The following is a 126,606-nucleotide window of genomic DNA, read 5'->3' as shown; positions in this document are numbered from 1 at the left end:
AAAGAAAGAGACAGAGATAGAGACAGAGATACTTAATAGAAGACATAAAATAATAGATAAGACATGGTTTGCATAGAGGCCTACCCAATCATTCCCAAAGTCAGATGCTCTAATCACCCACATTCATCCCAGTCTTGCTCACTGGGGGACACTGGAATCCTTCTCTGAACTGAAATGATACCCACAGAGTCCACTCCACCTTTCTCTGGGTTTCCTCTGGGTCCATGTATACAGGACAACTCTTTTGTCCCCTGCAGACCAGGCACTCTTTGAATACAGAGGTCATGACTATTCATTCTTTGGACTTTTCTCCATTCCTCTCTTTTCCATCCCAGCCCTGACAGCATCCTGCGTCAGTGTCTGCCAATAACTTCTATATCCTGCCATAGCCCCCAAATCCTCCTCCAAGAGAAAAGAGAGCAATAGTGTCCTCATCTTTGCAGCCTTTCTATGCCTGATCAGAGAGCAATAGCTGAGGTGTGAGTCACCTTATTCATTGGGCTCTGGTTGGCAGCCCTATCCAGAAGCCTGGGGCCAGATTCTTGGGATGGGGAAGGGCAGATGGAACAGTATACCAGCCCCAGAGAACTCTTTACAAAGCCTAGCCTCAGGGAGGAATTGAAAGAAGAATTTTCCTGCCTCCACCCAAAGCCATGTGAGTCTTGTCCCCACCCCAACTTCGGGCCCAGCTTTGAGCTGAGCTAGATCCTCAGGATTACAGGAGGGAGTGGGGGGCAATCCTGTGGACCTGGAAAACCAAATGTACCATTTCTCCCTCTGGTAGCCATGTTGTCAGACGCTGCCTTTTGATTCTGGGAATCCCATCAGCCCTCTAAGACTGTCATACCCCAAGTCTGAAAACAAGCCTTGGTAGAAATGTCCACATGAAAGCAGTCGCTCAACCTTGACTCAGATGGACTTTGGAGGCCATGCCCAGCTGCTTTTATGGTTATGGTGACAAGCAGGCTCTTGACTCCTTGGAATTGGGTTTTCCTGTACAAGTTCTTCACACAAATTGAGGTCTCAGACACAAAAATGTGTGGTCTTACTTGGTCCTAATCTGGTCCATGAAATATTCTAGAACCCTGGACATATTTCCCAGCCTCCTAGTGCAGCTTCTCCAATGACCGACATATGTCAGAGAAAAGGAACCTGAGTTCACTTTAGAAAGGACCACAAAGATGAAAAGAACATTGCAAGACTATCTCTCATGCCTGCCCCCAAACTGGAGTTTTAATGTTGAAAGGTGTGTGTGTGTGTGTGTGTGTGTGTGTGTGTGTGTGTGTGTGTGTGTGTGTGTATGTGTATGTGTACAATGGTTGGGGGAGAGTGGAGAGCTGGGGAAAATAATCCAAGAAATAGCCTGAGAACAAGGGAGATGAATGATGGTCGGTGGGGCCAATTGGAAAGAGTGGGGGGGAAATGCAGGGTCTATGGAGAGCAGCCATGGCCCCAGGTCCAGCGGGAGATTGTTGCTAGTAGGTGAATGTTGAAGAACAGCGTACTCCACTTCTCTCCAACAAGCCCCTGCAGGTCTGGGGAATGTTCCTTCTTTGCTGGAAGGATGTTTTGCCAATAGCATACCAAAGTCTGAAAATCCCCTTTGGTTGATTGAAACTATGGGCTGGAAATCAACATATTCTTTAATTAGTCAGAGGGACTAAAATAAAGATATACAGCAGAAGACCCCCTCCACCCTCCCCCCCCAAAAAAAACCCTCTAGGCTTTGCTTTCCCATAAAGAGTGGTTTGGGGTTTTAGATAACATACATAGGAACTGTCATGTGACCATCCCTGTGCTGCAAACATCAGCATATCTGGAATTGTCAGCCTGACATTTGTACCATCATTTTCACATTTGCTTTGGTCCTCACAGGTAGGCTGAGCATGTCTACTGATTTTGAAATTCACAGCTTTCCCTTTCAGTGGATAGTCAGGGCCTTTACACCAGCCTGTGACCCTATGGTGCTAGAGACATGGAATAAGTCTCTGCATATTATTTTGTTTTGTTTTGTTTTGTTTTGTGCCATTACTGAGGCTTGAACTCAGGGCCTGGACACTGTCTCTTGATGTTTTCACTCAAGGCTGGTGACTTAGCACTTGAACCTACTTTCTGGCTTTTCATTAGTTGATTGGAGATAAGAGTTTCTTGAGCCAGGCACAGATGGTTCACCCTTGTAATCCTAGCTACTCAGGAAGCTGAGATCTGAAGACTGCAGTTTGAAGACAATCTGAGGGGAAACTCCGTGGAGATTCTTATCTCCAATAAACTGCTTAGAAAAAGCCAGGCATGGTGCTGTGGCTCAAGTGCTAGCCTTGAGAACAAGAGGCTCAGGGACAGAGCCCAGGCCCTGAGTTCAAGCTCCAGGACTGGCAAAAAAAAAAAAAAGTTTCTTGGACTTTCCTGCCTGGGCTGGCTTCAAATCATGATCCTCAGCTTTCAGTCTCCTGAGTAGCCAAGATTACTGACTATGGGTTTCTGGCTGTTCTTCCTATTCTTAACCCACTTCATGCTCCTTTCTACTCCTTCCACAGAAATACACTAGGAATAGGAAGGCAGAGGCAGCTGCTGGAGCTCCCTTGTCTTGGAGCTTCAGTGTCACTCACCGGTAGTCTTGCAGTAGTTCCACTTCCATCTGGCATTGCCTTTGACTTTGGATTATCTCCTGTCACATGGGCTGGGTTGGTATAGATAGTGATAACTCAGTGGTGCTAAGGCTGGAAATTCTACCTCAGTCAGGCTGTCCACAGAGACTACACTGGAGTTTGAACAGTCCTTGCTGCATCCAGCCCCAACCTCCACATGTGTTAAACCTTGTCTCCATATTATACAAATTCTATTACCAACCTTGTTCTAAGCCCACATGGGCAAGACATCACTGGCAAGGGGGAAGAGAGAGAAGGCTTAAGGCTTTTCCCAAGGAAGATGCAATGTCTACAGCAACTGATACATTTCTTGTACCAATCATTGAATTGTCTCTCTTCAGCATATGTATCTTGAGCAATTACAGGACACTGTGTGGACGTGCATTGTATGTCTGTGTCTGTACTTATTTTCCTCTCATATGCCAGGTGAGCTCAAGGTTGAATCTCCTCTCTGGATGTCTTTGCCAGGCCCAAAATGGTGACCCCACCACTTGACCCGCATGATGGTTAATCTTTGTTGTCAACTTGACGGAGTAACAGACTCCTAGAAAACTGATGGAGCTCACTTGTTAGATTGATACATGTGTCAGCACACTGTGGAGGAGACCCATCCTCAAAGTTGGAATAAACTGGGCCTAGACAGGTGGAAGAGAGGGAGTTCATGCTTTGTGTACTTGACCTTCCTTGAACAGGTGTGTTTTAGCTGCTTTGTCACCATAGACAGCAGGCTCCATGAACATGAACTTGTACCAGCAGCTCTTCCGAGAGCTTCAAGACCTTAGGATTACATCATTAGTCTCCCTTGTTCTGAGGCTTCCTGTCCTTGGACTGGTTTCTCAATTTCTCTAGTCTACAAGCCGCCATTGTGCATGCACAGGTGTGCCCTCACACACACACATCCGCACACACACACACACACACACACACACACACAATTGGTTCTGTTCCTTTGAAGAACTCTGACTAACACAGCCAGTGATATGGCTGCTCAGTCCAAAGCTCTGTCAGAGCATCCTACCTGACTTGGTTTCAGAACAAAGCTCCATCGTCCCTCAGTGATCCATCCATAGGGAAAGAGGCTAAGTTCTGGGAGGTGAGGCCCATCCCAAAGCCCACAGCCAGGTGAGGCTGCAGGAGGATGGAGGCCTGGTCTTGTCCCACATAATGTCTGTTGTCCTATGCCATCCTGCCTGGCCTCAGCGAGGCCCATTTAGATCCCACTTGGAGGCTGTGGGTCTCAGTCTTCTTCAGAGGAGATTCTCCTACCCTTGAGGCCTTTGTTTAACCAGTGACTGTCACAGGTGACCTGCGTCTTACTGCTCTGTTGCTTCTCCCTGTCCAGAGCCCTTGTACCAGCCTTTGTCTTTCCAGAGAACAGAGTGGCCTCAGAGCCAAAGACAGCACCAATGCATTTGCCCTGACAGGCACCAGGTCCCAATAGTCTCTGAGCAGTGCATACCATGGGCAAGAAGAGAAAGGGATGGTGAAAACCCTCTCTGCTCTGCCTCCCTGTCACCCTCCCTCCTCACCCCTTCCTCCACCTCCTAACCCAAGGAGTGCACACTCACACGCAACTCTATCTTCTAACCTTTGGGACTCACTGTGCTTTTTTCCAGCTCTCCGTCAAAGCCTTTCCTCTGAAATACTTGTCAAGGGCTCTTGTTATTGCTTGATGCATTCACAAGGCCCTGGCTTCCTAGGACCTATCAGCCTCAAACTCCATTCCCCAGAGGAGAGGACTCATACACAGACTCCCTCCACTTGGAGCTTACCCACCCACTACCTTAGTGCTCGAAGCAGAATTTATATCCAGTTCTGATGCCCCCCAGCCCAGGACCCCTCTCTCCCATCCCCTCCTTCTTCCTTTCCCCTACTCAGCATCATTGATTCAAAGCATGAAGCAAATTCCCAGATGCTTTCTCCGACAGTCTTCCAAATGGATGGCACACACATGGTGACTGCTAGGCCAGATGCCTCTCTGAAACTCTGTCTGGATCTCACTCATAAACGGGTCAGTGCCCCTGCTGAAGACAATAACAATAGTCCATTTATAGAGCGGTGTTCCAGACATGATGCCACATGTATCAATTCATTTAATCCACCCAACCTCACAAGCTGGTTCCATGGTTATCCCTGTTTTGCATATGAGGAAACATATGTTTAGAGAAAGTAAGAAGCTGGAAGGTGACAGAGGTGAGTGCGGCTTTACCATGGTAGGCTTCAGGTTGATGACACCTGAACTTGACCCCTGAAGAAGATGAGGTTCTGATCTCCAGACAGCTTGGAAGGGCACCCACTCAGATGGCCATGGGTGCTACCCAGTGTTCAGTAAGCTTTGGCATTGCCCAGCAATCCTGAAGGAGAGGGACTTCTGTCCTTGAGTGAGAAAAGGGGATCAACTTTGAGGAGTTTTTCTCTCCTCTCTGACTACCCCCAGCCTTCAGCTGTTCCTTCTCCTTCTCATCTCTCCCAGACCCACAACAACTGATGGCCAAGATCCCACAAGAGAGAGCCCTATGGAACTATGCTCTGAATGAGCAGTGGCAAAGAACATGTGTGAACTAGGGTGAGTAAAGAAGGATGCAGACCTCGGGCAGTTATTCAGCACTTTTGTTTCTTTGAGATGGGCTGTTGCTATCCAGGGACCTCATAGAGACAGATCACCTCCTTTCACAAAGGCACCACAGTGAGAAAAGAAATTAACCCCATTGAACTTAGATATGTGAATGGACCTGGTTATAGTTCTGTGACTATGACAAAACTCCTGAGAAAACCAAATTAAATAGGAAAGACTTACTTTAGCCCATAGTTCCAAAAGTCTCAGTCCAAGTCTTGTTGGGCCCGTGGTAAGGGAGAACATCATGGTATGGAGCTTATGGAAGAGCAGAGATGCTCACCTCATGGTGGCCGGGAAGGTGAGAGACAGAGACAAAGAGAAAGTGAGAGAGAGGGAACTGAGAGTGGGAGAGAAAGAGAAGGGAACTGAGAGAAAGGAGTGTTGAGAGACAGAGAGAGGAGGAGAGGACTTCAGGGAGAGTTGAGAGGGAGATGAGGAAAAACTTGGAACAAACTGTACGCCCCAAGAAGAAGCCCCCTCACTTCATCAGATTATGGACCCATTCATGGATTAATGTATTGGTGAGGTCAGAAATCTCATGAAACAAGCACTTCCACAAGTCCCACCTCTGAACATTACTGCATGAGAAAGCCAGTCCTCATCATCTGAGCCTTAGGGAAGTGTTCCAAACCCATAACAGAAACTGACTTCCTCCAGTTCTTCTTCGAAGTCAGTGGCTATTGAACAGTACTGACGGTGTGCCTGGAATTGTGCTAAGTTTAACCCACCTCGTCTTAGTCAATACTCACATTATCAAGAGGAGACAAATACTAGTGGATTATTAGCTTTACTGTTAGTCTCGGGATGGAATATGTCACACCTGAGGTCTCACAGCTAAAAGGCATCAAGACTGGAACTTAAATCTAGGTCTGGCTTCTCCTATAGCCTGTGCTCTCAACCAGCACTCCCTAAAACCTCCACCCGCAGTCTAGATACCACAGCCACCTCAAACAGGCATCTCATCTTAACAAACCTAGTGCCCACCTCTGCAAATCAGCTGTGAGACAGATCCACTGTGCCACAGCCTCTTGCTAACCAGGTCACCACCTCTAAGCTCACACCAGACCCAGAAAGAAATCCAGGGAAACTACTGGAGTCACCCATTCCATGACACACCCCACAACTCCATGAGGTCCAAAGGCATTCCACTTGTTCATCAGCCTTCCAGACAGGGGCCTAGGCAACAAGCAAAGAAAAGCTTTATTCATGATGACCCTCTTTTGTCCCCATCCTGCATTGCTTCCCTCCTGAGCTCCCCTCCTGGGAACCCCAACCAGCTTGAGAGGCAATCCGAGGGCTTGTCCCATGATCCATCAGCCTTCTCACACCCGAGGCCATCCTAGAAGGGATAGCCTCCATGTCCAGGGATAAAGGAGCACTCAGCAGCCACTGGAGCCTTGTAGCCAGACAGCACAACGTGTCCAGTCCTCTTGAGCAATCTCCAGCCACCAACTGACCTGGGCATTCCCCAGGGCTGGACCTCCTTCACTCTGGTGTCAGCCCTGGCCTCCTGCAAGCTGGCATAGTGCCCTCAGCAGAAAACAATAGCATAGTATGGTCTGTAAGACCTCAGACATAACATGGCTCCATTGTTCTGAGTCTGGAAAATGATCTCACACTAACCCTGAGAACCAAGGTTAGCCCCAGTCCCTTGGTGAAACAGGTTCTCCTTTGCTCAGATACACACAGTGGCTCACACATAGGCTTATGCTCAACTCCTTATGCCTCTGGGTCTCCCTTCATTCCCATCCCCCTTACCATCTTTGTCAGGTAAACTAATGCCGCCCCCCCCCCCCAAAGATGCCCTACTCTTTTCCCTGGAACCTCTGAATGTGCTTGTTAGGCTACATTGCAAAGGGAAATTAAGGCTGTGGGTGGGACTAGGGTGCTAATCAGACAGCCTTAACATAGGGAAATTATCATAGATTATCTGGGGGGTCCAAGTATCCTAGAATGTGAAGGAGGAAAACAGAAGAGGTCAAGTTCTTTTCACAGTTGCTGGGCTCAGGCAACTGGCAACCTGTAGAAGCTGGAAGGGACCAAGAAGCAGAGTCTTCCTTGGAGCCCTCAGGATCACAGCCCAGCCAGCAACTTGATTTTAGCCTGTGAGACCTAACTCAGATGACCTGTGAAAGAGCAAATGTTTGCAACATACGTCTTATCACGTGTGACACAATAAAATTGGTCAGTTTTTCTGAGTCAGTGTAATTTGGTTTCCAAAGCAACAATGAACCATCTCTAGATACACCATCCAGATACTTCTTCAAAAGGATTCTGGTCTTTACTGTACATACTCAAGGCCTTTCCTGACTTCTCTTGCCTTGCCTCTGTCTCTCAGCCCTGCCTGTTCCTCCTCTTCCTGAATTCTGCTCCTTATCTACCCTCTGCCAAAGTCCACTGTGAGTATCCACAAAGCTCAGAGTTCATTTTGTTCCTCCAGGTTCCAGGGAGCCACAGTAAGTGGGCAATCTTCTCCATTTGAGGCGTGATTACTTCCCCAGATGCATGCTCTGCTTCCTCCAGAGTCGTATCCACTTGTCTTAGATTGAAAACCTTTAGTCCACCTATTTCACCTGATCTCCCTTCCAGACCTACACCCTATGTTCCTTGCCCCTAGTGCTGAGCACCAATTGATGGACAGGCTCAGTGCTTACAATGGCTTAGGGCAGGAGAAACTCAGGCTACAAGTAGACCTTTGGTCTATTATCCTAGGATGGGAAGGAGCCAGCCAACCCCTGTACACTCCACTTGGAGCTCTTAGCTTTTGTGATGAGTCCAATGTGCTTAATAAAAGGTGCTCCCACCTTGCCAGTCTGTTCCTAGAGTTCTGAAGGAAATGGTTTCTTGCCCGCTCAATAGCCTCATCCCCTGCCCAGCTGACTTTGCCCACTGCTGCCTGTCTACTTTGTATTCTCCCTCCATTGCCTACTGCTACAGTTTTTCCACCCTGATGAGATCAGGAAAGGGCTGTATGCAGGGAAGGGTCTGGAAGGGTCTGGCTGGAGCATGGTCTGTCCTGGAATATAACACCATAATTGGTATCTACCTCCATAAAGACACAGCCCTGGTAGACAAGTGTAGACATTCTTGTGGGGGAGGGGGCAGTCCTGCTCTTTGAGGGGAGGCAGTAAAAACCAGTCCTGCCCTTTCTCCAGACAAGAATAGCCTCCATCCATCCCAAGGCCCTGTGGCCTTCTCCGTGGCAGAAAACAGGGAGCACCTTGTGTGTTGGCCTCCTTCAGGAGACGTGGGACATGCCTAACAGGGTTACCTCACCATGACCTCAGCGGGAGCACACACTCCAGACAGTCACTGACCTACAAATAGCTTTTGGCTGCCCAGGCATTCTGCCCTCTATTTCACCCTTCATGAATAGATTCAACCTTGATGGGAAGGTTCCCATGTCTGCCTCCTCCCTACTGTCCCCAGGGGAAGCAAGACTGGCTGGGTTACCACTCTGCTATGGTTAGGAGACAGCCCCAATGGAGTGGAAGACACAGAGTGAGTGATTCCTCACTTCTCCTGATGGCACCAATCTAGCATAGATGTTCAAACAGCTAACATTGGATCAGATCACTAAATTGAGCCCTACCTGGTGAATCCGTTGGGCAGTCCCTAGAAAAGCCTGAAGCACCTGCCTCCATCAACATCCTCAGTCTTGGGACAGGCAGCGGGCTGGCCACATTGAGCCTCTTTCTCAAGTCCAGTGTGCCATTGTTTTCTATATGCATTAATAGAACTAAGATGTCCAAGGTAGGGTCTGCATCACAAAGCCTCCTTAGAGCTAAGGGAAGAAATACTTTCTAGCAGGTTTCCCATCGTCTCTATCTCCTGGCTTCGTTCATCTGGGTCCCCAGATGCAGGGACTTTGGAATTGACTTGGTAAGCATCTCTTATCAGGCACATGCCTGGCCCTGAGAGACAATGGCCGTCCAGCCACCTAATCACAGACCTCTCACAGCTGGACATAGTTGCTGAACTCTTGCTGAAAACAGTTACTGTACTTTCCCGGGATACTAGAGCACCTGCTCCCAGTTCTTGCTAGGCAGCATCCCGAGTACCACATTATGAGCTAAATCTTGCCCTCCTCCAACACCTACCACTCCGCCATCACTCTGCTCTGTGGAGCTATGCAGAAAAGGAAACTTTGCTCTTCCCTTTGATAAATAATTCCATATTTGAGGACATTTCATGGCCCTCTCTCAACCCTTACTCCTTGGGAGAACCATGTAGTTGTGTTCCCAGCTACCTGCACTGTGGCTACTTCCTCGCTCCCCCTTCTCCAAGCCCCTAGGAGCTGCCTGTATCCCTCTCAGCTGATCTGAATATGATCTAAGATGACTAGCCTCTCCAGCCAGTGTCTCTGTGCACCCTCTCATATTTATATGACTCCTTAAATCTTTCCAAAACAGCAGTTACTAGAGTACTCCCATCAAGAGGTAGCATAGCCACAATCCACCTGGACTATTACCTAGTTTTTTTTTTTCTTTTATGTTTACCCAGTATAATTATTGTGTTAGGAAGCTTTGTTAACTAGTGAATTGGATTTTTCCTAATGTACATCAGAACCATGCCATACTGTGAGCACAGCCTCAAGGCATCTCCTGCAACGGCAGGGCTGTGTCATCCTGCTCCAAAAGCACTTCCTCACACCCCCCCCCCCACCTCTCTCCTCCTGAGCCTTTACCCTCATCTATTTCCATGGCAGCTCTGCTCTCCCCCTTTAAGGAGCCCTGGGGAGCAAGATAGGCCCTTCTTCCTAGGTCTCACTCATTCTATATTCTGGAAAGCTGGGCCCTCCTTCTCCCTATGAGAGCTCAGGTCTTTACCTCACCCAAGCAAGGGTTCTCCCTACCCCTGTAGCACTTCAGAGAGGAATCAGATGTAAGGTCAGGGGCCAGTATCCAGGTTACTTTACTGTAGAGCCACAATCTCCAATGTCCAGCCATGAATAGAGACAGACAGGTACACCTGAGCCACTGTCAGGGAGGTGGCCAATGAGTTTCTGTAATTACACGAACGAGTGTCTGGAAACCACAAATGAGCACTTAGGAAAGTAGAATTATAGTCCTGACAGGGTGAGAGGGTGAGTGAGCATAGCAACGGGCAGCTTTGGGCCAGGCAGACAAAACAGCTGTGGGAGGGTTGGCCCAGGTGTACGTCAGGAGAGCAGGGAGGAAGATGGCCGGAAGTTCCACCTCTACCTGTGATAGGTAGCACTACTAGAGGTGAGGGCACACCCTCATGGTCCTCAGTCCTCATCCGCATCCTGGTCCTCACTGGGCCCAGCGTTTGGCAGTTCGCATTACTTTCCTATGCACTTTCCTTCCTCCATCCCATGTGACAATGTTCTAAACATTGTCCAGCTGACAACGCTTGTGTGTGTGCCCCCACTGTTTAGATGTGTGCCCCCACTGAGGGACAACGCAGCCCTCCTAGAATAAGTTCTCATGAATCTGGAGCAATCGGGAAGGCCCAGTACAGAGTACAATGCAGCACATTTCCACACAGCTTGTCTCAAAGACTGAGCTTACTGAGAGAAAATATCCTTCCCACTGCTAAGCTATTCCTTCCTTTTAGGAAGTGATAAAGACAGTGGGTGGTAATTATTGTGTTTTTTGGATCTGTTTGTTTGTTTTTTAGCAAAATAAAAGGCTGGCTGCCTGGACATTAGGTTTGAGGGGAAGTGGGCTCTGAGTCTGTCCCCCGTGGTCTATAGGCCCTGGGGTCTGCACCTTATGCTCCTTGCACACCTGGTCAGTCTTGGGCAGCAGTGCTCAGGTATACCTGTGCTGCCTGGAGCTGGTGAAGGGTCTCTGAGGATGACATCCTAGCTGTGTCCCACTGAACTTAGAAGAAGCCTCCATTATCCAAGACTGTTTAAAGGGCTTCAGATTCTGAGTACTGAGGCTGGACTGGGCTTGAAGTTTTCATTATAAAGAGGGCACCTCAGTCTTTCTAGCTTCAGAGGTGTGCCATCCCCTTCAGCCCTGTTTCAGACCTGCCTCAGCCTGCATGGGGCCCCTCTCCCACAAACTCTCTTTGCTTGCCTGAAGGAGGGGGATGAAATATTAACCTTACTGCCATACATGCTGTGTTATTTACCTCCAGGAAAGTCTCGTGTTATGATCCACCCTCCCCTTTCATTTGCTTAGGGATTTTCCATGACAACCCAAAGGCCCCTCTCTCCTAATTTGGCTGGTTCCCAAGACCTTGAAAGAGCTATGAAAACCAGGGAGATGTCAGGACCATGTGAAAGCTGTTAGTTCCCAGGGGATGCATACACACCCTTCTCCCGAGTGGAAACAGGATTCTAGAATGCCAGCTTCACAGCCTGTCCTTCAATTCTGGGTTGTCAGTGATATTTCATTGTTACTATAAAGGTGATGTTCAGAGGGGTTACAGTTGCATGAGTCAGGTAAAGAGTACATTTCTTTCTGAACAGTGGCACCCCTTTCCTCCCCCTCCCAGTTTTTCCCTGCCATCCCCACCCACAGGTTGTATAGTTCATTTTCAACATAATGTCTAGTGAATATCAGTGCTACATTTGTCCACCCTTTGCCCTCCCCCCAAAAAGATAAACTTACAAACAAGACAAATCGTACAGAAAAGAAAAATAGCAACAAAGAAAATAAAAATATCTTGTTTCCATTTCTTGGAGTTCATTTTAATAAATATTATTTTATATGATCATATGCACATAGCTATTGATCCCTTGTGATCCTCTCCCAAGAATATTCTCCTTTGGTCTCACTGTGTGAATGTCTAGAGACTTGTGTAATTTATCATGTCTTGGTATATTTTTTGTCTTCTACCATCCAGTGTGTTACTTGTGGATTTATAGGCACGTTCTAGTTATCACAAATGAGGGAAACCATGCAGCCTATGTTTCCTTGGGTCTGCCTTACTTCATTTAGTATCATTTTATCTCCATCCACTGGCACAACAATGGGCCAAGATCTGAGCCTAGAATGGAGAGAACAAGAAACAGCTTAGGCAGAAACTCTAGCCTGAAGAAGTCATCTCTCCCTGAGCTGGCATTGTGAGAAGACCACACAGAATGAGAACTAGGTCACTGTGGGTCAGGCCATGGGACCTAAGGATCTTATCCCAAGGTCAAAGGTGCTAGGGCTTCATCTAAGCCAGGCAGTGAGTGAACACAAATAGAGGTGTAAGTCCTGTGTAGCTAAAGTAGAGGGTGAGTCAGACACAGGGCAGAACTTTCCTATGGCTAAGATGTGAGACATGAGGACTCCAGTCTCCTCAGAAAAGAGAAGATGCCCCTCAGTGAGGAGCACTTACAGAGGCGAGGGCTGGCTTCTGTGGCCTGGAATGATCTCACACAGGGGCCTCAAGAAAGGACAGAGCTCAGAAGTCAACTCTGATGCTGGGCATCCATCTTCCTTTTGTTCCCTGCCTCCTTTTGCTTGGGTTTCATGTTAAGTGTTTTTGCTTTGCCAAATTCCAGGTAATCTACCTACCCTGTTCTTCTGCTGCCCATTTCCCTCTAAGTCACCCCCCCACACACACACTGGCACCACTCCTCTGTGGTACAGGCAGGCCAAGGACCTGTCCCATGCCTCTTCCCAGGTTGGATCCCATTGAAGGTCATTCAGCATCGTCTGACTCCCACTGAAGGTGACCTGGCAGCCTTTGGAGTCATGGCCAACTATGGTTTTGAGGCTTTTCTTTGATTCTGCTGTTCCCACTGCACATGTTCTCTGAGCACAGGAAAAACATTCAACTGCCCAATGGCAGTGGTCCAAATGCCTACTACATGGAAGCTGACAGGGCTCCAAATCTGAAAAACGTGTGCTAAGACAAATTTCCTTCACTATTCTTGAGTTTGGCTTGCTTCATGAAATCTCCTACCAGAAACATCAAGATGGATCAGAAATAACTCAGTTCTTAGAATATTCCGTGTCCTTGGACTGGAAGCAAGTAGAGAGAATCAAGTCCTCTGCTGTTCAAGGTGAAGTTCAAGAACCAGCAGGAACAGCATCATCTGAGAATGTTAGAAAGACCTCTGGGAGTGACTGCACATGCCTGTAACCTTGGCCACTCAGGAGATGGAAGGAGGAAGACTGCAAATTCTATGCTACACTGGGCAACGTTAGTGTGAGACTCTATTTCAAATATAAAACACAAAGTGGTAGGACACGTGCTAGAGTGTATGAGCCCCTGGGTTCTATCCCTAGTAATGAATAAAAGAGAAAGAGAGCAGAAGGAAGGAAAGGCCTCAACCCTACCCCAGCGTGATCCTGAACTTCCCCTCTGGCTCAGACATCTACAGAGACTCTATTCTGTCCTCTGCCCCTTCCACCCTTCAGGGTGCCAGAGGCTTAGGTGAGAAAAGTCTTTCCTGGACAGCTTGGAACAGAGCCAAATGGCCACACCTGATGCACCTTCAGGCTCTCCCCACAGCCCTGTCCTGATTCTTGCTGCCTACCTCCCAACTAATCCTGAGTTGCCCCAACCTGCTTTCACCCCAGCCTCTGCTCCGCTGAATATCCCTGGGTGTTATCTAGTGCTTGCTTCCCTGTAAATTACTTCCATTCTCTCTGTTCTGGGAGTTATTGGCTTCCTACTTCCTACACTTCCTGGCCAACTTGGAGACATCCTCTCCTGATGCCTATTGAGGGCCAACATGGTCTTACTAAGAGCTTATTAGAAAGAATACAGGATCTGGGGTCTGAGCCCAGAGCTGTCCTTGTTTTCAACAAGAGCCCTGACTATCATGGTTGCTTTACTGGTGAAATAAACAGAGAAGTTAGCTCCTGGTGTGTGGCAGAGCCCACCATACATCAAGACATCAGGACAGCACAAGTCCTCTTCCATAATTACTCTGCGGTTGGTCTCCTGGGAGCTGCCAGGTGGGAGGGGCCGACAAGTGTCAGCAGTGCCAAGAACAGCCTCTTGTCCAAACTTGCAAGCCAGAGCGCTGGAGCCCCTCTCCTCCCTGCTGCCCACTAAGGGCAGGCAGTACAGGCAGGGTCTCTTTGGAATCTTCTTGCCAGGGTGTCATTAGATATGCAGGTGCTCTGTTCCTGTTATCTTGTCTGTAAAATGGCAGTAGCAAATTCCTTGTTCCCAGTACTGCTTTTGGACAATAGTCTGAGAGTGCTTGGTGGGCTGTAACATGAAAGGTAGAGTCCCAGCCAAGAGAACAAAGTCATACCATCACTTTCTCCGCCTGTGACCATGGCAGACATGACTAATCAATCATGCTGCTTTTTCTCTTTGGAGCTGGACACACCACACAAGAGACTTTATTGAAGGTCACAGTCTTGGTTCTCAGCACTAGCTACTCACTGGAATCCCTTTGCTGCCTTTCCAAAAGATCCCAGTGACTGTTTGGGCTACTCCCAGAAGCCTGACTCACTTGGTTTGGGGGAGGAGCTCAAACCTCAGCATTTAAAAAAGCATGAGGGGACTTTTCAGCCACTATAAAGAACCACTGCTCTTGGCAACCATTACCAAATGCTCACGTAGCCTCACAAGAAGTAAACCAGTGGCCACCTTGCCTACTACTCACTATCATATCCCCTAGCCCCAGAGCTCTCACTTGTTTCTCAAATTGTCCACCAAGTCCTGACTGGTCTGTTGTTAGCCTTACCCTCCCTCAGTGGGCTCTGGGGCTTGTGTGCGTCTCCTCCTCATCTTTTGCTAGTGACTCCAGGGAACAGCCTCAGAGCCCAGGGTAGCCCTCCCCATTCAGACAACCCCTGTGAGCCCCAGAGAGGGAGGGAGTGGTGAGAGAAATCTTTACTTCCTCCCCAAATCTGGGTGGTAAACCACAAGTTACACCCCTACAAAGAGGATCTAGTCATTTCTAAAAGTCTCTTGGCTGGAAGCTTCTTCCTGTTCAATAAATTGTTGCAAAGGGAAGCAGGAAGCAGAGATAGCAGGTGTGTATCTGGAGGGGGCTTGGCTGCAGAAAGGGAGATCTAGAAACACACATGTGCACACGTGCGCATACACATGCACAGATACACATATACATGGTCTCGTTTTGCCAGCCAAGGAAGCAAACTTGCTGTGTTATCTTGGTCAGCTCACCTCTCCCATCTCCCCCAGGCAGTTGGTGGTACTGACTTCCGGACTGAGGGCAGCCAAGAGGCTCTGGCCGACGCTGCCTGCTGGATGATAGGGGAGTCTAACCTGGTTCTGTGACTTTACCCCAAGCCACTAACTACTGCTCTGAACTTCCCAGCTGCCATCTCAGCACATCCAACCCTTCCCCCAGACCTTCCACCAGTTCTTCCGTATCCTCTACTTGCCCCCAGCTCCAGGCATCCCTGCTCTTCTGTGTAACTGAAGCCCTCTGCCTCACCCCCAGTGGCACCATTAATATAGCAGCTTTGAGAATGGGTTGGTGCCCACTGACTGCAGAGACTTTGCCTTTCCACCCTGCCCTGGCCCCAATCAATGTGCTGTTCCTCTCCTACCTCTACCTGCTCTGTAACCTGAATCAAAGACTTGGAGAATCTGCCCTCATTCTTTGCCTTCCTCCTTCTTGGCCTTTTCCCATGGGGTGGGGAAAGCCATCACAGCACTGGCTTTTTGAATCAACAGGCACCGCTGCTGGAATTCATAGCCCATCCAGATCCCATGGCAGCCCCCTGTCACTCAACTTCAGTCCTGCCCCAGCCTAGAACAACTCATGGCCCGCCTTCTCTTTCCAGCCCAGGGTGCGGGATTCTCACAAGCTCCACCCACTCCCGCTGACCCCCAAGAGGCCAGGCAGAGCAGAGAGGAGAGGAGAGGACAAGCCCAGATACCCAAGATCCCAGCCAAGAGAGAGTTCTGGGCCTCTATCAGGAACATGGTCATTTCTGTCCCTGGACTTTGTTCATACTTCTGTTGAAAGCCACAAAGCGGGTGGCATGCACATCCTTCCATAGCTCTCCCTCCTCTCTCCCTTCCTCTTTCCCCTCCTCCCAGCCTGTGCTCCATACCTCAAGCTCTGCAACCCCAACAAAGCTCCCTTCCTGCTTCCATGTGTACCAAAGAAATAAAGTTACAAACAGGCTGCAGAGGCCACACATGATGGCTGCTCATGTGGGGGGAGGTTGTTGTTGGCATGTACATGTGTGGAGCATGTGTGTGCACATGCTCCTATGAGCAATCAAATCATAGTATAGGTGCATAATTTGAATACTCAGACACCAACCAGTGAGATTGTGCTATTTATTGAAGATGCAACAAGGAGGGTTTAGGAACACAAGAGAAGAAGATGTCCCCTCTTCTCTGTTTCTGGGGACAAGCAAGCAAAGAGAGACTTTCTGAGCCACACTTGTCCCTCTTGGAATAAGGCTGAGCCTGGGTAGGGTGAGATGGCCACTTTGGTTTGGTTGTCTTTCAGTCCCCATCTTACACTCAGAGCCACCTCTGGCCAGCTCTAGGCAGGAGTTGAAACAGGAGGAGAGATCTGAGTCCCAGGTTCAGGGATCCAGGCAACATAGTGAGGACTGAGGCAGACACTCGCAGTGCTAAGCAAATTCTGGTACGTGCTACCTGTCCAGGCTCAGAAGACACCAACTGCAGGGAGAAGAGGGTTGGCCAAGGGCAAAGCCAAGGGCCTCGAAGCAGGAACAGTAGGGTGGGGCTGGGGCTGACAAGAGGGTAGAGGAAGGCACTGTGGGAGCCAGAGTTGGGTCCGCACAGGAGGGAAGGCGTGAGCAGCCCTCTCTACCGACCACTCTTCTTCGAGGAGGCACTCAGGCTGGAGCCCTTCCCCAGGGTATCCTTGTAATCACTGGCACTGGCCCGGCTCCGGCTTTCCCCACCACGGACACTGCACACACCAGAGATGCAGCTGGTGCTGTTGGCCACATAGCCTCCGCTGACAGTGCTGGGCCGGAAGCCATAGCCACTGCTGCCGCTGGTGCTGCTAATGATGGCTGCAGAGGGAGAGGTGGGCTTAACACTTGTTCATGAGGAACTGAATTGGGGACTCTGGTCACAATCACACTTCCCCCTTGGTGAGACTGTCCCCAAGACACCTTCCCCCCACAGGACTAGGTCTTACCCTACTCCTACTCAGAGGCTTATCTCCTTGATCCAGGTACCCATGTGACTGCCTGTCCTGCCCATCCTTCCATTGCCTTCACCTACTAACTCCTTTGCTAAGCCTCCAGCATCTCTATCCTGCTAGCCCTCCAGAAATGGCCGTATTCCAGATATCTTATTTAACTCTTTTAGCCCTGCTAAGAAACCTAGATCCAGTATTACCAGCTTGAGGTCCTCCCCTCCTCCCATTCTTGGACTCCCTCAACTTTCTTTAATTTCCCCAGACAGGTCTGCTTGACACTTGTAGACCCAGCTTCTCTGGCCTCACACAGACCCACCATGCACCCCCTTCCTACATGGCAAGGGCCACCCCCCACTCCCCCCGCCCTCGCTGCCATCCCCTGAAGGGAGGAAAGAGGCCTAGGTAGGGAGTCAGCAGACCTGACTTCAGGATGGCTCTGACTTTTTATGACTATGATCTTCCCAGCCTCCCAACGTTACAACTTCAGGTCAAAGGCCACAGATACTTACAGATGCTGACAGGAGATGGATATTCTCCCGACATTCTGTTAGGAAGAGAAGGTGAGAGAGAAGTCATTCCATCTACACTGCCCCCACCAGGCTTTGGAACCCAAATAGAGTCTGAGATGCTTTGGAGGCCATCTCTGAATCTTTGGGGGTATGCGGGTAACAAGCTTAGCTAAGTAATGCTTTACAAAAAGTGCACCGGTGGGGAGAGCATGTCCAGGCCTAGACTCAGGGCCTTCCCATCTCCCTAGCACAGGAGGCTGGAGTTGCTTTCCCAGCCTCAGTTGTGCAGATAGAGAAGATGGAATGGGAATGTGTGATGGAAGAATAGGGAGTAGTTCTGTGGGCAGAGAGGACAGTAGGGTGTTCCCAGATACAGTCAGGAAAGTTACAGTTACAATGAAAGTTATAAACGAGCTAATCTACGTAGCACATTCCATCACCCAGAACCTAGGGTGAAGTTAAGTACTCTCCACATGAGTGGACACCCCAGGCACCTTATTAGGGACTATTATTACTATGCCTATCACTACCCAGGAACTCATCTTTCTGAATGAGGATGTATTAGGCTCTCTCCTTCGGTTCTTCCAAGCCCATGGGGAAGTGCACACCCAGCTCACCTGCACTCCTCACTCTCCAACAGCTTGCGGTAGGTGGCGATCTCCATGTCCAGGGCCAGCTTCAGGCTCATGAGCTCCTGGTACTCACGCATCAATCGAGCCAGCTCATCCTTGGCCTGGTGCAGGGCACCCTCCAGATCATCCAGCTTGGCCCGGGCATCCTTGAGTGCATTGTCCCCTCTCTGCTCAGCATCGGCGATGGCTGTCTCCAGGTTAGAAGCCTACAGAAGGAATTGGAGAAGCTAGAAAACCCAAGGTCCTCCTAGAAACCATCTGCGACCACATTTCTCCCATTCTTGAAGAGCCTACACTACAGTTGCCCAATCCACCCATACTTCTGCTCTAGTCAGCGAAGGAGCTGGCAAATCTTTCCCAGATTCTACTTCCATACCTTGGGCTAACATATCTATCTGTGTGACGGGAAATTCTAAATCCTACCCTGAGATCATAGCCAAGTTGAGTCCCACTTCTGAGCCTCATTTTGGTGCAAAGACATTTTCGGGGCCACACTGTGCTGGAGAGAGTAGGAAAAGGTATCCCAGAGACATTCTGCTCCAAGCATTAGTAGCATTGACCTCACTGGTCTTCTCTTCTCCTGGCAGAGACCTGGAAGCCCAAGGCTCTCAGCCAGCTCATCTGCCCTGCATCAGCTCTCTTACCTGCTTCTTTGCATTCTCAATCTCTGAGCGGAGTCTCTGGATGAACCGACTGAGCTCTGTGATTTCATTCTTGGTGTTTTTGAGGTCATCTCCATGCCTGCCAGCTGCCAACTGCAGCTCCTGGAACTGGGAACCCAAAAGCAAGGACAGAGCCATGGATGAGTCTGAAGGTACGTGGAAGAAGAAGTGGTCTCCAGAGAGCTATTTCATTGGATCAGAGCTGGACACTACCTCTGTTCTGGGCTTCACACAGCTGTGGTTACCTTAGTCTGGTACAAGGCCTCAGCCTCGGCCTTGCTCTTCAGGGCAATGTCTTCATACTGAGCCCGGACCTCATCGATGATGCTGTCCAGGTCCAAGTTGCGGTTGTTGTCCATGGACAGGATGACAGACATGTCACTGATATGAGACTGGATCTGAGCCAACTCCTACAGGAAAGATGGAGTGATCTCTCAGCTTGACCATTGTCAGAAGCTAATGTCCTTGACAAAGCAAGGTCAGAAAGTTTTACCGATGCCAAATTGTGGCTTGGAACCCAAAACTGGCATATCCTTTGGCAAGTGACCTGAGCTCCACCATCAAGGAATGAGACCTGTTTTCCTCTTTCCACTCACAAGATGGAGGCTAAGAAGCTTCTAGGGATGAGATGGGTCCTGGATAGCTCTCTAGGGGCCTTTGTAAGACTGGGACCTCTTTCTCTCTCCAACCTACTGGGAACATTTTACCCCCCTCCTGCCTAAAAAATGGAGTGGGAGACAGACTTACAGCTTCAAAGAGACACTTGAAGAACTTGATGTCCTGGTCCATGGAGTCCACTTTGGCCTGCAGTTCCACCTTATTGGCATAAGCTGCATCCACATCCTGAAAGATTCCCCAGCCATCCTCAGGTCACCACTGGTGCAGCCAGGAACACAACTCTCATCCTAGACTGGCTGCCCCTGGGGAAGTGGGCACCCTCGTGCCCCTGGGTGGTTCTCGTGGAAAGAAAGGACCAAACTCCAAGGCCTGCCCCTCCTGAGAACCTGTTCCATTGAGAGCACTGGGGTGCCCCACTCAGAAAGGGGCCTCCACCACTAGAAACACACCTGTAACATCTGATCCAGGCCCCACAGCTGCAGAGGAGCCCCAATGTAACAGGTCCTCTCCACATTAGCCTCCCTTTCCTTTCACTTCTTTTCTTTTTGACTCCTTTCTTTCTTTTTCGCTTTCTCTTTCTTTTTCCCCCTCCCTCCCTCCCTCCCTCTTCCTCCTCCTCCTCCTCCTCCTCCTCCTCCTCCTCCTCCTCCTCCTCCTCCTCCTCCTCCTCTTCCTCCTCCTCCTCCTTCTTCTTCCTCTCTCTCTCTCTTTCTTTCTCTCTCTCTCTTTCTCTCTCTCTCCCCACCCCCCTCTCTCTTTCCAGTCTTAGGGCTTGAACTCAGGGGTCAGGATGCTATCCCTACTAGCACTCTTCCACTTGAGCCACAGGCCAACCCCCACTTTCCGCTTTTTATTGGTTAATTGGAGATAAGAGTCTCACAGACTTTCCTGCTGGGCTGGCTTCAAATCATGATCCTCAGATCTCAGCCTCCTGAATAGCTAGGTTTACAGGCATGAACCACCAGTGTCCAGCTCTCATTCCTTCTCCTGGAGGAGAGCCTTTCATCATAAGCCTCCTGCCTTCTCCTCACCGGGGAGCACCAGCTGGGGGACCCCTGGTAGAGTGCACTGGCAGTGCTGCTTTTTCCCCCCCTCACCTTCTTGAGCAGCACAAACTCGTTCTCTGCAGCCGTGCGCCTGTTGATCTCCTCCTCGTACCTGTGGGAATACCAGGGCTCATGGGCTCCTATCTCTCACTGAGATCTCTTCTTTGCTCTGGAAAGACCCCAAGGGAGAATCTGTGTGCCAGCCAGAGGGCACAGGGGCCAGAAGATTGAACAGTAGAGCCGGTTAGGCCTGGAAGACTTCTTGGGGGAGAGAACATAGTAGCCAAGCTTGGAAAGAGATTGTTGAAGATCTAGTTTGGAATATGAGAAAGAAGCATATGAAGGGGAAACTCATGGAAAGTAGGCAAGTTGCTCTCACCCCTATATGGGAGCAAAGAATTACAAATGATGGGGATCTCACATGCATTTCCCTCAACAACTCCTCTTTATCTGCCTGGAAGGCAGACAAATGTATCCTCCTTTCCTGGTGAGGGCACAGATTCTCTGAGAGAGTGACACAGCTCTGAGAGGTATCCACAGCTAATCTCCTGAACACTGTCCAGCACGCTGGACATGTCTTAAGTGCCAGACTGGAGGTGAAAGCAAGGAATATATTCCAGACTTCTACTTCTCATGAAAAAGAAGGCTATCTTCCATAGGTTTTAGGTGGGGCGAATGCTGGGAACCATCAGAGAGCCAGGGGAAATTGTCCGGTGGTGGAGGATCCCCTCCTCTCTCACCTCTTCTTGTAGTCTTCCACCACATCTCGCACGTTCCTCAGCTCTGAGTCCAGCCTCACCCGGTCCCCAGACAGCGTCTCCAGCTGCTTCCGCATGTTGCTGATGTAGCCCTCCAGGATGGGCTCCAGATTGTTCTTGCAGTTGTTCAGGTCCAGCTGCTGCAGCAGCTCCCACTTGGTCTCCAGCACCTGGTTCTGCTGCTCCAGGAAGCGCACCTGGGACCCAAAGCCCAGCTACTGTTGAGTCTCCATAGAAACTATCACTCAAGAGCATTGTGCAAGGCACTCACCCTGTGTCTTCTCCCTTGCTCCCCACTACATTTGTAAGAGGCGAGTGTACCATTAGCCCTCAATGGAGAAGAAATGGAGGCATGGAGAAGCTTGGGCTTTTTCCAAGTTAGTGGAGCCTAGAACTGAACCTAGGCATGTGTCCCTGTACCCCATGTATCCAAATATCAGAGCCCACCACAGTCAACTTGGAGCAGGGCATGAGTGTGTCTGTAAACACCAGGGCAGAGCCAGGCTGTCAGTCTGAAGAAGGAAGCCTGCTGTGCATCTTAGGACTTGTCAAAGCTCAATGAAGCTTAGACCACGTGCTTGGGGGTACTCCAGATTCCTACCTCAAGCCCCAACTCCTTTGCTCAGGGCTCCTCCCTCCTCTCTTTGTCCTGCTCCTTATATCCATTTTTCCTAGAGTGGGACCAACATGGAGAAGGGTGGACAGTGGGAGGCAGGCTCTGGCTGGGCCAGGAAACTCACCAGAGGGTTTGATTTGCAGGCACTTTTTTTGTCCCTCTGATTTTGGGGGGACATAATCTTGGAAATGTGATTTCCTCTGAGCACAACTGTGTAACAAGGTTGTGTTCATAGGTCATGGGAACGTTGTCTGGATTTCACCATTGAGAGAGGATCATTCACCAAACAGCTTGTCTCTAGCTGGTGATCTACCATTTTGGTTTGGTTTAACTAATCCTGAGTTCCTCACAATGTGAGCTGAGCACTGGGCACACCCCTCACCCAAGATGGCACCACTGGAGCCTGCTGGATTGCAGATAAACCCTCACAGATCCTTTCTAGCTCCCTTAGGTTAAGAAATTGCATTCCCCTAAAACTGAGATTACTTGGGAGCTATCTAGGCTCTGAGGCTTGTTCCTCCTACCTAGGGAAGACCACCTTAGTGGTCCATCTTCCTTCCTGTGCCTCCAGACTTCCCTTATCAGCAAGGTTTTCCAAGAACAGCCAAAAGTCAATCAAGCTGCTCCCAGTCCCAGACCCCCAGTCTTCAGGGCACCTAGATTGTCCTGACATGACAAGAAGCCACAGAGCCAGCCCTGGCCTCAGAGGCTGAGCAGCACAGAGATCAGGACTTCTCTGTGCACACAGGCTACAGTTGTCAGGGCAGGCTCACCTCTGGTGGCCCAGGCTTTGTCCTGGGCTGGCCCCACCTAGATGCCTGAATGGCATAGAGACAAACAGAGCCCTCTGATTTCCTCCCTGAAATCAGAGGCAGTTGGATGAGGGTCTAAGCTCATCCTCCCTGTGTTCCATGCCTTGGGTACGCCATTGCTCTCTATGGCTTTGCTGACTCAGGAGTTGAGGTAATCATCTCTCATCTACCAGGTGCCAGGAGCCCTTGTGCACAGGAGGGCTTTTCCAGACCTGCACTTCCTCTGCTTCTCAGCATCACTCCCCAAGCTTCCGGCCATTAAAAGAAATCATGACAAGAGTTTTTGGAGCACTGAGTATGGCCCAGGCATTGCCCCCAAATCTTTACATATGCTTTCTTTTCTCAACTAGCCCAACCCCAAGAGAAGTAGATTACTGTCTCCATTTTAACAATGAGGAGATAGAGAATCAGACAGGACAAAAGACTTTCCCAAAGACACAGAGCTAGTTATTAATGGATCAGGGTTAGGACTAGGCTTGACTCCAAAGCATCATGTGGCCTTCTTCCCCCACAACAGAACTCTTCTTCTCAAGAAAGTCCTTAGCCACTGAAACAAATATCCATGGCAGAGCCTCTGTCAATCAAAGCACCTGAAATGACACAGAGGCTCTGGATCCACAGGTCAGGTGACTGGTGGACTGTGTCAGCATGCCACAGGAGGAGGACAGGCCTCCTGGATACTCGGGGTAGAGTCTCCTCCCAGCCTTTACTGAACACTGCCTGCCTGTGTAGACCCCATACTTTGCAATGGCATAATCTAGGCCTCAAGAGTAAAGACCAGGTTTTTCCCCCTTCAGATCTCCTGTAAGCCTCTGTGGGGATGACTCTGCCTCTATTTTCTATCTGGAAAGACAGCACAAGACACCAAGATGACAGAAGGTACCTGCCATGTCCACAATGAACACCTGCTTAATACCTAACCCCAACCCCTCCAGCTGTAACAGAACCTCATAGTCCAAGACCAGAAGAGGAGAGCTATTTGCAAGATCCCTAGATGCTGAATAGACTCACCTTGTCGATAAACGAAGCAAACTTGTTGTTCAGAGCCTTGATCTGCTCACGCTCCTGGGCCCGTACTTTCTGGATCTCAGGGTCCAGCTCCACATTGAGGGGGGCCAGGAGGCTCTCATTGACGGTGACCTGATGGATACCTCCAGGTGGGCACACCGTTGGGCATGTAGGCCCCAGAGCCACACTGCCAAAGATGCTGCCAGCAAAGCCACTGGCCCGACCTCGGCCAAGTCCAAAACCTCCATTCTTTCCGCTGTTGCCTGCTACATTGAGGGAGATGCTCCGGGTGCCCCCTAGGCTGTAGAGGCTCCGGCTGCCAAAGCCCCCATTGAGCCCTTTGCTTCCAGCCCGGTAGGAGGATGAGCTTCCCCCGGAGAGCACAGCAGAGCAGCCGCTGAAGCCCCTGTTGGCGGCAGCTCCCGACTTGCAGGTGAACTGGCGGCTCATGCTGCTGGTAGAGATGGAGCTCAGATGCAGGAGTGAGGAAGGCAAAGTCCTTCAAAGGTTCTGCTGGCTGCGGTGAGAATCGACAGGTGCCTTTATATGTGCTTGGCACTGGGCTTGTGGATGGGCAGTTGAGAGCTTAATTCGTGGGTTTGGCTTGCCTGGGAGCAAGAAGTCATTTTCTCTGTGCTGAGCTAGAGATCGGGCCCTCCCCACCTCTGAAACAACATGAAACCATCAAATTGCTGGGCTTGCAAGCTTTGCTCATGTAATTTGGGTCTTATCTAATTAACCTGCTGTTATAAGGTAATTTGCCCCAGGCTTCAGCCTCTCCAGGGGGATGTCACTGGAACCTCACCATGGCTATCCTAATGAATCTCTGGGTTGCTGGTTTCCTCTTGGGCTCAGGGAGTGGAGATGGCATGGGCCTCCTTGGACCAGGCAGGCAATTGAGCAGAGGATCCTGGGACATCCACCATGGATGCAACTTCTTTTCTAGGACAGTCTGTTTCTGCAGCCATCCTCCCCAGGCCTCATACACACATAACCCACATAAGTCAGTGGTTCCTTCTCCTGGCTAGGGTTGGGGGGAGGGACCTTCCACTGACCCAGATCTGGAAAAGTTCAAAACCTCCTGTTACCATTGGCCACAGGATGAAGAGATTCTGTGTCTGGCATGGGACATGAGCCACCCAGGTCACCGCCAGTAGCATCCTCTGCAAGCCACCTGGAGAGCTCTATGTGCTGCTCTAACACCCACTGAAACACACAGGTGGGGGACAGTATGAGGGGAAGGGATCTTCAGGGGCACTGGGGAGGATTGCAGGCATACAGGAAGATAGGATTGGCAGGGGCATAGAGAGAAGTAGAGGGGCTGGCTAGCTGTGGTCTAGGGTTTCAAGGACAGATCTCTTTGTGAGATCTGTTTCACCACTCTTGGTTCTCTCTTATGATGTGCATCTGCTGTGAAACTCAGAACTACTTAAAAGACCCAAGTCACCTTTTCTATGATCAAATAAAACAGTCACTGTTGCCATGAGTCCCAACTCCCGCTGCCCAGGTCCAAGAAGCTGAGAACAGAAACTGACCATATGTCTAAACCTCCCTGAATGCAATGTCATCCTATTCCACACAGTCCTATAGTTTCTGCTATGGCGGTTCTGCTGTCTTGTCTATCCTGAGTTACTGGTCCCAGCCCCTTTGGTAGTAATTCGATTTAGCCCACACCTCTACCCAAAGATCCCTGTTTGGACCCCATAATGAGGTAGGTACAGCTCTTAGCTAGGTAGGGCACAAAGGAGAGTTTAGAGACAGACCACTTGATTTGGGATGGGCCTAGAATCCATGCTCATCTCTCCCCTACATTCCTTCCTTGGCATTTCTCCCCCCATCCTCCCACTTCTCTCCATCCCAATTTTGCTCCCCAACCTTCCCCATTGCCTCCTCCCCATTATTCTTCCATCTTTCTCTCTTTGCCTCTCGTTCCATTGTCCTCATCCTCAGGAGACTTCCTGGATCAAATAGCCCAGATCTGAGCTCTGCTCATGTCCCTTAGTCCTTAACATGTTGGCTCTGCAGGATTCTGCCTCTGGGAGCAGCTCCCATGATGTCTCTATGAAGGTCATGTCATGGGTTGTCTTAGTTTTCCTGTGTAAGGACGGTAGATTTTCTCCGTAGTAGACTCTTCCTTTCTCCCTTCAGTGAAACCTCCTTCCATGCCCGCTGTGCACCTTACACTGTATCCAGTGCTGAAGGCACAGGACTGGGTGGTGTGATGCTGAAGACCTGCATGCACTCTCAATATGCAGTCCTGGCACAGTGTCCTCCATTGATAGCTTTGTTGACTGTATGCTTCTCTGATGTTCATGGCAGACCCCAGCCCAGCCAGCCATGTACTATGGCTGCTGCCACCTCCGTCTTATCCCCAACCACCTTTCTAGCTCCCTGACTGGCTGAAACATCTCTCCCACTGTCCTCCCTTCAACTACTATGAACATTTGCCACATTGTTCTCACGTAACCCATACCCCTTTTTCCCCACCACCCAGGCTCATTATCCCTCTCTCACCTGAAACCCTAACCCTGTCCTGTCCCCTGTTTGCTGCACCCTAGTTACCCTGTCCCTTGATACCTGTGTATCAGAGACTTTTTCCTGAGGTCTAGTGACACCTCCCCTTGAATCTTCCTTTGGGGCCCAGGGTCAGCCTCTACACATCCCCTCCTGAGTTAAGAAAGCCTTGAACAGCCACTGTTGGAGAAGCTGCCAAAAACGCAGAGATGGTATATTAGGCCTACTCTTGCCAAATTCCCAAATTCCACTCCACACTGAACCGGGCAGCTTTGCTTAGCCTCTCTGAGCCTTGGCACCCCCACCAATGAAGGGGACAGTAAACACTATTACAGTAGTGGTGACAATGACACATACTAACATGTGCAGGACTCCCTGATTTACACATATTGTCCAGTACACTGATGTCAATGACTAAAAAGAGCAGATGGAGCCAGGGCTCAGCCCGTGCTGGCTCCCCCTTCTTCCCCCATGGGACATCTGGATCAGCACATTCTCACACAGTGGCATCAGATACTGAGGACGGGCATAGGGTGGTGTTGCTGCAGGCCCCAGGCTCTCCACTCAGGCCATCCCTGACACTGGACATGTCACCCTTAGAAAACATAATAGCTACTGTCCAGCAAGTATTGTCAAATGCATAACTCAGTGGGAAGCACTTTCCAAACATTTGCTGGTATGGTTCCATTTATCACGTATATATTGGACACCTATCAAGAACTGAAGAAGGTGATCCAAAGTTTTCTGCCTCAAAGAACTAAGTCTGGGTCCCACCAAATACAAGTGACCCTGGGAGAAGCAACTCATTGGGTTATTAACAAGTCATTACCACCCTAACATAAATTAGTTAATCAGATTCTGGCCATGAGGAATGAGACACAAGGTGTTGTTGATGCAGATGATGATAGAGGAGGAAGCCCAGAGATCTGGACCACCCACAGGAAGGGTGGGCCCAGATGGAGCCTAGGGTGCTTGCACTTTGCTGGAGGGGAAAGGGAGGGAGCAAGAGCCCCGGTTCACCAAGGGTACAAAGGCCTTGCCCTTGCTCCTGTTTTATTTGTGATAAGCAGAGACTTGAGGGCAGAAGGAGGCAAGGTCCCTGCTATAGGAGCCTCTTGACCAGCTCTAGGAGGCCACTTGGGAGCTGTCATATCCCAACTTCCTGTCACTCACCCCCTTCCCAGGCTTTCTGTGTGTGAGAACTGCATTCTAAGCCAGGTTTGGCCAGCCATGGCTGTCTCTGAGCCAGTTTTACTCATCTATGAAATCATTGGGGAGGATGCATAGGGTTAGAGAATCAAACCTCAGGAACATCTAGCTTGAACATTCAAGGAAAAATTAAATGGGCTTTTAACTAATTATATCCATTGAGCCCTTGGCTTAATAACCAAAAGGTCTTATTTGCTTTAGTGGTGTTCTCTCTACCTGTGGTTTAGGACTGGAGATGGTGGTCAGCTTGACACGTTTGTGATCCCACGCCACTGATTGGTACATTTGTCCTCTCCTCTCCAGGTTCTTCAGCCCAGTAAACCTCCCAAGAGACATTCTTGGAAGAAAGATGAGAGGACTTAGCCCAGCACTAGAAGGCAATTGCTGAGTGAATGAAGAAGGAGGAGAAGAAGGAAGAGGAGGAGGAGGAGGAGGAGGAGGAGGAGGAGGAGGAGGAGGAGGACGAGGACGAGGACGAGGACGAGGACGAGGACGAGGATGAGGAGGACAAGGACGAGGACGAGGAGGATGAGGAGGACGAGGAGGACAAGGAGGACAAGGAGAGGGGGAGGGAGAGGGGGAGGAGGAGGAGGAGAGAGAGGAAGAAGACGAAAGACTTGGGGCCACCAGCTCCCAGGGGCTGCCTATAGGAGGAGACTTGCATTCAGTCTTTTAAGGGAAGAAGGCCTGGATAGATTGACAGTGAGAAGTTGGCATAGGAGCCCAAGTTGGCAGGAGGAAGGTCCTTTGTGAGGAGAATACCTAGCAACCATGAGAGATGACTGACCTTGAGTGGACTAGACCGGACTGTACATGTAGCATGGAGGTACATGTAGCTGTGGAACCCAGGGAAAACTTGACCAATACACGTTTGAGGCAGAGTGGAGCTGCTGTATGGTCAGTTTGGAAGAGTGGAAAGACACTTGAAAAACAGGATAGCAAATCATTGAGCAAAATAATTGTCTCCAAAATTAGAAAGAATGAGCTGAGCCATTTGAATGACATCAGCCTAGGTCTTGCCAGACATCCTCAGCAGATATGCCTGGGACATGAGCTTTCAATCCCAGGAGCTCCCTGTTCATACCCCACCTCCTGTAGTTATTAACTCTTCCTGTAGTTCCAGGTGGATGGTGACATGCCAAATAGATTACAGTCCCTAGAGGACTTGTCCCCTCTCAAAGCCACTCCTCTGGGGCAGCCCAGGTGTTCGGCAGGCTTGTCATCAGCAAGGCCAGAGGTGAGCTCACGCTGGAGAGCTGGGGTGTGAAAGACAGAGGAGTCTTGCCTGGTACTTAGCTCTGTTCATCCTACTATAGAGAGGTTATCTTGTAATGCTGCCATGACTCCTGCCTTCTCTTCGCTCAGCTCCATGGCCAGGAGCACTTTCTGTGAAGTTGGCTAGCATGTCCTTCCTCCAGCCCCACCCACGCTTCCAGTAGAGTGTGTGTTGCTTTGGGACTCTAGGTCCTGGCCCTGCTTCCACCACTCACCAGCCATGTGACATGGGGAGGAGGGAGTCTCCTCCTTCCCAAGCCTCTGTTTCCACATCTCCAAGAAGAGGGACACCAATGCCCACCCCACTTGCTCCCCAAGGTGAATGGGAGGCAGCTTGTAAATAATACTAACGATGATGATGATGATGATGATGATGATGATGATGATGATGATGATAGGTCACACTTAGGCCATGTTCTAAACACTCCACATATTCATTCATTTAATCCTCGCAACAGCCCTAGGAGGTCGGCACTATGATTACCTCCCATTTTGCAAATGAGATATTGAGGCCTAAGGACGACATTAAGCAATCTATTCAAGCTTGCACAGCTGATGAGATGCTGAGCCAGGGCCAGGACCAGGTGGCATGGCTGCAGCTAGGCTCTTGGCCTTGCACTGCCATGCCTCTCTGGTACACAGCATTTGGGTCCAACTCTCACCTCCCACAACTTCTGGTTTCCGTCCACTTCTACCACACTGATGCCACTCTGCTGCTCTGATGCCATCCTGCATAACAGCCACCTCAATGCGTTCTATCCCACAAGGCATCTCTGCCCCCCAAGCCTCCCTGTGCTGCCATGCCTCCATGCTAATGGTCCCATTTCATTTCCTTTCAACCTATTCCTGTTCGTTGCCATGAGAAGGGGGCAAGGCAGTGGCCAAGTGAGGAAATCCTTCATTCAGTCATCTTTCATCATCCCTAATACCATGGAAGCAGGAGAAGTTCTAATTAGTGAAGCCTGAGAGAATTCCCCCTCCCAAAGGCAGGAGGATGGGCCTTGTGGTAACATCGCAAGATCAGTAAAGACCCACTTTGATGAGACTTGCTCTAGCAGTGGACACCGATGGGTCAGTGAACTTCTCCTGACTTTGGAACATTGGAAGAACATTTACAAAATCAGAAACCAAGAAGATGTGGCCACTGGGAGAGGCCCAGGGAAATGGTACAATAAAAGGTGGGTGTGGCCCCAGAGACTCGCACGTGCATAGATGGTAATTGTCATCATTGTCTTCTTTTGCATTCAGTGGTCACAATTTAAAACCAACCATTGATGAGCCTCTGGGCTTTTTTTGTCTTAGATGTTTGAGTACGGTGCCAATGTGAATGTGAGCTTAAGTGTGGTGTTCGAACATCTGATTTCAATATTGATGAGAGTATCTCTAAGGTGGGATTGTGGTTTTGATGTCCTCACCAACAGTGCACAGAGGGTTCCAACTTCTCTAGTTCCTTGCCAAGATTTATCTTATGTTTTTTTGAATTATAGTTATCCCAGTGGGTGAAAATTAGCTCCTCATTATGGGTTTAATTTCCATTTCCTTAATGTCTAAACACCTTAAGTGTATCTCACGCGCTCAGGGCCATTTGTATATCTTCTTTAAATAAAATTTCATTACAATCTCCTGATTTTTTTAACTAGGTAATTCTTTTCTTTTAGTCTTTTGTTTGTTTTTAGTTCTTTTCTGCTCAAGGATGGCACTCTACCACTTGAGCTACAGCTCCATTTCTGGATTTTTGCTGGTTAATTGGAGATAAAAGTCTCATGGACTTTCCTTCCTAGGCTGGCTTCAAACTGTGATTCTCAGATCTCAGCCTCCTGAATAGCTAGTATGATAGACTTGAGCCACCAGTGCTCAGGTTAGGTAATCTTTTTCTTGTTGAGATGCAAGAGTTCCTTATATATGTTGAATATCAAGCCCTGATTAGACATATAACTTGTAAATTTTTCCTCTTTCTTTTCCACTTTTTTATGAGCATCAATTAATTATACAAGGAGGTTTTATTTTAAATGTCTATAGATGCATATAAACCTTAACACTAGACTCTCCTCTCTGTGTCTGCCTGTATGTATGTCTGTCTCTGTCTGTCTATTTGTCTGTCTCTATCTCTCTGTTTCACTGTCTCTCTCTCATTCTCTCTTTCTTCCCTTGTTTTTTGTTGTTGTTTTTTTTTTTTTTTGTGGCAGGATCTTACTACATAGCCCAGGCTGGACTTGAACTCACCATCTTTCCTGCCTCAGCCTCCCTAGTGCTAGGTTTATAGCTCTTCACCACTACACACACCTCATTCCACTTCTTTGATAGTCTCCTTGAACTAACAAAAGGTTTTAAGTTTCATGGGTTCCACTTTAGCTACTTTCTCTTCCATACTTTATACTTTTGGTGTCACATCCAAGATTCTATTATGAGATCCAAAGTGAAGATTTACCCTTATATTTTCTTTATGGTTTTACTTAACTTTTATTTAGGTTGTTGATTCATTTTGACTCATTGTTGCATATAATGTAACATAAGGCCTGCACTCAAACCTCCTGTGATGGTATGATTCAAATTCTCCCTCTGGGAGTCTGGATGCCTATCTTTCTGATCACTTGAGTAATCTCTCTTCCTCCAGGAAGCCTTCCTTGCTTAGCCTCCCATTATGGCCACTCCCTGACTTGCACAACTTTGAATAGCTCCTGGGATTGGCTGCTAGCAGCATAGTAGGATTGTGTACATGAAGCAATGGGTTCCATCATCATTAGTGGATATTTGGAGTGTCTAACAGACTGACAAAAACACACCTCTAATATCACTCAAGAGCAGTTTACTGAATATACCGCAGAAATCCAGAGTCCTTCGTTCAAGCAAGGGAAGGACTAGAAGGTGGCATTTTGAGGAAGATTTCCACCATGAGCCAAGGCCTTTGACTGGATGGCAGACACAAAGTAACGTCTCTTCACTGGACTCAGTTCATGACATGGTAATTGAGAGTCAGAAGCTAAGACACCGCCTGTGTCCTGTGAAAATAGAACCTGTAGCCAAGTGACCAAGGACCAATCACATCCCACCATCCTGACAGAGGACAAGTCAATTTGATACTCCCTCTGGTAAAGAAACAGTGGTATGTCCTAGGCAGAGCTTGGCCAGGCTGGAGCTAGCACTGGGTGGGAGAGGCCCGGGGGAGTGACTGGGACACGTTGCTCTCAGAGGAACAGCTGCCCTGTCCTCTGATCACACCTTCCTTGCAGGACAAGGTGAGAATTAGAGGAGAGTCCCTGGCATTTATTAGGTATTTACTAAATGGAAGCAGCTATTGCCATGAATAATAGAGAGGGTTGGTGGATGACACAAGGTGGCAAAAAGTCCCCATCCCTCTCCATTTGGCTCCCTGAATAGGATTCAAATAGTGGTGGCACCTGATAAAGATCTAACTTCTCACACCCTTGTGATATGACTTAAGGTTCATCCTACCATGCTGGCAGGGGTTTAAAAAAAAAAGTATTTTGAACAATTGAGAACCTGACCTAAGCACAAAACTACCTCTCCCTTCTCTTCCTCTCTCTCCTCTTCCTCCTCCTCTCCCTCCCCCCCCAACTCCCCCTCTGTCTCTGTAGGGCCTGATCATAGCTGCCAGAAGGCCAAGAAGATGCTGATGGCTGCATGTCTATGGCTGCCTGCCAGCCGAAGGCAGCCAGGGAAACGAGAAGTCACAAATTGCAAATGGGACCCACAGGCACAGGGAGGGCCACCACATCCATCAGAACTGGAAAGCAAGATAAGCCATGGCATAGAGAGTGTACTGCAGACAGTCCTAAAACTCAGAGATGAGGCTTGAGGCTTGGCAGGCATCTTGGGAGAAAGGCAAAGACATCCTTTCTTCCAGGTGCTAAGGTGAGGTGATAGGCTTATCGAGTGGTCTTCCTGCCTGGCGTGCTAGCTGAAACACTTTTTTCTTGGGACTCCTTGAGGTCTCCGGCTCGTATCCCTCGAGTCTTGGGCTGACCACTTCGGGGACTGCTGGGTCCGCCGGCTGCATTGACGGCACTGAGGTCAGCACTCACAGAGCTAGGGTGGTAACCATAGCTGCCATAGCTATTGCTGCTGATAACCGCTGGGGAGGTAAAGTCAAGAGCAGGGAGAGAGAGGCAGGTGTCAATCAACAAGAGATGACAACTACAATATCCTGTTTAATCCCACCACATTCCTTAGTGGTCAAGACAGCCAAGGTGATGGAGACCCTGCCATGGGCCGGCATCTGTGTGGTACAAGTAGCACATAAGACAGACACCATGTTTGTTCTCCTAGACATCTGAGGAAAGTCCCTCCTCCACGCCTACTCTAGGTGACAGTATCCCAAGGGAGAGGTAGCCAGAAGAGGTCTGGGTGGGACTTCAGTCACTATTGCCAAGGAACAAAATGGGAGACAATTCCTCAGAAGCCAGAGAGCCTCTACAGGGCAGTAACAAACACTTCTGCCTGCAGCTGAGACAATGAGTGGAGGTGTCCCAGGACCCCTGCCTTTCCCAGCCAGCTCAGGAATACTCACAGATGCTCACAGAAGATGGATTCTCACCAGACATCCTGCAAGACAGAAAATTAAAAGAAAAAAATCAGGGATGTCTCCAAATTCAGCAAAGCTTCAGTGGCTCTTGCTTTCTTGAGTATGTCCATTGATTTCATTCGTGTGTGTGTGTGTGTGTGTGTGTGTGTGTGTGTGTGTGCATGCTGGTACTGAGATTTGAACTCAAGGCCTCACAGTCTTGCTTGGCTGTTTTGCTCAAGGCTGGCTCTATTGAGACACCCTTTCACTTCCAGCTTTTTGCTGGTTCATTGAAGGATCTCTTGGTTTTGTCTGCCTGGGCCGGCTTTGAACCATAATCTTCAGATCTCTCAGCTTCCTGAGTAGCTAGAATTACAGGCATGAGCCACCAGCACCCAGCTTATTTCATTCTTACAGGTGGAGATGAGAGATTCCATTCTACTGGTGGGAAAATAGAGACCTTCCATGATTTGCCAAGACCATTCATCTAGCCTGTAGCAGTCTGTCTGCCCCATGGGCTCTGCTTATGGTCCCTCATGGCCACTTGTGTTCATGGCTTTTGTCTGACAACCCCTTGCAGGAAGCAGCTGTTGAGCTCACCTGCCAAATCATCACCTCTCCTATTCGTGGTGTCAACAGCGCTCTTGATACCGTGTTGTTGTTCATCTTCCATATCCCAAACAGCCCCTCAACCACATGGGACAGCCACAGCCCCTTTCTCCCATGGCAGGCACCAAGGTGCTCTGGGCCCTCACCTGCACTCCTCGCCCTCCAGCAGCTTGCGGTAGGTGGCAATCTCCATATCCAAGGACAGCTTCAGGCTCATGAGCTCCTGGTACTCACACATCATCCGGGCCAGCTCTCCCTTAGCCTGGTGCAGGGCGCCCTCCAGCTCATCTAGCTTGGCCTGGGCATCTTTGAGGGCAGTGTCCCCTCGCTGCTCAGCATCGGCGATGACCATTTCCAGATTGGAACACTGTGGGATGGGGGAGGAGAGCATGGAAATAGAACATAAAGTAATGTGTGGATCATACAAGTCAAGTAACGTACCTCTCACTAGGCAGACAAGACCCAAAGTGGCAGCAAGGAACAGCCACACAGCCAGCAGCAAGCGTTACTCTGTTTTCTATTGCAGATGAATGTTTAAAGGAATTGTCTTATCAAGGAAGCTATGGGAGAGTTGCATTTCAGGAGTGTGGGAAGAAAGGCTAATATTTGCAAACATATAACCCAGGGTCTAGGGTTATAGAACCGGGTACACTAGATACAGGAGAATCAAGCAAGGAACTCCAGCTACACTGGCCTTAAGAATCAAGCAGCATGCCTATGCACCCTGTAGTCAGATGTCTTCTGCAGGACATCTCCCCAGCAGAGATCCAAGAGTAAACATGTCTGGCTGCTTCCAGCCACTCTGTAAGTAACTCCGCTTAATGCTCCCACATCTAGCTTGGAGAGGTAGGAGCCTTCCCTTAGAATAATCACGAGTTCAAAACTAGACTCTGGTGGACCCCATGAGATACTGTGGTGCCAATTGCTAAACAGGGAGTGGGGTGGGGTGGGGTCTCACAGAGTCCATGAGACCCTATGGACTCTTGCTGTATGAGGAACTATGGGGTACAGAGAGGATGGCAGACTGTGATCTGTCCATTTGCAACTCGATCATGGGCAAGGTTGTGCTGGGTTCTTTAGGGGAATTCTAGAGAGCATCTCCCCTCTCCCCCACCATTGACACAGCATCTAGGACATGCTGCTTTCAGGTATGACAGGGTACCTAGATAAAAATGCAGAGGGTCTCGTGGCACAGGGCAAAGGATCCAGGAAGGCTTCATCTTCTGCTAGGTCTGTCAATCACCAGAGCCATGCCCCACCTCAACAGCAAGAACTTAATATGGCTACAGAGGGTCTGGTTCCACACCCATGTCTTGTATTGGGTGAGAGGAATAAGGACAGGATCTGTTCTCAGAGGGGCACACCTGAAGGATTGGTTGGACACAAAATATATCTGAGCAAGAAAACACTTGGGCTCAAATCCTGTTCCTGTTAATTACCAGCTGGGAGCCATGAGCAAGTCCCTTCACTTCTTCTGCTCAGATGCCTTATCTGTACACAGAGAGGACAGAGGATGGGCTCAAATCTTTCCAGTTCTGATAGCAGGGGGGGGGGGGGGGGGAGCGAGAGGAATGAAGCTGAATGGGAAAGAGGCACTATGGTTGGCCTGGCATCTCTTATGCCCAGGAGGAGAGACTTGCTTCATCCTGAATGTCAGGTCCCAGCATCTCCAGCACCAGGGGTGATACTGAGCCTTGCATTCTCCACTGCTCACCTGCTTCTTCACATTGGTGATGTCACAGCGGATCCTCTGAATGAGCCGGTTCAGCTCTGACATCTCGCTTCTGGTGTGTTTGAGGTCATCTCCATGACGGCCGGCTGCCAGCTGCAGCTCCTGGATCTAGTGTTCAGAGGCAGAAGGTGGTGATGAGACCAGGATGGGAAGGGTGCTGAACAAATACTCCTACCACCAGGATGAGCCTGAGAAGCTGGGGTACAGGTGGTAGAGCCAGCCTCTCAGTGTCTTTCCAGCTCTAACCAAGAACTACCCCATGTGGCCCTCTCCTTCTATCTCATCCTGGCCTGTAGTCTTTCCTAGGATGGATGGGGAAAGATGCAGGTCACACAAACTAAGCATTCCTCACTGTGAGAGAGCTCTAGCTCTCTCCCTCATCAATTTAACACCTATTTGGAGAAGCATCTTCTGAAGAACCTGCTCTACCCCAGGTCCTGGAATCCAGCAGAGAGCAAGGCAGGACAGGTAAAGCCATTAGTTACCCATTTTCTTGCGACACTTTCTTGATCACAGGGCAAGAGAGAGGAAAGTCCGATCTCATGGACCCTTGAAGGGGGTCACAGGCAAGATCGATGGAATTGGTGGGTTCTCCCAGTACCCAGACTCTGGATAAGAAGAAATGGCAAGTACACTGACAGGGGGAAAGGGCCAGCAGGAGACAGGAAGATGAACCACAGCCATCCTTGCTGTTAGGGGTGCTATAGTTTGTATTAATGGCTTGGCTCTCAGCTTGGTCCTTTTGGGAGATGGTGGAAACTTTAGTAGTTGGAGCTTGGTAGGAGGAAGTTAGATCACTGGCAGGCAGGTACTTGAAGATGATAATGGAGCCCTGGCACGCGCTCTCTCTCTCTCTCTCTCTCTCTCTCTCTCTCTCTCTCTCTCTCTCTCTCTCTCTCTCTCTCTCTCTCTCTCTCTCTCTCTCTCTGCTTCCTGGTTGTCGTGAAGGGAGCAGCCTCCTCGCGCCATGTCATACTGTGCTACCAGAGCACTGAGCCACCACAGACTAAAACCTCAGAAGCCATCAGGCAGAATCAGCCTTTCTGTCTTATAAGTTGATTTTCTTGGGTAATTTGTCACAGTGATGGAAAGCCCGCTAAGACAGGTAAAATATAAAGAATGTGAAAAGGGGTTCCCATGAGTACCCAGGTAACAGTTTTTTTATCTGATAACCCCAGAGGGCCCTACCCCAAAGTATAACTCCAGTAGTCATGTACTTCTTTGGTTCCACTTGCTCCTGGAGTCTTCCCATAGCTGTCGGTAAATCTCTGGGCTTCCCCTTCTCTCAAGCCCCACCCAACCCCAGCTCACCCACAGCTGCTCTGCTCCATGATTGTGACTGCCCTCCTGCCCTTGAGCAGCAGGCTGTCATGCCTGTCTGTGATAGGACCACCTTGTGCTCTCCTCCCTTCTCTATTGGGTACACCACACCCACACCAGTGTTTTGATAACATTGAGAATTCCTTTGAGGAGAACGACCCGTGGTCGTGACACCCTCTCCTGCAGCACACGTGTGTCAGTATCTCCTGCATTCTCTAGTGCCAGGGGCCTTTCCCAGGAAGGAGGGAAACCCCGCTGGTGCCCACCTTGGTCTGGTAGAGAGCCTCTGCCTCAGCCTTGCTTTTCAGGGCGATGTCCTCGTAGTGGGCACGGACCTCGGTGATGATGCCATCCAGATTCAGGTCCCGGTTGTTGTCCATGGACAGGATGACAGATGTCTCACTAGCATGAGTCTGGATCTGGGCCATCTCCTGAGTTGGGAGATGAAGGCAGATTCAGGCCCTCAGTTTCCCCACTCCTTCCCCACACCTGGGCTCCTGGTCTCTGATACAGGTGTTACTGGGATCCACAGAGCTCAAGTGAGGGAAATAGCCACTGGAGATGTGCCTTCCCAAAGTGCCCCAAGTACTACAGTGGCAGCGGGGAGTGAGAGGCAAGAAAGATCTGCTGCCTACAGTTTCAAAGAACCCCTCCTCTCAGGAGGACCTCATGGGGTCATCTTTATCCTGCCTGTGGGAAAAACCATTATTGTGTCCCAGATGACACGGTCTCATGACCAGGCATAGGAGCCTGTTCTTCAGTGGTCAGCCAGTTCTGGGACTTAGATCTTCCTATCTAAACATCTTTCCCTATAGTAGCCCTAAATCCCTCTGGCCAGAAACCCCCTGAATGAGCCAGGTAATGCTGCAGCTGGAAAGAGGTGGAGACGGGGGATAGGCAGGTTCTCACCGCATCATACAGACACTTGAGGAACTTGATGTCTTTTTCCAAAGAATCCACTTTGGCTTGAAGCTCCACCTTCACTGTGTAGGCTGCATCTGCATCCTGCCAAGAGACCCCACAGCTGTCACTCGACCAGTCCTATCCCATCAGCATCCCTGCTCATGCCCTCACCCCAAAACATCTGAATTTCTATTTTGCCCACAAAGGAAAGAAAACATATAGACAGAGTTGCTCGCCATCAAGCAACTCACTGAATCTTTGGAAATAGGAAAGGGGGGATAGAACCTGCTTTTCCTCTGTCCTTGGAGAACACAATGCCCAGAGAAGTACTGAGTTTCCTCATGTCACACAAAAAAGACTGAAGTGAGCCAGGACAAAGACAAAGTGTCTATCTCTGGCCAATTCTTGGGTGGGTGTTCTTTCTCTCTAGGTCTCTGGAGGCCAGCACAATGATCCATCTTTAAGGCAAGTCTGAAGTGGCCCTACATGCAGCCCTGAGCCCTGAGTTGCTTAGGATGGGGATATAAGAGAGATCAGAGGCCACAGGCTCTTCTCTGCCTACCTTCTTGAGTACCACAAACTCATTCTCAGCTGCAGTGCGCCTGTTAATCTCCACCTCGTATCTGTGCCAGGAGAGAAGACAGAAGAGACCTCAGCCCTGCAGTCAAGTGACCTTCTCTTCCCAGTAGTCAGGTAAGCACTTGGGCTACTGGAAACCAGTAGGGTCTCCTAGGATGAGCACAGATACTAAGTCCCTGGGTTCCTTGCTATAATTCATTCACTGTACTCCAGGAAGATACCCAGGAGTGTGTGGGGCTCCTTGATCCGCACGTGAGTCAATGAGCATGGGGGTTCCTACCTATCAACCAGGTAGATGCTTCCATCACCCAGGGAGGACATCTTCTCCTTCACTAGGGAAGAGGACATGAGGTCCAGACCTAATAGCTTGCTCCTTGCCCTCTTAAAAACAAAATGGCACATGACCCATGACCCTTACTTCTTCTTGTAGTCCTCTACCACATCCCTCATACTCCTCAGTTCTGAGTCCAGCCTCACTCGGTCCCCGGACAGCATCTCCAGCTGCTTCCGCAGGCTACTGATGTGGCCCTCATAAATGGGCTCCAGATTCTTCCTGCAGTTGTTCAGGTCCAGCTGTTGCAGCAGCTCCCACTTGGTCTCCAGCACCTGGTTCTGCTGCTCCAGGAAGCGCACCTGGAACCCAAATCAAAGGCCACCTAGAATCACATGGACATTCTTATGCCCCATGGACATACATCACTTTTAGACCATGTGGATTTTTGTAAAGTCTTTAGGGTCAAGTCCTGAGTCACTACCCTTGCCACCTGGCACAAACAAGATCTTTTGTAAATGTTCACCCCTAGCTTTGTGGACCATCATCCAAGAGGGAGATGCCAACACTTTCTTCTATTGCCTGACTCTGTTCAGAGAGATACTAGGTGTCTTCCTGTGTTGTGAGACCCTCCCTCTGAACAGTGCTTGATTTTCTCAGCTCTCCTGTTCCTTAGGAAGTTGGGGTTCTGCCTAGCTGTCTCCAGAGGTCCCTCACTTCTTTCTCAAGGTGTAGCTGCCCTCTGTCCAATTGCTCACCCTTCTTTGATAAATCCCCAAAGAAAACAATCCACGGTGAGCTCTGGTGGCTCATGACTAACTACGCAGGAGTCTGAGCGCTAAGGATCACCAAAGTTTAAAGCCAGACCAGGCAGGAAAGTCTGTGAGCCAGTTATCTCAAAGGAATCAGCAAAGAGTCAGAAGTGGAGACATGATTCAAGTAGTAGAGTGCTTGAGTGAAAAAAACATAAGAGACTATGTGAAGCCCTGAGTTCAAGACCCAAGAGGAGAGGGGGGGAGGAGGAGGAAGAGAGGGGAAGAGGAGGGAGGGAGAGGGAGGAGGAGGAGGAAGAAGCGAAGGAGGAGGAGGAAAAGGAGAAGGAAGAAGAGAGGAGGAGGAGGAGGAGGAGGAGGAGGAGGAGGAGGAGGAGGAGGAGGAGGAGGAAGGAGAAGGAGAAGGAGAAGGAGAAGGAGAAGAAGAAGAAGAAGAAGAAGAAGAAGAAGAAGAAGAAGAAGAAGAAGAAGAAGAAGAAGAAGAAGAAGAAGAAGAAGAAGAAGGAGAGAAGAGGAAGGAGGGAAGGAAGGAAGGAAGGAAGGAAGGAAGGAAAGAAGGAAGGAAGGAAGGAAGGAAGGAAGGAAGGAAGGAAGGAAGGAAGGAAGGAAGGAAGGAAGGAAGGAAGGGAGGGAGGGAGGGAAGGAAAAATAGAAAATAGTTCATTTACTCCTTTGCTCTACCTACCTCTCAAATCTGCTCTCCTCCCCTTATGATAAGGCTGCCTCCCCACCAAGCCCCAGGTGCATCCTCTCTGACACAGAGAAGTTGCTCATATCTTGTTAAATTTCTGTATCCTCCTGGGGGACATACCTTATCAATAAAGGACGCAAACTTGTCATTCAGAGCCTTGATCTGCTCCCGTTCCTGGGCCCGCATTTTCTGGATCTTGGGGTCCAGCTCCACATTGAGGGGGGCCAGGAGGCTCTTGTTGATGGTCACGTGGTGGATGCCTCCAGGCGAGCACACAGATGGACATGTAGGCCCCAGGGCCACACTGCCAAACATGCTACCAGCAAAGCCACTGGCCCGGCCCCCTCCATACCCAGAGCCATGCCCGAAGCTGGGGCCCCCAGCCCGAATACTACTGCCTGTCATGTTGAAGGAAATATGTCGATTTCCCCCAAAACTATAGAGGCTCCGACTGCCAAAGCCAGCCCCAACCCCTTGGCCAGGGGCACGGTAAGAGGCCACGCTGCCCACAGCCTTCCTGGGCACCACTGCAGAAAGCACGCTGAAGCTGCCCTTGTCTCCGCCAGGCCTGAGGTTCAGCTGCCGACTCATGGTGGCTAAGAAGGAGCTGACACTGCTGGAGAAACACAGTTGCCAAGGGCCAGAGAATGTATGTTGGTGCCCCAGAGTGCGACCTGCTTTTATCCCCAAGGATCCCAGTGCACCGGAAAAGGGCGTCTCTCCACTATCTCCTTTCCCTACTACAGGGCTGGGGCAATTTACAGAACTGAGATCTTCAAGCCTTTGAGCAACAAAGCCCGTCTGATAACAGGTGGAAGATGCTGGCCTTGCACACTAAAGTGGTCTAATTTGGAATTTAACTATGCTCCCTAATTAGGGAGTAGAGACTTATCCCCTCCAGAGATCTCCTAGCTTTATTTTTCCAAGGCTGCCTCCTTCTTGCTTATCTACCAGCATGGACCAGGAGAGAAATGTCAGCTTTTATCCAGAGAGAGCTCATCTGAACATGCTAGGTTTCCTCACCCCCAAAGAAACACAGCTCCCCTGTCATCTGTCTCGCTGAGGTACTCCTCAGGGAAGAGCAGATGTGGGAAGAAGAGGACTCTCCTTCAAAAATCTGCATCTAAACAGAAGCTAGAGTGATGCTGGAGACGACAGCTCTTCCGGATACAGCCCAGAGGGAGGGTGGAAACCAGGAGCAGTGTCCACCTGAGCCAGTGTGAGAATCTGTCTGGGCTTTCAGTATTGATGTGGACAGCCTGATGGGCAATGAACTTGAGCTTGCCCTTTCACGCAGCTTCCACTTTCTCCAGTAGAGTTTGCTTTTCTTGATAAACTGGACTGGCCCATTGTGGGAGGTGAGGAAAAAAAACAAACTGGATGTTAGCTCATTTCACCCTTTATAGAATACCCTGTGGCTGAAGTTAATTGGGCACTCCTGAACACTTCTACTTCTTGGTGAGTTCTAAGAGCCATTCAATTTTAGGACAAGAAATATCAGCCTGTTGAGCTCACGTAGTCCTGGTAGAATGAAACGTTTAGAACATGCTCCCAAACTAAGAATCTGGCAGCTGTCCCAATGCAGGACTCTGTGGCCACCCATAACTATATGAGAAGCTTGGCTCCCACCACACAGATGGAAAGTACTAGGCAGTAACTCCAGCTAAGGGAAAAGAAGCTGGGGTTGGGGGGTCCTGGGAACTGGGAGGTGATGAAATAGAGGCAGAGCCTGTCCCAGAGGATTCACTGCAGGACATTTGCCTAGAAGCCTTAAAGCCCCAGTGGCCTCCTTTCTCTAAGGCCCTGTCTTCCGCTTTCTTGGCAGGTCCTGGCCCCAAGGCATGGGAGGGCATAACAGAAGTGGTGGCTTGTGGTTTTCTAATGTAGGTGGCAATGATGGCAACAGGTTAATGGTTAACTGGGGTACCCCTACACACCCTGACACATACAAACACACAAGGACTCTAGCCATGCCTCCTTTCTGGTGTAAAATGTCAATCAATTGTATACAGTCCTTGACGTGGGGCTTGCCAACGTGGGGCCCCAGCCACCCAGGATCCTGTAGCCCAATGAGAGGAATCTGAGCCAAAACTGAAACCAGCCATTGTGAGCAATGAAAGGGAGCATGCTGGGGAGTGGGGTTTTAGGAACCCCCAGAGACTTATATTCCCCACCCCCCTCATTAATCCAGGTTTTCCCTATATGGGATAGGCTGGCATCAAACTCACAATCCTCCTCCTGAGTGCTAGGATTATAGGCACATGCCACCACATCCAGCAAGGGATAGCTAAGTTAACTTACACAGTACTCTGTTTATTTAAAGTCAAGAAACTGCCCAGCACTGATGGCTCACGCCTGTTAATCATAGCAACTCAGGAGGCTGAGATCCGAGGATCAAGGTTGAAAGACAGCCTAGGCAGGAGATTTCATGATGCACTTAACTTCAGTCAACCAGAAGAAAAAAAGCCAGCAGTGGAAGTGCGGCTCCAGTGGTAGAGTGCCAGCCTTGACAGTAAAAGCTAAAGGAGAGTGCCCTGGTCCTGAATTCAAGCCCTGGTACCAGCACACGCACACAAATAAATAAAAGTTGAGAAACTGAGGTTTAGGGACATTCAAGAATGTGTCCAAGATCACTCACTTTAATAATAAAGATAAAAATCATAGAGCAGGACGCCGAGTTCCCATAGGCATGGCATGCAGAGAGTTCTGCGTGGCAGGCATGGCAGGCATAGCAAGTGTGGGCTCAATCCCTCATCTTTATGCCATGGAACCTGGGGACAACACTCCAGAGGTCAGAGGGGAAGTTAGCCAAAACTAAGATGAGCAGAGGGAAAGAAAGACGCACTTTCATGGGAAAGTAGCTTGTTTTTATCACCCCAATAGCTGACCCTCCATCACAGACTGCAAAGGGACCATAAAGCTGGTTCTGCTCATCTGAAGGCGGTGCTTCGCATCTCCTCTGCCATGGCTGAGAATGAGCTCATCTACTAGGATACCTAAGCCTCTTACTGGGGTCTCCGTAGCTGAGGCCCTTTGCTGCAGGCTGGAGAAGACTTAGGGTAACAAACAGAAAGCTTCTGGGTGCTTCCATGTAAACTGAGCCCACCTACGCTCAGAAGTGAGAGGCTAGGGATAACCCATGTGGGATCACTGGTCTTGGAAGCCTTTGTTGTTCACTATTCTAAAACCTCCTGCGAATCACTCAAGCCCTAGGCCTAGAGCTGTGGATGCTCAGAAAGGGCACAACCGTGACTGTAGTCATGACAGCGGTCATGGTTGTAATGGAAGCCAAGGGGAATTTCCTGCCAGTGCTGGTATGGAGGTGGCCACTCAGAGGTGCCCCTCCTAGCTGATTCCTAGAGAATATAATTGCAGGGGAGTTGCCTATGGTCTATGAAATCGGATCTCTGACAATCCACTGCCCCCCCCACTTCCTTGTGTTGACTACCCTTTAATTACTCACCATGATCTACATCCTTCTGTTTGGATTTATTGAACTAATGAGTGTCCAAAGCCTGAAAAGCCTGACTCCGTCAATGGATATGAAATGGAGTACCTACTGTGTGTACGACTTGATGCTAGTCATTGAGAGTGATGTCTAAGATAGGCTCTTCCACCACCACCACCCCCACCCCACCAGAACATCAACCAAAATGGGCAAAATCCAAGTACATAAAATATGTTCAGGTATCATTGTTTTTGTCTTAATCTACAGATCTGTAGTGGCTGATGAGTATAAATGAATGAATCAAAGATACTTATTTAAATTGATTTTTTAATATGCTTACTTGCAAATCCTAAGGATGACCACTGATGGCTCATGGCTGCAATTCTAGGTACACAAATCTGAGAACCACAGTTTGAAGCCAGCCCCAGACAAATTTGAGAGAGTCTTATCTCCAATTAGTCATCATAAAAAAGTGAGTCTATAGTTCAAAGGGTAGAGAGCCAGCCTTGATCACAAATGCCAAGTAAGAGCACAAGGCTCTGAGTTCAAACCCCAGGAAGTATAATAAGTAAAGTTCTAAAATAAATCAAAATTGTAAGTATTAATCAGCCCTTATTTATAAATGGAATGAAACAGAAGTCAGCCTGTGGGGTGGTATGGGAATTACAAGGTTGGCCAGAATCAACATATGCCCAGAGTCTCCTTGAGGCAGGGTAGGAGGCCTTGGCTGAGGGCTTACAGGGGCAGAAGCAACTTCTCAGCACCTCTACTATAGGTTGTACCCACAGAGTTGTACCCCCAGAGTTGAACCCCTGCTGTGCTGTCATGGTCTATGAATGAAGAGTCTCATTCTACAAAGCACACCACACTCACAGTAAATAGAAAGCAGTCCCAGATGAAGTATCATTGCAACCCCAAGGGCTGGGGGTATGGCCTAGTGGCAAGAGTGCCTGCCTCATATACATGAGGCCCTGGGTTCGATTCCCCAGCACCACATATACAGAAAATGGCCAGAAGTGGCGCTGTGGCTCAAGTGGCAGAGTGCTGGCCTTGAGCAAAAAGAAACCAGGGACAGTGCTCAGGCCCAGAGTCGAAGCCCCAGGACTGGCAAAAAAAAAAAAAAAAAAGAAAGAAAAAAATCATTGCAACCCCAAGTGGACATAGGAAGTCATGTCTGCTTGGTTCAAAAGTTGGTAAGGAAGGTCATTTTTCTCTAGCCCTTTGACCTATAAGGACAGTTGCCCTTGGGCACAGGACAACAGACCAGGGAAGAGATTTGGTATATCAAAATCAGTAATGGAGAGAAGATGTTTGAAGGATTCTTGAGCTAACTTAAGGACAGTGAGATGTGGCAATAAGTCACAGCACCTTAGCCGGACACAAGCTAACACTGAGTTTTCTGCTTTCTCTTACCAAATGAGCTCAAGGTGGAAAGCTAATACACTCTGCCTCTCCTAGTTGGTGGGAAAGGACCTTGCTTTCCCCTTCCTAGCTCCAAGTCAGCTAACCCATACAATAGCATTCATCTGCCTTTCTCCTATTGTCACCATGTCTCCATACATTCCCCTCTCCCCCCAAACTCTGCACTTTCTTGACATAAACTCCCTGGCTCCTCGAGAACTCAGTCCTTGAACTGATAGAATGTGCTTAAGAGAGTGAGTGAGGGAGTGGAATGCTTCCATTTGGGGCCTTTGACACAGAAAAAGGTCAGAGTGAGAGAGAATGTAGAAAGAGGGGGGCATTACTAAGGTGGTGCATTACTAAGAAGGGGTAAGAACAACTCTAGGCACAGAATTTCAGAACAAGCACCCCACACCCAGCTGCCGGGAGTCCCTCAGTATCATTGTTAGGGTTAAAAACCTGTCTATTTGCCCAGTTGAGGAGTTACCCAGGATGTCAGACTTTCACAGCTGCATCCCAGGAAAATCTGTCCATCACCCAAAGATCACCACCACATTTTAGAGTTTGCCAACTTCTCATTGTTCCTAAGAACCACCAAAGCCATTGCACCCAAGTCCATCAAATGGGAACACTTGAGTCAAGGGCCAGCAGCTCACGCCTATGATCCTAGCTACTCTGGAGGCTGAGGGTTAAGAATCAAGGTTCCAATTTTAAAAGTCTGGAAGTGGAGCTTTGACTCAATTGGTAGAGCACTAGCCTTGAGCTCAGGGATAGTGTCTGGGCTCTGAGTTCAAGCCCCAGAAACCTGCATGTACACACACACACACACACACACACACACACACACACACACACACCACACCACACCACACCACACACACACATTAAATAAATAAATAAATAAAATAAAATAAGCACTTGAGCAATTCCTTGGCCTCTCTGGGCTCTGCCCAGTGCCCCTTTGTGCTCACACATGTGTTAACAAGAATTCATCCAAATGTAGGGACAGCTAGAAAACAGCCTCCATCTGCTCCCCTGCTGGACCTCTAGGCCAGCCTAATCTGAAGACAAGACTTATTAGATACTCTGGCTGATGACCAGGGGTTCCTGGCTCCCTGAGCTGGTGTGGGCTTCTACAGCAGCCCTAGTGCTGGCCTGTCTGGGCTCCTGGGGTGCACAGTGAGGGCAGGGAATGAGGGGGTGGGGAGAGAATGGTGTTTTCCACTCCCAGCTCATCAGGGCTCTGTCCACCAGGGCCTTGCCCTGGTCCACTTCCTTCTGCTTAGGTCTCCTTTTCCCTAGCCTGAGTATCCTTTGCCTTCAGCAAACCTGCAGTGATTCTCCCTAAGCCCCTCACTCTTATTTCTCTCCTCCTCCCATTCCTATCCCCAGGGCCTGTACAGACTCATAGTCCACTAGCCTACATGATAGGTCAAACACACTTTAGCTCTCTGTCTCTCCCCTTAAAAAAAAAAACTCTCTCAACTCTCTGGCACTCCACCCACCGCCTGCCTGGGCATCACAGGCCCTTTCCTCTTAGCGCTAATGCACTCAGGTATGTCCAGGCAAGCTCTGTCTTGCTCTGAAATGGGGTGAATTTCTTTCCTCTGCTCATTTCAACATACTGCCAGGCCCCCATTTTGGGCTGTCTCAGACCCATCCTACCTCTAGTCACTTTGGGAAGAAATTGGAAAGGTGTTTTCACACACACACACACACACACACACACACACACATACACACACGCCATCAACTACCTCTATTGCCTGATTCTTTCTCAAAGTAGAGCAAAGACGCTATTGGGGGTGGGGAGGGGGGAGATTAATCTTTTGATTGTGACTGTGAAGTTGGGCTTGATCCACCTCTTCCGCTGTGCATTTGCATTGAAACGCACCAGCCACTCTGCAGGCTGTAATTAAGCCACATCATCACTAATGACATACTCCCTATCTCCTACCATCCCAGTCCAAACAGGAAGGAGAAGCCCAGCCCCACCCCATACCTAGGGAGATGCCGGAGCAGTAGGCCAGGCCTCCGGGGGCACCTGCCTCAGATATGGCGAGGGGGACCAGCCAGGCCCCTGCCTTCCCCATGTCCACAGGACAGCTAAGTTAGGAAGGGGACAGGGGAGTTAGGAAGGGGGCAGAACAGAGGCTCCAGGACAAGGGGGAAATGGGAGGGCAAGCCTAAAACCGGAGTCAAGAAAGAACTAAGGATGGGAGGAGGCACAAATGGTAGAAGGGGTGACATTGATCGAGATGCTTCCTACTCATAAACTGATTACGTTGAATTGAAACCCCTGTGTACAACTACTTAAAGAAAATATTTTTTTAAAAGTCGTCTAGCAATGATTCTTTTTTAACTAAGTAGTTGTACAAAGGGTTACAGTTCCACAAATCAGGGTACAAGTACAATGCTTTGTGGTCAGTGTGCCCCTTCTTTTCTTTTCCTGCATTTTCCTTCTCCTCTCCCTTCCTTCAAGCTACATTTTTTTTTACATAATGTACATTGTTTATAATGTACATAATTTACACAGTTCGGTTTTTTTACATAATGTGCACTGAACATATTGACTACATTCTAGCAATGATATTTTTAAGTAGATATTGAGGGAAAGGAAGCCAAAAACAGTGGGGGTCAGTGTAGAGAATAGACTGGGACAGACAGAGGCAGAACGGCTGCAAACATAGTGAGCTCTAGTCTACACCACAGAGCCAGAGGCAGTGGGTAATCTCAGCCCTGGGCTCGTGGAGGACAACATCTCCATGCAGCCCATCCTGGGACATTAGAGACTGTGCACCTGCTGGCTACAGAGAACCTCCAGGACCTAAGGAGCTATGAGCCCTCATCTCTGCCCTCATAAACAGAGCTGAGCCAGGGGATGCTTAGCAGCAAGACCAGAGTGTGAGTTCCTCCCACTGAAGCCTTCAGGAGGTTCTGTCCCGCCTCCCCTGTAGAGAAGGAGACAGGGAATGCTGCTGCCAGGGCCCCAAGCCCTCACCTCCCCCAGAAGCCCCCCAAGGAAGTAAGTGAGAGCTTATGGCTGGTGTGATACCCTAGAAACAGCCCGGAGCTCCCTGAATGTTAGGTCTGGCTCTCCCGGCTGAGAGACAAGAAACAGAGGGGCAGTGTGGAGCAAGGATAGAGATTTACGTGTCCTAATAAGGATCCAAGGGCAGGCTCAGAAGAACAAGCAGTGGCATCAGAAGAATGCAGTGCCTGTGAAGCAGAGCAGGAAGCTGGCCGGACAGGGAGGCCTGGGTACCACGACATCATCCTCTCTCCAGGGCTTGCTGCATACCCTGTCCATTGGCACACTAACCCTTCCATGTTTCTCACTTTACAAATTAACAAATAATCAGAGACCAAGTGGCCCACATCAAGGATTCAGATTCGCACCTAGCAAGCTGCTATGGCCCCCCGCCCCACGCCAGACCATGGCTCCCTTCTCTTCCAGTCCTGCATTCACCACGCTAACGGCCTTAATCTAGCACTGAATGCTTCATCTGGAGCTCCCACAGGAAGGGTTCTGGAGTCCCTGAGAACTAAAGAACTATCTCAGGCCTCTGGGGATGGGTGAGCAGCAAACAAGAAGGAGAACTTAAGCCATAGCCTCCAACAGGGAACTGCTTTGACACAGGGTGGATGTTTTGCAGAGGGCAGGAGTGGCGGGGGGGGGGGGGGAAGCCCTGAGTCCTCCGGGAATACCTGTATGAATGTGTCCAAGAAGTGTGAATGGTGTACAACAAGCCTCCTTCACACCATTGTCACCCTGCAGATGGCAGGAGTGATAGAGCCCTGGGAGGGAAGTTGGAGGCAGCTGGCAAAGGGCATCTCAAACCCTAGATCAGCCTCCCTGTGGAGACCTGCGAAGTCTTTAAGAAGATCCATGTCACCAGCAGTTCATGTCCTGCCACCTCTTTCTCCAGGAAGCCTTTTCAGAGTGCTTGTGGCCAGCTCTGATGCCCCGCCTTCTTTCGCAGACCCTTGGCTGTGCCTTGCCAGCGCCTCTCTGCCCAGCTCTTGTGCAGCAGGAGACAGAAGGCATTCTCTAGGGGCTCACCTTGCAGCTCTGCGGAGCAGGTTTGCACAAGTACCACTGGGGCTTGGGAGGAGGGAGGGAGAGGGGATTGACTAGTGACAGGTCTGTCGGTCCCAAGACATCTGGAATGATATCATGGTTCTGAAGCACTCTGAGGAAGAGCTTTGTGAAGTCCCTGGGTTCTCTAGGGGTGAGGAGGTTCAGATGGCAGTGCCTACAGTCCCAGCCCCCTCTTGTCTCCCATGGGAGAGAATGAGTGAGGAAAAAGGGCTCAGGCAGTGGGGAGGCAAGGGCCAGCCTGGGCATGCCAGGGAGTGAGGCAGCATCACCTCTAGCTAGCCTCTCCACCCTAGCAGGCAGCTTGTCCAGGATCAACCCCCAAATACCAGCCATAAGAGGAAGTCTTTTCCCCTAGGCCCCAGGGAGGACAGGTGCAGTACCCAGTGCTGCTGGCAGAGGGCAGTGCATACACAAAATACAGGTGGCCAGAAGGATTCAGGGATGGGAAGTGAGCAGCTAGCTGGTAGCTGAACATGAATACATCCAGTGCCCACAGCCCACAGCTGGGCTGTACCAGGCCTCTGGGCAAGTCTTGTTGTTGTCACACTCAAACAGGCATAATCCAGCATACAGCCCCCAAAACACACAACACCCTATAAACACAAGTAAGCCATACAGTCTGCAGTGCAGGGCAATATTTTGGCCAACAGTGGGCAGTATGTACCATAGTGGTCCCATATAATGGGGCTAAGAATGTCCTGTCACCTGTGATGGCCAGGCCACATGAAGGCATAGCAACCACAGTTGTATACTACAGAGTCCCTGAAACTAATATTAACAAATGACCACATTGTGCATGGACTTGGACTTGAACTCAATACCTGGGCCCTGGCCCTGCCTGAGCTTTCGTGCTTAAGGCTAGCACCCTACCCATTGAACCACAGCTCCACTTCCAGGTTTTTGGTGGTTAATTGGAGATAAGAGTCTCATGGACTTTCTTACCCAGGCTGGCTTTGAACCAAGATCTTTAGATCCTCCTGAGTAGCTAGGATTACAGGTGTGAGCCACTAGTACCTGGCTTTTTTGTTAGACTCTGGGCCTCCTACTTGCTAAGCAGGTGCTCTACCATCACAGCCATCCTTCCAGTCCCTTTCTGTGTTGGTTACTTACAGAGTCTCCCTTTATACTCAGGCTAGATGGGACTGGGATCCTCTATGTGTGCTTCCCACCATGGCTAGGATAGCAGGTGCGCATCAATATACCCAATCATTGATTGAGATGGAATCTCCAAAACTTTTATGCCCAGACTGGCTTGGAATCCAAGTTTTCCAAATCTATCTTCCAAGTAACTAGGTGTATGGGCTTGAGCTACCATACCCAACTTCATGCTATACCTTTATCATCCCCTTAGAGTATACTTCTTGTACACACACACACACACACACACACACACACACACACACACCACAGTATACAGTAAAATAGTATGCCATGATAGACCAGCCTCAGACATCTTGTATCTCTTATTGCATCACTATGTCACATGGAGCTCACACCTGTATTCCTTTCTACTCAGGAGTCTGAGATCTGAAGATCATAGTTTGAAGCTAGCCCAAGACAGTCCACACACACAAACACACACACACACACACACACACATACACATACACATACACACACAAGCCACATATAATGGCTGACCTATACTCCTAGATATGGGTAAGAGCACACTAATTAGCACAATGGTCAAACCACCTAAAGACATTTTTCTCCAAATGTGCCTTCATTCACCTGTACAGTAAGCTCCCTAGTGAGGATAAGGCATTTCTGGAAACGTAGGCTCCAGCATTATCTGGGCTTCAACTCCCACCTCTGCCATCATCTCTGTGGGACCCCTGGTGAGCTGTTGAACCCCTCGAAGCCCCTATATCCTCAGTAAGAGCAGTAGCATAGAAATAGCAGCTTCCAACAATAGCACCCATGTCATTTTGGGAGAACTGTCAGAGCAGCCAGACTGATGTGCTTAGACAGGATTGAGAAGACACCCCACAAACAGAAAGCACACAACAAAAGCCACCTTGTATGAACTTCTGTCTAAAAGCAGAATCTTATACTGGATCTCTACTGGTAATTAAAAGCACTAGAATTCAGAGCCATGCAATATACATAGAACATAAACTCACTGACATGACACAGTGATGCCTCATCATTTGCATACCAGGTCATGCAGACATGTGATGACCTGGCTACCCCCAGCCATGCAGTCCTGAGGGATCAGCATGCCGAGTACGAACACCTGTGAAGTGGACCTGAAGGTCCTGGAGCAAAGTGGGGAGGCTGTGGGAGTGGAAGAAAAACGGACATGTGAGCAGCTGCCATGACACCATGAAGATAAAGCACCAACCAGCTGTGTGAGGTGTTCTTGAAGGTTCTGTGGGTATGCAGCCAACAGTCTAGACCCTGCTGCTCCCCTCCCCCACCCCACACCTGTCTTCTTACCTTATAGAACAGAGCAGGAAGCTAGAATGTTCCCTCTCCCTTCATGCTAGAAGGTTTGATGGATTCCATCAACTCAGTAGTTGTGTTCCAAACCACTGTTTTACACATAGGACAGATACAGATTCATCCAGTTTCCCTACATGCAGACATCATGCTTGTGGATGAAAGAGAACATGCCTCAAAGAGGCTAGAAGGGCTACTGTTGGGTGGGGGTGGAGGGATTGGAGGCTGGAAGGCAGCAGCATGATGAGAGAGAAGACAGACAGAAGGACCAGTCTAGCAACCCTGATTGTAAAGGGGAGGGGGACCAGTGGCTCATACCTATAATCCTAGGTACTCAGGAGGCTAAGATCTGAGGATCGTGGTTCAAAACCAAGCCTGGGCAGGAAAGTCCATGAGACTCTTATCTCCAATTAATCAAAAAAAAAAAAGAAAACATGGAAGTGACACTGTGGCTCAAGTGATAGAGCACTAGCTTTGGCTGAAGAGCTCAGGTTCAGCGCCCAGGCCCAGAGTTCAAGGCCCATGACTGACAAAAAAAGAAAAAAAAAAAAGAGCACAGGGACAGTGGCCAGACACCAAAAAAAAGGTATGGAAGAACTCATGGCCATCAAGAACCTGACTGACAAAATATATGGAAACTCTCAATTACTGACAGTCTTGGCGTGTCTCCCTGTGATGGGGTGATATTATCCATGTCATCAGGTCATTGGGTGGGACAGGTGACCCAGGGTACATGCAACACTGAGCCTGGCCAGCGGCTGTTCAGTGACAAATTTCAGTAGCTCACTAGGATCCGCTATGACCCAGTGATCCCCTGGCTGAGGCCAACAGCAAAGATACACCTAAGGCTTCAAACCCAGTGAGATCCAGATCAAGAAAACTTAGAGCAATGCACAGATTCTGCACTGAGAACCCAATGCTGCTGGCATTTAGAGATGTGTCCTCACCCGAACTGGTGTTGAAATTTCGTTCTTGGTGGGGTGGTGTCAAGAGGCCTCTGGGAGGTGACTGGGTTTGGAGGAGTACATCAATGTTCTTCCTAGGAGACTGGATTTGTTCTCTGAGCACCGGTTGTTATAAAGTGAGTCTGACCTCTCCCTGTGGCTGCTCTCATACGTGTGTTTTTTCCATACATGTTCACATGTCCTATGTGACAAGGCACAGGCCCTTACCAGAGGCCAAACAGATTCTGGCACTATGTTCTTATGTCTCCAGAACTGTGAGTCAGAATAGACCCTCATGCTTTATAAATTCCCCAGCCTCAAGTATTCTGCTATAGCACACAGAAGAAGAAGAAGAAGAAAAAAAAAAGACTAAAACAAATGAAGTCAACTGTTTATTGCCAGAGAAGCAGAAAAATAGACATAATCCCAGTTAAAGGACCTAAAAAGCCACCCCCTTGCTAGGGAGAGCCCAAGAAAGACCCAGGGCTGAGGGGATTGCAGATGGCTTCGGGAAAACATCTGGGCCTGTGCTCTAAGTTTGGGTCAGTTACTCCATGAAAAGTAGCCAGGAGGGGGATCACTGAAAGAGCCCCCGCCTGGTCTTCCTGCATCAGAACATTGCCCCACCAAGGACAGCACGAAGAGAGGTGGGATTGGGATCGTGGTGATGGAGAAATCACTTTCCATCTTAGAAAGAGGTGCTGGAGGCGGTTGGATCTGCAGCCTTCTGTTGGCATAGCCACTACTGCCCTCTCATCTGGCGGCCTTTTTGGTGGCACAGCTGCTGCCCAAGGTTTTGATGAGGGGATCCTTGAGCTCACTGCCACAGCTGCCCTTGGTCTTGACCTCCAGTGCCATAGGCCTGTAGCTGTAACTGCTTGAGGCCCCGAAGCCCACAGTGAAGCCAGCTCCTCCTGGCCCTGCATTGGTGCTGCTGACGACAGCTGGGGAAGCGAGGGACAAAAGAATAACAGCCCCAGTCAGCCCTACACCTTGTCAGAGCCCCTCATAGGCCATCCAAGTCCATTCTTGTAGCCCATTCTCTCAGTTAAGTGATTTCCATGAGCACTAATTACATATGACTTCCTACATACATCTGATAAATCTTCATATATAAATCTGATAATACCAGAATGGCTTCATTTTTCATGTACTTGGCCCATACCTCTTCCTTTCCCTAGTGCTCTGTGTCCAATCTGACAATATCAGACTTTAGGCTCATGGCAGACAGAAACTCCTTTAGTGTTTCCCCCTGGTGTAGGCCAAATGAGAACAGGCACTTCATGAAAGAAGCATCTATACTGCTAATGCAGTGGGGGCTGATGGGAATATCCCTGCTTCTCAGTACATGGCTCCTCTCCAGTGCTCTCCCCATGGCATGATCCCAGAGAATGTTGTTACAGCTACCTCTTTCTCATCAGTGGTCTTTTAGGCTCCCCTACAACCTGCCCCCAACCCTGCAATCTAAGCCTGTCATCTGGCTCTGGCTTCATTCTTACAGTAGCAGGTCATTGGTTTATACATCATGGACTCTTTCTGTACATTACACTGCTGTGCTTCATGATATCATTATGATTCCCCACTCAATACTTTCTGACAATTACCAAATCTAGAACCCTTTTTTCTGGTTTCAAGTGTTTGCCAAATCCTTCAACTAGAGTGACTTCCATTAAAGAAAGTAAGTGAGGCCCAACATATGCAAGTACTTACAGAGGCTCACAGAATTTGGGTATTCACCAGACATCCTGTAGAGGGAAAAGAAAACAGGCACAACCTTCACCAACAAGCACTGTCTATCCAGGCTGCATCTGGGACTGGGTCACTCCTCTCAGAATGCATCCCCAGCCCCACCTGCCTCCTTTCTTTCCATATCCCAGGGGAACCCCTCAAGAAGTGGGGAACCAAGGTGAAAACTTGGGCTGCTATAAGGAGTCACTCTCCATCAGATGCATTGGGTTATTTATTTGTTGTGTGGGATAGTTAATAGCTCAATCCCCCACTAGTTATGCCAATAAACTCTGTGTATCTGTGTTTGTGTGTGCACACACACATGCCAGGACTGGGTCTTGAACTCAGGGCCAAAGCATTCTCCCTTAGCTCTTTTATTCAAGGCTAGTATTCCACCACTTGAGTCAACCCCCTCCCCCCCACACACACACTTCTGGCTTTTTGCTGGTTAGTTGGAAAAAGAGTCTGGGCTGGCTTTAAACCATAATCCTCAGATCTCAGCCTCCTGGGTAGCTAGGATTACAGGTATGAGCTGCTAGCACCCAGCACCAATGGTCTCAGACAATTAAGAAGAATGAGCCTGCATCCCTCACCAAGCCCTAGGCTTTGCCAGAGTGAATTTAAACTTGGGATGATTCTTGGGGACCTTCTTGCCCCTCCTCCACCTGTAGAGAGTCAAACCCTATATTCTTCTCCCACAGCCTCTCAGTGGTTGTTACAACTTGGTCCTTCTCCTCTATGACCTTATATCAATAGGTCCTGCACAGAACCAAACTGTTTGCCTTAGAGCTTCTAATTAAAGCAGAAAACCAAGCACAAGGTCCCCTTACCGGCTCTCTTCACCCTCCAGCAGCTTCCTGTAGGTGGCAATCTCTATGTCCAGCGCCAGCTTGACGTTCAAGAGCTCCTGGTACTCACACAGCATCCGGGCCAGATTCTCCTTACTCTGCTGCATTATGCTGTCCAGCTCATCCAGCTTGGCCTGGGCATCTTTGAGTACACAGTCACCCCGCTGCTCTGTGTCCGCAATGGCTGTCTCCAGGTTGGAGCACTGGCAGGGGTAAAGAGATTCAACACCGTGGGTTTGGGATCCTTCTCTGACAATGTTCCTGACTATGTGATCCTGACTGAAAGAAAATACTCAGAGGTTTGCTGACTTTGAAACCACACGTGCTCACAGAGAGGGGGAGCTGCACTCCATGGGGAAGGCTACTCCAGAGCAGGGCCCTGAGCCATCTAGGGTAGGAGATCTTTCTTCTCTGTTCTCTTCTAAAATCAGCAAGAAATGATCAGGTGAAACTTGCCAATGGGTCCTTTTACCTCATGCACAGTCTAAACCAACCCCACTATCTTGCAAAAGAGTGCATCCACAATCTATCTAATCCTGCTTGGTGTGATCTCTGCTTCAGTCACCCTAGTTGCATTGCAGATCCACTCCTTCTTCCCTGAATGCATACCACACACACCCCACCTCCATCTGCTGCCCTTGCCAGCTACTTTGCCTGGATACCTTCTCCTCTCTCCTCCCTCTCTCACCCCAGTGTAATCCTACCTCCTGCACAAAAGCTTCTCCCAGGTTCTCACTCACTTCCAGACTCTCTGGACTCCTGCAGCACTGACGGCTTATGCTGAGCTATGTGGAATGCCCCCCCCCCCATCCCCACACATTCTGATCTTCCCCTCCAGATGAGTTACCAACATTTGCCTGAGGACAGAACTGTGTTTCACCCCGTTTGCATATTCCATCTTGTCCAGATTGATGTCCAGTCAACTCCATCAAGGACTCATTGCTGGAAACCCACCTGCTTCTTCACATTGCTTATCTCCAAGTGGATCCTCTGGATGAACCGGTTGAGCTCTGAGATCTCAGCCTTGGTGAGTTTGAGGTCATCCCCATGCTGGCCTGCTGTAAGCTGCAGCTCCTGGATCTGAGATTGGGTGACAAAAGAGAAGCGCAGGGCAGTGAAGAATTCACCCAGTTGCTTGGTGCCAGTGGCTCACACCTGTAATCCTAGTTACTCAGGAGACTGAGATCTGAGGATCAAGGCTTGAAACCAGCCTAGCAAGAAAGTCAGTGAGGCTCTGGTCTCCAATTAATCAGTAAAAGGCTGGTAGTGGAGCTGTGGCTCACAAAGTAGAGTGTCAGCTGTGAGCAAAAAAGCTAAGGAACAGTGCCCTGGCCCTGGGTTCAAGCCCAGTGCACACATACACAATTCACCTGTTTAAGAGTGGTTTACCCTCATTACCAGGAGGGTGACTATGTGTGTTTAAATTATTGAATCAATGTAAGCACCAGCAAAGGGGGGAGGTAGAGGGAAAGAGTATGTGTGGGGGAGCACCATTTCTCCTAAAGAGGAGCCTGTTCCAGTTCAGTAGGATCCTTTGCTTTTCCAATGTGAGAGCTTTGTTGCACCTGGAACTGTCTTTGTCAAAGTTGGAAGCAAGGAAGGAAAACGGAACTATTTGGATTCCCCATGAGACTGTGTCAGAGCCTTATCACAGTTGAGGCTGATAGGGCCTCAGCTACCAGCAGAGACCATTTTAGGTAAGGGTTAAATGTAATTTATATCCCTAACAAATACCAAATCTACCATGATCTCCCTGGATCACAGAAGACATTTTTATGAAACCTGACTTCAAAAGAGTAGGAGATCTCCCACTGAGTTCAAATGCACAGGCATACACATGCGCGTGTGCATGTACACACATGCACACGCGCGTGCGCACACACACACACGGCATATGCATGCATGCGTGAGGCGAGCTCCCCAGCAGCGGTCCCTGGGCTTAGACTCACCTTGCCCTGGTACAGGGTCTCCGTCTCAGCCTTGCTCTTCATGGCCATGTCCTCATACTGGGCTCGCACATCATTGATGATGCTGTCCAGATCCAGCTGCCGGTTATTGTCCATGGACAGAATGACAGACGTGTCGCTGATGTGGGACTGCATCTGAGCAATCTCCTACAGAAGAGTTGGGGGAAGGAAGCCGGTGAGGGAATTCCCAGGAGAGGACCCCTTCTCCTGATCCTCTCTGGGCACAGTCCTCATTGCTCCCAACTGCCTTTCCTCTGTGTTCCAACTGCCCCAGCAGCAGTGGCTGTCGGGGGTAAGAATGGCTGCCTTGAGTTCCATCCCCAAACAGTGGGCTCCTCTTTCATCCTGAACTTGGGACCCTCCCACCCATCTTCATTGTTTTCCTCAGAAACCAGAAATGTCACCTCCCTCCACAGAAGCATACCTGTACTCTCCTTGTGGCACTTAGAGGTCTCAAGGAAGTCACTTAACACCTTTATTTTTGGTGCCAGTATTGGGGCTTGAACTCAAGACCTGGGACCTGTCCCTGAGCTATTGTGCTCATGGCTAGTGCTGTACCACTTGAGCCACAGCTTCATTTCTCTCTCTCTCTCTCTCTCTGTGTGTGTGTGTGTGTGTGTGTGTGTGTGTGTGTGTGTGATTAATTAAAGATTCTCACAGACTGCCTGGCCGTAGCTTTGAACTGTGATCCCCGGATCTCAGCTTCCCGAGTAGCTAGGATGACAGGTGTGAACCACTGGCTCCAGGTCTCCACCACTTTTTCCTTCTCCAGCTCTCAAGCATCCACACACTGCAGGATTCTACATCCTCCCTTTTCTTTCTGCTCCATCAGGCTCCTTCCCAGCACCCGCTGAAATCTTTCTCCTTTCTCCAGGGGCCTTTCCCCGGTGACCTAGGATGGGCTTGTTATGCCTCTCTCTGTGCTCTCAAAGCTCCACTGCATACTGAATCTCCTGCCAGACCATGAACTCCTGGAGATCAGGAATCATTCCCTCTCCATTTATGACCTCCTCACAGCCTAGCTCATACACCCTTTGTAGAGTCTCAGTGGATATCAGCTATACCAACTGAAAGGCTTCTCCACCCCAACCCTTGATTCACACAACCATACAAGCCACAGGCCAGAAGCCACCTGCAAGAGGAACAGCCACACAAGAGAGGTTGGCGAGGTTCTTACCCCTTCATAGAGGCACTTGAAGAATTTGATATCGTCTGTCAGAGATTCCACTTTGGCTTGAAGCTCAACCTTGTTCATGTAGGCGGCATCTACATCCTGGAGCACACAGGGGATGATCAAGGTGCTGCCTTCCCTACCCTACCTTGCCCTGCCTTCCCTGCCCTCCCTTGCCGCTGGGAGCCAAGGATTTCTAACTCTCTCTAACCCTTATCCCTGAAGGATGGCCCAACCCAAGAGGAAGCCAACTCATGGGAGTGCAAAGCCCATGCTGGAAGTGCAGCCCAATTGCTGGATGCTAGACTGGCGGATTTGGGGAAGCAGCATGCACTCCAGTGAAGGGAGGGAGGAGCCAGTAAATGACACCAAGGTTGTCTTTCCTCATCCTACACAGGTCACTGTGGCCGGGGGTCAGGATCCATGGGCTTCTCCCAGCCCTGCCTGCACCCCATGTACCTTCTTCAGCACCACGAACTCATTCTCAGCAGCAGTGCGTCGGTTAATCTCTACCTCATACCTGTGGACAGGGAGAGGAACGGCATTGGCATTGGGACCCAGTCCTGCAGATCCTCCCTGAGCAGTGACTGCCTCCGGCGCCAAGAGCTGCCTGGGGAAGGTCGTGTACCACCACTTCCTTCCCGGAATGTGGAATGGGGTGGCTTCAATGGAGCCCATCCTGGGGCTCTGTGCCTTCACCCTTGGGCAGGCTCTGAGAGAGCACAGCCCCCCAAACCCATGCCTCCACCTCGCATTGCCAGGCTGTGCCACACAGACTCCTTTTCTCTCCAAACCCTCTCGGATCTCCACGTGGGCTCTAATGTCTGTCTTGACTCCATTTGCACTAGTCACATTGTACTCATTTCCATTCTGACAGTATTCTTTAAAACGGTGCCCACAATCAGTGCCCTCCCCGTGGGGTCTCCCTGCAGGGCTCAGAAAAGAATAGAGAGCAGATTGAATGCAGATCAAGAGAAGGAGCTCAGCACTATCTCTACCACCTGCAACTATAGAAGTTGCCTATACCTGAGATAAGCTTCAAAGCATCAGGGTTACTGAATCTGTATTTATTATCTTCTCATCTATATGTATTATTCTCTCATCTATATGTATTATTCTCTCATCACTGACTCAACTCAGAGAGGTATCCAATCTATTCTTCCAGATATGTTCTTAATCTCTCTCCCCCTCTCTCTCCCCTCCATCCTCTCTCTCCTGCTCTCTCTCTCTCTGTCTCTCTGTCTCTCTCTCTCTCTCTCTCTCTCTCTCTCTCTCTCTCTCTCTGTGCTGCAGCTTAAATTCAAAGCCTAGGGATTATCTCTTAGCGTTTTTGCTCAAGGCTGACACTCTAGCACTTGAGCCACAGCTCCATTTCTGACTTTTTAGTGGCTAATTGGAAATAAGAGTCTCAAGGACTTTCCTGCCTGGGCTGGCTTTGAAATGTGAACCTCAAATCTCGGTCTTCTGAGTAGCTAGAATTGCATAAGCAAGCCACCCAAGGCTGGCTTAATTATTCATTTTAAAGATGGAATTAGTAAGCACAGACTCATTTTGGCACAAAGTAAGTTTTAAAAATTCATTTTTTATGACTTTTCAAATTTCTTCTAAGATTAGTGTTTCACCTCTGGAGCTTCTACAGAAAGCTCCACTCAAAAGGAACTCCAAAACCATTTGGTTTGTCCATCTGGTTTTCAGCCTATTATTTGGCCTCATTCTCTCATTTCTAACACTAGAAATTGGACCACATCCCTAGCCTACTCAGAGCACCATTCTGGGTAAAATGATGTGGGTTTGCCTTTCTAAGCCACATTCTATCTACATGTCTCTCCCTTGCCTGTGGCACAGGAAGTAGCAATCAGTTGTCTCAGCAGAGGACATAAGGTAACGACAGCACCTCCAAGGGAAGCCAAGTCTCCAGCAGCCCTTTCTCTGCCTCCACTCACCTCTTCTTGTAGTCCTCCACCACGTCCCTCATGCTCCTCAGCTCCGAGTCCAGCCTCACCCGGTCCCCAGACAGCGTCTCCAGCTGCTTCCGCAGGCTGCTGATGTGGCCCTCGTGAATGGACTCCAGATTCTTCCTGCAGTTGTTCAGGTCCAGCTGCTGCAGCAGCTCCCACTTGGTCTCCAGCACCTGGTTCTGCTGCTCCAGGAAGCGCACCTGGGACCCAAAGCCCAGCTACCGTTGAGTCTCCATGGAAATTGTCACTCAAGAGTGGGACAGAGCTAGGCACAGGTGACTTACACGTGTAATCCTTACCCACTTGGGAGGCTAAGATCTAAGCATCACAGTTTGAAGCAAGGCAGACAAATTCAGGAGACACTTATCTCTAATTAGTCAGCAAAAAGCCAGAAGTGGTGGTGTGGCTTCAATAGTAGAATGTCAACCATAAACACAAAAGCCAAAGGAGAGAACATGAGGACCTGAGTTTAAACCCAAGTATGCAATGGAGTAAGCTGCACGCTAGTTTAGGTTTATTGCAGCACAATACACAATAGCCACTCTTTGGAACCAGCCTAGGTGCCCAACAACTGATGGAATGGATAAAGAAAATGTGATGTGCATATAACTATGGAATTTTATTCAGCCATAAGGAAGGATGAAATTATTTCATTGGAAGGAAAATGGATGGAGAGCATTGTGTTAAAGCAAATCAACACAGATGCTCTCATATGAACAATCTAGAAATGGTAAGATTTTTTTTAAGTAAAAGGAAAGAGGACTCACAGTACGAGGGTCTTGTCCTCCAGAATCCTGGCTGTGTGTCTTCCACTCAGCCTCTCCTACCAAACCTCCTCCCTCACTCTCCTTAGCGCGCGCACACACACAAAGACACACGCACAGCCCACATTGGCTCATTTCTTAGCCTTCTATGCCTTAGCTGCCTCATCTACAAGGCAGAGTAATAAGAGAATTGGAGGTTGTGCCTTAAGAAATTCATCACTGGGATAGCACCAGATGCTGAACAACATCTCCAACCATGTCAGCAATTGTGCTTATTATGTGTCCTTCTCACCTGTCATGGTGGAGACAAAGCCCATTCTTTATTTCTTCCCACTGAACTTCCAGAGATACCTTCTTTGTCACCCCCATTTCTGAGTATACTCTCCTCATTCACCTTGACATGTCTTCCCTCTGAATGGCCCCTCAAGGAGAACCATGGAAGGGGTGATATTGATCCAGATACCTTGAACTTATAAACTGATGTGTTAAATTGAAAAATAAACAGCCCCTTAACCCTGACCCTTCAATGTTCTGGTTCTGTTCTCCCACTTCCTCTGGAAAGCTGTGTGCCATGCATAGCTTTCCTCTCCCTACCTTTCAGTTCCTTCAACACTTGTCAAGTCCTAGAATATTCCATGGCTTGTGTCCTTCCAGTGAACCTTCCTGGATGTGTGTTTCCGTCTCCTTATCTGAAACTGGGAGTGTCAGACCCATTCAGCAGGTCTTCTGCCTATGGTGCACCTCCTCCCTTCGCAGAGTCTTTTCCCCAAAAGAAATAGGGAGATTGCCCTTCCTTGGGAATGTAAACATGCATCCATTGGTCCTGATTACTGCACACTAGGCTCAGGTTCATTACTGTGTCTGTTTTGCAGATAAGTAAGGAAAGGCTCAGAAAAGTATTCTCTCACACCAATTCCCACATGCCCATCAATGGCGGAATGGGTCCACTGGGCATTGGGAGCGGAGGCAGAGGCAGGGGTCGGGAGAGGCACCAGGACCCACCTTGTCAATGAAGGAAGCGAATTTGTTGTTCAGCGCCTTGATCTGCTCGTGCTCCTGAGTGCGGACCTTCTGGATCTCCGGGTCCAGCTCCACATTAAGGGGGGCTAGGAGGCTCTTGTTGACGAAGACCTGAGGGATGCCCCCCGGGGGGCACACAGACGGACACGTAGGTCCCAATCCAGTGCTGCCAAACACCGTGCCCACGAAGCCACCGGGACGACCACCACCCGAGCCCCCCTGGCCTGGCGCAAAGCCGCCAGACCGTGCAGTGCTGAGCGCTAGGCGCCGGCCGCCCCCCATGCTGAAGAGGCTCCGGCTGCCAAAGGTGGCTGCGCCCTTGACCCCTGCCCTGAACGAGGAGCGACTGCTGCTGAACCGGCTGGAGATGACCGCCGAGCAGCCGCTGAAGCCCAGGCGCTCTCCGCTGGAGTAGAGGGTCAGCTGGCGACTCATGGCTGGCGAGGTCCGAGGGCGTCTGGGCTGTTGGGGCTGCTGGGCGGTGCGCAGAGCGCGGAGCGAGCGGGCAGGGCGGCACTCAAGGGCTCACAGCTGCGCTCCTGAACCAGCTTGGCCCCTTAAATAGCTCCGTGCAGATAGCAAGCTGGAGTCAGCCTAATTTGTACCTTGGGAATATCTTTTATGTCACTTTGGATCTCTTGGGTTCTTCATCTAGGAAATTACCATCTAGCTTCCAAGATTTTTGTCTCTTAACACTTGAACTCTTCATGAATCGCCAATAAAAGGGCCTGGAACCTTGCATTTCCTCTGCTTACCTTCTGCATTATAATAATTTGGCCACCATATCTCCACGTGCTTCCCTCCAATTACTGGATTCATCACTGCCAAGATCTTGGATGGAAAATTCGGGTGGGTCTGTCCTGAGGGGGCAGAACAGAGAGGAGAAGTCCAGGCTGTTTCTGCTGGGTGACTTCTGTTGATGAAGGTGGATTGCCCCTCACCACCCCTGCTGCCCCAGGGCTACCACACAGGGTGGCTGTGCAGTGGACTGGTGCTTAGGAAGAGCTCCTTGCTGAACTCTGAGTTATTCCCTAGGGGTTCCTCCTGAGGTGGTCATACGGTCCCTGGGGACAAATGAATGACAGCTTCCCCTGAGCCAATCCTAAAGTGTGATGACAGCTAGGCTGTTTATCCACATTGCATAAGATGGTAGGGACATCAGTGAGTGGCAGAGATGGTGCCAGACACCGATGGATAGAGAAAATTGGGATGTCCCTGGTGAGGAAGGGCGGGCTCTCTGTGGCATCAGAGGAGGGGCTGGAGACAGCAGACCATTCAAGAACTGACAGGTTATTCATTCAAGAATATTTTTTCATCAATTCACAAGATTTTCCTGTGCCCCATCATGTTAGCCTGTTTTTACCCCCAACAAACACAAGAAGAGCTTTGTTGTTTCTTTGTTTTTAGACATGATTTTTACTTACTCAAGACCAGCTAGGAGGGTTCATTGGCCAACATACATTTAATTAAGTGCATGTATATGTAACTGCAAGTTTCAGGCATGCCAGAGTGCATTTCTTCCCACTGAAGCCTGGAGACCTATATTCCTCATATTGCTTGAACTAAAAAAAAGAGTGTATTAATTCTAGCCACTGAGAAGATTTTATTTTTTTTAAAAAAAGATTTAAATGGAAAGGGAAGCTTTCCATAGCATTGGCTTATGAAAGGAGTCTTTGAATTTCACCTGTTTTCTGGAAACTTTCAAAGAATTTGAGATGCTTATTCCTCTGGGATCAGGGCTTTTCTGCCTAGGAATAGGAGACAGATAAAGTGATGCATTCTTATCTTCCCCAGAGGGCTCCCCTGGCTTGATGAATCAGGAGCAGGTCAACACCACCATCATGTTTATTATAGATGGTGGGGAGACAGTCATGACCCATGGAGGCCCCAGAGGCACCCCGTGTGTGGGGGTGTGGGCAGATCAAAGGGGGCTGAGTTCTGGGAGGACAGATTCTCATAGCAGTGGCTTACTGTGTCACCTCAGGCCCTGGTGACCACTTCAGCCATTGGTTCTTGGGCTAAAGCAACCTAGAGTTTGGTAGACTAAGCTAGAAAACATTGCCTAAGAGCTCTACCACAAAAGATGGATAAAACTACCCGAGTTGAGTCTTGCCAATGTGCTGATTAAACTGGGTCTCTTTTCCACCCCAGAATGCTGCTATTTGGAAAGTAACAGGAGATTTTTTTTTTAAAGTATGAGAATGGCATCTGTGTTGAGTTAAATCAAAAAGAGTGTTAGGCAGGTGCCTTATTTCAAGGCTTTCTAAATCCATTAATATGCTTAGTGCTGGAGGACTTTACAGCAGTATAAAATCTTTGTATGAAAAAACGTAATTTGTATGACAGAATAATGGCGGTCATGTGTCACTTATACATTATCCTTACCCACAGAATGCCTAGCACCACGTATGTCAACCATGGCCCGGCACTAGTGGTACTAGTGGCACATGCCTGCAATACTAGCTACTCCAGAGGCTGAGAATTTTTATTCAAAGCCAGCCTGGGCAGAAAAGTTCATGAGACCCTTATTTCCAAAGAAGCAGCAAAAAGCCAAAAATGGCAGTATGGCCCAAATGGTAGAGTGCCAGCCTTGAATGAAAAGGCCAAAGGAGAGCATGAGGCCCTAAGTTCAAGCTCCAACACCAGCACACACACACACACACACACACACACACACACACACACACACACACAGTGTTCATTATAGACTCTAAGCTCAATGATGTCCATTCACCAGTAATAATGAATGCTCCAGTCTGCTGGGATGTTGATAATGAGAACATTGCACAAGGGAGGGACATGTAGGACAGCTCTACACCTGCCACCCCAATTTTACTGTGAACCTGAAAGTTCTCTTGAAAAAAGTCAATTTAGCCAGGTGCCTCACACCTGCAATTCTATCTACTCAGGAGGCTAAGATCTGATGGCGGTGGTTCAAAGCCAGCCCAGGCAGGAAAGCCCATGAGACTCCCCCTCCCCCCAATTCATCACCAAAAAAGCCATAAGTGGATCTGTGACTCAAGTGGTCTGAGCACTGGCTTTGAGCACAAAAGTTGAGGAACAGTGCCTAGGAGTCCATCTAGTGAATATGTGAATAAGTGATGAATGTACAGTGCTAAACTACATCAACAATAATAAAAGATACTTAGTGCTTTTCAAGGAGTATTAGAAAACTCAGTTTTTTCCACAACAGTGACTAAAAGATAGGATTATGAATGATGGGTTTTGGTCTAGTGTTCAATAGTTCTGATTTTTCTAATATGAGCTTATTTTAAATAAAACCAGAAAGCAAAGAAAAGTAAAGCTGATTCTAATACAGAGTTTTCTAATACATGATTTTATTAGCAGTAATTTTGGGGTTTTGTTTGGTTTTTTGGTTTTTTGCTGGTCTGGTGCTTGAACTCTGGATGCTGGATGCTGGTCCCTGAACTTTCTGGCTCAAGTTTAGTGCTCTACCACTTGAGCCACAGCTCTATCTCTGGATTTGGGGTAGTTAATTAGAGATAAGAGTCTCCTGGGAGTTTCTGCCTGGGAGGGCTTCAAACCATGATCAGCAGATCTCAGCCTCCTGAGCAGCTAGGATTACCAGCATGAGCCACCAAGACACAGCTTATTAATGGTATCTTAAAAGCACTTTTTTTAACTACAGATCTGTCTCAGCCAAAAATCTTATGAGAACCAGAAATATAAGAAATATCCTTTAGGAACGAGTGAGCAAAATTCACCATTCCTTGGACATCAATTCCTCAAATCCAGGCAGACTTATAATACCTCATTAAAAAAAAAAAACTCCCAGGAGACCTAAAATATCACATGCCTTCCAGTTGATTCTGCCAGGGTTACACAGTCAGTGTGCAAAGGGGTCTGAATGGACTCTGGGAAGCACACGCAGCAGCCTTCTGACACAGGCCAAAGGTGGAAGAATGCTCAGCGTTGGCCTGGCATTAGCATCCACACTTAGGAAGTTGTGCCTGAAGGCGGGAATGAAGAGTTAAAAGTAAACCCTATTTTCAGGCAGCCCCCATTTTGTTGTCTGAGCAAACCCAGGCCAAGCTTATTAGGGCCCAGACGGTCAAGAACTCTATCCACCTGGGAATGCTTAACTCTAACCGCCCCTTGAATGCCTCCAACCCTGAGCCAATCAGATTTGTACCCGTAATCTTGCTTGCTTGAACACCTGATTGCTGTAACTTTGGTTTTTGGCCTTTATAAGCCCTGTGTAATCGCAGCTTGGGGCTCCCTCCTAACCTCCGCTGTGTCGGTGGGTAGGACAAGGCCCGGGCCATGGCCCCGCTCGAATAAAGTCTTGCCTTGCTATTGCATTTCGGAATGTCTGAGTCTCGGTGGTCTTTTTAGTGGTGGTTTCGCGACTTGGCATAACAGCCAAAGTCTGTCAAGTGTGTGTCAAATACCCATACACCTCCTCCTGTCCCAGCCTTTCACCAGGGCCCTGTGACTTGTGTTAGCCATTGAAATGTGAGTGGTGTTGAAGCAGTTAGCCTCCAAAGTGCCCCTGCCATCTCCCTTCCCCCCACCTCAGAGACGTTGGTAGCCACATGTAGCCTGTAACAGGACCACGTGACAGAAGTCCTCCCAGTACATCCCAGAAAGGCCACGAGAATAGCTTCCCTAACCTGCCCTGCTGTGTGCAGGTGCTCAGATTTCATAGTTTGCCCATTGAGCCTGTCAGGGTTGTCAGAATCCAAGCACAGGAGTTAGATGGCAGAAATGTCTCTGATCTGCCAATGCTCTTAACGAAATTCACGTTCATCATCAGAAGTTCACTTTCTGAGCTCTGTCAAATCTTCTCTGCTCCTCTTCTCACCTGAGCTTCTTGAAAGACCAGTCTACATCTCATAGGATCTGAAACAACTCTTTATGGGCTCATACTATGTGTTTGGCATTAACCTAAATAATTCTCAAACATTATCTCATTAAATTTCCTTCTCACAGCAACTTTATGGGATAACTGCTGTTATGAACCACTTCTACTGATGAGGAAACTGAGGCCTATGAAGCAGAAGCATCCTAGCTAAGTCACACAGTCAAGGACAGAGTTGCTGATTCTCCCTCACACTCCTCGGGATAAAAGCTCAGCTTTTCACTGACCAGAAGAAGCCTCTCTGATCCTTTCCTGCTGCTGACTCCTCAGCTCACGGCCACCGCCCCCTCCTCAGCTATTGAGTCCCTCCAGTTTCACTCTTCACATGCCAGCAACAATAATCTATTGATAATCTTGTGTTGATCCTGGGGCTTGAACTCTCTGGGTCTTTGGCCTTCATTTGTTGTTGTTGTTTTCAAAAAGCTCAAAGCTGGCATTCTACCATTTGATCCATATACCTGCCTCTGGCTTTTTAAAGCTAGTTAATTGGAGATGAGTCTCACAGGCTTTTCTGCCCAGGCTGGCTTCAAGCCAAAATCCTTAGTTCTCAGCCTCCTGAGTGGCTCAGATTACAAACATGAGCCCTCGATGCCAGGATAACAATAACTGATCTTTGCCATGTGAGTGCCTCTGGCTCCAAACTTCACCTTTTCCTCATGAGCTCCCTCCTGTTCTCTGAAACCTCTGCAGTTATTGCCTCTGTTAACAGTCTTCCAAGCCCTCCCTGAGGCCTCCTTGCTCTCTCTTGGACTACTTCTGGATCTTCCTTGGTTGTTTATCTCACTTATATTTCATTATCTTTCTTTATGACCCTATCTCCCTGAGGGATAAAGATCATTTTCTCCATCCCTCTATCCTCAGTGTTACAGATCACTTCATTACTTATTTGGGTCAGGTTATGACTAAAGGTGAACCTATGTTTTCTTTCATTCATTCATTCTTTCTTTCTTTCTTTTGTGTTGGTCCTAGGGCTTGAACTCAGTGCCTTGCAATCTACCTTGGGCTTTTCACTCAAGGTTGGCACTCTACCATTGAGCCACATCTCCACTTCCAGCTTTTTCTTGATTTGTTGGAGATAAGAGCTTCTTGAACTTTTCTGCTCGGGCTGGATTCCAACTGTGATCCTCAGATCTCAGCTTCCTGAGTAGCTAGGATCACAGGCATGAGCCACCAGTGCCTAACATTTTGGGGCCTTTTTGTGGCCCTTTCTAGAATTGGCTTTCTTCTGCCTCCTGACAAGTCTTAAATCTTGCCAAGAGGTAAGTGTTGGCTCCTTCTTCTTACTAATAACCTGAGTGTTCCTAAAGATTTCATATCCACTGGACCATGATTGTGAGAAATGCATGACTTAGGAGCATTTGCTGGGGAGAGACAGGAGATGAATACTAGGTGTCAGGATCCTCTATCCCATGCAGGATGGAGATATTTTGGAGCTCTGGAGCAGAGGGACCTTAGATGCCCCAACATCCCATTGAATAATCACTCTACATGCAGAAGAGACATGGCCTGAGATGAGAGTTTCCTTAGGAGAGAGAGAAGCAACCTGACCCTGCATAAGTTTTATAAGTTTATTGGTGGGACAGAGAAGCAGGAAGGTGAGGCCAAAACAAGGCCTAGAGCTCAGAGATGGAGATTGAAATCCCCATGACTTACTGGGCCAGCCTAAAGGGATACTCCCAGTCCTATGATGGTTGGTGAACCTGGCTGACATATTCTGCAGTCAGGTGCTTGGTCTGAGCTGGCACTGGTCTAAGAGGACACAATTCTTACAGGGTTATTCACCAATGCATCTGAAGCCTTTTGTACCTAGGGAGCAGGTTGTGATGGGTAGCAGGAGGATTGGGGTCACCCTAGAGCAAACCTTTCCCTGCAAGAGGACATGCATTCAGAGACAGGCCCAGCTCCTCATCAGGAATTGAGGACTGGGTTAAGGAGTCTCTGTATTTGCTGTAGAAGAGTGGTGAGATGGCTCCACTCCTAGAATCCTGGATTGTGGTTAAGAAAGACTAAGGTGGAGAGGCCAAAGAAAAGGAGGAGATATTGGTGTCAATGAAAGGATGACAACTGGGACAAAGGAACTTCCTAGAGAAGAAATCCAAGCAGAGTAGGTGCTGGAGAAGGAGGCTGTCACTTTATCTAGTAGTTTTCTTGGTAGGTGGGCCCAGAGCCAAGTTCTTCCCTGGGGAATCCTTGAATTCACTTGCACTTCCAAGCCTGGTCTTGGGCTCCCCACGGGAGCTGCAGTTCCCGGTGCCAGTGACACAGCCTCCAGAGAGCATGCTGTAGCCCCCACCGACAGAGCTGGGCCGGAAGCCATAGGAGCCAGTACCGCTGAACCCAAAGCCGGCTCCTGCCCCTGCTGTCCCAGCAGTGGAGCTGCTGATGACCGCTGTGAAGAATGGAAAGGGGAGGGATCAGTGTGTTTCCCAAGTTAGAGGAGGCACCAACTAGCTCAGATATCTCCCTCCTAAGCAAACTCTTCCACTGACCATGAACTTGGGTTTAGTGATGTACATTCAATTCCCAAGCAGCTCCAGCTCCAGGATAAACAGTCCAGATGCCACAGGGTTCCCACTGGGCACCTGCTCATTCTTTTTTTTTTTTTCCTCTAGTACTTGAGCTTGAACTCAGGGACCAGACACTGTCCTTTAGCTTTTTCCTCTCAAGGCTGGCACTCTACCACTTGAGCTACAGGATTACTTCCAGCCTTTTTCTGGTTACTTGGAAGAAAAAAAAATCTCACAGACATTCCTTTCCCTGGGCTGGCATCAAACTGTGACCCTCAGATTTCAGCCTCCCAAGTAGCTAGGAATACAGGCGTGAGTCACCAGTACCCAGCCCCCTGTTTGCTTTTGAAATGGACAAAAGTAGCAAGGACTTCTTCCCTTCAAAGGACAGGGACATCAGAGAACCCAAGAATACATTGCTAAATTATTTCTTTGAACGAACTTCCTAACGGCTTAAATTAGGGAGTCAATGCTGGCCCCTTTCTTAAGAGGAGGCTAGGCTGAACAGGATGGGAGCAGATTACAGCTGATTTGCACAGTGTCTGTCTTTGCATAAGTCTCCACTGGTGGGGGGGCAGGAGGTTCTCTGCAATCACTGTTTCCTCTAGGAGGCAAGCCAAGGTGGGCAGGGCAGGAGATGTGCTGTGCTACCCTGTAATGGGGAACTGGCTCTGCTGGGAAAGAAGCAACTCCAAAAGGCAGTTGGAAGTGGGACAGGAAACAGTGCTCAGGCTGTGCCACAGTGATCCTGGTAATTAACACTCATTCATTTGGTGTTTGTTGATTGCCCAAACATATTCCCTGACAGATGTGAAATACTCACAAATGCTCACAGCATTGGTATATTCTCCAGACATCCTGCACAGAGAGAGAAAACAGAGAAGATCCCATGGAATCCCAGATGTTACCCACCATACCCACATAAACTCCTGGAGCCCTGGCCGCCAGCCAGCCAGGTGACATTAACTCTCCCTACTGCTTTCAGGCACCTCCTTCCCTCACCCATTTTTCCACTTCAAGTAAGGACTTGGAACCTGGGGGGTCCCTACACCAACACCATTTCCTGTGGGGCTTCTCATGAGCCCGTTGCTTTACTGCAGAGAGGCTGCTGGTTGAGTAAACGGATGAATGGAACTATTAGAACCAGACATCGCTAGGAAGGAGCTAGCTATGCAGCTTTCTCGCAGTTCTCCACTCTGTGCTGTGGGGTTTTGCAAGGTCAGTCCTTTGTGTGCTAGCCTTCTAACTATCACTATGAGCAGCTCATACTGTCAAAAAGATTTAGTATTTGGGAACCGGGGACATGGCTCAAGTAGTAGAATCCCTGCCTAGCAAGCATGAGGCTCTGAGTTCAAAACCTAGTATGGCAACAATAACAATAATAAATTGTAAACAATTGTACTTATATGTAATATAATATATACTATATGTTATATGGCACACATCCTACATACCACATAAAATATTATATATGATATATTAAATATGGGATGTTTTGAACTAACCTGGCCTTTTATAAGATAAGCATATTTTTCTTAAAGGGAAGTTGTAAGGGAAAGTGAAGGAAAGGGTGACATTGTCTAAAACAAATTGCACTCATTACCTGACTTATGAAAATGGTAACCCTTCTAGGTAATACCTCAATAATAACAACAAAATTATATTTTAAAATGAACTTGTATATCATCATGGATCAATAGGAAAATTAGTATTACTTAACAAAATAAGGGGAAGAGGTAGCACCACAAATAAATATAACAGAAATGAAATTATTTAATCTGGGGAAGAGCTACTAGTACAGTCTGCTGAAAGACTCTGAGCTTACGATTCCCCCCTGTCTCTTTATTAATGGGAGATATTCGCAAGTGTCTGAGCCTTGCTGAGATGCCCTCTGAACGCTGAAGGACATTGCTGTCACATAACCTGACTGGATCCTGCTCCCAGCTACGTTTGTGGGTAAACTGAAAAACGTCCTCAGCCCTCCCAGCTGTCTGCACCATACATGCTGGGAAACTGAGTCACCGGGGAAGATTCCAATGGCTCCTTCATCCCTCCACCCACTCACCGGCACTCCTCGCCCTCCAGCAGTTTGCGGTAGGTGGCGATCTCGATGTCTAGGGACAGCTTGACACTCATGAGCTCCTGGTACTCGCGCAGCATCCGGGCCAGTTCCTCCTTGCTCTGCTGGAGGCGGACTTCCAGCTCATCCAGCTTGGCCCGGGCATCTTTGAGGGCACTGTCACCCCGCTGCTCCGCATCAGCGATGGCCGTTTCCAGGTTGGAGCACTGTGGAGCAGGGAGGTTTCATCACCCCCTGAGCTCTACAATGTGTGGGCCTCACTTCCTCCACAGGCACTCCATGGCTGGTCCCTCCTCAATCCTGCCTCACTTTCTAAAGCAGAGACCCAGCTACATCTGGGACAGGGGAAATTCCTGGGAGAACTTACCACTCTGAACCCTGTGACTTTACGAAAAGGCCCTATCATCAAAGCATACTTCAAGTAAAAGAAAAATGCAGACAATGAAAACGGGGGTCCCACAGAAGAAGGACGTGCAGAGATGAGGATCAAAAGGAGGGAGATGGTGCAGGGGTGTGCTGAGCAGTGTGTCCCTCCCTTGGGAGTGATTCAGCACCCCTCAGCCCCCTTACCTGTTTCTTCACGCTCTCAATCTCTGAGCGCAGCCTCTGAATGAGCCGACTCAGCTCTGAGATCTCATTCCTGGTGTGTTTGAGGTCATCCCCATGCCGGCCAGCTGCCAGCTGCAGCTCCTGGAACTGGGCGGGGGGGGGGGGGCAGCAGGGGAGAGCAGAGATGTGACTTGGGACTATATGAACCCATCCTGGCACAGAGACTGTGTGTGCCTTTTGCTTGGAAAGCTTGGGAGATTTGGAAATGGTCCCAAGCCTCACGAAGCTGTCAGAAGCTTCCATTTCAAACCACCTGTCACCGAACTTATTTGCCTTAAGCTTAATGGTCTCCCTAAGTTTGATTTGTCCAAAAGAACTATTAGAGGTCCTGTACACCCTAAACTGGATCTTTATTAATACCCATCTGCAGGTGTGGCCCTCCTTTCACAGTAGTTCTTCAAGGTCAAGGTCAAACTCCTACCTAATCATTTTTCATTGTCCCTGCCCATCATCTACCTGGTATCTGGCTTCACCAAATATGAAGGGAATCATCCTTCTAAATATCCCACTCATATCTCTAGGATTCCTCCTCCACCTGTAAGCCTCTCCCCTCCATTTTTCCTTTTCTCTTCCATTCAGTCAGGGCAGAGCCATTTCCTCAGGCCTTTTCTGATCTCATTATGGTTGGGAGCAATTCTGTTTCTGTTGCTCTGGATATACCAATCCATAATGCAACGAGACCATGCTGTATCATAATGACTTGCTTCGGTACCTTCCTTATCACACTCAGAATGAATGGGTATCTGGGTCTTCCCTTTTATTTCAGAGTTCCCAGAATCTAGTTGGTGCTCAATGTGCCTGATGAATGAACAAGTAAATGTATGAATGAACAAGTAAACAGAAAAGAATGAACAAGTAAGCAGTCCATCTGTATTTTCTCCTTGTTAGCTTAGGTGGATCCTACGCTATAGGCCTGGGCTGAGCTGGGGCCTGGGAGGGCTTGGCACATAGGTATGCTTTGTGTGTTTGGTGGGAGCCAGTAGAACTAGCCATGAATCCTGGGTTATCTACTACTTTTGGACTCTTCCTGCCTTTGATGTTGCCATTGAATTAGGTCACAGAGAGAACATGGTTTAATGGGAACACACAATAGGAGTGACCTTCAGCAATCAGGAGATAGGATAATATGCCCTGTCCCTGTCACCTGATGCTGGGTCCTAATCTCATGCCTAGCCACCTACACTTAGATCCTCTAAGACTTTGATCCAGCTCCATCACTTGTCAGCTAAAGGCCACTGGATGCACCTTTAAGTGGAAAATTATGAAAAAATATAAGCTTTTATATTACTGCAGTTAGAACTCTGCCAACATTTTGCTTAGGTAGTGCATACCCACCCCTCACTAGAGAAGTACAGGTTTGTGTAGATAACCCCAAAGAGCCAATGGCCCATGAATCATGTCTGTGCAGACCTGTCTTTTGGAAAGACTGTGGGAGTGACAGCCTGGGGCTGAGGTCACGTGTCCATTCCCAGTCCTAGCCTGTGACAATAATGATCAAGGATCTGAGGCCCATGCCTCAAGTCCTCTAGCAAGAATTCCCCATCTGTGTTGTCTCCTAGTCCCCAAAAGCCTCTCTCCTCTTCCCAAAGGCCAAACCTCCCCCTCCCAGCTTGACAAGGAGAAGAGGAGGGAGAGGTAAAGTCTCCCAGGAGTGATTTCCCTAGGGAAAGAGCCTGATAACAGCAAGGAACAATTAAGAAGTTTCCATCTTGATATGAGAAACCAAATTACCTGAAGAGTCACCTCCTACCCATACCCATTAGAGAAGCTAAGATCTAAGGGACTCAAACACCCCCTCTGTGTTGGGGTTGGACTTGAGCAAAAAGATAGGAGTTACCTGATGTCAATGCCCTAATTTACTCTACTGAATGAGACAGCTAAGGTGCTAACCACTCATGGTTCCCCTCCCTCAAACTCCATCTGTTTTCACTCAGCAAGATGCACCCTCCAATGGCTGCCACAGGAGGACTAAGGTCAAAGCTGTGTGGCTCCCAAGGTCAAATCTGTGTCTCCTTTGAGCTTCCCTCAGTGCCAAGGACAGGGCTGTGTTCCCAACCAACTGTGAGCCATGGTGGGTCAGAATAGACAAAACAGGGAATGGACCCAAGTCCCTACACACGTGACGAAGGCAGGGGTGCTGCCTCACCTTGGTCTCGTAGAGCATCTCTGCCTCAGCCTTGCTCTTCAGGGTGATGTCCTCGTACTGGGTACGGACCTCGGTGATGATGCTGTCCAAGTCCAGGTTCCGGTTATTGTCCATGGACAGGATGACAGATGTATCACTGATATGGGACTGCATCTGAGCAATCTCCTGCAGGAGACGAGGTAGCTTGATCTACTGTGACCAAGGTGATAGCCCTAACCCATCAGCATGAATCCACACCATTCCTAAACAGGTACAATGAAAGCTGCATCCCCCAAGGCAGGCTGAGCTTGTGAATCCCAAACTTCAAATCCATACTGAAACCCCAGGAAGAAAACAGTCTGCCCATGTCTGCCACCTGAGATGGGGGCCATTGTGGAAAAGGAAGAGGGAAATCACCTGGCTTGTACCACACAAAGAACTCTCAGGACACAAAAGCCCATGTATGCTTGGTCAAAACATGAAGGCTTGAAGCCAGATGTTCCTAAAAGAACTACAAAAAAAAAGAGAAAGAAAGAAAGAAAGAAAGAAAGAAAGAAAGAAAGAAAGAAAGAAAGAAAGAAAGAAAGAAAGAAAGAAAGAAAAAAAGAAGGAAGGAAGGAAGGAGGGAGGGAGGGAGGAAAAGAAAGAAAGAAAGAAAGAGAGAGAGAGAGAAAAGAAAAGAAAAGAAAAGAAAAGAAAAGAAAAGAAAAGAAAAAGAAAGCCAGGAGCTAGTGGCTCACACCTATAATACTAGCTACTGAGGAGGTTGAGATATAAGAATTGCAGTTCAAAGCCAGCCCAAGCAAGAAAGTCTATAAGATTCTTATCCCCCAATTACCCACCAAAAATCCAAAAGTGGAGCTTTGGCTTGAGTGGTAGAGTGCTAGACTTCATCACAAAAGCTTAGGAACATTGCCCAGGCCCTGAGTGAAAGGAAGGAAGACAAGGGGGGAGAGGAGAAAGGAAGGAGGAAGGGAGGGAGGGAGGGAGGGAGGAAAGAAGGAAGGAAAGAAGGAAGGAAGGAAGGAAGGAAGGAAGGAAGGAAGGAAGGAAGGAAGGAAGGAAGGAAGGAAGGAAGAAAGGAAGGAAGGAAGGAAGGGGAAAAGAAACTACAAAAGGTGAGAAGAGCCCCCATCCCCTTGGGGATTCTTGCCCAGTACCCCAGAAAATGCCTCACGTGGCAGGAAAAAAAATAGATGAGCAGGAATGAGAACATGCTTGGCTGAAGTCAGTGAGATCCCCTCAAGGACCCATGGTGTCCTGGAAGATATGCCAGCAGGATATCAGAGGTCACATGGAGACTGATGAGCACCAGGATAAGCCAGCAGTTTCACCTCTAATCTGCAAAACCCCCCAGAACCCAAATGCTGGAGATCCTGGGCTCCTAAGCTTCCTGATAGGCAACTACCTACTCCTCACACAACTGTCCCTACAGAAGACAGGGCCAGCAGTGTGCAGAGAAGCCTTACCCCCTCGTACAGGCATTTGAAGAACTTGATTTCCCCGTCCAAAGCATCCACCTTGGCCTGAAGCTCCACCTTGCTCATGTACGCTGCATCCACATCCTAAGGAGAACCAGAAACACCTGACACCACCATTCTTTAAGCCCTAACAAGCATCCCCCCAAATGACATCCCAGCACTCTGCATCTAGCCACCCCAGGGAACAGACTAAAGATCCAGTGGGCAGGAACCTGACTTCCAGCTAGAATTCACTGCAAGACCTTGGACAAATGTCTTGGGCCTCTGGACACATTCTGCCTCGTTCTCAAAGACATGGCACAGGAGCCAGCTCCTCCATGTGAAGGGTCACTGGGCAGTCAGTGAGCCAATGGCAGCCACGGCAATTTGCCAGTAATGAGTAGAAGGGACATCCCTGCCCCTCTCAGATGTCCAAGATGTCCCAGGCAGCAAGCCTCTGGCTCCTACTCTGGTTTGTCATCTCCAGTCCCTTCCTTGAAGAAAGCAGGCCTGAATCCTTCCTCTGTTTACTGTGCACACACCCTTGGGGACCCAGGGCCAGGAACCCACCTCACCTTCTTAAGCACCACGAAGTCATTCTCCGCAGTTGTACGCTTGTTTATTTCCTCTTCATACCTGTGGGAAAAGCACTAGTGAGAAGATGGAGTGTGTGTGTATGTGTGTATGTGTGTGTATGTGTGCTGGTCCTGGGGCTTGAACTCAAGGCCTATACACTGTCCCTGAGCCTCTGTGCTCAAGGCTAATGCTTCACCACTTTAGCCACACCTCCACTTCAGGCTTTTTGGTGGTTAATTGGAGGTAAGAGTCTCACAGACATTCCTGTCCTGACTGGCTTCAAACCATAACCCTCAGATCTCAGCCTCCTGAGTAGCTAGAATTAGGCAGAAGCCCCCAGTTCTGTCTCCCCATATTACATATTTCAACGGGCATTGTTCTACATGTTGGTAACTGTCCAAACTGATGAAGACTACTTGGCCAAGTTGTGGCCAGGGTTCCAGGCCACAGCTGATGACAAGTGGGTCTGAATTTTCTCTGATGTCTGGTTCCCTGAGTTGGTTCTTCCTTCTTCCTCTCCGCATTTAAAGCAGGACACACCAGCCCCCCACTTCCCTTATTCATGCTTCTTGGGACGCTCTGATGCCTGATATCCCTACCCACAACTCTATATCACCCCCAAGACAGGAGCTCACCCAGTACAAGAAGGGGCATAAGTCAAATGTGCAGGACCTCAGGGAACCCAGCAGGACCGCCACTTTCTGCCCTTCTCAGGGTCTCCTTGAAACTAGGTGAACGCTGGGACCAGAAAGCTGGAATATACACACACAGGGGTTCTCTAGTGGGGAGAAGGAGGGAATGCATGCCAAGGTGGGAATTGGCACAGCCTGAGAAGCTGAGTGTCCACTGTCTACCCACCTGGTTGCCCAGAAGAAGCTCCCACCTTGCCTCGGCAGGTGAGTGCAGATAGGTTGCTCTGCCTGAATGCAGTCAGTCTAAAACCAGAGGCAAATGTCCCAGTGCCTGCTGGGAAAGCACAGCCCCCAGAAGGCAATTTAGCCTGGGCACCACTACTCCACTCACCTCTTCTTGTAGTCCTCCACCACGTCCCTCATGCTCCTCAGCTCTGAGTCCAGCCTCACTCGGTCCCCAGACAGCGTCTCCAGCTGCTTCCGCAGGCTGCTGATGTGGCCCTCATAAATGGGCTCCAGATTCTTCCGGCAATTGTTCAGGTCCAGCTGCTGCAGCAGCTCCCACTTGGTCTCCAGCACCTGGTTCTGCTGCTCCAGGAAGCGTACCTGGAACCCAAATCAAAGGCTACCTAGAACTCACACCACAATCAATTATTTCAAACAGAGAAAAAGGAAAAGGAAAGAAGGAGGTGAGGTTTCCTTTTGTTCTATTTGACAGGGGTTGAGGCTGATTAGCCTGCAGGCTATATGAGACCTACAAAGTCATTTGGTATGACAAAACAGACATGTAACACTTCTCACAGGCTGCTTTCAGCCTTCTGCCTAGGTCTGTAATATCGTATGACCCACACAATAATATCCAAATGGCTTTCAGCAGAAAAGGATTTCCCACCCCACAAGCTTCCTTTCAACCTAGAACTCCTTTGTCCAATAGAGGTGCTTGCCCAGGAGGCAGCCTCTGAGATCAAGAAGAGCTCCAGCATCTTCATTTTCCTCTGTTGGTCAAGACCTAGACACCTGCCTCCTCCCTGTCCATACACACTTGCCAGGCCCAATGTGTGTATTCAGCTTGGGCTGCCTCTCAAAGACCAGTCCTGGTGCACACAAGCCAGCCTGTGCTGACCTTGCTGTTCTCAGCCCCTCTGCTCAGAGCTGGCAGCCTGGCCTGTAGTCTGCCTACACTTTTGGTCCACCTCAATCTGGGAAACTCCTATTCAAACTTCACCACTCACCTCACTGACTCCCTAAGACCAGAAAGTTTTTATTTCCTAAAACTCTCCTACTACTTGGTCTCCAATAGTTCCCAAACCTTATCATGTACCAGCATTACCTAAAGAAGTTGTCAAAACACACACTCCTGTGCTCCTGGAGTTTTCGATGTCTCTGTCAGCCTCTGGTCCCTCCTCTTCCTGGCTTCTAAATCTCACGGGCTGAAAGTCTCCCCACTTTTTGGCCCAGAGGCCACTGCATCACCTTCCCAGATAAAGCTCTCCAGTTCCTTATACCCTTCTCACCCCAACCCTCAACTCTGATGTCCAAGACACTGTCAGAAAGCATCCTGCCAGTTTTGACCAGGGTGACTGATGAAGAAATGCCCATGCAGTGGTATCTCAGAATATGATTTATGAATATTCCAATTACCACCATGAGGCTCTGGGGATCCCACAGTGTCCCTCCCTGGAAAGAGTCCCCCTTTCCTCTGCTCCACATAAGGAAGAGTGGGAGGGTGGGGGAAGAAGGGAGGGCTGTGCTGAGTTCTCTCCCTATACCCACCTTATCAATGAAGGACGCAAACTTGTTGTTCAGCACCTTGATCTGCTCCCGCTCCTGGGTCCTCACTTTCTGGATCTCAGGGTCCAGCTCCACATTGAGGGGGGCCAGCAGGCTCTTGTTGATGGTCACTTGGTGGATGCCTCCAGGCAGACACATGGATGGACTCGAGGAACCCAGAGCCACACTGCCAAACATGCTACCAGCAAAGCCACTGGCACGACTCCGGCAAAACCCATAGCCTCCTGCCCTACCGCTGCCACTGGGCCCATTGAAGGAGGTGTTCCGGGCACCCCCCAGGCTGTAGAGGCTCCGACTGCTGAAGCCCCCACCAAGCCCTTTGCCTCCTGCCCGGTAGGAGGCTGAGCTTCCACCGGAGAGCACAGCAGAGCAGCCGCTGAAGCCCCTGTTGGCGGCAGCTCCTGACTTGCAGGTGAATTGGCGGTTCATGCTGAGCAGGCCAAAGAACTAGGCTGAGAGACTAACCCTTAGCTGTGAAGCAGCTCACTGGCTTATGATTTAGGCCTTGTCCTTTATAAAGGTCAGAAAGGAGCCAGTTTTCTAATTTGTACGTTTAGTTTGCCTGGGAGCAAGACATCGTTTTCTCCCCAGCAAAATTAGAGACACTGGGTAAATAACTTGAAAACCCCCAAAGTGCTGGCTTGGCAGTCTTTGCTCGAGTAATTGAGTCTTATCTAATGAATACAGGGTAATTAGCCAAGTGGTAGTATCTTCAGAAAGATCTGGCTGGGAAGTTTGTCACACCCCCAATTGTCCTTCCCCAGGGGGAATGATGGGGGCCTAGGATTGTGGGGGTGCTAAGAGAAGACCTTTAATTGACAGCATCATCTGTGGGAAATCTCATCATCCCTGCTAGCATCAGATAGGCTGCTCTGGGGACCCTAGCTGAGCTGCTTTCATGTGGTTAAGGAGAGTCCCAGGGCCTGGCTCCCCAGGGCTGATGGAGATAGTTCTCATGGCCACTGATAGTTCTCAGCTCCACTGAAGGGAAGTCTACCTGGACTCTTAGCCCGGTCCTTTGGCTGCCTGACTCCTGCTGTGTACCAGATAAATCTTGGATGCTAACTTACCTTCACGGCCACACCTTGACTTTTGCCCCCACTCCTTTTCTTTTCTTTAGCTTTAGCTTTTTAGCCACAACTTCACCTCTGGCTTTTTTTTGCGGGGGCGAGGGGGGGTCATTAGAGATGAGAATCTCATGGACTTGTTTTTTGCCCGGGTTAGCTTTGAACCACCATGCTCAGATTTCAGCCTCCTGTGTAGCTAGGATTACGGCATGAGCCACCGATGCCCAGCTTTTACCTGTTTCTTGAGGTGGGTGACTTCCGCTGGAAGTTTGGATAGCTCAGATCAGTTCGCTGAATTCCATCTTTATTACTTCGAGGTCACCTCCCTTCCTCCTGGCAGTCACCTGGGGCTTCGAATGAGGAAGAGGTGAAGGTGATGAGATGACATGGGAAGCAGCAAATCTGGAGCTCCTGATGCAGCTAGGACCATGCCAAGACTGGCCACTATGACCAACACCAATATCTGGAACAGGCACATATCTTTCAGCTAGCAATGTACAGGCCAGCCAAAGGGCCAGAGCATTCTCACACACACCACAGGTGTGTAACAATCAAACGTCATCTGGCTAGAACACACCTCTGCCTTGACCTTGCCAGTCAGATCTCACAGGCAGAGATGGCAAGACAGCACCACAGTGAGAGAAACCGTCCACTATTTTATGCATGGACCTGTCTATTCTTTCTGCCACAGAATCATCTCAGATCACATTCTTCTCAGATTTAGATTTAGAGATCCTAGGCTTCCTGAAGTTGGCCTTGGGGGCACAGAAGTGGGAAGTGGGAAGGAAGGTGTAAGGGTTGAAGGAAGCCCGCCTGGGCCGAAACACTGGAACCAGCTGCTGACCACTGGTGTGCAAACTACCTGGTACCTCTCAGTGTGCTGGGTCTACAGAGTTGGGACCACTACTGTAATGCCTGGCCCAGGATGGCCTTGCTCACAGGGACAGGCAGCAAAGACAATGCTGAAATAGCAAATGATATCTAGAAACCATGTTGGTTCAAAGAGACCTGTGCCATAGTTTTCTCTATAGTAGATGGAAATTGCTTCTATCTTGTATCCCCCCAAAATTAAATAACTGTAAATATTAATACAGATATATGTGTGTATAAACATATATCTTTCCCATAACTAATATCCAAAACTTAGTGAAGAGTGACTTATGTCTATCAATGGAATACTATATAGGTAATAGGAAATGCCGGGTTTATGAAAACCAAAATTCTATGCTAATGTGAAGCAAGAAAAGGAGAAACCAGACCCTTTCTTTGAGTCACTCAAAACTAGTTGGTAGCTGGGTACTGGTGGCTCAGGCCTGTAATCCTAGCTCCTCAATATGCTGAGATCTGAGGATCCTGAAGTTATCTTGGACAGAAAATTGTATACAACTCTTATTTCCAATTAGCCAGAAAAAAGTTGGAAGTAGAACTGTGGCTTAAGTAGTAGAGCACTGGGGGCTGGGAATATGGTCTAGTGGTAAAGTGCTTGCCTTGTATACCTGAAGCCCTGGGTTCGATTCCTCAGCACCACATATATAGAAAAAGGCAGAAGTGGCGCTGTGGCTCAAGTGGCAGAGTGCTAACCTTGAGCAAAAAGAAGCCAGGGAAAATTTTTTTTAAAAAGTAGTAGAGCACTATCCATGAATGAAAAAATCTAAGAGACAGAGCCCAGGCCCTGAGTTCAAGCCCCAAGACTAGCACAAAACTGAAAAACAAACCCCCAAACACTAGTTTGCTAACTGCTTGTGAGAGTATTTGGGGCTCTAGCTTCTCTTGTCTACCTTCAATTGAGGTCAGGAAAGTGCAGAAATCACATTAGCCAATGTTTTTGTTCTTCCTCAGACTAGGGACCTGAAAGATGGAACTTTTGAGATAAATATTCCTGACTAGGGGGCTGTGACATTTCTCACGAGGTCTCTTTCTCTGAACCTAGACTGAGGAGCTAAGATGTCTCCCCAAGTCTAATCCTGTACCTTCCTGCCTAGCCAGGCTAAGCATGTGACCTGCCCACCAGATGAGCACCCTTCACCCAGTCAGTGGAGGAGATCCAGGCTAAGGAGGAAGACGAAGAATGTCACGGACAAGAAGGAGAAGGTAAGATCCAGTGTCCTGGTGCTTGAACTCAGGACCCAGTCACTGTCCCTGAGCATTTTTTGTTCAAGGCTAGCACTCTACCACTTTGAGGCCCAGCTCCACTTCTGATTTTCTGGTGGGTAATTGAAGATAAGAGTCTCAGAGACTTTCCTGCCCAGGCTGGCTTTGAACCGTGATTCTCAGATCTCAGCCCCCTGAGTAACTAGGATTACAAGCATGAACCACCAGCACCCAGCCAGAGCTTTAGTTTTTCATTCCAGCTCTACCATTGCTTAGTATTGTAAGGGAGCTTTTCAAACTCAGTTTTCCCATCTGTCAAATGGTGTAACAAAATCAGTTGTCCATGGAATGTAACTGGAGGGTCATGTAAACTGTCCTTAACACTGGAGATGTAGCTCGTGAGCCTTGACAAATGTAAACCCTGGGTTCAAACCCCACTACCACCCAATAAACTGTTCTGAGGAATAGAAGTAGATGTGAGCTTTTGCCATTAACATTTTACAAAGAGAAACGATTACATTTCCCCAGTGGCAGCACGTGTGACATTTACTGCAATTACTGTGTTGCAGCATAGCAAGTGTTTTCCCAAGATAATCTCCCTTAATCCTCACAACTGCTCAAGAAGGTGGCTGCTCCTAATATCATCATGTGCTAGAAATGGAAACTATGATTCAAAAGATTAAGAACTCTGTCCAGATGATGCAAGAGGCTAAGTCGTAGACAGGATTTGAACCGATGCCAACTGAATCCAGATTCTTTTTCCTTATAATGAAAGAAATGCGTATTTTGTGCAAAAGCTCAAACAACAAGATAGATAAAGTAGGCCACAAGAGTGAACTCTCTTCACACTCACCCAAGCTCCCTCATCCCAGGGACTCTCTAGCACATGAAGCACATCAGTGAAAACTAAGCCAAGAAGCCCTTTGCCTCCAGACAGACATATAAGTTCTCATCAAATAGCAAATTGAATCCAGACATTTGCAAAAGAGGATATATAACCTGACCAAGTGGAGTTCATTTCAAAAATGTAAGGTTGGTTTAACAATGAAAAACCAGTTGTTTTTTCACCATACCAAAAGAAGAGAAGAGAAAATGCACATGATTGTCTGGAAAAGTGTTTAACAAAATTAAATTCAGAGCTCATTCAAGATAAAAATAAATAAATTTCTAGTATACAATGAATATAAAGTTCATCTAAAGAATAAGCACGTAAGTGGTTATCCACTGGGAGAATGAAATAATATGTGACTCTTATTATATACAATACCCCAATATTCAGAGTCCTCAATTTAAGCAATGCAATTATGAAACACCAAGAATGAAGTTTATAGTTTTGAGAAAATGTTTGTGACCAGTAAGTAAGCAAGGACACTGAAAGTCTAAACTATAAAGTAAAATTGATAAATCACAATTCATCAACATCAAAAACTTCTGCTTCTTATATTATTCAGAAAGTGAAAAAAAAGTCCATACCTAGAAAAAATATTCTCAATGCATCTATCTGACTATTGTCAGAATATATAAAGCACTCCTACAATTCAATAATTGAACAGCAGGTCACCCATTAAAATTCTGCATGAGATTTGAATAAACTATTCCCCCAAAGTGTACAAAGACATTATCACACAAATACACATGTGCACATACATGCATACACACCTATAACAATGTATACATGCACCTATGCACACACACAAAAGCTGACAATCATAGGTCACCACAATAATGCAATTGAAGCCACAGTGAGAGGTGTGATTACAATTGTATTTGCCCACAGAGGAGTACAGTGATGACGTGAAATGCCCAGCAGCGCCATTAGAGACAGCTGAGAGGCCAAAGACTGCTGCTCCAGACATCTGGCAGTAGAATAGGCTTGGAACTCCCCAGTGAATCATGCAGCAAAGGCCCGGGTGTGGCAGAGGCGCCACTATAGACTCTGAAGGCATGGGCGTGGCTCCTCCCTCCCCAACAAGAAGAGAATCCCATCACCTTAGGCCAGGGTGGCAAGAAGCTTTGAACCTAAGACTTGTGAAGTGCCCGCTGTTAACTGGGCCCGCCTCCTGGCTCCTTATGCTGATTGCTGATGGGGACCGAGCCTTCCCGCCCAGGAATAAACAATATGACTTCTTGCACCAAATAGATAGACAGACAGACAGACAGATAGATGATTGATTGATAGATAGCTAGATAGTCATATTTTATCTTATTTTGTGTGTCTTTGTTGATGTTCTGGGGTGGTTTTTTCTTAATAAGGAATCTCAGCTTGGAATTTGGAAAGCCTGTTAAGGCTAAGAAGCCAAGTAAAGACTTTACTGATGGTACCTATAAACTTAGGAAAAGCACTCTCTTCTTCTTACTTTTTTTTTTTTTTGTCAGTTGTGGGGCTTGAACTCCGGCCCTGAGCACTATCCCTGAGCCTCTTTGTTCAAGGCTAGCGCTCTACCACCTGAGCCATAACACCACATCTGGATTTTGAATGGTTTATTGGAGATAACAGTCTCACAGGGACTTTTCTGCCCAGGCTGGCATTGAATCACAGTCCTCAGATCCCAGCCTCCTGAGTAAATAGAATTATAGGTGAGAGCATCAGTACCTGGTACATCTTTGTTTCTATATTTATCTAAAGACATAGGAGCTGTAAAGCAGTGGTGACTAGTTCCAAATATCCTGTAGCATCTCAGAAGGCCAATCATTTGTGTCAGTGTGTATATGCATGTGTGTTCGTGCATGCTTGCACACACATGCACACGTGCCAGTACTGAAACTTGAACTCAAGGCCTCGGGCCCTTGCTTTTTTTGCTCAAGGCTGGTGCTCTATCACTTGAGCCACACTTCCATTTCTGGATTTTTTTTACTGGTTAATTGGAGATAGAATCTCTTAGATTTGTTTGCCCAGACTGGGTTTGAAGCATGATCCTCAGATCTCAGCCTCCTGAGCAGCCAGGATTATAGGTGTGAACCACTGGCAGCCAGCCGGGATGTCAGTCTTTAGCCCTGTTCCTTATGGAAAAGGAACTTTTTAAACCCATGTTCTTGGACCCAGGCCCTGAAAAGTCATTCTCAGATTTGTCAGAAGCAGGCTAGAGGGCCCTGGTGGAAGAGTGTGGCATAGTCGATGATAATAACCTGGAAAGAAGAGTGCTTCTGCAAAGCTAGTTTTCCTCTCCTGCTGCCTCTGAGAGCCTCACAATTAACCCTCTGTGTTAGGGTCCAGGGTTACTTTTGCCCATGGAGTCCAGCATGGAAGCAGCTTGGGTCTGAGTGGATCTGAAGCCAGGCGGCTGCCTCAGAGGGTTGGAAGAGAAGAGCTGAAAACATAGCAGAGGTCAGACAGGCAAACCACTGACCACCGCCCTGACTTGCCTCTTTCCCCCTCAAGGTTATCAGAATGGCTGTGTTCCTGAAGTCTGTAGTTAGAGCATGAATTGGGAGATGGAGACCAAATCTCTATGCCTCCACATGGAGCTATACCTATTTCCAGACCTCAATGGGACATTCTAATTCACTGGCTGCTAAAGCTCCCCTCTTGACACAAATATCTGGGACACTTGTTCAAGGTTGTGTTTGAGTGTCTGTAATGCACCCTGAAATTGTGATTCTCCTTCCCAGCTCACACTCTCCCCTCCACAGACCTCACCCACCTGACCTGGGTCACATGACACCTGTGGATGCTCCCTTCTGTGTCGTTTCCCTCCTGCTCATTCCTCAAGCCAGGGGCCCCACTGTTCTGGCCCAGGGAAGGTATCTATTCTCTGAAAATCCTCCTGCATCTCTCAATTACCCCTGTTCCACTCTGGGAACAGGAAGAGGGTCATAGACTCAACCAGGCCTCACCAAGGGCTTAGGGGTAGAGTGAACAAGAGTAAAGATCTTGGGAAATCATTTTCTGAGTTGTCTGAAGCCACATCTGCTGTGTCTGAATGTCACATAGATAAAGCTGATCTAACTGCCCTTTGGGCTACTCTAGCTAGGCAAATACCAACCCCACCTGTTTAACCATCCCTGAAAACCTCTGCCAGGTGTCAAGGCCTTTTAGAGGAAGGGTTAAAGATTTATCTCTGTGCCCACAGGAGGAGGTCATCCTGACTGGGTCCCCCTTCCGTGGGATTGGGGCAAAGAAGGGTGCTTGCTATGTTGTGTTGGGGTGGCTTGGTGTGCAAATAGAAACCTGTTGTTCTGGAGACCATGTCAGAACTCCTCACCAGCAGTGTTGCTCTCTGGAGGAATTTTCTACAAATCTCACTGTTTAGCACCCAGCCATACCATAGCCCCCAATCTGCCAAGTACTTTCTGAGACCATTAGACTCATTGAGGACTCCAGGCCCAGCCACACCCCTTCCCTCTCAGAAGGAAACACTCAGATTCTGCTGCCACATCTCCTTCAGGGGGACCTATCTTCACCCAAGAGACCCTCTTTTTTGTGTCCCCATACTGGGCACTGAACTCAGAGCCGGGGCATTGTCTCAGCTTCTTAGCTCAAGGCTGGCACTCTACCACTGGAGCCACATCTCCTCATCTGGCTTTTTGCTTATTAATTGGAAATAAGAGTCTCTTGGGCTTTTCTGCCTGGACTGGCAGTGCCAAGATCTCGGCCTCCTGAGTAGCTAGGATTCCAGGGGTGAGCCACTGGGCTCAGCAGCCCCTCTCTCGCCGTTCCCATACCTCCTTTTCCTACGGCACTGCACTGCCCCCAGCTCCTGATCTCAAATAGACAACACATGATACCAGTTGCAAACAAAGTTTATTATGCAGACACCAAAACCACAGCACTCAGAAAGCAGAGTCCACTGAGGCACTATGTACACAGAAACACAGCATCCCCGGGCACAGCCTGAGGTCCTTAGCAGAGGACTGTCTGGAGAAGGGCCACCAAAAGGGCCAGGCAAAGGGGCACAGGAGACTAGGGGTGGCTAGAGACACATTGGGCAAGGTGAATTCTTCCCCCAGAACACAGTGGGATGTCACTGGCTCTAACTGCTTTGGAGAGACAATCTTTCAAAAAGACATGTGTGAGCATACCTTCCTCCAAAATGCTATTGGAGATGGGTGACAAAATTTGACATGCTATGGGTTAGAGATACAGAGACAGGCTTCTGCGTTCTGCAGTGGAAGAGGTGGGAAAAGACCCAATCTTTATCTGAAAGCAAAGGTCACACCAGAGCCACAACCTTCCTCTGAGCCAGCCCCACCCTTTTCAGAGGTAGAAACTCCCCCTCTAGAGCCAGAACCACCTCTGGAACCACCTCCAGAGCTGAATCCACCTCCAGAGCCAGACCCTCCTCTGGAGCCTCCACCAGAGCCGGAGCCTCCACCAGAGCCAGAGCCTCCTATGGAGCCTCCTCCAGAACCGTAGCCTCCTCTGGAGCCTCCTCCAGAGCCAGAGCCTCCTATGGAGCCTCCTCCAGAACCGTAACCACCTCCGGAGCCAGAGCCTCCTCTGGAGCCTCCTCCAGAGCCATAGCCTCCTCCAGAGCCAGAGCCTCCTCTGGAGCCTCCTCCAGAGCCTCCTCTGGAGCCTCCTCCAGAGCCATAGCCTCCTCCAGAGCCAGAGCCTCCTCTGGAGCCTCCTCCAGAGCCATAGCCTCCTCCAGAGCCAGAGCCTCCTCTGGAGCCTCCTCCAGAGCTGTAGCCTCCTCCAGAGCCACTGCCAGAGCCCCAGCTTCCTCCACCGCCACTTTGGGAGCCTGATCCTCTGCCTCCAGAGCCATAACTGCTGCTTCCAGAGCTGACTCCTCCTCTTCCTCCGCCGTAACTGGATCCTTTACCTCCAGAACCACCGTAGCCTCCAAAGCCAGCCTTGGATGCCACACTTGAAGAAATGGTGCTGCTAGTCACAGCTGCAGGAGAGAGAGTGTTATCAGGCCATTGTGATCACTTCTGCCCTCCTCTGTCCACACACAATCCCACAGGACAGGGCCATACCCCACGACTTACACACAGTCACGTTGTTGCTGATGTCTCCGGACATCCTGTCAGGAAGAGAGAAATGTTGTGGCTGAGCTCTTGAAATTCTGCGTGTATCTTGTTTTCTACAACTTCTGCCTACAAATGCACAGCTTAGCCATTAAAATCAGCCACTGGGTGCTTCCAGGCGACAGACTCCACAATTACGCATGGTCTCATATCTCAATCCATCTCAAAAAGGATTTTTATTTGGCTCTGATTAAAATAGACCAAGTGCATTATTGAGCCAGAGTGACTGAAAAGCAGATTGATTTCTGACTGTGGAACTCATCTTGTATTTAAATCACTCTTAGGGCTGGAAGCATGTCTCAAGTTGTGAGCACCTGCCTTGTAAATACTAGCAGCCCTGAGTACAAATTCCAGTACCACCACCACCACCAAAATAGTTAATAATAATAATAATAATTGGATCCATCTCAAGGAAACTGTTATTCACAATACATGACATGTCCAAAATTTTGAAATGTGGCAGCATCAGGAACATTCCATGCAGAAAAACCTGCAGCTGTTTACAGCGTGTCTGTTTTCTCTCCCTCCTCAAAATCCACTGAAGCCTTTCCTGCTTCCCTTTCAAAGCTGGGCTCGAAGGCATCACCTGTCAGGACTGCTTTGCTGATGGCTCATGGTGACTTTTCACCTTCTGGTTGCATCAGCTATGTTAAGTCACTAAGGACTGATGACAAAGGTTTCAGATTCTATAAGAAGCAAAAGGTCCTCCTCTGAAGGTTAGCAACTAGCTCTGTTGGTTGCTTGGTAAACCTTCAAAGAACCAGGTCTGTCATCACTGGGCAAGGCAAGCTGCATCACCCCTACCCTAGATCACATTCTACAGAGAGGAGAAGGCCTTTCATCCTGCAGACTTCGAGGCCAATGTTTGGGACTAAGACAACTCTGTTTCCACACCATTTTGCTTTCTCTTTTGGAAAAGACAAGGATAATTCACTGTCCTAATTTAATGTACTATAATATGCTTTGCTATTCTTTCCATACTGATAAAAGTACAGTTGGCTTTCCCCATGAGGCCTTCACAGCACAGTGACACAATCAGCATCCTGTCTTGTATACAATGCTTTGTGCTCCAAAATTCTGCCCAAGAAGCATAGTTAATAGAAATTCTCAGCCATTAAACACACACACACACACACCACACACACACACACACACACACACACACACACACACACACACACCATCCTCCCACCTCCCTTTGGCTGGAACCCGTTGGCTTTCCCCATGATGCCCTGATTCTCACAGCTCAGGACTTGGATCACCATCTGTCCCATTTTATATATGCAAATGAAGACATCTCATTTTATATATGCAAATGAAGACCTCCCATTCATGTATGCAAATGAAGGCATTGGATACAGACTACTCTGTAGATCTGCTGCTTATAGACTGGACTCTGCCACCTTCTTATCTGCTTGCCCTGCATTGGCTCTGTCTCTGATTCAAAGAGCAAAGGAAGGGAAGGCTCAGGGTGTGCTTACTCCCTCCCAGTGTTCCTCACCTGCACTCCTCGCCCTCCAGGAGTGTGCGGTAGGTGGCAATCTCCACATCCAGGGTCAGTTTGACATTCATCAGCTCCTGATAATCACGTAGCAGACAGGCCAGGTTCTCCCGGGCCTGTTGCAGGGCCTCCTCCAAGTCCAGTAGTTTGTTCTTGGCATCTTTGATGGCATGTTCTCCCCGCTGCTCTGCATCTGCGATGGAGTCTTGCACACTCTTACACTATGAGAGACATAGGGAAGGTTTCTGTTAGTACAGAGTGGACAGTCTGCCTGGCAGATGTGGGGAGGAGTGTATATCCAGTGTGGGAGGCCAGGAGCACTGGTGTTGGAAGTGTTGGGTCCACTACCCCTGAAGTTAATGGAAGTTGCAGGCCACTGTGTTAAAACTTGCTTCTGGAGCATCTTCCCACCTCTCTTTGGCTGGACCTGTAACTTGCCTCAAGATCCCCTGATCCTCGCAACTTAGGGTTTGTATCACCATCTATCCCATTTTGTATATGCAAATGAAGACATTTCATTTTATATATGCAAATGAAGAAATTCCATTTTATATATGCAAACGAAGGTATCAGATACAGACTAGTCTGCAGAACTACTACTTATAGACTGGACTCTACCATCTTATTGCCTATCTCAAAGCTAATGTCCAGCTTTCTGGCTAGCTCCCTCCCACTCATTGCCCCTCTGTGAAACTGAGGTACAACAGACAAACAGGAAGTTACATCTACAATCACAGCTAGTCAACCAACTTCGGCCATATTTGCTATTGCTCCCTCTACTCATGTAGACAACCAAAAGTCATCATTGTTCTTTCTGTTCCTTTATCCTTACTGTGGAATTTCTCTTAACCCACTCTAAAACCTGTTACAGCCTGAAGTTCTATGTAGCTTAGAGGAGCCTGGGATTGGAGTTCACTGAGGAAAATATATCTGTTTCTCCTCTCTCTCTCTCTCTCTCTCTCTCTCTCTCTCTCACACACACACACACACACACACACACACACACACACACACACACACCTCATACCTATTCTCCTCTGAGCCCCTCAGCCAGCAAGGCTGCCAGAGTCACACAGGCCAGGCCTCACCTGCTTCTTCACATGTGAGATATCCCCTTGTAGCCTCTGGATCATGCGGTTCAGCTGGCTCATCTCCATCTTGAGCTCATTCAGGCTGTCTCCATGTTGCACAGCAGTGACCTGGAGCTCCTCATACTGTTTTAGGGAAGTGGGAAGAGTTCACAGGGAAATGCAGCCTGGAGAAGGTTTGTCTGTGAGCTACAGAAGGGCTGGTAGCTCGTCTAGGGATCATCAACACAGCTAAACATGTTGGCTATGTTCATGGGATGTGGGAGGCCATCTCACATAAGTGCTAGGTACCATTATCATACCAGTTCTGGAGAACTATGCTCAACTTCCATTAATCTATCATATAGTCACCTTCTTCTATATATCCTGGCTCGAGGTGAAGCCCAACTTGCTGTAAGGAGGTGTATCCTGTTCCCCCAGTATCCCTAGTACTTGCCTTGCTGTGGTACAGTTCCTCGGCCTCTGTCTTGCTCCTCTTGGCAATTTCCTCATACTGGCTCTGAACTTCAGAAATGATGCTGTCCAGGTCCAGGTCGCGATTGTTGTCCATGGAGAGAATGACGTTGGTGTCGGTGACATTCTGCTGTAGCTGGGATATTTCCTACAACACACAGGGCAGTCTGGCCATGACTTCCTGTACACATCCACGAGCAGTGAGGAGGTCTCTCTTACACTAAGCTTGCCCCCAAGTAATGTGGAAAATGGCAGAGCCATCATTCCTAGAAAGGGGCATTTACATTTCTGAGACGCCTCAACCACTTAGTGGATGCCCCCAGAAAGAAGTTGGTCCAGGGAAAATACTTTGAGTTTTATTTCTTATGTTTAGAAAGGATGTGTGTGCACTTGGGCAAGTGAAGGAGGTAGAAGAATGAGTACATTTTGACCTCTGAAGTATATTGGGCAACTGAATGGGCACAGAGCAAGTCCTTTCCTAAGGTAAGCTGGACTTTCAGGGGATGGAGGTGGGAAGGGAGCCTCAATTCCTATGATAGCAGAGGAGGAAATTCCTCTCTCATCATCCAATGAGAAGCCTCCTAGGGAGCTGAAGCATGGGGAGAGTTGAACTAAGCCAGTCCATAAATCCAGCTTTGATGTCTTTCAACAGCTGGATAGAATTTTTCCTTTTGTGGGAAAAATGGGAAGTTAGGATGGGTCCCAAATAAGCATCCTTACCGCATCATAGAGACTTCTCAGGAATTGAATCTCTTGGAGCAGAAGGTCCAACTTTGCTTGCAGTTCTGTTTTGCCCATAAAGCAGCTATCGACATCCTGAAAGGAAGTCAGAGTCCTTTAGTGAAACACACATGCACGTGTACACACACACACTTTTCATGGCCATTTGTATGGGTCCCAGCTTGCCTCTGCTGCTCTCCTCCACCTACTGTCTGTTAGTGGCTTCCCCAATATCCCAGGCACCTCCAGATAAACCCTATGTCAATGGGAGCTCAGAGCATGCACTCCACTAGGCACTCCCATGGGGACCTCAGAGCCATATCTCAGACCCTTTCAGGAGTTTGCATGGGGCCAAGTTTCCCCAACGCATCTCTCTCCTATTTGAGACACCGTGGGTTCTCGTGATGGACAGCAATGGCCTCTTTCACAGTCTCCAGCCCTCTTGTCCTGTTTCTCCCTATTGCCTCCCCTACATTTCCTTGGGCTGTACACCAAGACCCCTGCAAGAGCCAGGCTGACATCCCACACCTTTTAGCCTCCTGACTCAGCCTTTAATCACACAGTCCAACTGTAATCAGACCTTCTGAGGGCACTGCCGCTCCTCTCCAGCTTCTTAGAAGAATTACATGATTTCTATGTTTGTACTTCTCATGATTTGCAAAATAAATTTTAAGTGGCTTATTGATGAGGAGTGCATTGCCAAATATACAAATTATCACAGAAAATTGCCTCCAGAAGCTTGAACTATGGAGACCCTTTTGTTCCTAAGGCAATACCACGGGCATGCTCACCCCTTTCTCTGATTGCTACTGCATGCTCTCATCTCTGGTTTCTAGCCTGTATGTTTGGGCACAGGCAGGGATATGAAGTGCTCTACTCAAACCCCAACCCCAACCATACCATTCACTCACTCACCTTCTTAAGTGTCACAAATTCATTTTCAGCAGATGTACGCTTGTTGATTTCATCTTCATATCTGTTGTTACAAGATGATACTGTGGTTAAATTAGCTCTACTTCGTTTTGCTTTCCCTTTTTCTGCTGGATCTACCCAAATCATCTGTGAATATTAAGTGCTCTGTACATGTGTAAATTTAAACTTAATATCTCAGATGAGAATGGATTTCTATAGGCTGATTCTCAAACAGAAGAAAGATGATCTCTGAACCAGCTGCCAGTAGCTCACATGTGTAGTGCTGGCTATTCAAGAAGCTGAAAAACTGAGGATCACGGCTCAAAGCCAGCATGGGCAGAAAAGTCTGTGAGATTCTTATCTCCAATTAACCATCCAAAAACTCAAAAGTGGAGCAGTAGTCCAAGAGGTAGAGTGCCAGCCTTGAGCACAAAAACCTCAAGGATAGTGCCCAGATCCTGAGTTCAAGCCCTACCACCAACTCTCTCTCTCTTTCTCTCTCACTCTCTCTCTCTCTCTCGTGTGTGTGTGTGTGTGTGTGTGTGTGTGTGTGTGTGTGAAGCTCTAATGTCCTCTACAAAGATATGCCCTCTCCTTCATCACCATAAATACAGCAGGAAGATGAGTAAACAGCTCTGTTCAATATCTATCCATACTTAGTATTTCCACGGCCACGTACTTTCTCTTAAACTCCTCCACAAGATCCTGCATGTTATTCAGCTCCGAGTTCTGTGAATTTCTTTCTGCAGTGAGCTCGTCCACGTGCCTCCTGATTGAGCCAATGTAGGCCTGGAAGTAGGGTTCCAGGTTCAAGGTACGGGAGCCCACATCCAGCTGCTGCAGCAGCTCCCATTTCGTCTGCAGCACCTGGTTCTGCTGCTCCAGGAAGCGCACCTGCCATGGCCAGAGGAAAAAGAGCATATCAGATCTGGATTGCCCTCCAGGCCAGCAAGCCAAAATCACCCCCAGAAAGCAATGGTGCTGTTCCTGGAAAGTATGGAAATAGAAATACTTCATTCGTACGGGCTGGAAAGTGTCACTGGGCAGAGCTCCTGAGCGCCTAGCCCATACTCTTGGACAGTTCTACCAACTCCTAAGGCTGCATCAGGTCATCTCCATGCACAGAACTCTCTTTCCTATTTCACACCCACTGTGTGTTTTGCAGCCACTCCCAAGACTCCAGGCCATTTCTCTCCCGCATCCTCGTTGCCCTCACTGCCAAGGTTCCATAAATCCAGCAGGTGCCAAGCATCTGCTGGCACTTCAAATAAGGGAGCCAAGGAGGAGAGACCTGAAAGGCAAGGCTCTCAGCCTTTATTTTAGTGTGTGTGTGTGTGTGTGTGTGTGTGTGTGTGTGTGTGTGTGTGTGTATGTGTGTAGCTCTATAAATTCCTGCCTAAGGAACCAAGACAGGTTTGTCTTCCTTAAAATAGAAGAAAGCCTACCAACACCCCAAAGTGACACCAATAAAGACTTCACAGGTCTGAAAATGCTTCTCTTGTAGACTGCAATTCCATTTGTTACTGAGCAACTGTTTCACATTTCAGAAGTTAATAATAGAATCACAACCTAGCTCATCAGGAGGCTAAGATCTGAGGATCAAAGCTTGAAGCAAGCCCAGGCAGAGAAGACCCTGTAACTCTTATCTCCAATAAAACAACAAAAAGTTGGACGTGGAGGTGCGACTCAAGTGGTAAGCCATAAGTGAAAACCTAAAGGACAGCACCCAGACTCTCAGTTCAAGCCCCAATACGGGCACCAAAAACAACAAAAATAAATAAATAACAACAAAAACATCTACCTGAGAAGGGGCTAGAACGAAGATTGCATCTCTTTCTTTCAAAACCTACTGTCACCTGATTTGACCTCCTCAGTCCACTCCTTGCCTCTGTCAATTTTTTTCTATGATTATCAGAAGTTTCCACACACATTTTTTTTATGTGGACTGAAAACTAAAATGCAAAACCTAACCACAGGCCGTTATGGAACGTCTCCCCTGCCAAGCCAACAGCTCTTCCACGGGGAGTTTGAATCCAGATTATGATGGCCACACCAGTGGCTCCTGGAAGTGGCAGCTCTCTGCTCGTTTCCTTGTCTGCTAGCACTGAAAATGCGGCTCCGGGGAGTGGCCTCTCCTCACTCACCTTATCAATGAAAGCGGCAAATTTGTTATTGAGCGTTTTGATCTGCTCCCGCTCCTGTGACTTCACGTTCTGGATCTCTGGGTCAACTTTCACGTCGAGGGGCTGCAGAAGGCTCTGATTGACGGATACCTCATGGATGCCTCCACCAGGGACTCCTCCAGGACCAAAGCCACCAGTTCCCCCAAAACCTCCAAAGCCACCACCACCTCCAAAGCGGCCTCCACCAAAACCACCTCCACCAAAGCCGCCACCTCCGATGCCACTGCCTCCTCCAAAGCTGATGCCGCCTCCAATGCCGCCTCCAATGCCACCTCCGAAGCCACCTCTTCCGCCACCAAATCCACCACCGGAGCCAAAGCTTCCACTGCCTCCAGCCACAGAAATGGAGATTCGCTTAGACCCTCCAAGGCCAACAAGACTCCGACTGCCAGAGTAGCATCCACCTCCGCCTCCTCCACCTCCTCCACCATGACGACTCAAGCAGGAGAAGCTGGAGGTTGCTTTCCGACTCCCTCCAGAGATCACAGCAGAGCCACTGCTGAAGCTCCGGAATCCTCCACCTCCTCCACCTCCTCCTCTCCGAGACCTACACGAAATCTGACAACTCATGATGCCTTTGCCCAGAGTTCCTGAGAAGAGCGGAGCCTGGAGACTGAACTGTGCTGTTGGGAGACTGTCAGGGTCCCCTTTTATACCTGCCAACTAGGTGTTGGTGAGCATGGGTGTGGGCACACTTATGCATGGGTTTGGTCTGCCTGGAAGCTATTCCTGGTGAGTGATTATCAAGCTAATAGCCATTAAAAAATCAGCTCCATTCCAGAACTTGCTTTGATTGCGAACGTCTCCTGTTTATCTGTATGTGCATCTGTCACGTAATTTGATTTTTGTAAAATCATCAGAAGAAGAGATTAGGATTTAGGTTTCTCAACCTGAAAATAAAGAGCCTGTCCGTAGAATGCTGTTCCCAGCTCTGGACCTGTCTTCAGGAAGCTGGCTACTGCCCAGGCCTACACAGGCTCACCACACAGTTCTCTGTCCAGCCTTATGGCTCTCTGCACTTGCTTATCATCTAGAAAGAGCGTCAGGCAATACCTGTTGAGTTGGGGAGGTGGGGGATTCTGCAGAGCATGATTGTGAAGTGTCCAAATCAGCAAGCTCTTACAGAGAGAAGTTCACCTAGGACCCTGCAGGGGAATGGTTATTGGCCAAATTATCTTGGATCTTTCAAACATACCACACCAGAAATACATAATGATCATGAATTGGATACAGAAGTTATTTTTCTCTCCTGTAACCAGACGCTTGAGTAACCAGTGCTTTCTACATGAAATACGTGGAGGACCCAGGGTATAAAGACAAATTCTCTGTTCCTTGGACTGTATGACTCATGGGCCAAAATGAAAGGTTACAAAGGTTTTACACAACTTCAAGATCCAAGTGTAGATTGACTGAGTTGTTCAATAACCATGTTGTGGCCTGGTGTTTCTGAGAAGCAACTAGAAAGGCAGGCTCTCTGCTGACAGCCAGAGATGGATGCGACTCAGAAGACCCATCCCATCTAGCCAGAGTCTCGAGATGCACAAACATTCACACCCAAACTCAGCCAGTCTCTCTTCTGTCCATGTGGCTAGTTGAGAGAAACACTTTAGAATAACAGATCAAATCGAAAGTCCAAAGCTCTGAATTCTCGTTTTGATTTAGATTTTGATTTGAGTCCTAGTTTTGCCATCTATTTGGTCATATTATCTTGAATTAAACCCTGGGGCTCTGTGGAAAGCGGAGACACACCATATACATGTTACATATCTCCGTTGTTGTTGAGTGACATGAAGACATTTCCTTTTCTTCTCAAGCTTGCTGTGTTATTCTCTCTTCTGATGACACTAGCCATGCACCCCATACAAATAGCCTCTTCCAGAACTAAAAGCTCAGACCCTAACACAGTCACCATAACATAACGTCAAAAAGACAAAACAAAAAAAAAAAACATCAATTCTGAACTGAAGTCACAATTTCATTTATTTTAGGAAAGAGACCTTGGATAATTCATGGTCTTCATTAAGCCTCAGTTTCTCAATTTCCTCATCCATCAGTTGTGACAAAGATGGGGGAGGACAAAGATGAGGAGGAGAACAATCATGACAACAGAAAAGACAAGATAAATACACACATGCCAACACAGTTGCTAGTTTATTGCAGAAAATCAATTTTGTCTCCCTTCCCATTCCTCCCTCCCCCACATAAATTTTCCTTCCCTATGTGGAAACTGGCAGATGCAGGAATGGGAATAAAGAACAGGGAATCCGATGTTTCATTTGTAGTTTAAAAAGAGAGAGAGAGGGCTGGGGATATAGCCTAGTGGCAAGAGTGCCTGCCTCGGATACACGAGGCCCTAGGTTCGATTCCCCAGCACCACATATACAAAAAACGGCCAGAAGCGGCGCTGTGGCTCAAGTGGCAGAGTGCTAGCCTTGAGCGGGAAGAAGCCAGGGACGGTGCTCGGGCCCTGTCCAAGGCCCAGGACTGGCCAAAAAAAAAAAAAAGAGAGAGAGAGAGAGAGAGAGAGAGAGAGAGAGAGAGTGCTGAAGAAAGCAGATCCACAGAGCTCTTGGATTTTTTTCCAATCTGGCTCATATAATTATAATCATGCAAATAAATCATAAAGCTAAAAGCTTTGGAGAGACTCTCAATCCAACGCCAAATGTGTCATTATCTATGGATATCTGAACAACGCCCTAATTGCCCATTACTCCACTATGACTCCACTGAGGAACCTGCCAGTTTCAGAGGGGTCTTAATCCTTCTGTGAAGCAGAGACACAAGTGGTGAGTATGTGCGGTGCCCCAGGCTTGTGCCAGGCACTGGGCTGGCATAAACATATTCATTCTTCTGTCGCCTGGTATTCTCCTCTCCCCACTCTGCCCGCACTGAGCATCTTCTCTTTCAAGACATATTCACCAACTGGTGAACATCAAATTAAAAGAGGATCTTCTCCCTGTTTTTAAATCAAGAGGGCAGAACTCATGCAACTTGTATATTATGCAAGATTTTGTCTCTGTATTTGTTTTAATTTCACCTTTCACATGATTTTTCTATTTTAATTTTCATGGATATTATACAGAGGGGTTACAGTTACATAAGTTAGGTAAAGAGTACCTTTCTTTGTGAACAGTGTCACCCCTTCCCTTGCTCTCTCCCACTTTTCCCTTCCATCACCTCCCACAAGTTGGTTGTATAGTTCATTTTCAACGTAGTGACTAGTGAGGACTACTGCTGTATTTGTTCACCCTTTTCCCTCCATTTCTGTGCTCCCTTACTACGTGATCTTTTTTTCTTAATGTATTGTCTTTACATAGTTGTACAGGGAGATTTCAATTCAATGTGCCAGATTTTGAGTACAATGCATATTGGCCAATGTCACCCTTTTCATCACCCTCCCCCCCACCCAGTCTCTCCAGACATCTCTTAACTCCTCAATTTACCTGGTTCTGTTTTCACATATGTCAACTGAATATTATGGCTGAATTGTCCCACTCCTCCCCTCTCTGTAAATCTGGATCCTCCCCTTGAATGTTCCAGCTTCCTAGTATTAATTTTGTTAAAATGTAAGTTAGTTGTTCAAAGGAGTTACATGATTGGAATCTTCTCCTGCATATACCATACTTTCATTAATATAATTTTATGTGCTTTGTATTCTTTAAGGATATAAAAAATGGGAGCTAAGAATCCTTGTCTGGCAGTGATTTAGCCACTTATGACCACTGTGGTACTCATTTTCAATTATAAGCGAAGAACATTTATTCTAGGTCCACATTCTTCCCACAAGAGTACTGCTCAGTCAGTATAAAGAGTTTTACATGTGGCTGTCTCTGAGAGCAGAGCAGGAATCCTTTAGAGCAGAATCCATCTTCCAACTCCCTAGTCCCTTTCTCAAGGAGCTGCCAGCAAGCCCAAGGTCCTGAATGCTTCTCCTCACAGATTTACAAATACACATCTTTGGACCAGTTGGTCCACTGGACATCTTTGGTCCACTGGGGCAGAAAATGGAGTAGGGAAGAAAACAGAGCCATCATATTCCACAGAGTGGGGCTGAACTGTTCTGCTGTTGGGAGATGAAGTCTTCATCAGGGTGGAGGCTGATTCTCCATTGTGGGATGAATGTCTCCTTCTCCACACGACCTTACCCCACACAACCTGAGCAACACGCCCACCTCCCTCAGGGCCTCCTCTGAAGAGCCCTCCTGAGACCATCAACTGTGTCCCTCGACTTCTGCAGGGCAGAGTCAGGGTTACACTTCTCCACTGACACAGAGTGCCCACTCTTGGAAAAAAAAAAAAAAGCCTCTTATCAAAATCTCATTTCTGTGCATCTTGGTTTGGAATTGCAGACTCTCCTTGGTGTGTGCCTGTCCCTCAGACCCTCTGAGTTTCTGTTCCCTAAAGAACCCAAGGGTTTAAGTCTCTGGTTTCTGTTTCACTCCACCCACAGGTCTAAGCACTGTCTCTCCTCCCCAAAGACAGCCCATCCATCCACTTGACAAGGGCTGCCATCCCCAACAACAATAGAAACCACATGCATGTGCACAAGCACGCGTACACACCACACACACACACACACACACACACACACACACACACCATTTAAACCCTTCTTCTCCAGTCCTTGCCATTGGGTTCAGGCTGCCCAACAGGGGTCAAAATCCAGAGCATCCAATCCCATGAAGTTTTTCCAACAGCAAGGAGCCAAACGTGAGCTGTCCATTATCCCAGCCCGCAGCAGAGCCCAGGCAAGGTGGCACAGCCTGGCTGCGCTGCCCGCTGCCTCCCAGAGCATCTCATGGAGTGCCAATCTGTGGCTGCAGACAGCGGTGGCGTGCCAGTCGGAGCCAACTTGCTCAACATCTCCCTCCAGGGCATTCCTTTGTAAATGATTATTCTAATACTGCTTACTCAGTCTCCATTTCCAGCCCCTGACCCAGTTCCCCATCTCAGCCATGCCCTCCCCTTCTTCCTTACCTTACCTGTCCTTTTTAGTGTTGGAGGATGGAGAGGTGTATGCTTTCATTTGACTCCTTTTCTTGTAGTAAAACCTCTTGCTCTTAAAGGCCCCTCTTTAAGAGACCCTGGGAAGTCTGTCTGGCTGACAGGCAGCCCAATTATCTGCTACACATGCATGCACATGCATACACATACATACACACACACATACACACACACATGCTTGTGCAACACTCATGCACGCCCACATTGCAGGAAGTACACAATGTTCCTATTGTGCAGGATCATCCTAGAGTAAAAAAAATCCTAGAACAAATGTGCCACACTTATGAGGGTCTGCACACTGCTTAGAAACAGAGGGGCCATGAGGACAGAGGCTGCCCCCGCCCACAGCAGGTGTACAACAGTGTTTATTGAAGGAATGAAGCCACCCACCCAGCAAGTAGTCATCAGCCAATCAATGAAGGGAGGCCAGGATAGCACCTGGCTTACAGGAGATGTTCAGTGCGTGTTACTTGTTTTCCCATTGCTGAGGACATACGTGTCATTTGTGCTTCTGATTTTCCAGTTGGGCTCCCATGGATCTGACCCACAACGTGGCAAGTGAGGCATTCCTGCTTCATTCTCATGGAGACCAACACACTGCTACATCATCTTCAGCTTCATTCCCTGCCTTCCTACAACTCTCCAGGTCTGATGCCTTTTGCTAAAATGCCCTCCAGTTAATGACACTAGGGGTGTGTGTGTGTGTGTGTGTGTGTGTGTGTGTGTGTGTGTGTGTTGCCTTATCTTCATTCACAGGGAGAGAGCTGCAAAGAACTCTGCCATTTGCAGCTCTGGTGCTATGTTTCCAGCCACAACCCTACTTCTAGCCAAACTGCTTTCTTGGACCAAGTTCTCCCCCTAGCACAGCACCAATAGCTTACTTCTCAACCCTGGAAGGACCAGATAACCATCAAATATCCCCTTCCATCCTGGTTATGATTTTAGAGTAAGGGAGTCATCATAGTCATATGTCACAGCTCAACCACTTTCTGGGCTTCTCGAAGTTTAATGCCATCTCCTTTGTACATGACTCTCAATCGTGGGGAGCCCTCTTAACTCATGCTGCACTGCTACCACTGGCAGGTGCTCCCCTAGGGCACCTGACATTCTTCAGCAGTACCAAGGGCACCCAGAGTTTCATCAACACATTGAGTGCTCCTCCCCATTTCCATCCCATCCTCTTATCCCCTCCATGCGCACTCTTGGGTTTCTTTTAAAACATCCTGTTGGTGGAAATAACTGGAGGAGGAAGAGAATGGAGAAACACCCCCTCCCCCAAACTGAGACAGACTGAGCAGTAACTTTAACTTTTTTTGTGCCTGTCCTGGGACTTGAACTCAGGGCCTGAGCATTGTCTTTGGGCTTCTTTTGCTCAAGGCTAACACTCTACCCCTTAAGCCACAGCTTTACTTTCAGTATATATATATATTCTTTAGGCAATATATATATATATATATGTATGTATGTATGTATGTATTCTTTAGGCAGTTGTACAAAGGAGTTACCGTTCAACAGAGCAGTTTATGAGTACTGTGTCTCTTGATCAGGGTCACCCCTTTCAACATTTTCCCTCACCCCTCCCACTCTACCACTTCCCTCACCTTTCTTAAGTTTTAAATTATGTATTGAATTTTTTAAGTTGGTTTTACTGGAGATAAGAGTCTCACAGATGGTTCTGCCTGGGCTGGCTTCAAATCATGACCCTCAGATCTCAGGCCCTTGAGTAGCCAAAATTACAGGCACGAGCCATCAAAGACCAGCAGCCATTTTAAAAGACCAAATTCAAGAAATTCCTTCAACCTGGTCTAACAATGAAGTTTTTAGAGATACTTTCAGTCCTATGGAGCTCATTTTGGAATAATTGGCCACAGCATTGATTCTGAATGACTTGATCACTACAGGGTTTTCTTTTTATCAAGGGAGAGAGAGAAGCGAATTTAATCTCTGATTTAATCTCTGGATGCTTTTGTTCCTCCTCTGTAAAAGAAACTGTGAGTCTTTCAAACACTAGGTCAAAGCCCTTTAAATCCTACAAAAGCAAATGAAATTATTACTAATTAAGCAGTTAATGTTTAATAGAGCTAGTACAGTCATTCATCCAGGATGTATTAAATTTATGACCTGAATTATATTTTTATGAGCCATAGGCACACTTCATAGCCCATTGGGTATGCAACAGAGTACATTAGCCTCTACCTGGAAGTCCTGTAAAAGGAAAACCATATGATCACTGGGGAAAGCATGTTTAGGCCAAAAGGTCAAGTCTCTTTGTTAGAAACCAACCACCTTACCTTAGTGTGTAGTCTCCCATCCTCAACCTATGGACAGAGGGGCATGAAAACCATCAAGGACAGAGGGACTGTCCAGGGAAGAAACAGAGGACCTGCATTTACTCATGGCAGACGTGTGATCTTCTGATCCCTGACCACTCTGAGACAAGTCTTCAAATGTTCTGGGCCTTGGTTTTCTCCCACTGTGAGATGGCGCCACTGGACTATGGATCCAAAAGGCACTGTATTCATAAACTGCTTTGTTAAATGACAACTCCTTTGCATAAAGATGCCTAGAAATAGATTGGATCCATGTGTAAGTGATCTCATTGAAGCACCGTTTCAAACAAAACAGCTCAAATCTAGCTCTGTAACTTTTCCTTTAATACTTTCTCTTCCCTGGGCACCAATCTCTCCAACATACTTGGGGCAGCAGGGAACTTATACTCTTCTGGGGCTCCATGCCCACCATGGAGGAGAGTTCTGAGAGGAATTCAAAGAGATTGGAATCTATGAGTCTGTGCAATCCCTAGGCTCTTTCCTCCCGTGGACAGCAGTGCCTTTGCTCTGGCTGCCATTTGTCCCAACATCCTCCCTTATTTGAGTATTCATGTTCAGGTGTTACATCCTCTCCCACACTGAGAAAGCCCCAAAGTTGCAAATGTCATCAAGTCTCCCCGAAAGAAAAAAAAGAAAAACATGGTGTCTGCATTTCTCTCTACAGAAGGTTTCACCTCACGACAGTCACTCCCTGGTAAGCAAAAATGATGCCTCTCTAGTTAGAAAGAGAAATGATCGTGTCAGAATTTTACGATGGAGATGTTTGGCAGGCTTGTCCAGGCAAATCTGTGAAGCCAGGTGGTTGCCAACATTTTCCTGGCCCTGCTCTGTACAGAGGCTGACCAAGCACAAGTGCTACCACCCATAGGAAAAAAACTAATAAAGCCTCAGGTGTGATAGAGTAGGTCTCCCTAGGAGCCCTCACACTTGGGCAGGAAAGAGAGTATCTCGAGTTTATCACCCCCCACAACATGGGACCACAATTGCTTGCCCACCTCTTCTTTTCTTCCTTGGTGGGACCTCTCATCTCTTCTTCACAAGGTTTAAGTGTCTGTTTTTGCTTTCCTGGTCTCAGTCTATGAAACAAGCCCATGCAAGGAGCATTATTACAGAGGGAGAAACTGAGCCAGAAAAGGATTGTCCCCTCTGGCACAGGGCCTGTGCTCAGGACATGTGTTTGTTGTATCTGTCACAGGGACACGGGTGTCCCTGCAGACTCCTGATGGCCAGTGGCACGGAATGTCCACCCTCCTGGCTTCCTCTCCCAAGTCTGTCCAGATGATCCCACAGGATGCTGGTTTTCCCTTAACCTCCCCCCCCCCCACTCCCCCTGGCACCCCCTTGTCTTCTTTTATCTCAAGTGGTTGAGTCATGCTTATGGGACTCAGATCATAAAGTCCCCCACCAGGTTCTTAAGCAGGAGTCTCTGGAGCATCCCTAAGGAAGCCATAGTTGGACTCCAGGCAGTTTCTGCAAAACCAGATGCTTACCGGGAGGTACGGTTTCACTGGGGAGAGGGAGAAAGGATTTCAGATTCTCACTGGGCTCTGTGACCCAAATATATTTAGGCGCCACTGCCCTCATCTGATCTCATTTCCTCCTGTTTCTCACCTCCTGCCCCAGGCTCTGGCTCCCAGAACCAGCCTCAACACAGAACGTTGCCCAACTAGCATCCTGACTGGCTGTCCCCTCCTAAGCCACTGCTCCTCAAGCACATACCAGGACACAGGTGGAGAGCCCTTTGCAGTACTGGGATTCTCCAGGAGGTTTCTGTTACCGCCTCCAGTGGGTGGAGGGGTGCCGGGAGGACACACAGAGGGGTGGGGCTGTCATGGGTGCAGGGGAGGAGCCACAGAGAGGAGGAGTTTGACAGACTTTCAGGTTGAGTGTGATGAGAGGGGTAGGCCCCTAGCTCCTCCTATGTCCCAGAACTCCCTAAGTGCAAAGTAGGTGAGACATGGAATCTTTCTTACCCTTGCATGCAGCAGAGACACAGCTCTTTGGTGTATCCAAAACAGCAGGAACTAATTATTGGAGAGAGCTGAAAACTACTACGGGGCTTCTCAGGGACAAGTATCAGAGGCTCCTACCCTTCTCTCTTTAGAGACAGAGGTACAGACTACACTGTCATCTGTCCCGAGTCTTGAGCCCAGGGACAGCCTGAACCACAAGGGTTGTCAGGAGAGGCCCTAGCATATCCCCAGCCAAGAGCCCTGTTCTTGGGATGCGGAGGTGGGGGGGGGGGGTAGGAGTTGGTCCAGGACTAACCAGAATCCTTGGGGGAGGAGGCCACTGAAGTTGAGAGAAGGCTGGGAATATATTGTTATCAGTATGTTTTCTAATATGCATTATTCTTTTCTCGATTTATAGCCTCTATAGAAGACAGTATCTCGTTTTAATTTCCTTCCATCATTAAGTGCATCTCTCTACAATGACCTGAGAGGCACCTGTGCTGCCTACCTGTTTCCTGGACAGTGTTATTAACTCTGCATCGAAACCTGGGCCCAACTTGACCAGGAAGGAAGGAAAGAAGGAGCAAACTATAGATAAAGACAAAAGAAAAAGGAAGAAGAGGTGGAGGAGGAAGAGGAGAAGGAGGAGGAGAAGGAAGAAGAGGAGGAAGAGGAGGAGGAAGAGGAAAAGAAGGAGGAGGAGGAACAGGAACAGGAGGAGGAGGAGGAAGAGGAGGAAATAATCCCAGGCTGTCTGTTAATAACCAGTGTTATTAACTCCTACATCCTCACAACTGGACCTTTTACAGGCACCCTCCCCATAGATTATCCACCTCCACTCCCCTTCTGGAGATTGAGCCCAGCTATGTGCCTGGGATTCCTCTGCATTCTGCAAACTAACCTTTGCCCACTAACCTGTGCTCCAGTCTCTTCCCTGGCCCCTAACATCCTATCCACCGTGAGCCATTCTGATTTGCCTCAAACATCCCAGATGGCAACTTGGAGAGCATCTATCTGACTATATTGGGCCAGATACTAACTTTATCTTAGAAAGCAAACTTTATCCTCTGCCATGGATAAGCAGTCTCCCCGCAGCTGCCCTGAGCCTTCAGGAAGGAGAAACACCAGGTAGCAGGATATAGGTCAGATCTGGTGAGAAGGTTGAGTTTCTTCTCAGGGGCTTCAGCAGGGGCATAGTGCTTGGACTGGTATGCAGGGGAACAACTTCCCTGCCAAGCAGACCTTGATTTCTTCACAGGACTAAAGCTCATGGTGCCTCATTATCCTCTGTGAGGATCTTGGAGGGAGAAAGGACTGAGGGGAGCTTGGATGTAGATCTAAGACAGAGCTGTCCTGCTCTGCATTGAGAAGTGGGAACCCTAAGCTTTCGATCCATGAGCTATGGGACCTCTTTCTTTCCTTAGACCTTCTCCTTGCCCTCTGTCCCAGTGTTAAAAAAAATGGCTACAACATCCAATGGAGACATCTGTGATGGGATTGTCTGTTTAGAGGAGAAATGATGCAGTGAGTCCTTATCCTTGCATGGTACCTCACAGAGTAACTTGTGCCCTGGGTGTGTGGGTAGATTTGTCTTACACACATGGTTTGAGCCCTAGACCACCACTTATCAGCCTTTGGACTTTACCAACCCCCTGGTGCCTCCATTTGCCCATCTGTGAACTGGGTTAATAGCACCTCCAAGGGGTGCTATGTAATGGATAACACTTGTAACACTTAGTATTATTTTCAGCTCAAAGCAAGTGTTTCCTCTTGCTCATGGCCTATAAAGGTGATGGGAAATGTCTCAAAGTGCCAGTGCTGTGTGCTAATAAAAATAAATAAATACCAGGAGCCATTGGCTTATGCCTGTAACCCTAGCTACTCAAGAGGCTGAAACGGGAGGATCACAATTCAAAGCCAGAGCAAGAAAGTCCATGAAACTTTTATCTCCAATTAACCACTGTAAATAAATAAATAAATAAATAAATGAAGGAAGGAAGGAAGGAAGGAAGGAAGTGGAGCTATGGCTCAAATGGTAGAGAACTAACCCTGTGCAAAAAGAGCTCAAGCACAGCACCCAGACCCTGAGTTCAAATCCCAGGACTGGGTTTGAACAAAACAAGTAAAAGCAATTATATATTTTGCCACATGACCATGCCCTTCATACCCATGGCATACAAACCCACTTTCCAGAACCTTCCCACCTGCTAGAGCACCTGTCTCCTCTCCTGCTGGTCCTCAGCTCCTTCCTGCCCATAGATTAGTTAGCCTGGCATTCATTAGAAGACTACTGATTGTCATTTTAGGATGTAAGCTCTCCCCTCCCCCACAAATAGGGTTCTTTTAAAGAACTCTTTTTTCAGACTTTTATTTTTTTTAATTTTTATGAAGCACAGTGTGATAATTCAATACACGTACATAATGTGTGATGATTGATTCAGGTTATTGGCATTCCCATCTCAGTAAATAGACTCTTGAGTGCTTGGAGATGCATAAAAATGAAGGACGGGACTGCACCTTGGTCCCTAGGGAAGCAGGCCTTCCCAGGTACCCCAGCTGACCACTGCAGCTCATTCTTGAATGGTTCATTTGGCTGTGACATCATCTTCTGAAATAATTAGCACAAGTACCCTCATGCTGTTTCACGTGCAAGCAAACAGAGCTGCTATAAGAGTGAAGAGACCTGTTCAGGATCACAGCTGAATGACCAAAACAGATCTCCAGCATACAAGCTGGTATACCAGTGTCTTCAGACCCTGTGTCCTTCCAAGAGCCTCATTCCATCCACTCTACCCTCTCCCACTGAATTCCCTGTTGCAGGGGCTGAAATTGAACAGTGCTCTGCCAGAAGCATGAGCTACCATTATTGGGGGGAGGGGAGTAGTGCTGGAGTCCTGAGCTTGAACTCGGGGCCTGGGCACTGTCCCTGAGCTCTTTGCTCAAGCCTAGTGCTCTACCACTTGAGCCATAGCTCCACTTCTGGATTTTTACTGGTTAATTGGAGAGGAATCTCACCAACTTTCCTGACCTGGCTTCAAACTATGATCCTTAGATCTCAGCCTCTTGAGTAGTTAAAGATTGCAGGCATGAATCAGCTACACCCAGTGCTACCTTCGTTTTTAAGTGGAAACAAAAAACCTGAGTCAAGTGTGTTTTCAGTCACCTGACTATAATGAGTGATAGAACAAGAGCCCAGCATGTCAACTCCCCCTACCAGCCCAAACAGCACAAAATTGCACGGCTAGCACAGGCCTCTGCTAAGATCCAAAGACAGGGGCCTAATATATACTGCAGTCAACACTCAATTATCCATGATGATGGAAAATAGGAAGCAAGCAGGAATTGTGTCTTTTACAGGCTTCTTAATCTGTCATTACGACGCTTTCCCCGGGGCTGCCAGGGCACCAGACCAGCCACACCTTCCTATTCACTCCCCTGTGAATGGGCCAGGGAAAAGGGGCTGATAGGCTGGGTTCAAGAACAAGATCATCTAACTCTGGCTTTACCCGGCCCTCATAACCCCAGGTTGGCAACTGTCCTGCCCCGGGATGGGCTACCTGGCCTCTGGTCCTGCCAGGTGAACTGTATGCCTCTCCATGTGGCACGTGGCAGGCCACAAATGCCAGTGCGATGGCAAGGAGACTCCTGCTGTACCATCTGGCCTCAAAGCTTGATGCATCCACCAGGTAGGATATGCTGATCCAGTGTCAAATCAAGAGAGAGGATGAATGAGTAGACACAACCAAGAAAGAAAAGTAAGGCTCTTCTTTGAAAACCCAGAGGGGTTTCTCTAATCCCTGCCAGGGAGGGCAGGGGAGAGGAGAATGCTTGAGTGTTCATGGGCACTAGCTGATGGTGGATGATTTGAACTACAGATCGTCGCATTCTTCCCTTGGGAACCAGAGGCAAGCATCGTGTTCTCCACTCACCTGGAACATTCTTCCACCTCACCCAGGTATACGCCCAAAGGAACTCAACTAGAATGTCATACGGAGAAACTTAAGACTAATAACAAAAGGACCAACCTACAACTCCATTGCACACAGAGGAGGAATATGGAGTGTAAGCATATATAGGATTTAGAGTCCAGAAAGCTAAGCCAAAGACCTGCCCTCCCACCATCCCTTTCCATACTTCCTACAGTTGAGGTCAAATTAGCATTTAGAGTTGAAATGGAAAGATGACTACCATCGAAAATGGACCTTCCCAGACAAGGATTCTCTTGTACTGGAGGTAGTCATATCCTTGGGAATCCCACCTAGCTGCCCCTGCCTGGACCATCAACCCTGATCTAACTCAGACGTGCTCTCCTCTAGACTAACGACCTGACCTCATGGCATTCCTCCCTCTGGAATTTCTCCAAGGCTACTTTCTGATTCAAGACACAAGAATTCACTGATCACCTGAATACACGCTGCTGTATTATTGGGATGAAAAGTCCCCACCCCCAAGGAACTAGTCGTCCAATAGGCAAGAGAGACACACATGGTGGAGCCAAGCAGATACACACTAGGAGTCAGCAGTGTGTCTTGGCAAATGCTGTGACTTGTAACCCTTGCCAATTTCTGTGTTGTAAATAGACCTCCTGTATAGTTCGCTGTAAGCTATCCATATGATGTCACTGAACTCAGAGTTAGGAAAAGCAGCACACCGTCGGCTTTCAAAAGCTGGTATAAATTGGTGCCAGCACACCACCAAAGGTATGAAGAACAAGGAAATGGAAATGTGAAGTCGCAGTCAAAGAAGACTACTTCCGGGAGAAGCACTTGTGAGCTAGCTTTTAAAGGATGGGCAAGTGTTTACCAATGGAAATGGAGAAAGGAACTCAGATGAAAAAGAGACATTTGTGAAGACCTAACAGCATGAGGATGGAGGAATCTGATGTGTTTGGGCAATGACAATGCTACCTCTTCTTCCTGTAGGCCTGGCCCAGAGGCAAAGTCAACCAGCACTAACAGCCCCAATAGATGCCCCTGAGAAGTGTCCTCTGCCAGTTCTTGGCTGGGCCCTGTATGACATAAGCCACCCACCTCCGCCTCCAACCTTCTTCCACACATGCACCCCTGTACAGCCCAGCCTGCACCACACAATCTCAGGAGAACCTTCTTTATTGTCTGCAAGATAACTCCCTGGTATCTAGGAAAAGAACAGTTGGCATGATGACTGCATCCTCAACAGAAAGTTTCAAGCTAAAGTCAGATGCTCTGTGCATTTACTCATTTACAACCTACATCCTACTTGAAAAGACAGATCTTAAAGAAAAGAGGTAACACCAAAGGCCACCACCCCAAGGGCTTATCTGATATTCCCTTCCCATGACTGAGGCTGAACTGAGGGCTTTTGCTCATGTCCTGAATGCCAAGAGTCAACGGTCTCACAGCATCCCTAAAAACAGTCTTAGAGGCAATTACTCACCATGATTTCTGTAATCCTAATTGCTTTATTTATTCTCTTTCAGCTGAAAATTAAAAATTTTAACACTTACAATTATCCCTCCATTAATTCCTCAAATTCACTCAAAGTAATCTCACCTTGAGAATCAGGTCATCCTGACTTAACAGCTTTTCCTGATCAGTTTTCTTAGAATCTACCATTGGAATGCCCTCTTATTTCCCATGACAAAATTCTTCACTGGTGACAATTATAGAGCAGATGACATTGACCTGTAATAACCCCACTTACAGGAAGTATTACCCCCTGAGGTCTTTCCTAAGGGATTTAGCTCTAGACCCACTCAGTACCTATCCTCTGTCTTTGCTGGATACTTGTCTCCCCAGGCATGGCCACTAACAGCCTTCTCTAGTGAAGATTATGTATATAGCAGTCCTACTATTGTCAAACAACTAGGCTGTTTTGAGTGGCTCTTGTAACTTCCACCCAAGAAGCTTGACCTTCCCTACAAACAGTAGTGGAAGTGACTGCCATACCTCACCCTCCATCAACATCTCTGATCTTCTTTCCCATCCCTTTGTCTGCTTTCAATCCAGCCTCTGATCACAAGATACAAAATGCTTAGGACCAAATTAAAGGAATAAGCCCAGAGGCAAGACCAACTGTCCCCCTACAGAGACTGTCTATACCAAGTAGAACTGAGCTACTTCCTTACATCTTTACAACCAATGAACAGAACCAAGGGGAAGTCTTTTTTATCTCAATTACTCCCAAAGAACTTTCTGAAATACCCAAACTACATAATCTGTGGTCTAACCATCCCTGGGTGCTGCTGCTTCATGGTAACCCAAATAGGGCCCATCACTATGTGTAAAGACTCCTCTGAACCAGCAGAGGACACTCCATACTGCCTAGTTAGAATAAACAGGGCCTATTGACAGATTGGGAACTGGGCGTGGGCACCTGGGAGGGGTGGCAATAACCCTGCACGAACCCAGGAAGGTCACAAGTTGAAGAAGACTGGCGCACCATGTTTCCGATAATGGATTGACAGGGAGTGCCAGGTCCCCTCCAGCAGATACAGGAGGAGCCAGCACAATGACACAGAGTGTCACAAAGCATCTTGGGTATCCATCCCTTCAATAAGCAACTGAAAATTGCTGGCACCACCCAAATGTCTTGTGGGCATCTTTCCTCTCCCTTCTATCTGGCACAAGGTTCCAGTCAACAAGAGCTTCAGATAGTGACTTTACAGATTTCACTTCTGGCTGCCAAATGTTGGCAGTTGCCTATGGTCAAGGCCTCCTCATGAGGCAATGGGCCTCTAGTCATCACTTCACCCCTTCTGCCTGCCAACAATCTGACCATTTCTCTAAACTCTTCTCAACGTGTAGCTCCTCCATGAATCTTTACTTCACATTGACTTCTCTCGCAGGCTGCTTCTGGCAATATGGTCCCTTCTTGGTTTCCATGACAATGCGCAATGTGCTCTCTTGCTGTTCTCCTTTCTCAGTGATTGTTCCCGTACACTCTTGACTGACTTCTCAGTTCTGTGGTTGACCAGCAGAGTGCTCCTTGGGCTCTGTGCTTGAGCCTTCCTCTTCTTTTTAAGAGAATAAGTTACTTCACTGGCAAATTAATCAGAAGCTAATAAAGTCACTCAATTCAAGAGTCTATATAATATTCTCCTAGATGGAGAATATTTTTTACAATCCATCCATATACAGAGAAAGAGAGAGAGAGAGAGAGTTGAATAAGGAAGTACAAATCAAAGTGACATTAAGATTCCATCTTACCCTCATCACCAAGAAAATAACAAACACTGGCAAAGCTGGGGTAGGGAATTCTTTATATTATATTGGTGGGAATGTAAATTAGTGGAGCCACTATGGATTTAAATATGGAGGTCTCGCAAAAAAAAAACAAACCTGAAAATAGACCTACTATATGATCCTGCTATATCATTCATAGGCATATATCTGCGGAAATTTAAGACAGGGTACAATTGAGAGACCTGCACACCTATGTTTGTAACAGCACTGTTCACTATCACCTAAATATGGAATCAGTCTAGGCATGCATCAACCAACGGATGTACAAAGAAAATGTGGTATACTGTATACATAATAAAGTATTGTTCCATCATAAAGAAAGATGAAATTATATCATTTGCACCTACATGGAAGGAATTAGAGACTATCATGTTACAGGAGCTAGACTCAAAAAAGAAAAATATATTATGCTCTTATTGGGAGTCTAGACCTAAAGAAAACTTTCATGTATGTAAGTGATGGACTTTTGGGGGGCAAAGGGTATAGAACCAATGTGAAAAGGAAGAGCAAAAGGAGATGGTGGGCTGGGGATATGGCCTAGTGGCAAAGAATGCTTGTCTCCTATACATGAGGCCCTGGGTTCAATTCCCCAGCACCATATATACAGAAAATGGCCAGAAGTGGCGCTGTGGCTCAAGTGGCAGAGTGGTAGCCTTGAGCAAAACAAAGCCAGGGACAGTGTGCAGGCCCTGAGTCCAAGCCCCAGGACTGGCAAAAAAAAAGGGGGGGAGATGGTGATTGGGGAAGTGAATATAATCAAAATACTGTATATGCATGTTTGAAAATAGAATCATGAAATCCAGTAGAGTAACCAAAAAGGGAGAAGAGCGGGGGGTGGGGGGGCTGGGAATATGGCCTAGTGGTAAAGTGCTTGCCTCGTATACATGAAGCCCTGGGTTCGATTCCTCAGTACCACATATGTAGAAAAAGCCAGAAGTGGTGCTATGACTCAAGTGGTAGAGTGCTAGCCTTGAGCAAAAAGAAGCCAGGGACAGTGCTCAGGCCCTGAGTTCAAGGCCTAGGACTAGCAAAAAACAAAACCAAACAAAAAGGGAGAAGGGAGATAGGAAAGCATAATAGGTTGAATTTGATCAAATCATAGTATATGCATGCATAAGTATATCATGATGAAACACTTTCATACAACCAATATGCATTAAATTTGCTATAAAGTTTTGTCTATAAAGACTATATAGTTTTGCTATAAAGTATATTTGTCTCATGTTCTCCCCAGAACTCTCAAATAAATGTCCCCGGCCACAAAAGTGTCTTACAGAAGCAAAGTTGCTTTGGGGATCTTTTTATAACCTATGGGTTTGTTTTGTCTTGTTTTGCTTTTTTCTTGTCACTGTCATTTAATAATAAGGATACAGATTCTGCTAGACTTCCTGCACAGCTTTTGAGCACCCTCACCTATATGTGGGTGGGTTCGAAAGCCAGCTCCCCTTCACCCGTGATGCAAAGCATTTTTTCAGTGTTCAGAAAATTGTTCAGTAAGTAGTAAAAGAATGTAACCTCCCTATAAGTAGATAAAAGATTGTATTTCCTCTTCACCAGGAAATTTATAGCATTTTATTTGTTTGTTTGTTTGTTTGAGTAGGTGGTGGGTTTTTGAAATCTCTTTGCAACACTGTATCATCAACAGCAAAGTTACTACGAGAAGAGACATTGCATCCACTTGCATTTGTAGCTGGTTGAACTCACAGTAATTCTACCTCTAGGTACAAACACCTAACTTCTAGTGTATCCTTGCCTGAGGTCTTACTGAGTGAGACATATGTGACAACACTGACAATTTTTCCTCTGAGCCTCCTTTAGAGTACAGCTGGGATATTGTGGAGTTTTTAAGTTCCTTGTGATCACAAAATACGTGTTTTGGTTTTCCTCACAGTGAAAAGTTTGACTTTATTTTTTCCTATAAGACAGGAAGAAACCTTGGAACTACTGACCTAAATAAATAGTATTCTTTTTCAGATGAAGCTTTTATTAATAATCATAAATCTCTCTTAAGGTTTCCATACATTTGTTATTGTGTGTGTGCACGTGCACACGCACATGCTTGAGCACACACTGGTACTGGGACTTGAACTCAGAACCTCACGAACTCCCTTGGCTTTTCTGCTCAAGGCTAGTGTTCTACCAACTTGAGCCACACCTCCATTGTTGGATTCTTGCTAATTAATTGGAGATAAGAATCTGCCCAGGCTGGCTTCAAACTTTGATCTCAGATCTCCAGCCTCCTGAGTAGCTAGGAGTAAGCCACTGGCACCTAGCTCTCCATACTTGTTTTGAAAAGAACTGGATAACTGTGTAAAACCTCTACAGTTTTTATCCCAGTGAAGTTCTTCCTGGAAGGTTTTAGTTCCTGAAAATCCAAGAATACTACTGGCTCTAGTTCAAAATCCTTTCTTTAAAGAATTATTTCTCTCAAAATGCTAGGAAACATCCCCCAAGCCATCGAGGACCCAGGAACCCAAGTTGAGATGGCAGACTGTACTCACCCAAAAGAGGATGTGAGAGGCAACGGCTCTCAGAAGAGCTGCCAGATCTGCGGCTTTCCCAGGAACATTCGGCGGTTATCCTAGCCTGAGATGGTGGGACAGCAGGCAGTGAATGTGGATGGAAAGGTGAGAAGTCCGTTGTTCTCTAGAGCTAGATGAATGGAAGTCTGTTAGAGAAGAGGCTGTGGAAAAGCCACCTCTTACACAGAATGGGGAGGTGAAAGGCTTTGGCCAGTTATGAAAGGAAGACTGGCCACTGACCCATAGCTGTAACATTGCAGCTCTTCAAGGAAGAAATTGATCAACAGGCTGAGGGAAGAATTCCATCCTTCCAGCTACATCACTATGAGGGAAACACATGGGTCTAGATCAAAGGGAGAAGATGTCTGTAGATATCTTAAAGAAAGGGAAACATAGACATTGGGCGTGGGTTATAGCCTATGGGTAGAAGTCAGTCCAATTCCAAAAACTTTATCTGCTACAGACAATGCACTCAAATCCCAACAGGGTAGACACAATCAAGTCTGCAGGGGTAGGACGGCCAGAGCATCAGGACCCCTGAAAAAGGAGAATGCAGACAATGTGCATTTTCGTTTGATGTGTCTGGATACCTTTAGAAGGATATTCAAGAAGCAAAGAACAGTGATTCCCACAGAAAAAGAAAACTTGTGATAAGTGTCAGAAGAATTTTAACTACATGATTGTTCTTGTGGGCTTCCTTCCTGCTGAATGCTACTCCTGGGATAAGTAGCAAGCATCATAATCTGCCTTAGAACCACTAAAGATGAAAACAAGGGAGTCTGGGATTTTGAGGGGTTTCACTAGATCTAAGGACCTCATTATCTTTGCTGGAAAATCCCTGGAGAATCAGGACTGGTCTTATGCCTTTAAAATGTTCTCTATTTGATGCAGAAAAGGAGGGAGAGAGGGAGGGAGAGAGGGAAGGAAGGAGGGAGGATGAACAAATGTGATCATGCTATCTGGTATACACAATGACACCTGTGGGCAGGAAAGGGGGGGGGAAATGGGGGAAAGCAAAGGAAGGGGTGACATTGACCAAAAATATATACTCATTACCTGACTTGTGAAATGTAACCCCTCTGTACAACACTTTGATAATAACAATAAGGTTATACTTTAAAATATCTTTCTCTATTTCAGCAAGAGTCCTGCATATATTTCAGGCTTTCCCATGGGGGGCCAGGGGTCCTCTGTGATTCTCCCTCTACCCCTTCTTCTATTCCTGCTCAGCTCAGAGACAAAGCAGTTGTGCCTGTTGACTACTCCAACATCTCTCCCCACCAGGCCTCTGGCTACTTTCTCAGCTATTACCCAAGCCAGCCACATGGAAGATTTACTCCACTCTTTCTTTGTCTCACTCCCCCTCCAGCCTACATTCCATCCACCTCCAGGTCCTGACAACCCAATGGCAACTCATCTCTAAAAGGCTTATCCTTATTTCTGGTTGTTCTATCACCTCTCAGGACTGTCGCTCAAGAGCAAGCCTTGATGGTCTTTTACTTGCACATTTACAACAGCATCCTGGCAAGTCTTCCTGCCTTGAGGAAAGGCCTATTCAGCCTTCCTCAAGTGATCCCTCTAAGACTCCATCTGCCCATATCACGGTCCTATTAATTCCTCTACCAGTGCCTCCTCACCTGACGGGGCTTCCAGATATAAAATATCTAGTGGGGATATAGACTCATCTATAAACAGCTTTTCTAAAGACACACCAGGTATTTAAGATAGTCAGGAACAAGGCAGGCTGTGTCCTGTACCACTTCCTATCCCATAGCAGCAAGGCAACCCTTTTTCCTCACATTCTCGGTCCCCAGGACCTAGTAGGTTGTAATGAGGAAATAAGTCTTGAAACCCCATTGAAGAACTTAGGACCCACAGCCTAGAGTCGAGTCTCCATAGAATGTCAACAACCCATAGTATTTATACAGGAAATGATTTTTAAGTAGTTCTGATGCAGATTTTTCACATATCATCCTTCTAATAATAATGCATTTGGGCATTTGATCTTACTCAACCTAGTTCTTCATCATGCTCTGACTTACACAGGACTTGCATTTAATCTTTGCAACTCTACAATCTCCAGTAAGTTTCCCTGTGAAAAATAGTGGTCTCTTTCATATCTGACCTCACTCAAAGATACCCAACTCCAAACAAGACAAACAAGAAATACCTCAATGCTGATTTGTGACTAAATGATGTTGTAACCTAGAAAAGGATCTAGGAAATGTGGGCTGGAGTGCAAGAATATAATACTATTCAAATTAACAGTTGAACAAAGTGAATATTAGGAAGCTGAAACATGCTTTGGATGGAGGGGAGAGTTAGTGGGAGGTAAATGAGGAATGAAAGGTAAATAGTAGATGAGCCCAGTCATAATGTTCAATATACATAGATGAAACAGGAAATGGGGAACTTGATGTGACTAGCAAGAGAAGGGGTGATTCTTATCAATGGGTGCACTGTACACATAATAGATGTGTTAAATTGTGATCCCCCTATACAACCATTTGTAGATGTTTTTAAGTTGTGTGTGTGTGTGTGTGTGTGTGTGTGTGTGTGTGTGTGTGTGTGTGTGTGTGTGCTGGTCCTGGGGCTGAAAGTCAGGACCTAGGTACTCTCTGATGTTCTACCACTTGAGCCACAGCTCCACTTCCAGCTTTTTTGGGAGGATGGGGTGGTTACTTGGAGATAAGAGTCTCACAGACTTTCCTGCCCAGGTTGGCTTTGTACTAGGAGCCTCAGATCTCAGCCTCCTGAGTAGGTAGTATTATAGGCATGAGCCACTGATGCCCAGCTTTACAAAATGTTCTTAAAGGGGGCTGGGGATATAGCCTAGTGGCAAGAGTGCCTGCCTCAGATACACGAGGCTCTAGGATCGATTCCCCAGCACCACATATACAGAAAACGGCCAGAAGCGGCGCTGTGGCTCAAGTGGCAGAGTGCTAGCCTTGAGCGGGAAGAAGCCAGGGACAGTGCTCAGGCCCTGACTCCAAGGCCCAGGACTGGCCAAAAAAAAAAAAAAAAAAAGAACCAAAATGTTCTTAAAGAATATATCACTATTTATTGAACAGTGTCCAGTAGAGCAGTGCTGTATTCATCAGGCCCAGGCCCAGAGGTCAGCTCTTTTGTGGAAGGAGGTAAGCCATCTCAACTCAACTCCCACTGTATCTTGATAACAAGCTAGATAGCTCTGGCATTTCAGTCACTGAAAATACAGTTTCTCTCATGAGCTAGTACATGGACGTGCTGGTTTCCACACCCATCCTGTGTGCATTTGGCTCACATAAATCAGTTTTCATGGGCACATTCAACTTTGGGAGCAGTGACAACATCAATTTCACGCCCCCACAGAGCTGTCACTGAGTCCTGAACAGAAAGCCGCTTTCCTTTACCTCTTTGCCACTCCTTGACAATGTCATTTAACTATTTCTGTACAATACAGTCACAGTCCACAAGGTGTTTCCACACTATGTTTTATCCTCCTGATTTCTAGAGGAAAATATCCTCCTCTCCAAAGAGGGAGGCTCAGGTTGATCAGGCAGCTAGTCCAAGGATGCCTACATCCACAACCTGTAAATGGTTTTTCTTTACCTGCCCTTTAAATGTCACAACAGATTAAACACGTATTCTCTAAATTGAAATCCCAGTCCTTTTCTACTCCTTCCTAATGCTTTTCAAACTCTCATATAAGTCCACATGGAAACAGATCTGATAAAGATGCTTCTCCTGGCTGAAGCCATAGCTGGACTTTGCCCCCCACCCCCCGCAAAAAAAAAAATGGCAACAGAGAGTTTCCAAAGTAGAGTGTATACTCAGGTGGCCAGCAAGACCAAGGCTGCTTCACCTAGATTCAGTGAGCAGGTCGGGTCATGGAGTTTTATGTGAAGCTTTAAGAAATTTGTTTCAGAGCAGGGGCTAGTTTCTACGTGTTTCGCAAAAGGATTAACTTCTCCGTATGCATGTTAATCAACAACCTAAACAAGTTTATGAGTGTTTGAGAATGTTCCAGGGTAGGTTCAAGCCTTCAGGGAGCTTCAGCTGCCTGGGTCACAGCACAGTCAAGGCACCCTGTGTTCCTCCATAGGACACAAAGACATGAGTAGAACTGGGGGGCCTACAGAAGGGGTGACTGAGGAAGGAGGCTAGAGCTCACTGGAGTGCTTTGGCATTGCCCTCTCATCCTCCTAGTTGCTCCGTATTCTTCCTAGCCCTGACCAACCCAGCTGGTAGGAAAACTTTTCCTAATGAGGAGCTAAGGAAAATTAATGCTCCAAGAAGACCACTGACTTTTTCATGGCCTTGTACAGCTGATGTTTCCTTGTTCCTTGGAACAAGTGTCTACCAAGGTGTCTGAAATACAAGAAGCTATTTGATCATAGCCAGACCAGCAGCAGCGATAGCATCATCATCATTATTGTGAAAAATCAGTCTTTATGGACTGTTTACCATGAGTTAGCACACATCCACTCATCTCATTCAGTTCTCACAGAGATTCCCATGAGGAAGATGTTATTATCCCCATTTCGGAGGTACTGGGATTGAGGTGCAGAGAGGGCTCTAGCTTGCACATTTTCATATAGCTGGAATCCAAGCACATGTATATCTAAGTTCTAGTGCCCAGTGATTTCAGCCACTGTGCTTTGCCCCGGTGTGACTTGACGTTTTCCCCCTAACCCCCAGGGTGGGGGGGGGCACTTTGGAAATTATGCAGCACTTTGAGTGGTGACCTGAAGAAAGGAGGAACTGACATATCTGACTGTCTACTACCATTCTGGGTTCTTGAACCTCTACTCTCCAAGCCAAAGGATGCATTTGGCTGCAGTGTTTGCTCACCCTGCATTGCCTACACCCCTCACTCTGGCTCCTTCCCAGGAGCACTTACTTTTCTATGAAATCCTTTCCCTCTGCTCAATGTCAACTCTTCCATCCCAACCTCCCTCCTTCCTTCTCAAACTGTTTGATCACTTCTGTTTCCAGGGAAGTCTCAAATGCATAAAAGCTGTCACCCCAGTCTCCCCCTTTCTCCATTTCTCACTATCTGAGTGAGAAAGAGCATGATCTCGGGGATTCTACCCTAGCTAAATGTTGCTTGACCTGCTTTTCCATCTTATTCATGTGTGGTCATGTGTCCCTCACATGTCAGCTGGCCTGAGATTTTCTTTCATTCCCACAAAACACCCATCCAAGATCAACACGGCCATAAACAGAGGAGATTGAGACTGAGAGTGAATTTCAAATGCAGAGTTTATTGCAGCAAAATAAGGAAATGGGGAGTATAAGACTTCTCCACAAATGCCAAACAAGTTGCATACACCTTATGTACAAAACCAAGCTGCACAGAGCTGGGCTGTAGAGCCAGGATCTGGAGAAGCTGTCCAAAGACAGGTGTTCTCAGCGTGGCCAAGAAGCCATGGGTCAGATTGGTCCTCTTCTGGCTGCATTAGGAGGGCCTTTGAAATGTCACATGAGTGTGGTAATCATTGCTGAGCTGTTTCTCAGGCAAAACACAATGCAGGATCATCCCCAGGACAGAGAGACTGCCACTGATCTGAGAACTTCTTTGGGAAACAGAGCAGAAAAAGAAAGGCAGGGAGTGAGGAGAAGGGAATAGGGTGAACCTATCCTAGTAACCATAGCTCTCTGGTCTCCAGTAAATGTGGGACAGTTGACTTGGGACTTGCCAAGCATATTTGGCAAGTGATGGAGAAAGTGAGAAAGGAGAGAGAGAGCTAATGAGGGAGAAGACAGCACTTTATCTGGTCGCTTGGGAGTAACTGGTGGAAACAAACTTCACACTAGAACCCCCAGAGCTCTTGACACCCCCAGAGCTGGAGCCCCGGCCTCCTGAGGAGGAGCCGTAGCTACCTCCTGAGCTCCCACCGCCGGAACCCCGGCCGCCAGAACTGCCACCACCTCCTCCAGAGCCACCTCTGTGGCCTCCACTGCTGCCTCCAGAGCCGCCGTAGCTGCCGCCGCCGCCGCCACCTCCGGAGCCATAGCTGCCACCTCCAGAGCCATAGCTGCCACCTCCAGAGCCATAGCTGCCGCCGCCACCACCTCCAGAGCCACCGTAGCTGCCGCCTCCTGAGCCTCCATAACTGCCTCCTCTTCGGCTGCTACTTCCACTCATGCTGGTGTGGCTGGTGCTCACGGCTGCACAGGGAGAGACTCCATTAACATCCATTCCATTCCTCGTCCAACCCCTCAAAACCCACACACACCCTGAGAAATCTGCTTGTACTTACACACGCTCACATCTGGGGTGCATTCTCCAGACATCCTGCCGGAGAAGGGGGAAAAAAAGCAGCCCTCTTAGAACACAACTGCTTCACAAACGTGTTCCTCTTTGCCACCCAGAGCCACCGCAAACCTCCCCAGATCAGCTGCCTCCTGACTCCTTGTTTTGACACCTACCAGAGAATGGGAGCCCCCTCTAGCTTCTGTCTTTTTTTTCCTCAGCATTGAATACAAACTTAGAGAAATCTCCATACAAATTAGACAAGGGTCTTCTTATAGCTAAGGAGAGCCACGTCTAAAGGCAGTGATTTAGGTATCAGGAGAAGATAGGAAATGAACTAGTCAAATGAAATGAGAAAAGGAAACTGGCTGCCTTTGCTCTAGCCCAAAAGTATTTTTCATTTTCCCAAACCCAAACAAGCTGCAGTCCCAAGCTGCAGCCAGGTGTCTGTGCTGTCACCCGTTCAGCTTGCAATGAAAGAAACGGTGTTAGGAGGCCCGGTCCCTTGCTCACCTGATCTCCTCCCCTTCCAGGAGAGTTCTGTAGGTAGCAATCTCCATATCTAGGGCCAGCTTTGTGTTCATCAGATCTTGGTAGTCACGCAGCAGCCGAGCCAAGTCCTCCTTAGCCTGTGTTAGGGCATCTTCCAGCTCATTCAGTTTGTTCTGGGCATCTTTCAGGGCATTCTCTCCACGCTGTTCAGCATCACTGATGGACTGCTGCACACTGGCCATCTGAAAAAAGAAAATCCAGTAAATTGCCTAATCCCACCTTGGCCTTCCCATTGCAAATTAATCCTCCATCTCGGGGATAGGGGCAATATACTGAGCTCCACAGAATGAACTGGACTCTATGTCACCTGTGAATAGCATATCAGCACATGGACATTCTTTAAAAAGACATGAGGGGTGATACAGAGGAGCCTCTGTTTACCCAAGCCAAGACTCCACTAGTTCTTCTTCAACACCCCTGCTCTGAAACCTACCAGCTTCCTTTTCTCATGTTCCTCAGCTCCTATGTCTGCTTTAGATTAGGAGTTAGATCATTCACTCTACCACCCTGTGCCCTACCTAAGTCACTTTCATAGGTTTCTCTTAACAGAATTCCACATGGTAGCTAAATCCTGGAAGCTGTCCTAGTCACCAAGAGAAAGGAAGACAATGAGGGTATGGATTGTAAGTCTCAAAAGTCTACCCTGCTACCTGAGAGTCACTGTCACCCCTATTCTATGCAACTAAGGTCTAGAAGGAAGAAGCAAGTACCTGTTTCTTGACAGAGTCGATTTCAGATCTAAGTCTCTGGATCACCCGATTCAGCTCAGAAATCTCCATCTTTGAGTTCTTCACGCTATCGCCATGTTTCCCAGCAGTGATCTGCAGCTCTTCATACTAAAAATGGTGGTTTGTGTCAGATACATGTGGGTAGATCCCAGAATGCATACAAATATAAGAAGGAGACTGCATAGGGCAGCAAGGCAAGACATATCAGGTCAAATGGCCAAGCCTTCAGGCACTCACCCTGCTTTGGTATACACGCTCAGCCTCAGCTTTGCTCCTCTGGGCAATGTCCTCATACTGGGCCTTGATCTCTTCAATAATGCTGTTCAGGTCCAGGCTGCGGTTATTGTCCATGGACAGGATCACATTGGTCTCACTGATGTGAGTCTGCATCTGTGACAGCTCCTACAAGACAGTCATTTGGTGACTATTACAATGCTAAAAAACAATGCCACTGAGACTGAGCAAGGGTCCAGGAAATGGAAGGTACATTTCTTCTCTTCTAGGCCCCACTAGAAGCAATGGATTTTCTATGTAGACAGCACTGGTTGAAGCAGAAGGACTTACCTCTTGGTAGAGTGTTGTTAAGAACTCAATTTCCTGCTGCAAGTTGTCCACTTTGGCTTGCAGATCTACCTTGGTCATATAAGCAGAATCCACATCCTAGAGGAACAAAGGACATCAGGAAGCTGTAACCTTTCCAGAATGGATCCTTCTTTCTAGCCATGCAAGGGTTTTCCAAGTAGAAGTGAAGTATAGGGTCTACTCCACACCTCAGCTGTGGATCAGCTAGATCCCATAGAACTGATGATCTAATAAATCAGTTCCTGGATCATCCTGCTGCTTTGCATTGGTCAAGAAGCTTGCCTGACTCCTTGAGAACTTCCTTTCCCACTTACTACAGGAGATACTGAGAATATGGACTGTCTGAGTGCATGAATTAGTGAAGTCCGTGATAATGTGAGAAAACACCTCCACTTCAGGTATTCAGCCGGCCCACTATCCACTTCCAGAACATAGCTTCTTTTTGCTTACAATTGGAGAGTCTCTCCTATTATTTATTTTACAGGTAAGTTTCACCTAAAGAATTTACCCACCTTCTTGATGGTCACAAATTCATTCTCTGCATTTGTCCGTTTGTTGATTTCATCCTCATACCTACAGGAAAGTGGAATGATTAGGAGATTCAAAGAAGATGGGGCCAGAAGCCCGGCATTCTAAACTAAAAGTGGCATTGCCTTCCTAGTGCAAGCTAGCACATCTTGGCTACTTCTTTCTTCTGAGCAACAAAACACTAAACTATTTCCATTGACTGAGAAGATGAAACTCTGTGAAAATGCCCAGTTGGTTGACCACTAAAGCTAAGGAATGACACAGTTGCATCCTACTTCATATTCTTAGCTCATCATTTTCTGAGAATAGGTTCAGAGCAAGAATTCACAAGTGCCCAGGTAGGGCTTCTTACTTGTTCCGGTAATCCTCCACCATGTCTTGCATGTTCTTCAGTTCTGAGTCCATCCGATTTTTGTCGCCCTTCAGTTGGTCCAGTTTCATTCTGAGTTTGCTGATGTATGACTCAAAGAAAGGCTCCAAACTGTGGGTTCTGGTGGAAGTATCCACCTGCTGCAGCAGCTCCCATTTTGTTTGCAGCACCTGGTTCTGCTGCTCTAGGAACCTCACCTAAAACACAAGACCCATTACCCCCAGTGCAGAGATGGGAGGCCCATGGCCCATGAGCATATCTAATGCCCCATTCAATTAAGAACTTCAATTTCTGTCCCTGGCTATAACAAACAGAAATAGGAAGGCAATGACCAAGTCATCATCACCTTCACTACAAAACCTAACTCACTGTTAATTCAGAGGAGCATTGGAAATGCTACCAATGTACATGAAACCAATAGCAAGGCACACGTCAAATGATTGTGAATACACTTTTAAACAGATGTAGGATATTTAAAAAGTCATACTTATCCATAAGAATTAGTTTGCATACCCTTATATGTGCAGAGGTCAGAAGTATGTTTTGAAAATCCAAAATTAAATTTGAAATTTATAGTGAGTAACCTTGGATTAACATGATTGCTAATGAAGCAGAACAGTAAAAGCTGGTCCAACATTTTTTTTTGCAGAATAGATACTTAGAAATATTAGTGTTTGAAATCTCTACACTGATGCAGGGTACCAATGTGCAATTCTCAGGGGGCGGAGCTCTGTTCTGAGAGCAAAAGATGTTCATCACTGACTCATCCCATCCTTTCTGCCATCAGGCATTTTGATGCCATTCAGTTCCTTTTTCATAGCTAAGAAGATTCTTCCAGGGTTCTAATTTATACCCTAGAAAGTTTCATTAGCCACATTCCTATTCTCTTCACTCAACAGAAGTCCTCATTCAGCTCAAGACCTCAGTCAAAAACACCAAAGAGGCTACTGGTTGCTCACATCTGTAATCCTAGCTACTCAGGAGACTGGGCTCTGAGGATTGTGGTTCAAAGCCAGCCCATGCAGAAAAGTCCATGAGACTCTTACCACCAATTGATCACCAGAAAACTGGAAGTGAAGGTGTGGCTCAAAGTGGTAAAGTGCTAGCCTTGAGCCAAAGAGCTCAGGGACAGAGCCCAGGCCCTGAGTTCAAGCCCCACAACTGACAAAAAAAAAAAGAGTGAATATCAAATTGGTTCATGTTTAGGTCATCCAGAGACCCCTTTGTCCAAGAATGAATATATCCATTAGCATCATTCCCAAGCATAGTTTTAACATAGGTCCTAGAAGTCCTGTCACAAAACATCCTTTCAGAAATCTCCACACAAAAATACAAGGTGAAGCCTACTCATGTCTTGGCTGCTCCAATCTCAAAGGATCTAAGAGCATCCCTGTTGGAGCACTGAACAGAGAGTCTCACCTTGTCGATGAAGGAAGCAAACTGGTTGTTGAGTGTCTTGATCTGCTCTCTTTCTCGAGACTTTACTTTTTGGATCTCAGGGTCAACCTCCACGTTGAGAGGCTGCAGGAGGCTCTGGTTGATGGTGACTTCCTGTATGCCACCAGGGGGGACTGGCCCATAACCACCACCATATCCACCACCTCCAAACCCACCACCTCCAAAACCACCCCCGCCAAAACCACCCCCACTGCCAAAACTACCACCACCAAAACCACCACTGCCAAACCCACCACCAAAACTGCCACCACCAAAGCCACCACCAAAGCCACCACCAAAACCGCTCCGTCCACCTCCTCCAGCCACACAGGAGGAGATGCTCCTGCCACCACCAAGGTCAGTGACACTCTTGCTTGAAAAACCACCACCACCACCAGTGTATCTGCCACAGAATCCTCCTGAAAACCGGCCTCCGCCGCCGCCACCTCCTCCTCCACCACTGCGGCGCACAGAGCTGCTGGTGGACCGGCGTTGGAAGCTGATCACTCCTGCAGAGCCGGAGCTAAAGCCCCTGCCTCCCCCACACAGAGACCTGGAACTACACTGTCGACTCATGTTGCCTTCGAGAGAAAGAGAAGCAAAGAAGAGAGGGGGAAGGAGCTAAGTACTCCTCTGCCCTGAGCCCAGAGACGTCGCCTTATATATACAAGGAAGAAGTTGGGCTTGGTCCCCAGAGTCAGCGGAGATGCAGCGCTGGGGAAGGGTTTGGCTTGCCTGCAGCCATACAAGATTTTTACGAGCCTCAACAATACGATAAACACTACACACCTAGCGCTTAGGATGTGCTCTCAAAATTGCTGCGCTGGCAAGATTGGCTCGTGTGGTAATCATTTTATCAGACGGGATCTCTCTTCAAGTGCTTGTGACTTTGGGAAACTAGGACCCCACATTTCTGCTACCTCATGTTGCTGGAAGGATTTCATAACCCCTGACACAAGGGCATGCAAGTTTCCACGCTTGCCTTGCCTTTAGGAGCTGCTAAGCACACACAGACACACACATACACACACACACTGTCTCACTGTGAGTAGCAGGTGCAATTCCCCAAGCTGAAGGAACTCCGTAGCCCATTTCTTAGATGTGCCCTCCAAAATCAGAGCTCACCAAGTTACAAAGAGTGGGGCTTTCAAAAGTCACAAATTAAAAAAACTTAATTATATAATATATACACATATATAAGCTTTTATTAATGTGGTACATTGATGTACTAAAAGAAGAGAAGCTGTCATACAAAAGGATAGATAGGTAGGTGCTTTGCAACCTAAGAAAAAAACCTGTTCTGTGTGTGTGTACACATGCCAGTATTAGAGATTGAACTCAGGGTTCTGTTTGTTAGCTTTTTCCTCTCAAGTCTGGTGCTCTACCACTTGAGCCACAAAGCTACTTTCAGCTTTTTGGTGGCTAACTGGAGATAAGAGTTTTTCTTTTGTCTTTCTTCCACATGGTTTTACCCCTGATGTCACTGTAGCTGATTTTGGTACCCCGGGTATTGTATATACATTTATTGGAACTAGGGAAGGGAAAGGGAACATCAAAATGAAGAGACAAAGGGCAAAAGGTGAACCAATGCAACAGCAATACTTACAAGACAATATGCTGTAAACCAACTGCACAACGTGGGAGGGGGGCGGGGAACAGGGGGGAAGGTGGGAGAAAATGAGGGAGGAGGTAACAAGTTTAGTTTAAAAAAAATGTACTCACTGCCTTACTATGAACCTGTAAGCCCTCTGTACATCACTTTGACAATTAATTAATTAATTAATTAATTAAAAAATAAGGTTTCACAAAGCTACATAATTTTTTTTAAAAGAGTCTCACTGACTTTTCTGTCCAAACTGGCTTCAAGTCGTGGTCTTCAGATCTTAGCCCCCTGAGTAGCTAGGATTACAGGCATGAGTCACTAGTGCCTGACTTACACATTCGTTTCCTAGTTCCCCAGATGTTTCTTTTCTTCAGAGATGTACCAGATATGCACAAGCATCAGAGGCACAAGAGACAACATCAACAGAAAACTGGTATCATGCAAATGCCAGTTGGAAAAGCCTGTGGAGCAGTGGGATGAGTTGATATTTGGAACATCTGGTAAAGCAAAGTAAAGGAGTAAGATCTGGTCCATAGGAGAAAGAAAGGCAGATTTTTGAAGGCAGGATGGTGGGAGTTTGAAAATTCTGATCTGGCTTTATGGTATATCTGCACATGATGATGGTGGTGGTGGTGGTGGTGGTGGTGGTGGTGGTGGTGGTGATAATGACGATAGCTACCATGTATCAAAAACTGTGAGCAGGCTCTGTTCTTCATTTTTCATTTGTATTAACTCAATT

At 47.9% G+C, this 126,606-nt stretch overlaps 6 protein-coding genes across 8 annotated transcripts; all 6 read right to left on the bottom strand.

The window, feature by feature from the left end:
• Positions 1-16,953: 16,953 nt before the first annotated feature.
• On the bottom strand, positions 16,954-24,458 carry Krt71 (keratin 71). The gene is made up of 9 exons (XM_048363957.1): positions 23,961-24,458; positions 21,504-21,718; positions 20,815-20,875; positions 19,847-19,942; positions 19,345-19,509; positions 19,082-19,207; positions 18,423-18,643; positions 17,806-17,840; positions 16,954-17,165 (listed from the first exon to the last, which is right to left on the bottom strand). Exons 1-9 carry the CDS (start codon positions 24,405-24,407, stop codon positions 16,954-16,956), a joined length of 1,578 nt encoding a protein of 525 aa, XP_048219914.1. The 5' UTR covers positions 24,408-24,458.
• Positions 24,459-32,842: 8,384 nt separating this feature from the next.
• Positions 32,843-40,946, bottom strand: Krt74 (keratin 74). Its single transcript, XM_048350492.1, has 9 exons — positions 40,476-40,946; positions 39,039-39,253; positions 38,604-38,664; positions 38,048-38,143; positions 37,405-37,569; positions 35,801-35,926; positions 34,233-34,453; positions 33,484-33,518; positions 32,843-33,048 (listed from the first exon to the last, which is right to left on the bottom strand). The coding sequence occupies exons 1-9, from the start codon at positions 40,944-40,946 to the stop codon at positions 32,843-32,845; spliced, it is 1,596 nt and encodes a 531-aa protein (XP_048206449.1).
• Positions 40,947-53,445: 12,499 nt separating this feature from the next.
• LOC125354699 (keratin, type II cytoskeletal 72-like) lies at positions 53,446-62,583 on the bottom strand. Of its 2 annotated transcripts, XM_048350471.1 has the most exons (9): positions 62,131-62,583; positions 60,350-60,564; positions 58,866-58,926; positions 58,413-58,508; positions 57,218-57,382; positions 56,223-56,348; positions 55,251-55,471; positions 54,403-54,437; positions 53,446-53,636 (listed from the first exon to the last, which is right to left on the bottom strand). In XM_048350471.1, the coding sequence occupies exons 1-9, from the start codon at positions 62,581-62,583 to the stop codon at positions 53,446-53,448; spliced, it is 1,563 nt and encodes a 520-aa protein (XP_048206428.1). The 2 variants fall into 2 exon arrangements, with proteins under 2 accessions (XP_048206428.1, XP_048206437.1); XM_048350480.1 differs by lacking the exon at positions 56,223-56,348.
• Positions 62,584-69,162: 6,579 nt separating this feature from the next.
• Positions 69,163-79,281, bottom strand: LOC125354691 (keratin, type II cytoskeletal 73). Its single transcript, XM_048350456.1, has 9 exons — positions 78,793-79,281; positions 77,411-77,625; positions 76,387-76,447; positions 75,821-75,916; positions 74,373-74,537; positions 72,188-72,313; positions 71,603-71,823; positions 70,361-70,395; positions 69,163-69,419 (listed from the first exon to the last, which is right to left on the bottom strand). Exons 1-9 carry the CDS (start codon positions 79,237-79,239, stop codon positions 69,163-69,165), a joined length of 1,623 nt encoding a protein of 540 aa, XP_048206413.1. The 5' UTR covers positions 79,240-79,281.
• Positions 79,282-87,101: 7,820 nt separating this feature from the next.
• Positions 87,102-95,368, bottom strand: Krt2 (keratin 2). 2 transcript variants are annotated; one of them, XM_048350436.1, is made up of 11 exons: positions 94,760-95,368; positions 93,295-93,509; positions 92,619-92,679; positions 91,704-91,799; positions 90,967-91,131; positions 90,531-90,656; positions 89,443-89,663; positions 87,903-87,937; positions 87,485-87,805; positions 87,305-87,448; positions 87,102-87,229 (listed from the first exon to the last, which is right to left on the bottom strand). In XM_048350436.1, the coding sequence occupies exons 1-11, from the start codon at positions 95,366-95,368 to the stop codon at positions 87,102-87,104; spliced, it is 2,121 nt and encodes a 706-aa protein (XP_048206393.1). The 2 variants fall into 2 exon arrangements, with proteins under 2 accessions (XP_048206393.1, XP_048206403.1); XM_048350446.1 differs by having other exon boundaries at positions 87,102-87,181; positions 87,413-87,805.
• Positions 95,369-119,104: 23,736 nt separating this feature from the next.
• Krt1 (keratin 1) lies at positions 119,105-124,840 on the bottom strand. Its single transcript, XM_048350424.1, has 9 exons — positions 124,247-124,840; positions 122,810-123,024; positions 122,442-122,502; positions 121,912-122,007; positions 121,585-121,749; positions 121,330-121,455; positions 120,581-120,801; positions 120,075-120,109; positions 119,105-119,982 (listed from the first exon to the last, which is right to left on the bottom strand). The coding sequence occupies exons 1-9, from the start codon at positions 124,838-124,840 to the stop codon at positions 119,582-119,584; spliced, it is 1,914 nt and encodes a 637-aa protein (XP_048206381.1). The 3' UTR covers positions 119,105-119,581.
• Positions 124,841-126,606: the final 1,766 nt, after the last annotated feature.

This window comes from Perognathus longimembris, chromosome 1 (assembly GCF_023159225.1).
Source record: "Perognathus longimembris pacificus isolate PPM17 chromosome 1, ASM2315922v1, whole genome shotgun sequence".
Taxonomy (NCBI): domain Eukaryota; kingdom Metazoa; phylum Chordata; class Mammalia; order Rodentia; family Heteromyidae; genus Perognathus; species Perognathus longimembris.
Note: the sequence above shows the minus strand (reverse complement) of the source record. Positions and strands in the feature narration are given on the sequence as shown.

Coding starts and splice junctions, on each gene's coding strand:
- Krt71 (XM_048363957.1), bottom strand. CDS start 24,407: ATGAGCCGCCAGTTCACCTGCAAGTCGGGAGCTGCCGCCAACAGGGGC. Junction 19,943..20,814: donor AGTTTGTGCTGCTCAAGAAG/GTGAGGGGGGGA, acceptor GGAATCTTTCAG/GATGTGGATGCAGCTTATGC. Junction 17,166..17,805: donor TCCATCTCCTGTCAGCATCT/GTAAGTATCTGT, acceptor CTCCCTCTGCAG/CCATCATTAGCAGCACCAGC.
- Krt74 (XM_048350492.1), bottom strand. CDS start 40,946: ATGAGTCGGCAGCTGAACCTCAGGCCTGGCGGAGACAAGGGCAGCTTC. Junction 39,254..40,475: donor TTGCGTCCTTTATTGATAAG/GTATGTCCCCCA, acceptor TTTGGGTTCCAG/GTGCGCTTCCTGGAGCAGCA. Junction 38,144..38,603: donor AGTTTGTGGTACTCAAGAAG/GTAGGCAGAGAA, acceptor GTCTCTTGGCAG/GATGCAGATGCAGCCTACAC.
- LOC125354699 (XM_048350471.1), bottom strand. CDS start 62,583: ATGAGTCGCCAGCTGACCCTCTACTCCAGCGGAGAGCGCCTGGGCTTC. Junction 54,438..55,250: donor CTGGAGGGTGAAGAGAGCCG/GTAAGGGGACCT, acceptor TTCCCTCTACAG/GATGTCTGGTGAATACCCAA. Junction 53,637..54,402: donor CCCAAATTCTGTGAGCCTCT/GTAAGTACTTGC, acceptor TCGCTTCCCCAG/CTGTCGTCAGCAGCACCAAT.
- LOC125354691 (XM_048350456.1), bottom strand. CDS start 79,239: ATGAACCGCCAATTCACCTGCAAGTCAGGAGCTGCCGCCAACAGGGGC. Junction 76,448..77,410: donor GTGGAGGACTACAAGAAGAG/GTGAGTGGAGTA, acceptor CTTTTCCCACAG/GTATGAAGAGGAAATAAACA. Junction 72,314..74,372: donor AGATGCTCTACGAGACCAAG/GTGAGGCAGCAC, acceptor CCCCCCGCCCAG/TTCCAGGAGCTGCAGCTGGC.
- Krt2 (XM_048350436.1), bottom strand. CDS start 95,368: ATGAGTTGTCAGATTTCGTGTAGGTCTCGGAGAGGAGGAGGTGGAGGA. Junction 92,680..93,294: donor GTGGAGGAGTTTAAGAGAAA/GTACGTGGCCGT, acceptor TTGTAACAACAG/ATATGAAGATGAAATCAACA. Junction 87,938..89,442: donor CTGGAGGGCGAGGAGTGCAG/GTGAGGAACACT, acceptor TCTTCCTGACAG/GATGTCCGGAGACATCAGCA.
- Krt1 (XM_048350424.1), bottom strand. CDS start 124,840: ATGAGTCGACAGTGTAGTTCCAGGTCTCTGTGTGGGGGAGGCAGGGGC. Junction 123,025..124,246: donor TTGCTTCCTTCATCGACAAG/GTGAGACTCTCT, acceptor CTTGTGTTTTAG/GTGAGGTTCCTAGAGCAGCA. Junction 122,008..122,441: donor AATTTGTGACCATCAAGAAG/GTGGGTAAATTC, acceptor TTGTTCCTCTAG/GATGTGGATTCTGCTTATAT.